Genomic DNA, 140,747 nt, shown 5'->3' with positions numbered 1-140,747 from the left:
AAATTATATACCATATAAAATACATAAGTATTTTAATTTCAAATTTGATTTGAAATTTTTTGATAAACATTGTAAACAATTTTTGATAACTTAATATTTAGATTTAAAACTTTGCATTGAATGTTTTTAAAATTAAAAATTACTTAAACTATTAAACATCCCATAAAAATTTTATTGTTATCATTGATTTAAAAATTTTGTTATAAAGAAATATAAACGATCAAAAATAATATGAGTATAAAATATTTTTTAACAGATGTCAATATTAAAAATGTACTAAATATCTATGTTAATATCATTTAAACTTAATGTTATAACATATAAAATAGAAAAAAAGTGTTTGTGTGGATAAATAAAATTTATTTAAATATTTGTACCAATTTAATTATATATGTAATAGTTACTAAATTAATTATTCAATATATATTTATTATTTCATAACGTGTAAAATATATATAATACTTAAAAATAATTTATATATAATATTTATTCCGCGCGGATCTTAACCTAGTTTATTATATTTGGCGTGAAAAAAAGAAAAAAAGACATGCGCAGCAATTCGTCTAGTGGATCAACTAGCGAAGTTGATTGAGAAAACAATAAGGCTTAGAATTTTATTTTCACGGTATCATGAGAAACTCATGCTAGTAGATTTTCTTCAGCGATGGTTTAGCGCTCACATTGAGTAATGATAGAATTTTGTTTTGCATTGACCAGTATATGTGTAAATAACCATTTTTTCCGGATGATAAATAATGTAACATTTCACGATTTTAAAAAGTTCTTGAATTAACATTGATTATTGATTTATGAAGCTACAAAATCTCATGTTCTATAAGAAAGAAGACGCAACAATCTGAACTCTTTATAAAATTGTAGACGTAGAGACAAAACAAAAACAAAAACAAAAAATAAACTGATGTCTCCGCGGAATACTTTTTCTTCACCCATCTTAGTACAACAACAAGCAAAGACAATAAATATAGCAAGAATCCAAATTCAAACTTGGTTAGTTTGTTGTACCTTGACAGCTTTAAACGCTGGATGAAGCAACCCAAGCTCGTCTTTCATCTCAAGTGGATTGCTAGTCTCGTTCCTCACTCTCTTGACTTTGCGACTAGCCAAAGATTTGTGGGTGAAACCATAGATTTGCAGAATCTGATTATCCCCAAAGTTAAAGGCTCTGTCCATTTGCTTAAGACACCGTTCCACCGGGTAATCCCCAAACTTCCCGCAGGGTTTGCAACCCACAAAGTGAGTCACCAATGGCCACCTGTGGTCACCTAGACCCGGGTGGTAGTTCTCTATCATTTCTTCGTATTTGTCCACAAGTATTCCCCAGTAGCCGTGAAGATAGTATCCATTTTCAAGGTATACCTATAACAACAATGCAGCAGCAGCAGCTCAAATGAGACTAGACCAACACCAGAACAAGATGCAGCTCACATTTTCTGATTTGCGAATACAAATCCAATCTTTGATGTAATCAAGAAACATTATAAAACTAGAAGATGCAACTCATAATGCGATTTATGAGCATAAAAACCAATATTAATTGTAATCAAGAGATGTGCTATATACCGACAAGATGCAACTCTCATTGCAATTTATGAGCAAAAAAAAAAAACGATTTTTATGTAATCAAGAGATGATGTAGAGTTATAACTAGTGGTATCTCAAGTTGCTCAAACTGAATGAGTTATATTACCTTATTTCCCCAAGTGGCACGCTGAGTAGCCAAGAGATAAACCATAGCAGACTGATCATCAGCTTCGAAAACAGGCCTACCCTTGAGCTCACGGGTCAAAACCTTACCCGCTTCCTCACGGATCTTCCCTTTGGGACCCATAGGAGCCCAAGTGTCAAGCAAATCAAGCGCCCACTGATTGTTCCTAAGCAAGAAACTCCCAGTGTTCAACCCAATCCAATTCTTCTCATCATAAACCATCTCATTCCATCCGTGCATCACCAGGTTGTAATCTTTGTACCTCTCCCACGGAAGCTCGAACGCCATGTCCGTAAACATAGCATCACTATCCATCCACCACAGAAACTCAATCTCAGGGTGAGACAGCAGAAGCTTCCTTATCAACGGCAGCTTCGCCCAAAAACCAGCCATCTCAGCATCGAGGAGGGCCATGTTGTAGAAGATCTCGATCCCGTGAAGCCTACAGTAATCGATCTTGTTCTTGATCGACTTCAACAGGTAATGGTCTCCGACGGGATTCTCACACGGTTTAGGCGCCGAACCAGTCACCAAGAGGACACGTGGCTTGTTGGGTCCGATGAAGTTGGGGAAGGTAGGGTTCTTAGCTAACCAGTCGGATCTCTGTTCATCCCAATCGGATATCTTGGGTCCGAGAGTGTAAGGCTTATTCGGGTCGGGTTTCTCTTCTTCTCCTTCGTCAACGAATATCTTGTTGATGTCAAACGTCTCGTAGTTATTGCTCCCTCCGCCGCCGCCGCCGGAGGAAGACGAATCGCCACCGGTCTGTATCTCTTCGAGTACACGGTGAGGCTCCGCCCGTTTACGCGATGTGTAGATATGCTGACGGATCTCGTCGAGATCTTGCTCCGGAGTTCCGAACTTGCCGGCGCCGATTGTGCCACGTAGGACGACTATGGTGAGAACGAGACACAGAACCGTTACCTTTAAGTGACGTAAAGCTCTCTGTATTCTCCGGCACCGGTTAGCTCCTAAACACCTCTCCATCATCGTCTCCTCCGGTCCAATCTTCTTACAGATTCTCTCTCTTTGATAACGATCTAATCGGTGGTCTGTTTATGAGAAGATCTGAGTTTCCATTAATGGAGATTCGAAAACTTGATATAAAAAGAATATTCAGACACGAAGTTACTATTACAACATTTGACATTACAGTTAAGGCTGTCTTATTTTCACTCGGTTTTGTCGGTGATGGTGGTGTGTTAGTAGTGTTGTTTACACGTGGCCGGATTTTAGGGTATGTGACTTGTGATCTATTGTCCTCACCGTTGATGCAGTATGGATCTACAGATCCAACATCGTTGAAAAGTCAGCTCAGTAATACTGTGGTTTTTATTTATATAAATAGAAAAAGGTTGAAAAGGAAAGGGAACATTAATAGGAAATGATTTTGAACTTGTTTGATACGGTTAATTACTAAGTAGAGGTTGGTAGGTTATCAAATACTCTGTGTTTCAAAAAAAAAAAAAGGTTATCAAATACTAACTTTTTGAAATAATTATGGTCCGATATGTGTGTAATTTTTTTAAAGAAAGTGACTGTTTCGATACATATTATACCATTAACTTACCTATTTTAAAAATAATTTGCCAAATTTTCTCTCCTTTAAGAAGAAAAATCTCAGTTATCAAATTCTAAATTCTCTTCTATTTATATACATAAATGAAAACGACAGAAGAAAACACGAGAAAGTTGGTATAAATAGCTATTTGAATATATTGTTACGAGTGTTCAAAAACAGAGAGTATATTGTTACGATTGTTTTTTTTGGCAATAAATATAAACGCATTTCACTATTTTGTTTTCAAATTAAGAACAAAAAAAATAGTTAAACCAAAAGAGATTTTGTTATTCAATCACTGATTTCAAATTAATTATTAATGTTTTATAATCTATCAAATTTTAAAATTTTAGGTTGATGTATTCTAAAATCTCTGCAGTAGACCTTAGATTTTGAATTCATTCATTTGTTCATGAGAATCCATAAGAGATGATTTAAAATCAATTTAAAATATACAGAATTTTCAAATCCTTGAAAGTTGAATAACACTAGATTTTAAAAGCTGGATTTATATCATTCATTGAATAACACTAGATTTTAAAATAGAATTTAGAATCATCATTTGAATTACAGTGGATTGTGTTTAGATTTAAACTCTATCAAAATACATAATTGAATAACACCACCTTATTTTATTTACAACAACAATATTTAATTATTAAAAATGCAAATAAAATTCTCACTTAGTCTCTTCTTCTTTTTTTTAGATGTATATGTTCATACATTTTCTCTACATAAATAAATAAAATAAAGTAAAATTTGTATAAATTTCCACTTCAGTTTATCAAACTGACTAACAAAGTACTAATATACTATATGTAAACTATTTCTCTGTGTTTTAATACCGAGCAAGATTTATAACCATTGCAAACAAAGTTTGTGAATTAATTTTTCTGAAATGGTGTACATTATTATGTATTTATGTTACAAAGTCACTATATCGAAGAAGAGCATGTGTTTAAAATTATATAATTTATGAATTGGTTTATAAGATTTTGAATGTAGACTTTTATATAACTATTTTGTAGGCATGGATATTTTACCGGATCCAAAAAACCAAACTAAAATAGATCTCGAAATATAGTTTTGGTTTGGGTATGGATCCAAGGAAAAGTGCATATTTGATTTTTTTTCTTCGACCCACGGTCTATGTTCGATTACGGAACCTACCCGATACTCGATCTAGTATCCAAAGTACATGAAATGTTTTGTGTTTGTATATTAGGCATATTTGGGTATTCCATATATGTTTTCAATATTTCGAATGTGTTTTTCGGTATTATGAATACTTTTCAAGTTTTGGATTCAGGTTTCCGATTATAGTTTCGAGTTTCTGGTAAAATTTCAAATTTTAAAAAGTATATTTTGGGTATTAGGTTCCTCAAGTAAGATTTATGGTAAACTTTTGGGGTTTTTTTTGGTATTTGCATATTTTTCAGGTATTTGTTAGTGTTTTCAGATATTTTTCGTGTTTTAGTATTTTTGAATATTCAGATACTTCGAATATTTTTGAGTCATAATATATCCATATTAATTTATACTCGTTACTTATCCAAAAACTATATTTTTTACAGGTATTTGAATTATGGATCTGGACCCACACTTTAAAATTTGATATGTATGTCACGTGGCGTTATCTTGAATTGTTAGAAAATATAAGGTAAGACCAATAATTAGCTAATGAATAGATGCAATAGCTTTGTTTTAGTATATTTTGGGATGATTCCTTTTTAATAATATTTATAATCATTTTTTGTATTCTTCTTTGAAATCGTATATATAATATATTCTTAACAAAAAATGTCAGAATATATATACATAGCATATTCACAATATATTCGTTTTGCTTTGACATTGTTTGTTACGATTTAAGCAATATAGTTAGTGAATTTAAAATGGGGAAATTACATGTTTACTATTTTCATAGTACCATTTTTCATTTTTACCACCACTGGAGACATTTTCAAAAATACATTATTCATTAAGTGGCAAAAGACTCTTATGTCCTTGTTATTTATATATATAATAAATCATTATTTAATATATAATAAATCATTATTTAAAATAAAATAAAAATAAAATAAAAAAAAAGTAAAATTTTTTTTATGTTTTCGAATTATAATTTTTCAAATTCAAACTTTTTTATAAATTTCTTTTTTCGAATTTTTTTTTAGAATTTTTTTTTCGATTTTTTTTTTTATTTTTTTTCTCAAATTTCTTTTTGAAAAACGAAAATTATGTTTGAAACTATTTTTTAAGTATTTATTTATATATTTATTAGAATCCTAAAATTTCACATTCCAAAAACCATACCCCACCTCTCAACTCTAAACTCTAAGTCTAGATTAATTAACTATAATTGTATTTTACCCTTCATTAAAAGTGAGGGTAAAAGTGGTTAGTATAAATATGAAAAGTTGTACTATGAATGTGCTATTTGTGGCAATTTCTCATTTAAAATTTAAAATTTTAAAACAACGTTTTCAACAATATATATATATGAACAATTTTTTTTTTAATTTAATTATTTGTTAATTAGCAACTAATCTTATCATTTTAACATTTAGGGAATCATTTTAATAAAATGTATATCAAAACATTTTAATAGTATTGAGGTGAGAGTATGATCGTAATATAGCTTATGTTATGAACATGTTATGATTGGGGTCAATTCTATGGGGGTCTAGCTATTTAACAATGTCATGGTTTTGATATGAATAAGTGTTTTGACATCTTGTATTTTTGTTTGAGGAAGAGAAGACATGTAATGGGAAAATATATTTTACATTCTCCATTATCAAAGATAAGCTATGAAAACTATAAAGTTAACATGAGACATCGAAGGAGATTTTTCTTTTTAACAGACAGAAGTTCGATCTTGTAAAGGATGGAATGTACCTTATAGTTCGGTCAGATTTTTATTATGATTTTAATGACAAAGGTATAGAGATTGGTCACGTTATTGACTAAGGTATTGTTAGGAAAATATAAGGTAAATATATATTTCCTAACGTGATTCGCTAGTCTAAAAATAAATAATGGGATTGACTAAACCATTTAATTTGATATATATGTCTGTTACTTTGTATCTAGGGAAATATTAGGTAGAGCCAAAAAAATAATTAGTTAATGGTCCAATAATTGTTTTAAGTAGATTTTGGAAATGATTTCTTTTTAATAGATTAGATACTAGATTTTGATCCGCACAACTGTACGGGTATATATTTTCATGTTTATATATAGATATTTGTTTTACACAATCAATATACATTTTTAATGTTACTCACATATTTAAATGTTTGTATAATTATTTCAAATACAATAATTTTATAGTTTTCATGCTGTAAATTTAAATCATCACTATATATGTTGCTTTTTATTATATATTTGTCATATTGAATTTGCATTTGATTATTAAACCAATTTTTATGCATGATAAAACATATTTGAAAATTATTTGTATATAATGTTTATGATCATAACCCGTAATTCAAATCGCTAGATTTTCTTTAGCAATTTTTTTTATGTTTATTCATTTTATATAATAAATTATTATATATAAAAAAGTTTAGATAAGTAACTTTTTATACATGTATTATATATTTTACTAATGGTAATCCGTTATGCCAACATATTTTATTTTTAGCATATATATATTATATATATTTTAAAACTTAAAATAGAAATAAATATTTATTTCTAACAAAATATTTTAAAATTATTAGTAGAGTGTATTTTGAAATTAATCAATTTCATTTTTATTATGATTGAATATAATTAAAAATATTTTAATTTTTAATTTTCGTTTATAAATCAAAACTAAATTCAAATTTAATTTCTAATTATATTTTATGATAATTTAAATTAAAACTAACTAATTTTGAAAGTAAATTTAAAAAGATTGTAAAATAATTTTTAAAAGATTTTGTTAGAACATTTTAAATATGTTTATTTGTATTTCAAATAAAAAGATAGGCCCCTAAAAATATAAAAATATTAAAAGATATAATAAAGAACTTATGTAAAATTTGATATTTTCTATGAATTGTCCAAACTAAAAAAAAATTACGCATGAAAGTTTTAATAGTACAGATAGATAGTTATATTGTTGTGATGTCTCTGCCTACCTATGACTGGAGTATGTTTTTTTGCATTTCTCACAGAATCTTGATATGATGTCCGTCTATGCCTCTGATTATTTCACACATAGTGTAACTCTGTGAAAACTATTTTTTTTTTTTTTTTTTTTACCTCTCTGTGAAAACTATACATTGTTCTTTAGACCAAAAAAAACTATACATAGTTCTAATGCTCCGATAACACAATAACAAGGCGTTAATCTATTGGTTTGCATTACTCATGTTAAAAAATCACCCAGCTTCCTGCATCTGTCAAGAAATTGAATGTCTGAATAATATGCAGGGGCGGTCCTGAAAGAAGTGGGGCTCTAAACAAATGAAAAAATGGGGGCCCTTCTAACATAACTGAAATTTTAAAATTCATGAGCAAGAATTTTTTTTTTAAAGCAAAACAGAAAACAAAAAACTAATTCTCAAACAAAAAGCTAAAAAAACTGTAAATGTGAGAAGAGAAAAGATTTATTTTATGTAAGTCCCACTAAATTCTGTTGCTCGATTTTATTATTTATACATATAAATATTTTTTTAATGTTTTAAAAAAAAACAAAATATTTTTTTAAAAATGGGGGCCTTTTAATAATGGGGGCCCCAGGCCCATGTTTCAAATGGCTCTCCTCAGGGACGCCCCTGATAATATGTATGACTGATTTACCTATTTTCCAAGTAAAGAACAGTAAGATATCTTGAGGAAGATAAGAAGCAAATAGTTAGGGTTGGTTAATTAGATTCTTCAATGCACCAACCTTCTGCAGCAACTTTTAAGCGAGAATAAAGATATTTTCAGTCACAAGTATTAAATTTTAGCAAAACAAAATACAGAACAATTTCTTGAACATCAAGAAAAAAGGTAAATCATCTCAACAGAAGAAGAAGATTACTTAACGCACAAGATTATCATATCTATATATAGTCTCTTAAAGGTCTTTCTCAGTTGTCTCCTGATCCAACAACCCTCTTGTAGATGGACATGGCAAGAGGAAGAATGGCCATGACCGCGATCTGCAACTGATCTGAGCTGCTGGTTCTGACTGTGAAACGTCCGGTCCTCTTGGTGTCAAGACTTGCAAAAGCTGCTACCTTCGTTTGTCTTCCTACAGAGACTTGAGACCGGAGATTCGCTGAGAGGGTTAGATCTTCTTCTTTAGACTTGGTTAGAGACAGCCCCAAAGAAGATTGGTTTTGTCCTATCGGAAAATCAGCTTCTCTTAGCCTCACCTCGACGTTTGCCTCATAAGCTGACTCTTCCCGCAACTGCACGGTCCCTGCGTTTCCAGCTAGGACGATCCTTTTCCCGAGCGTGATGTGGTCCTCGAGTTTGAGACCAATCGCAACATCCTCACCGAAGAATGTGACAGACCCTCCAAGAGTCGTCTTGTTCTTCCTAAAGTTATTGAATTTGGTTTCTCCTACGACCACGTACATAAGCTGATTACTTACACTCCGGACAGTGAGCCCTGCCATGGTGGAACCATTGTCCCCGTGCTTAGCACAAACAGAAGAGTCCAGATGGATATCGAACTCTTCCTTGTCCTTAGTCATTTGAACGGTGATTGCAAGAGGAAAACGTTTAGCTATGGCCAGAGTATGTTCTGCAATGACACAGTCATATCCACAATCATGGTCCCAGACTTGAGTATCCAACTCTGACCTCGTAACGAACTGTGAAGTGGATTCTAGAGAGCGGTAACGATAAGCTGAGTTATCACTGTCAAATGAAGGTGGCAATACCATATCTGGTAATGTAACTGGAGCCCGGTTGTTCTCTGGATCCACTTCTTCTCCATATACACTACTCTTCTTTCCATTTTTCTTCAAGCCTTCTCTCCATTGCTTCTTCAGCAGGAGCTTTACACGGTAATCATACTCCTCGAAATACGCCTTTCTCAGTTCCTTTGAGAGTTTTGTAAGCTGAGTTCTCCGGATAGGCGTAAACGGTGGAAGCTGGTCATACTCATCCTCATCATCATCCTCAGAGTCAGACACATCATCAACTTCACCACCTTGGTCTGAAGGATGTGAACGGGACGGCAACAGCCAAGACAACAAGCTAGGGAGAGACAGCTTGGGCCAAAGAGATCCAAAAACGTTGCGGTAGTTCAGTGGCGGTTCTTCTCGAGGCTTCATCAGATAAACTGCTTCGGACAAAACTTTGATAGAGTAACACAAAAGCATCAGCTCAGGCTTCCAAACTTGGCCGTTTGGGAGAACTTTTTCACCTGCTCGGTTCTTCCTGCACAAAAGATGATTCTCAACTAGATAAACTGGAGGCATGTAAACCAAACCAACGGCTTGTGAAATTGAACGCTGAACAATGTATGAGCGTGCCTATACAAACTCCTCATACTTCAAAGGAGTGCCGGATGGGTCATCAGGAGGAGCTGAAGCAGAATGAGTCAGTATCACTATGGCGTTCTCCCATATGGATGGACCAAGAGAATCAGTGATTGTTCTTAGCAAAGGAAGATTGTTCTGAGCATCATCAAGACGATCAACGTAAAGAACAACATCAGGTGGGAACTTCTTCATTACCTTCTTCACCGAGGACAACATCTTGGTATTACCAATTTGATCCATGGCAGAAGTTTTTAAGCCCGGGGTATCGATGATTGTGATCTTGACACCACCGTCCACTGTTCTAGAAACTTCTTTGACTGAGGTGGTGGAAGGTCCAAACGCATCAATGGATACAGTCTGATGGCCCAAGATGGAGTTTGTAGTGGCACTTTTTCCCACACCGGACTTTCCAAGGACCAGTATGTTTAGAGAGAAGTTTAATTCTCCAGACTGATCCATAGCCATCTTCTTTGCAGCGTCAAGACTGAATGAAGAATGACTATTAGCAAGAAGTGAAAGCTTGTAAAGAACCTGCTCTGCCATTGAATCTTTCACTGACTTCCCCAGCCTATGCACAAGGCGCAGATATTTCACACGCAAACTTTGCAGTTTTTCCAGCTTATGTTTCTCTTCCTCGCTCAGGTTACTCTCATTCTCTCCCCCCATTCCGACTTTTAGACTGGGGAACATGTTGGTGCGGTTTAGACGTGATCTCACCAATCTTAAAGATGAGCCCAAACCAGCTGGAGGTTCTGTTTCATCCTGAGATGTTATGGTTGTATGAAGATCATCTGAAGTTCCACCAGTGGCCGCCTTTAAAATTGCAGCTTTATCAAACCTTTCCTCCTCACCTTCAATATTGGTGTCTGCTTCCTCGTCAGAATCTGTGGAAATATGGCCATCAAACCTATATCCTTGATAGCTATGAATGTTTGTTACACTGGAATGTGCATCATCCAAGAGCTGTTCTCCAGACCTATCAACGCCCATGACACGTTCTCCTGAAGATCCTTGGGTGCCAAACTCACTTGCAGAAACAATATCCACAAGTGCCTCTGATGTTTCCTTACCTACCGACTCTAAATCTCTACCATATGCAGCAGTCAGATCATCATCATGTTCCTCACGCACATAATCTGTAGAAGTAATCTCCTCTTTTACAGTATGATCTTCTTCATCATGGACTTTACCACTAACCAAACTCATATCCTCAGATTCCAAAGACTCAGACAAGTTATCGAAAGCCTTAACACTAATCAAATTGCCACGCTCGTCACCACCGGCGACAAAGGAAGCCCATATTTTTCCTGTAAAAAGTTGAAAATCTCTTTGCTATCAAATATTCCATAAGCAAAGAACTAAAAGATAAAGAGAACCTAACTGCCTAGAAGTGTTAAACGAAGCTTGATCGCTGCTACTACACAAAACTTGAGGAGAACGTCTTTGTCTATGATTGGTTACCCTTAGATAACAATCCACACTCGAGAGTTTAATTAGGTTTGGAGTTTTACCCTTTCTCTATTTTGCCAAGGATTTTATGAAATAGACTAAACCGAATCCAAATATCCGAACTTAACCAGACCGATAAAATCAATCTGAACTGACACAAATGCTGAGCAGATTTTATTTTATGGTATTTCAGGTTATGGATTTTTTTTTTTTTTTGACAACATCAACTAAAAAACTAACTAGAAACTCCAACCGATCTAAAAATTCAGGTTACGGATTTATCCGAATCCAAATGAATATCCCAAAATCCTAAAAATTCAAAATTCTAAAAAGAACTTGTACCAAATTTGATATCAATCACTGATATGTAACCAAAATACACTAAGATATTACCGAGATTTAAAATAATTATCTATTACAAAATTAAGTTTAATATATATTTTTCGTATTTGGTCAGTATTAATGTTTTTATGTTTTAACAATTGCATTTGAAAGTTCAAATATGAATAAGTTTGATTCTCAAGTTTAAACAATGTTTTTTCTTAAACTTCAAATAGTGTTTCTTGAGTTTATAGAGTCGGTAATTGTTAATTTTAATTTTTTAATTTTTTGTTATGTATGATTCTCGTTCGTACAAAGCTTTGGTTTGTCATGATATATCTGATGTTATCACGTATAGTTCAAAGAAGAATCTTGTATAGTTGACAGACGAGTCGCCCAAAATTATTTTGAAGGAAAACAATATGGTTTGAAGAAGCCACGTACACAAATTATTGGAAATATATTGAGTTTAATCAAGTATAAATCAATATTTTTGAAACAGATAACCCGGTTAATATCTGCAACTGAAACTATTCAGGGTTCAACATGATCCTGGACATGTAACTAAACCCGAACTGAACCCAATTACACCTTAATTGAATTGACTAAACCTTAACTGAATCTGAACCGAAGTTTTATAATATTTGAATGGGACTGAAATTCATGAATCTGAAAACCGAAACTCGAATGAATCCGAACCGAAACCCAATTGGAACCCTAATTGCCTAGCCCTAATAGGTCTTTTTCATCCTCTCTCTTTTCTGAAATGTTTGTCTTACCCTCGGCGTTTGTTGGTGTAACGTTCATATCTCAGGGTAGTTTAGTCTTACATTTCTTGTTTTCTATAAGAGCAAACAAAACCTTAACTTTGGAAAATATTAATTTTTAACAAAAACTAATATATTTGCTATATGTTATATCTTATTTTGATAAATTTAGTAATGAATTGTGATATTTTTTTCTATTCTGATAAATTTAGTTATTAGTTGGAAATTTTTTCCCATAAGTATTTAGATATATATAAAAACAATGTTATGGCAGATGTGAGAAGAAACATAATAACAGATTGATAAAGTATAATGCAAGATATATAGATTTAACGTGATTCACCAAAAGTACTATTTCCTCGAGCAAAAAAAGTATTTTATTAGATAGATGTTGCTTTTTAAAGTACAATTTTGTGTTATAGAATAGAGTTTTAAACTCACATATATACAGAGATTTTTCTGTCTAATTATTTTTCTTTCCGGATTTTGGCAGAGATCGACTGATCCATGTCGAGTGGATCGGCCGATCCATGCCAGATGTTGGCAAGGATCAAATGATCCATCACTACCGGATCGAACATTCTCTGCCAAACTGCCTTAAAAAATATGCAAATAGTCACATGGTATCGACCGATCTTGACAACTGGATCGGCCATACATATTCAAGGTACATTATGAAAAATCTCCTCCTTGAAATGTACCATAATGCACTTCTTCTCGCCTAGAAATATATTTACCATACTCTCTTTTTTCCATAGATGTTTCGTTGAGCCAGACGCCAGACGCCAGACGCCATTTACCCTCATTTGGGTCAAATGCAATTTCGAGCCATATGCCCATCATATGTCCATATGATCCTAAAGGGATAAACTAACAGCTTGAGATGTTTAGAAAATCCAAACAACGCTTGAACTTGCTGCGAGGAGTTGGCATACTGCTACTACTTTATCATCAGCTGTACCAATCGAAGCATAAGCCAATTCCTCATTTTTAATATAATATAAATTAAATTGTAATATATATTAATAATATAGTTTTATTAAAAATAATGAATCTTATTTAATTATATAAATTAAATTAAAATTTAGATGTGAAATATTATTATTTTTAAAAATAAATTTAATATTTATTTTTAAAAAAATATTTTTGGATATAAAAAATAATTTTTGAAATTATAAAATAAAATAAAATAAACACCTTAAATACTCCATTACATACAAAGAAGAATATATTTCTTATGTTTTACTTTTAAATTTTAGATTTTATTTTGGATATACCCGAACCGATCCGATATAATCCGAATCCGAATGATATATGGTTACTTCGGACATATCCGAACCGATCAGAAACCGAAGTGTTATATCCGAATCTGATCCGTACTTGTAAATTTACTAGAATGAGACCTAGGAGGTATTACAAAATGGAACCGAAATCCAAAAAACCCGATCCGAACCCGAACGGGTACCCGAACGGGTACCCGAACGCCCATGCCTAATTATAACCCTCCGCGTGAGAAGACTTACAAAGAAGTCTTTTGACATATCCCCGCTTAAATTTTAGTAGAATTTAGGTTTTCCGCCTAAAGCAAAGTCTTACAGAAATCTTCTAGAATGTATTTGATTTTAGGGTCTAGAAGACTTCACAAGAAGTCTTCTCTTAGAAATTTTTTTAAGAAGTCTTGTGTATCGAAAATATTTAACTTAATTGGAATTTTTGTCTCCATATATAAAGAAAATTTACACAATCTCTTTCTTACTCTCAAATGGCTGCAAGAAAAATGTAATGTTTCTCACTCTAAACCTCTCCAACCTCTCTCTAATCTCTTTGAACATCAAAAAACCAAACTTTAAATCCATTTCTCATTTTTTTCTTATGTCTTCTCACTAATTTATCTTCTTTTTGCAGAATTTTCATTACATGTTTCTCATTTTTCACTCATTCAAAGGTATATCTATAAATTTTGGATATGTATTATTGTGTGTTTTATATATTAGATTCTAAAATTCTATAGATTCAACTTAATGTGACTGTTTCGTTTATTATTTAATCATAAAATTATATTTTTGAAGTTTTTCTTTGTTTTGAAGTCATTTGAATGTTTTTGAATTTGCAGGTTTTTCTGATGTGAGACAAACTTTGAAAGACTTTTCAGAAGACTCTCGGAAGACTTCACATAATACTTTAGGAAAGTCTTCTAATGCATTGTATGCTAGAAGAGTGCCCACGAAGTCTTTAGGAAGTCTTCTATTCAAAGTGGTACAAATTTTGGATATGTATTTTTTGTTTTTATATATTAGATTCTAAAAATTTATAGATTCAACCTAATTTGATTGTTTTGTTTATTATTTAAGCATAAAAAAAATATATTTTTGATGCTTTCTCTGTTTTGGAGCCATTTGAATGTTTTTGAATATAAAGATTTTTCAGATCTGAGTCAGACTTTGGAAAACTTCTCAGAAAACGCTTGGAAGACTCTCGGAAGACTTCTTGGGAAATCTTCTAATACATTTATGCAATAAGACTTCCCACGAAGTCTTCAGCAAGTCTTCTATTTATGTCATTTTTGCAATTGTAAATTTACGAAGGAAGATTTCTTAAGAAGTCTTCCCTACAGAAGATATTTTGAGAAGTTTTTCTTTGTAAATATTGGCTTAATCTTGAATTTGAAAAATTCTCGAAAAAGCCAGAGAAGACTTCTCGAGAAGACTTCTCGAGAAGTCCTCTCGGATAAACAGGTTAGTTTTGCAATTGACTGAAGTTTGTCAGAAACTTGACTTTTTATAGAAGACTTCTCGGGAAGTCTTCTCGGAGATAACTTCTGTTGAAGTCTTTTGAAAGTCTTCTCAATGTCGCAAGAAGTCTACCTGGAATACTTTTGCAATTGACTGTATTTGATTTTTCGAGAGAAGACTTCTAGAGAAGTCTTCCGTCAGAAGACTTTTATAAAAGTCTTCTCTCGTAACCAAAGGTTTGACCAAAACCCGGAATAAAATGTTTCACTATTATTTTTCAATTGAAAAAGTTACCCACACATACTTCTTGCGACAGTGAGAAGACTCCGGGAAAACTTTTAGAAGACTTCTATAGAAGTTTTTTCCGAGAAGACTTCCCGAGAAGTCTTCTATAAAAATTCAAATATTTGACAAACTTCCGCCAATTGCAAAACTAACATATTTATCTGAGAAGACTTCTCCAGAAGTCTTCTCTGTGATTTTTGGGTTTTTTTTCTTAATAAAGGAATGTTATAACACTTCTAGGGAAGTCTTCTTGATGGATAACACATTTAGCGAAGTCTTTTGAAAGTCATCCCGAAGTCTTCTGAAAGTCTTCTCGAACAGATCTGAGAAAAAAAATGATTTCATATCTTGAGCCTGTGAGATTACTTGTTTTGCTTCTTCAAGTACCCAGAACTTCACTATAAAAGCTACCAAGTCGTTAGTGACCACGAATCATGAGCTTCAATATCTCTATGAACCTTACGAAGCTTGGAATCAAAATCTTAGTTTTTTTTTGGATAAATTTGAAGAGAGAGAATGAAAGAGATGTGATTTGTGTGCACAAGTAATGAGATATGAAGAGTAAAAATCAAACTTTTGGTGCATTAAGAACTTCAAATTAGTTGTTCATGGTGGTTAGTGTATTGATGGCAATGACAATACTGTAAATACTTGGTGAAGATGAGGATGATAAGGTAAAAGAATCATTTGTAAAAAAAAAAATGTAATGGCATTTTCGTGAATAACTCAAACTTCTAGGGTGAGTAGGGAAAAAAGTTTCAAAAAAAGCATAGGTTACTTTTGTTTTTGATTTGAAATTTTAGGTCATATTTGGAAAACCCCAATTTATATATAAGTTATCATTATTTATTTATTGGTAGAGTAAAAAATGATTCATGTATAATAATATCATAAAAATTAATATATGATATATAATTTATTTTTTTCTTAATAATATAGATATGTTTATCTTATAATATAAAAATATATATTATGTTATGTTTTATTAATAAAAATAATGAATTATGTGTGTAATTATATAAATTATATTATATTTTAAATGTAAATATTTTTTTTAAACATAATATTTTATATTATTGAATAAAAATTAATTAATTATATATAATTTTTTTTTTATATATTTAACTGCAAAGAGCATTTGAAGAGCATTTGAAGAGCATTAGCATCTTGTAAATGCTTTTCTAAATGGTTTTTTAATAAATTTTGATTGAATAATAGCGCGCATAATACTTATGCTAATGCTCCGCCAATCAAACCTTTAATGAACATATATGCAGAATTATCAGCCATTACTATCTTCTTCACTTCAATCCTCGTCTTATCTCTCGAAAAATTGTTCACATCAATATAATTAGTATCTCATGATGAACATGATCTTCATTTATTTGGTGTGTTTCATATTTGTTTTACTTTATTTTTAACAAATTAAAAGTGAAATGGAGTTATACAGATTTTAACATATCTTGCATTGGTCAAAATTTGTTCTATCATTTTAAATATAAATGATTTAATGTGTTTTAAAAAAAATTCTTGTATTTCATTAATCTATTTCATGACTGATGAAATAATCCGTAAAATTTTATAATCGTAAAATATAAACCGTAAAATGTTCCATTATATTATCAATATTAAAAATAATAGAAATATTAGTTAACTTAATATTTTATCTAATAAATGTATATTTATCAAAATATTAATATATAAAATTATAAAAAATTATATTTTTTATCTAATGGGCCCCATGCGTGAGAGGCCCATTGGTTGTGGGCGGTTGGGGCGTTATAATTGGTATCAGAGCCAAACCTAGACGAGTGTGGAGTCCTAGGTGGGCTCACACTAACATGGGTAACATCACGGGGCGCAACGGGGACATTGCGTTCCTTGAGGGGATGAATCGTAACATTCCGGTTTGTGTTATATTTTAGAAGGCTTAAGATAATTGATTTGGTTACATATGTGTTATTAGGACGAAAGCAGTCCAATTTCACCCATTATTGGCAAAAAATTAAAATTATTTGAATTAGTTAATGTGCTATTTAATATGACAAAAAAAATTTGAAATATTTTAAATTGAATTGGTGATGTAAAGAAATTATAGAAAGAAGCTTCTTCTTTATACATACAATAGAAATTCTATAAATTAATATTCGATAAACTTATGAACACGATTAATTACTAAATTTTATCGGTATATAGGTGGACAAGTTCAAAATATAATATAAATCGACAAAATAATTTTTTCAGGAAATTCTGTATAAATATATGCTCTACTAAAATCATAAATTAATAAGTTATGTATGGAGTTTATATAAATACTAGTATTACCTCCCGTGCTTTGCACGAGTAAATTCCTATCTTCTAAATTATTTGAACATAAAATTATAATGAGTATTAAAATAAATTATTGTTTTAGTTACATATTTTCTAAATCTGGACAACATATAGATATAAAAATTTAGAAATACATGCAATTAGTTTTTGTGATTTTGTTTTGAAAAAGGAATACATCATACATGTTGGAAAGCTTGTTTTAATTAAAAGTTGGGGGAATACATGTTGAAAAAGGAATATGTCCTGTAAGTTATTTTCAGTATGTGCTCTGCTCTCCCAGACGTTGAATAGAGAGAGCAGTGGAAAGGCGTGAAATTGGGTATCACCCGAAGTGCAAAGATGTCAAGCTGTCTCACCTCAGTTTTGCAGACGATATTATGGTGTTTATGGATGAGTCTCCACAGTCTCTACGTGGTACACTAAGGGTGTTTGATGATTTCGCAAAGATGTCAGGGCTGAACATTAACATCGCAAAGTCTACCTTGCATGCAGGGGGAAGGGGAAATATATTATTGAGCAGGAGGCTGCTGCCATTGGACTCTCGGTATCTACGTTACCTGCAAAGTACCTTGGGCTGCCTCTTACTACAAAGACCATGATCCGACAGGATTATGAACCTTTGGTGGAGAAAATTAAACAGCGGTTCCAAAATTGGACGTGCAAGTCCCTGTCCTTTGCGGGTCGACTACAGCTTGTCCAGTCCGTCATTTATAGCACATCAAACTTTTGGAGCTCTGCTTTCTGTATCCCTAAAGGCTGTCTAGATTAGATTGAGAGTATGTGCTCTGCTTTTCTATGGAGTGGCTCCCCAAACTGTTATGGGAAGGCGAAAGTATCGTGGGAAGATGTGTGTATGCCGTGAGATGAAGGAGGGCTTGGTCTAAGACGTCTCGCAGATATTTCCAAGGTTTTTGCTTTGAAGCTCATTTGGAAGTTGTTTACTACATCAGGGTCTCTCTGGGTAGCTTGGGTGCGCCAAAACTTATGGAGTAATGGCTCATTTTGGGATATAAGTGAATCAACTAAGGGCTCGTGGGTGTGGAGGAAGCTCTTCAGGATGAGGCCTTTAGCTTCCCAATTCATCATAGTGCAAATTAGTAATGGGCGGAGTACCTTATTCTGGCTGGACCAGTGGCTTTCTCTTGGTCGATTGATCGACATGGTTGGAGATGCTGAGCCACATAGGTTAGGAGTCGGATGTTATGCAAAGGTTGCTGATGTCGCAAATGAGTCTGGATGGCAATTTAGAAGATGCCGAGACCCAAATCTACAGAAAATAATATTGAGTATTAGTGGTGTACAACCTCCTATTGATGGTAGTGCTGAGGATAAGGTTCTATGGCGATCGAGGACAGATCTCTATGACTGCAGGTTGTCAAAGGAAGAAGAAGGAGAGAGTGTGGATCCAACACTCTTAAAGAGTTTAGTTGGAAGTCTACGTCACCTAACTTACACAAGGCCTGACATCCTACACGCAGTTGGAGTTGTGAGTCGATACATGGAGCATCCAACAACAACTCACTACAAGGCAGCTAAGAGGATCCTATGCTATATCAAAGGTACAATCAACTTTGATTTGTACTACTCTATTTCTGACGATTACAAGCTTGTTGGATATAGCGATAGCGATTAGGGTGGAGACATAGATGACCAGAAAAGTACAAGTGGCTTTGTGTTTTTCATTAGAGAAACCACTTTCACATGGATGTCAAAGAAGCAACCGATTGTCACCCTTTCTACTTGTGAAGCGGAGTATGTGGCAGCTACTTCATGTGTTTGCGATGCTATTTGGTTACGAAACTTGCTAAATGAGTTGAACCTACCATAAGAGGAGCCAACGAAGATATTTGTGGATAACAAGTTGGCAATAGCATTGGTGAAGAATCCAGTCTTCCATGATCGGAGTAAGCACATCGATACTCGTTATCACTACATTAGAGAATGTGTTACAAAGATGGATGTGCAATTGGAGTTTGTGAAGACAAATGATTAAGTAGCTGATATCTTCACCAAGCCACTCAAACGAGAAAAAATTATCAAGAGGAGGAGCTTACTCTGAGTAACCAGATCAAGTTTAAGAAGTGGTGTTGAAAGTTAAACTTGATTTGGATCACATTATTGGGCTAACAATTCACAAATCATGTTTAGCCAAAACTTAGCCCAATATCTAGAATTATCCTCCACCTCCTTAAGATAAAGATCTAGATATTTTCATAGAACTATCTAGATAATTAGGATAACATTATCTAGATATTTAAGTAGAATTATCTAGATTTAGTATTATAATATTTGAAATATTTTGTACTTTAGAGACTATAAATACCTCCAATCCCCTTTCATTTTGTAATGATCCAAATTTGTAGGAAACTTTCAAGTAATAAGAAATTCTCTTCTAAGTTATTAAAAGCTTTTTTCTTAACAAAGTTTATCTCTCTTCAAATACTTAAACACTTCCTTCATTTTAACAAAGTTTGTCATTCCAACACTGTGACGAGTGGGGTTCTTGTCTGCTCTAGAGTTTCAAGAAACCCCCATAGGTTCTCTTTGGGGGGTGGGTGTTTCAAGTGGAGTGGTGGTGTGGTGGTGTCGTCTGGTCAACGACCCTTCCTCCTTTCTCGGCTGCGCGTGTGGTATCTAGTTCTTCCCAGCAACGGAGGATCTCCTTGGGTCTGCTTCGGTGGATCTAACTTTTTTCTATTTCAGATAACTCTCTCTCGGCGTTTTGAGAAGAGCCACTTTCAAGGTCCGCTTCTGCATTCGGTTCAAAATGGAACTCTCTCTCCTCTGGTGGAGGGGAACTATTCCGATGACGACCCAGCCCTCTGTCTTACGATGTGGCAGTCGGTGGCGGTGAGATTCTGCTTCGGCGATGTGGCTTCCCTCGGCAGTTCAATGTCGGTCTACAGTAGTCGGTTGAGTAGAACCTGTTTCCAGAAGTTAAGGATATGGTCTTGTACCGTTTTGAATTTCATTTAATTAGAAAAAAAAACTAATTTTTTGTATATATGCATATATAGGTATATATATTGACATCTTCTTTATATATAAAAAGCCCATTGTCAAAAAAAACTATATTTTTTAACATTATTAATTTATAGAGTTTTTTACTCCATATGATATGATTAATGTAATTACACGCTCTCATAGACTGATTCAAATGATGTACCGCGATTCACACTTCTGAATACTATGTTTTTAATAAAAATCTGTAGAAATTTTGCCAATTTGTAAATAAAGAAGCAGTTGATACGGTCTAGTTTAGGTTTGTGCTTGTGTTGTTTTAAAGAGATCAACATCTCCGGATACAAAAAGTCGTCTTATTTTCATCATGATACATGGTCTAACCTGTGACCAAAGAATGTAAGAAAATAATACATTTCTTACTATTTCTAGTTTCTTTTCCACCATTTATAAGGATTTGTTTTTCATTTTCATATTTTTTCATTTCTTTTATTCTACAAGAATATAGAAAAAAATTGTTCCTTGCTAAAATTGATAAGGAATAATCTTCATTTTCATTCCTATAATTTTATTTTTCTGATTTTTTTTCCTACTTATTTTTAATGTTTATATAATGGTCACCAGTTACAACCATAGCAAAATGCTTTGTCTCATGAATGTAATGATTTTAAAAAAATCATTTTTCAGATAATATTTGAAAAGTTATCACATAATTTAAAATAAAATTACAAAATATCATTATTAAAATATTTAAATAATAAATCTATGCATATAGCAGATATTCATTAGATATTTACAAAAAATCTTAATGCGAAAGAAAGATGAATTTAACTAAAAATATTTAAAAAATTCAGAGGACATCCTATGATTGGTGTACATATGTGTACGCCTAAAAGTTTAAAGTGACTTGACATTTAAAATAGGAAGGTATATTATGAATTTATGTGTGTGTATAGGGTGGACGTTCGGGTACCCGTTCGCGTTCAGCTCAGGTATTTTGGATTTTTGGGTATTTCAGTATAGAGGTTTAGAACCCGTTTAGGTATTTCTGTATTTTGGGTCAGATTCAGGTATTTTTAGTTTGGATTAGATTTTGAAAGAAAAAATTATAAATTAAAATTTTATTTTTCAAGTTTCTTGTATTTATAATATAACTTTCACTTAACTGGTTTTTTTTTAATAGATTGAATGATTAATAGATTTGGACATAACATTTTAAAACTAAAAATACACTAATTTGGTTATTGTTTTTAAATTTTGTATGTAACTTTTGTTAATTCTCGAAACAAAAAAAAACTTGAAATGCAATTTAAGTGAGTAGCAAATCATTTCCTCCGTAATTATATGTATATTATATAAACTTAAAGTATGTGTCGTAACAATATAAATATTTTAAATAAAATGAGAGATATAAACTAGAAATATAAGGTTAGTAATACATATGTTCATTTATCTTTGGATATCCATTCAGGTTTGGATATTACCCGTTAGGGTTCAGATATCCAATCTCTCCTAATTCAATATCCGTTCGGGTATTTTTCTACATCGATTCGGATTTTGGTTCGAATTTTTCGGATCGGGTTTGGATACGGGTTCGGTTATCGAGTAAATGCCTACCCCTACGTGTGTATATGCACACCTAAAGTTTGGAAGTCGTACCATATAGAGAAATATTGTATATAAAATTTTATGGGCTTTTTAAAATATGACCTAAAACTTCAAGTCAAACACAAAAATAACCCATGTTTTTCTTGAAACTTTCTTTTTTTCCCACCCTAGAAATTTGAGTTATTCACGAAAATTTCATTATATTTATTTATTTATTTTTTGAAAATGATTCTTTTAACTTATCATCCTCATCTTCACCAAGTATTTACAATATTACCATTGCCATCAATACACTAACCACCATGAACAACCAATTTGAAACTTTTAATGCACCAAAATTTTGTTTTTTACTCTTAATATCTCATTACTTATGCACACAAATCACATATCTTTCACCCTCTCTTCAAATTCATCCAAAAAAACCAAGATTTTGATTTCAAGTTTTGTAAGGTTCATAGAGACATTGAAGCTTTTGATTCATGATCATTAACGACTTGGTAGCTTTTGTAGTGAAGTTCTGAGTGCTTGGAGAAGTTAAGCAAGTAATCTCACAGGCTCAAGGTATGAAATCATTTTTTTCTCAGATATGTTCGCGAAGACTTTCAGAAGACTTTGATATATGTGTTCTCCATCAAGAAGACTTCCATAGAGAAGACTTCTCAAGAAGACTTCTCAAGAAGTCTTCTAACTTTCCATTATTAAGAAAAAAACAGAAATATCCTAGAGAAGAGTTCTCGAGAAGTTTTCTCGGATAAATATGTTAGTTTGGCAATTGACCAAAATTTGTCAGAAATTTGACTTTAAAAATTCTCAGGAAGTCTTCTCAGGAAAAAATTCTATAGAAGTCATCTAAAAGTTTCCCGAAGTCTTCTCACTGTCGCAAAAAGTTTGTGTGTGTTAATTTTGAAATTGAAAAATAATAGTGAAACATTTAATATTAATGAGAAGACTTCTTGAGAAGTGTTCTGGGAGAAGACTTCGTCAAAAATATTTATGTGTTTTGGTAAAACCTTTGGTTACGAGAGAAGACTTCTCTATATAGTTAATTGCAAAAGTATCTCAAGTAGACGACATTGATAAGAATTCTATAGAATTCTTCCCTCAGAAGACTTCCCGGGAAATCTTCTATAAAAAATCAAGTTTTTGACAAACTTCGGTCAATTGCAAAACTAACTTGTTTATCCAAGAAGTCTACTCTGGCATTTTCGAGAATTTTTCAATTTCAGAATTAAGCCAATATTTACAAAGAAAGACTTCTCAAGATGTCTTCTGCAGAGTAGACTTCTTAAGAAGTCTTCTTTCGTAAATTTTCAATTGCAAAAATGACATAAATAGAAGACTTCTTCAAAAGTCTTTTACGTCAATATTTAATAAATATTCATTTTCTCTACAATTAAAATGAATTTTTAGTATTTTCTTATAAATTAATGTGTATTAGTCAATATTGGGGCTCCTGGATGAAATTCATATCTTATTTGATGATAATTATGAGATTTCAAATATTTATGTTTACTAGTGTTTCTAGCTAATCCGAGAAGACTTCTTAAGAAGTAATTCTCTAGTAGACTTCTCTCTATGCTAGATTTTCAAGATTGTTAAGTAATCTCAAGGTATGTTATTATTTTAGAGGTTTTGGATTTAAGATTTAGAATTTAGGGTTTGGGTTTAGAGTTTAGGGTTTAGGGTTTAGATTTAAATTTTAGGGTTTAGATTTAAGTTTTAGGGTTTAGATTTTAGGATTTAGGGTTTAGTACGGTGTTAACATCGTTAAAATTAGCGTCATTATTGTTTTTCTATTATTTTAGATTTTTTTTTTAAATAATATTTTTATTACTTATCTAGGTGGCAATTTGATTGTGATAAAAGGTGTGGTGAATTTAAAGGTTCACCTTAGGGGGGTATAATTTTTAATTTATGAGATTTAAAATTTCAACTTTCACTTAAAATTCAAGTTTGATCTTTTGTGAATTTGACTAAGTTTTCTTGTGAAGTCTTCTCTCTTAATTTTAGTAAATTTGACTATTTTTGTGTTGTTCTGTTTTGTTCTGAGTGAGTGGAATAATTAAAACAATTTCTTGGTAGGTTGTATCAATTACTTCAATAATGTCAAGTACTTTTGGAAAAACATGAAAAAATATACCAAATTCTTTTGATTAATATATCTTCAAGTTTACAAAAAAAATCACAACTAAAATAGTTCACATACTTCGGAAGACTTAGTTTCACAACTAAAACATACCACTTTGGACATAAGACTTCGGAAGACTTCCCAGAGACTTTGTGGGAAGTTTTCTAGCATAAAATACATTAAAAAATCTTCCAAGAGTCTTCTGAGAATATTCCAAGAATCTTCTGCGAAGCCTGACACAAATATTAAAAAATCGGCATATTCAAAAGCATTCAAATGGCTTCAAAACAGAGAAAACTTCAAAATAAATTCTTTATGCTTAAGTGATAAACAAAATAAGCAAATTAGGTTGAATCTATAATTTTTCAGAAACTAATAGATAAAACATATAAAATACATATCCAAATTTGTACTACTTTGGGCAGAAGACTGCGGAAGACTTCCTGAAGACTTTGTGGGAAGTCTTCTAGCATAAAATGCATTAGAAGACTTGCCTAAAGTCTTCCAAGAGTCTTTTAAGAAGTTTTTCAAAGTTTGTCTCAGATCTGAAAACCCTGCAAATTCAAAAACATTCAAATGACTTTAAAACAGAAAAAAACTTCAAAAATATAATTTATGCTTAAATAATAAACAAAATAGTCACATTAGGCAAATCTATAGAATTTTAGAATCTAATATATAAAATACACAATAGTATATATCCAAAATTTATATATGTACCTTTGAATGAGTGAAAGATGAGAACCATGTAATAAAAAAACCTACAAAATAAAGATAAATTAGTGAGAAGACATAAGAAAAAAAATGAGAAATAGATATAAAATTTGGTGTTTTGATGTTCAAAGAGATTAGAGAGAGATTGGAGAGTTTTTGAGTGAGAAACATTACATTTTTGTTGCAGCCATTTGAGAAGAAGAAACAAAATGTGTAAATATTCTCTATATATGGAGACAAAAATTCCAATTAGTTTAAATATTTTCGATACAAAAAGTTTTTTGGGAAGTCTTCTACACCTTAAAATCAAATACATGAGAAAACTTCTCGAAGACTTCGCTTTAGGCAAAAAACCTAAATTTTACCAAAATTTAGGCGGTAATATGTCAGAAGTCTTATGAAAGTCTTCTTGGGAAGTTTTCTAGAAGTTTTCCAAACCATAGCTTAATCAAATAAGTAACTAAATAGCAAAAAAACAATTCATTAAACTTAAAATCAACTTATAAAGCATTTAATATACACAAAACTAAACACATTTAGGTCAATTTTTTTAAGTTAATTTTTTAAAATCTAACCCTAAATACAAATAATACTATAACATATGTTACTAAACCCTAAACCAAAGTGTTCTCAGCGCCTTTCAGACCCTATAATCAAATAACTAAGGACAAACACTTCCTTAAAATTAAAAGAAACTTAGAAAATGTTTAAATAAAGTAATTAAATAGTCACTAAACACATATATGTCAAACTAAAAAAAATAAGATTTCAAAATATAACCCTAAAAATACCAACAATACTATCACATATGTTACCAAACCTTAAACCAAAGGCTATCATGACTCAATCTACATTCACTCATCTATGTTAAACATAATTCAATTTTAGTAAAACTAAATTTCCATCATTTATAAATGTTTATTAATACATGATTTTGATTTTTTTTCTTTCAAAATATTTTTTTTATTAAATTCATTAATTACTTTTAAGATCTAATACATGAGAAGACTTCCCCTAGAAGACTTATGGAAGACTTCGATTTAGGCGTAAAACCTAAATTCTTTTAAACTTTATCGAGAAAACGATGCATGCCTAAATTAATGGGGTTAAAAGCCAATCTTCTAACACGGTTTCTCCATTGAAACACAAGCCCCAACCATACTTACCACTGATTCGTCAAAAGAAGGCAAGAAAGGACACAACTTCAGCACGAGCAGCCAACAAAGAGAAACGTTTGGCAATCCATTTCTCAATGACCGACCATGATTGATCATAAGCTCATCAATCCCTTTCCATGTAATCAGGAAATTTGTAGGTTGTAGACCAAGAGACGGCAGAACTTCTCAATACTGAAGCTACACCACTGAATCTTATATTAATCATAGAGGAAGAGCGACGAGAATATACCAGTGACGACACAAACATAGAAATCGCACGCCTTAAAAGAAATGCATAGTCAAAATCCACATCTAAAAGACCTTACCGAAGACATGAATCATGCTCTTTCAAACCATGTCGCAGGAACAAACCAACTCCATCAAGTCAAGGAAATAAAATTATCTATCTTCACTGGACCATGAAAAACAGAGATCTATAAAAATTGGTTGGTTTTGAGCTTTCATAGATGACTCAAAGAAACAACCAGACTGAAGGCCTTCACACAAATCTCAAAAAAAATTCGAACACCTTGAACTGAATGCGCCACCTCCCTCGAATTTCCTCCACAGTGAACATAACTACGGAAAATTGTGCCAGTAGTAACACACCTTGATGCAGAGCCAGGCTCATGTTGGGATGCTTTGGTCTTAGACCAAGATGAAGACAACCAAAAACAAAAGAAATGAGCACAAGCAGGAAGAGAAAAGGACACACAATTAGAGATAAAACATGAAGAAACAAGCTCGAGAGGCCACCATCGAATCGCCTAAACCCGCTTCATCAAATTTGATGAAAGAAGTAGCCAACCACACCAGACCGGCATAACCTGCACCGCGCACCAGAAAACAGATTTGAAACCAGTGAAGCATCTCAGGCTAAACATCAGAACCATATCTCTACAAACATACCTCCAAATGCATTGATCGCCTCTGTTCAGCACATTCGACCAAAGAATAGACAGTAAAGACCCTGTCACGACATCGACGAGGCTTAACGAATGCCAGAGAGGATAGACACAAGGATCTCTTTTTCTTTCCTTCGACAAGGGCGCTAGGGTTTTGCATAAAGGAAAAAGTTAAAGTTTCAGGGACAAAAGTAAATAGTTTATTCTTTATATATGATAATGACTTTATTAATGTAATTTCACGGTCTGAAAGACTAATTTAATCGTAGCCTAGTGATTAAAGTTTAAATGCTTCTACATCCAGGTACGGGGTTCGAATCATATGTTATGCAATTTCTTATAGATTGTATATTATAGGAGGTCCAAGTTTCAATTTCCAGAGAAAATGATTTATTAAAAAATTATGTAGATCTTTATAGGACAGGTCAGGTGCATGTGCAGTTAGGCGTATATCCTCATAAGACATGTAGTATTGTCAGTTGCCAAATCGTCTATATAATTTTTTTTATAATTGTAATATCATAATAAATCAACCTTAAAAAAAGAAAGACTAATTCAATCGATGTACCGTACACTTCTTAAGTATGTTTTTAATTGGTAATTCGTAGAAATTTTGGCAATTTGTACATAAATAAGCAGTTAATACGGTCTATTGTCAGTTTTGAATGGATCAATGTCTCCGGATCCAAAAAGTCTTCTTATTTTCAGCCTCTTATAAATATCATAAGATAATTTATCTCATGAGTGTAACAATTCCTTAGTTCGTTTGTTGAATTCTTCTTAAACTAAAAAAACAGTTTAGGTTAGTTACTTAGTTCTCAATATTCTTGCATGTATTGCTGTTGCACTCTTCATTCTGTTTCCTATACTGCTTTTGTTTTGTTTACTTTATTTCACCTGCTTCGATTAAATTTGATACTGATTGACCTGAAAGACTACGGAAAAGTGTATGTTTCCACCTATTTTTCCATTTTCAAACCAAAAATCTCTGCATTTGTAAATAGTAAATACTGACTAATAGTTATGCCTAAGCCAACAAAGAGTTCGTACAATGAATTTATAATATGTCGTTTGAAAACACATAAGTATACCTTTTTCTGCTGTAACTTTAATTTTTAGTAGCCTGAGGTCTATTCTCAAAAAGTGAAAATCAGATTAATTTACACAAAATGGTTTCTCCGTTTGTTTTTAATAAATTCCTGCAATAACTTTTTCAAAGAAAAATAAATGTTTGTAAAGATGATATATGTAATATGTAAATACCAAATATCTAATCTGTAGTACATTTCATTTTATTAGTTCTTCACCGTTTAATGCTAAATTAGTTTGATTACTAATTGGCGATGTTATAGGAAGAAGACAAAAAATGGGAGGAGGGGCGAGGGGGACCCCAGACAGCGAGATCTTCAGCATTTCTGGCCCCTCACATCTTACCTCTATTGATTGGTAACCTTTCAATTTTGATTCCGTACAGATCCTTTTTTTGTCAAATTCAGTACACATCCTTTTGTAATCCTTTATGCACTAAAGTCCAAATCGTATGGCGAAAAAAATACTGACATGTGATGAAAAATAATAAAAAAACAATAAGATTCTGACATCATATGTTTTACAATTTAAAGAAAAAACGAAAAATGCAGAAATAAAATTAACAGTATTAACTGGTTAATATCTATTTATTTTCTATGTAAAATACAAATCCTATTTTTTCTTAACTACACCCATGATCCACTATCTTTGAAACTGTTTATTATTTTTACTTGCAATCAGATAGTGTAAATTTTTAAATCTACTAAATCGAATTTAAATCTTCAAAAGCTCCGTCGTTTTCTTTAAATTTTCAAACTCTAACCAGATAAATTCATAATATACAAAAAAAACTAACCCACACCAAAATAGTTTCTGGCCAACGAGGGCACAACAATCATCTTTGAAAAAGATTTCTTTCAATGAAATAAGAAAAGGAAGAACACAAATATAATGATTGATAGGCGTACTGCAAAATTGGGAGATGAAAGTTAAAGCGAAGGTTAGTGAAACAAAAAATGTTTCATACTCTCCAAAATATGTCAATAATATTTTCAAAATGAACTAAATCAATTATCGATTTTCTGAAATATCTTTATTTGTTGTCATGGTGATGCTTCAGAGAAGGAGAGCAATAGAGTATCTCCTTAAACACACGTATAAAACCCCTAAGACACTTGAGAAGTATCCACTAGAAGAAAAAAAATTGTAGGGATGACTAGAAAACAACAAATGGGATTTACGAAATTCAGGTGGTAGAAAAAACAAAAAAATTCAAGTATGCTCTATAGATCAAAACCAAACGAAAAAATTCAGGCCTGCTTACAATCTTAAAGGAATGTGGTGATATTACTTTTGTTAACTTCTGGAACAATATTATATTTTATATTTTTAGATTTTGTTATAAACAAAAATGTCTAGCAATTATAGAAATGAAATAAAGAAATGTAAAAGAGTACAAAGAAAGAAAACAAAAAAAAAATACATAAGAGAAGAAGGAAACGATAAAAGATATTAACTTCAACTATCTACAAAATTAAGATTGGTATTTTAATTGTGATTTTATGCAGCCGGTATGTTTTCTCTCAATTTGATTTTTCAAATGTAATAATATTATTTGGGTTTAGAAAAGCAATTAACATATAACTATTGGAGATATAAACAACAAGCTTTTAATTTTCTTTTTAAATTTACCGATAAATACCCTTCAAAATAACATTTATTTTCTTGTAACTTTTATAACCTCAAAGTAATATTTATTTTCATCGAAGATCACAAAACAATGTCTGTGCTTAGAGCATCTCCAATGTAATACTCCATTTTTTCCTCCAAAATGGAGTAAAAGTGAAAATGGAGTAAAAATGCTCTAACCCTACTCCATTTTTCACTCCAAAATGGAGTGATGAACAAAAAAAAATAGATTACTCCATTTATGGAGTAAACTCTATTATGGAGTGAGATATGGAGTTGGGTTGGAGCAATCCTTACTTCATATTCACTTTTACTCCATTTTGGAGGAAAAAATGAAGTGAGGTTGGAGATGCCCTTAGCACGGGAAATAAGACTAGTAATTTATATAAAAAAAACACGCAGAAAGCAAAGGTTGAAGAACGTGCTTTAAGACTACTAGACCAAAGCCGTTCAAAAAAAAGGACTACTAGACCAACCTGAAAAACATGGTTTTAAACGTCGAAAAGTATTGTTTTGTGACTGTATATATCTAGGGTCAGCTTCTCACCTCGCTGCTAGCCGAATGTTTGAGATAGTTGGCCGACCAAAAAAAAGATTCTCATAGTTGAAGCCTGAAGAAGTGGAATCCAAACGAGTCTTTTTTTTTGTTAAAGGAATTTAAACGAGTTTGTGAATTGATGTAGATGTAGAAGACAAATTACACAGCACAAAGCGATATAAAGTTTTTTAGGATAGACCATGAAGTTTTTTTTTAAACGAGTTCCGTGCACGAGTTTCTTAATAAATGTTAAACTTTGGGAATCAATGTCGATACAGATTCTTTTTTTTTGGCATCACGATAACTCATTTAAAATTAGAAAAAAGATTTATCTCATCTCTGTTCGGATTCTAAATTTGTTTTTTTTTTAATATAAATAGGACTGACTCGTACCATCGAACTTCAGTGGCAGCAAGTTTGGTAAAAGGAGTTTACACATTGGAACGGGACAGGCAAGAGAAACTGATAGGTTCGAAATCAAGAGCCAAGCCTTGGTGGGACTTTTTCCACTTCACTTTACTCGAAATCTTAATCGACCAACAAGAGGACTGCATATACGGTGCAGTTTTCGAATACGCGCTATTCAATCTTTACCAAAATGCCCCTGGTGTGAAATTACCTCCGCGTTATGTGATTGCGTTCCGTGGTACGAACCTAGGAGCCGAAACCTTGGTGGGTGATGTGAAACTTGACCTCCGATGCGGCTTTAACACCCTCCATAGAGCCGCCAGGCTTGAGCACGCTATAGAAGCAATCAAAACTATGGTGGTCAAATACCGGGAACCAGCTATGTGGCTCGTTGGACACTCTTTGGGAGCCGGACTAGCCTTGGTGGCTGGAAAGTCCATGGTAAAAGATGGCACCCTCCTCGAGGCTCACATATTTAACCCGCCTATCTCGTCTATTCCTTTAGAGAAGCTACTTCGGAGCAAGAGGCTTAAAGGTATGTGTCGGATCGCCGGGAGTGTCGTCAAAGCCACCCTAGCCATGGTCTTGAAGGATCTTCAGGTAAATAAATAATCATTTCAAGAAATTGAAATGATTGCTCTATAATATCCAGTACTAGTTTAAATGCTAAGAAAATCAATAGGTCTTTTCTTGAATTTTTTTGTCTTTAATTATCACAACAGGTTCAAGAAGACGATCCAAAGATAGCATCGTGGATACCTTATTTATATGTGAACGCAGAAGATCCAATTTGTTCAGAATACATTGGTTACTTCAAACACAAAACCGTCATGTATATGATCGGTGCGAGCAAAATCGAGAGAATCGGTTCGAGAAGCTCACTTAGGAGGAGTCTATGGGTCGGAAAAAGAGGAACATCATCATCGTCGGATTTGTCAACTGAACCTATTCACCTTCTTCCATCAGCCAATATGACGGTAAACAGGAACAAACCGACTAAGTCTAAGTCAGCTCACGGGCTTCACCAATGGTGGGAGCAAGACTCGGCCCTGAGGGCAAATTGGGAAATCTGCTGCGTTAGGCCCTGCTCTGAAGAAAAATCGGTAAAACTGTTGAATTAGTCTCTGTATTGGGTTTTAAATGGCTCGACGACTAGTATATCTACCCCGAACTCAGAACCCTTTATCTATCTTTGTACATTTTGTCTTCTTCTTTTTTCCATTTCATATGTCTTTCTTTCTCATGTCTTGTTTTTAATGTGTTTGAATATTTGTCCATGTAATTGTTAATAATTGTTTTCTTGAATCTATACTTATGTCTACAGAACAAATTAAAGATAATATAATGCTACATTCGTATGATAAGTAATTAATCAAAACATACCATTTAGCCATCGCTGTCAAGGGTTGCCACCATCACAACAATGTATCCTATCCATTTTAAATTAAATGTAATGTGCAGCTCATTAGTTTGTTTTAGTGCCGTGTCATAATCGAGATCCAACCCCTTATAGTGCATGCATGTTGCTGACATTTCTTACTAGTATGTCTTAGTGCCTTGTGTTACAATCCAGATTCTACCGTTGTAATGCATCCACACTGGCATTAGATAAGAAACAACGAAATAGAGGATGTATATAGTTCACTTTTTATATATATTTTTGCAATGGGAAGAAAGCTCTTCTGAACATTATTCATCTTGCCGATTATATTTTATTTCTATTTGATTTACAGAAATAAAATCAAAACTAGACTTCATCCGTGCATGCAGGTGTTATTTTAATTTGATTTATATAACGTTTATAATTGTTTTCAGTTACACATTTCTATATGTTTGACCTTGTTCATAATGTATTGTTGTTAGATTTATAAATACTTGAGATATTATATAAGTTAATTATTATTCAATTGGATCAGTTATATTATTGTATTTGTTTATATTTTTTTTTAAAACCATATTATATTTTTATAAATCTAACAAATTAGTATATTTTAATAATTACTGTTATATATATTTTTTTTCCATATCCGAATTATTTTATGGCTTGAAATTTTCTATTTTCTTGCAAATTAGTATGTCTCACCATTTATTTTATATGCTAAATAAATGTCAACACTCATAGTTTTATTAATTTGATGCGAATTTTTTTAACTTTAATGAATTATTCTAAAACTTTAAATATATTTGTGTAATTAAATGTATATCATATTCATATGTGTTCGCTAAGAGTAGAGATTAATGAAATTGAGTTTCTTTCAAAAAATAAAAAGATTGAAATTGAAAGATTGACATCTCTTTCGTTTATGTCGTAGTCTTATAAAATAGCATCTATCAATAGCACCAATATCACTGATTTTGAAAAAAGGCAATCTGCAATTATTATTGAGAAGGAGAATATGGACGAGGTGAAAGCAAAGCTGGACAGTGTTCACAAGTTTCTCAGTAAGCAGGTTTGCTTAGTAGAAGATGCAGATGATGTAGATATAGAGGATAGAGTAGAGGAGGATGTGAAATTCATCAGTGGAACTAGATTTTAGAGGTCTGAAAACAAGGGTGGGAACTTCTATGACAATGGACAGAGGAGTAATTTCAACCATAGTTCGCAATACCAGAAACCCTACAACCAGAACTATAGCAGCAACAACAACATGAGTTATGGAAACTCATCTTACCAGAAGCCACCACCACAGACTCAGGAGAGCAAGATCAAAGCAATGTTTGATCGGGTGCTTGAAGTACAACAGAACCTGGCGGTGGACTTCAATGGAAAGATTAATTCTGTCTACAACAACCTGAACATAAAGTTTGAAACTTTGAGCACTCATTTGAAGAAGTTGGAGATGCAGGTTGTTCAGACAGGAGAAGCTGTTAAGAAGCAAGAAGCTTTAGAAAGGGGGATAAGAGATGATGCACCACGTGAATGCCATCATTGATGATGATTTCTATCAAGTGGTGAAGCATGAGAAGCTGCAAGACGGAGATTTCGAATTAGAAAGCTCGATGAGTTTCGGCGGATCACATTGGTGTCGACCGACGCCAGACTTAGGACATCGATCGACGGACTTCAACCAAAAACCGATCGACAAGCTTTCCAGAATATCAATCAACGACACATTTAGAGTCGGTTGCACTGTGCAATGCCGTGAGGATCATGACCCACGAGGAGTTCGCAGCAAGACACCTACATCCGCCCAGCCCTTTATGTATTAACATCGATCGACAAACTGAGACAGTCGTCGATCGAAAACCTCCAATACCCATCGATCGACGAGCACCTCTCACATTCCGAGTGCAGATGCCAAAGATTGACAGAGCACGAATCAATGCACTCAGATCACAATTGAAACCTTCAGCTAACCCACCAGAGACTACCAGTACACATTCAGAGGATGCACCAGAGCCTATGGAAGTTGATAAGGTTCCTATGGGGAGAACCTTGAGGAAGAGAAATTAAAAAGTTGCAAAGAATCTAAAGAGGTGAGCTAATGAGAAGGTGATGGAAAGTTTTCTTAAGAGAGTCCTTAGAATTCCACTGGAGAAACCATTCGAGGAGGCCTACTTTACCCACAAATTGTGGATGTTCTTCAAAGAGAACAAGGAGACTGAAGAGGACATTAGGAGAATGTTCCATCAGGTCAGAGAAAAGATGAAAAATAGGATCACACTGAAGAAGAAAAGTGATCCTAGGAAGTGTGCAATACCATATCTGGTTAAAGGTATTGAGTTCCCACATGCATTGTGTGACACATGGACATCAATCAACATCCTACCTAGAGTTATGATAGACCATCTAGGTCTAAAAGTGGAGCCTTCCAAGAAATCGTTCACTTTTGTGAATTGTTCTCAGAGGAACTCAAGAGGAATTGTCAGAGACCTTGAGGTGCAGAATGGTAATGCCCTCGTTCCAATTGATTTCCATGTCTTGAATATCAGGCTGAATTGGAACTCATCTTTATTGCTTGGAAGATCATTCTTGTCAACAATAGGAGCAGTATGCAACATGCAAACCAACTAGTTGTGCTAACACTCTTAGACCTGCACGCCTACTATGATCCAATCTCGGTTACAAAGCCACAGACGCCCTCCAGAAGAGTCGATGATTCAGGACTTATAGCAGCATGTCACTGTAGAGCTGAGTACGAGACAGAGTACTCCATGTTAATCGAAACTCACACCCCCACATCGATCGACAGTGCTAATCGTTCGATCAACAAACACATATAAGAATCGATCGACAGTAGTCTAGACGATGTGATAGATGATTTTCCAAGAGGTTATATTGAAGGTTGGGAGAATGACTACTACAATCCCACCTTTGTAGTAGCTACTACAGACAGAGATGATATGCCTACATAGGAGTATGATGAGAATTATGAGGAGGAACGAGCTACACAATATCGAGGTATTTGTGTTGAGGAAGATAGACTTCTCCAGCATTCCTATGGGATAAAGAATGCGACGTCGATCGACAGAAGAATCATAACATCGATCGACACTCATCATCACCAGACAAACCACAGACGAGCATCGACCGACATTGCCTACTACACATCGATCGACAGTGGAGTCGACCATACAAAAGAAGGAGACCATTCAATTGGCAGTTGGGCAGATGATCACTATCACGAGAGCTATGCAGTAGAAACTGAAACACATGAGCCAGGAGCAGACGAGTTACATGAAGGGTTCACCACTAAAGAACAGCTCAACCACCAGGAACACTCAGATATAAATTTATTCTTTGCGGAAGCTTGTGGAAGAGGCACTTGTTTCTCTCGCCCTTTCACCAGAGCTAAACGCCCATCGATCGACAACAAAGCTTAAACATCGATCGACAATCGTCCAAAGACAACATCCACTGTAAGTGAAAAACCTAAACAGAATAATAACCATCTAATATCGGATGAATTTGGTATTTTCATGGATTCAGAAGGCCATGCAAGAAAAATGGATAGACATGCACTGCAAGTATCCAAAGAGGACATTGCAGACATTCTTCAGATGGCTAATGTAGCAGAAAATATCTTCGTGCAACAATGCAACACTCCAGAGCACCAGAGGAGAGTTACAAATGAATCCTACAACAGAGCTTGTGGAGTAGATGATCGTTTCAAGTCAAAGTATTGACAGCATACTCGATCGTCGATCGACAGACGCCCAGAGTTTGGGAAAAGAGCCTATGATCGTGATGGAGTAAGGAGATTCCACTGGGAATAGAAAAATGAGTATGGAGTCTACATAGATGAGCATGGACATGCACGAGTTGTAGATGGACACATCATCCATGTGTCCAAGGATGATATTAGAAATCATATGGAAATAGCCTTAATGGATGAGCACATCTACATATGTCTTCCAGAACATGAAAGATCATTCACACAGACCAAGCTGGTATTAGAAATCTACACCAAAGATGAGATCAGTGAAATGCTTTGTGGAAACTGTGGAGCTCAGGAAAAGAATGAAGATGACTTTCAGATGAAGCTTGATGGTGTCTACTACTTATTGAATGACATCATTAGTTGGTTGACTGCATGATTGGAAGAGATGAGGTAAGACATAGCCAGAATGCAGACAGAGCATGCGGCTGAAGCAAATACACTACAGTCGATCGATATAAACTTCTCAACATCGATCGACGATAACCCATGACCATCAATCCCAACGAAGTCTATACAAGATTTTTACACAAGAGCAGAACTTGATCAGATAGTACAAGCGATCTATGGAACTCTGGGAGCATCAAAAGAAAGATTCGACATGAGATGTGATGACATATATTTCCCATGGAACAACACCATCAGTTCTTTGACTTCTCAGATAGAAGCAATGCATAGGGAGATAGCTAAGATTCAGAGATACATCGCGAGTCGTTCAGAGGCATCAACATCGATCAACAGATGGATCAACATATCGACCGACAGTCATAACGAAATGTCGATCGATGAAGCCACACCAACAGACCGAGGACAGCTAGTAACAAAGGTGACATCAGACATGTCAGATGTTAATAACCATGGAAAGGAGATCTCAGATGACACATACGCGTCACTTGTGAGACATCAGTTCGACCTTGAATGTCTTGGAGACATATTGCAGAAGATAGAGAATGCAACTGCAACAATGAATGACAAATGGCGCAGAGGAGACAAGGCAATGTGAGACTTCACTGGTACATGGTTCAACAAGAGCATAGAAGAGATTGAGATTTGCTTCCCAGCAAGTACCAGCTTTTCACATTACTAGCCAAATCACCTCCAAAGTCAAGCTAAATGACTATAACAGACCGTTGAGTGGGGTGCAATCCAATATTAGGTAATTTATAATTGGGTTTTATTTGTTTAGTACTTATGTTAGTTTTCAATTTTTGCAGGTCATAAAAAAAAAGATTCGAGTAGAAGATTGCCAAGAATATCGACCGACGAAACACTGCCGGCATCAATCGATAGAACATCACGTGTTGCAACCGATGACAACATCTTGACATTGATCGACATCTATTCCGGTCTGGTATATCGTTCTAATTTGTTACATTGAGTCCTTTTTATTTAGTTATCACCATAACTCCGACTGAATTTACACTGGGACAGTTAAGTTTAAGTCTGGGGAGAGGTTTACTGATATTAGTTTATTTCATGAACCTTATTTAAAATGTTTTCAAATAAGTTTTTATTGAGTCAAGAAGAGGACAATGAACTTATTGATTTTGCTTGTTATCTAACCACACAATTCTAGACTTACTAGTTGCAGATAGCACTAAGATACTAAAGTGGATCAACATGTCAAATATGTCACACTTGCTGAGAATGTTTGATGGAACCAAAGCTGATCTCCAGCCTAACTGAACTCAACTTTGCTTGTCTTGGGGCTTGGCATACATGAGATCAGATTCTTCAAACAAGTCTGAAAAGTAAAGCCTTGTGTAGATTTATCATCCTTTCTCTATTTTAAAATTTAGTATTAATATATACATATATATATATATATATATATATTTACAGATAATAATTTAGGAAAATAATCCGAACATGACTTAGTGGCTACAACCATTAAGGTTTGATTCATAAGAATTCTATAGGTAAAGGATTAGAACATGACTTGGTGGCTACAACCATTAAAAGATTGATTCGCAAATAAGCCTAGGATATATGTCAAAAAGAAGTGAAACATGATTTGGTGGCTAAAACCATTAAAGTTTGATTCATGGAAGCATGTCCAATATTGGTCAATGTTTTTGCAATAAAGCACATTTTGATTGAGAGAGAAATTAGTAGAGAGAGAGGAAAGAAACTCTTATTTACCTGCAGGTCCAAATACTTGTTTGAGCGTCCTTGCATCATGTGATCGATACTCCCAAGGTAAAGCCTACACTTTTATTTATGCAAGAAATGAGGTTGGTAGAGGGGATTGTCAGACAGGATTTGCTAACTTGTTGACTAGGTGAATTTGGTTGCTAGACTAGGATATGGTATATTATGCTTCTGAGACTAAGGTTTCCTAAGGTGATGATTATGAGTTTTAAATATGTGATTCCCTGCTGTTTTCAAACCTCTTTCAGAGAGACTACATGTATGTTTTGCTTGAGGACAAGCAAAATGGTAAGTCTGGAGGAGTTGATAGACCATGGATTTTACCCATTTTTACTCATGGTTTATAATGTTTTAATAACTAAGTACTATATTCTAGAGTCTATTTACTATATTTATAGGTTCAGGAGTGTGTTGGAAGAAAATGATGATTATGGAGAATTTTGGAGATAATTAGAGAAATCATCTGAGCTGACCGTCGAGCAAGACTAGAGGTCGACATTTAGAAGAAATAATCGATCGATGTTCACATCGTAACATCGATCAACACTGAAGCGCGTATAATCCCGTTTTGGTCCAAGCCGGCTTAGAACCCAAGACTTCACCAATTTACAAGATTATCCCTGACGAGTTTTAACCTAATATTTATAGCTTGCCAATATGTTAGAGGCAAAAATGTGCTTTCTTGTTTTCTTATTTTCACAGCAAAAGTTTTCTAGGATTTTAGTAGAGTTGGAGAGAAGATCTAAGGAGATTTGTGATTGGAACTCGATTATTATCTATCTATCTATCTATGCAGTTTTCTTACATTATCATTACTGCTATGAATTGCTTAGCTATGTTTAAGTAGTTCTATTGTTAGGTTTAGGGTTTAAATAGGTTATGAGGGATTAACCCCAACTATAGATTGCTAGTTGTGATATTCATCATTATGATTGTCATTAATGCATGTTTCTAGTTTAGCTAGCTAAAAATTGACCTAGGAGTTGTAGACTCAAGCCATCATTTGCATCTCACCTGAATCTGTCAATATTGAGTTAGGATGCTTTAGTAAGGCAAAAGCTGATCTAGGAAGTCCAGTGAGCATTATTCAACTCGTGCGTAAAGCTTGACTAACGCTCATCGATCGATATTCCCTATAGAATAATCGATCAACGGTGAGACAAGCGTATCGATCGATATTCCTCTAGAATCATCGATCGACACTTCATCTGGTCAATAGACAAACCTAGAAAGCGAACGCCGATCAGTTTGTTATTAAGAGTTTGAGCTCTATAATATCATGCATACAACTATTAAGCGTCTATAGAATTGTAATCCTGATTACCTCAATAGAAACTCTAAGTCTAGCTATTTCATGTAAGTACCAAAAATCCAATCAAATCAACCAAGCAACTATCTTGCTCACATCCTGCTTATTTACAGTAAACATAATCAACATAGCTTAATTACCCTTATTAGATTTATTAGGTTCTCTAGCTCCTTGTGGATTTGATCCCTAAGTACTACAGTAGAACCTCTTATTTGAGAGAGTAATTCACTGTTTAGGATAATTCGAGTGAGATCACCGAGAACTTTTCAGTTAACGGTTGAGTGGCCACGGGCCTGGTGAAAGTCGCAGAAGACATTCTCATCGTAATTTGGATTTTGGGTCCATGTGTTACCCGTCGTTCAGCCTTGCTCCGATCCGGAGTTGATGGCGTAGTTATGTGCTCCATGGGTCCCTTCTTCCCCGCAATGGACGTTTTTGTTGTTTCTAGGGTTTTTCATTTTCGACTTTTGATCCAACCCAAGATCCTTTGACGGCGTCTTGGTCTTCTTTTGCGACAAGACCTTCGTCTCCTCCTCGATGATTATGTAGTCTGTGGCTTTGTGGAGCGCATCCTGGATCGTATGCGGCTTCTCCAACGTTATCCACTTCCCGACCTTTGACTTTTACCAGAGCGTCTTTCGGAGCACGCCTATGGCCACTTTGTCGCTTATTCCGCTGACTCTAGCCATAACGGTCTTGAAACATTTTATGAAGTCGCAGAAAGACTCGTCCTCTCCCTGGGATAGGCTCCAGAGGTCGATGTCGGAGGTTTATCGATTTATGAACATATAATATTGCTTGATAAACTCCGAGGCGAGTTGGCGGAAACTTTTGATGGAATTTTGCCTAAGGCGGGAGAACCACTCGAGTGTTGCTCCTCGGAGGTTCTCGACGAAGAGGCGGCATTCGCCAGCATCTCTTTCGCTTTCTCTAAACTTGGCTCTCCCCATCTCGATTTGGAAAGCCTGCAAGTGTGCCATAGGATCGGTTGTACCGTCGTAAGGTGTCACTTTGACCTTTTCGGGATCTGAAACCCTAGTTTTGGTGATGTGAGTAGTGAATGGAGTTTTTCAAGCCTCCTCGAGCAGTAGATTGATTTCAGGTGCGGTGTTAGTAGCGTAATGGATCTGAGATTTCACCTCTCTAACTTCTGCTACCGTTTTCATGAGATGATCTCGGAGATCGCGAATCTCAGAGTTTTTGCTAGCAGATTTCTGACCTTGTCGGCGTTTGCCGCGAGTGTTTCGAGTTTGTTCCTCGGCCAGTTCTTTATGTTTGTCCTAGAAGACGGCTTCTTCTTCTTTGGTTATAAGGTTGTCGAACTGGGAATCGTTCTGAGCCGCACGAATCCTTGTGCAATGTGGATGCACGTCTGCGTCTTCATCCATAGGCTCGGACTGACTGCTAGAATCCACATCAACGCGTTTGATTTCTCTTTCTTCTTTATCTTTCTCGATAGGGGGAAGATCTCCCGGTTTTTTCGTGTTGGCACGGGAGTGATTTCGTTTTTGTCGAGACGGTGTTGGGGAATAATACTCAGGTACTGAATTCCTCGAGACCCTAGGCAGGACACCGGCCTCTGGGTCCCCGCTAGGAAGTACTCCGGGTCCGGTCCGAGGGACCACCCCCTTCCTCCGAGAAAAAGGAAAACTTCTGATAGAGTAAACCTTCCATATTTCTGAATATGGAAGAGTTTAACATACTCAAACCGACGAAGTCCGACCTCAAGACAACTATATAAGGAGGGTTTAAACCCTAAAGCAACACATCAACACTTCCATGCTTAGAGATTAGAGTTAGACGGCTATAACTAGGGTTTATACACCAATCATTGTAGTTCCGGCTTCTTTACTCAATAATACATCTATTCAAGTCTATTTCACTCAAATTCATACGAAATCAATACTAAATATCAGCCTTATCAATCGTTATGTAGTACTCACAAAGATCCTACACAAAAATCTCAAAATAGTTTGGCGCTAGAATGAGGGGAGTAACCTAAACTATGTGATAATGGCGGTGGATGAGCAGAACGAGCTACCTGAAGCTACTCCAAGAGAAGCAGAGCTCCAAAGGCAATTCGATGGTATACAAAGACAAGTAACCGAGCTAAACAGAGCTCGAATAGAAGTTGCAGAGAACCCCAAGCTCTCCTCAGAAGTCCAGAACTTGAAGGAGAAGCTCGATGAGCACTCCAAGCAATTGGAACAGAGCGCCGAGAAGCTCATCCAGCTTGAATCGGAGAATCTAACCCTCCAAGACGAGAACCAAGCCCTCAATACGGCAAGTAACAAAAAGCGTCGATTTCGGACTCAGATCTGACCCATGCCAACTCTGGAGACACCTAACTCCAGGACATTCACAACTCTCCCGCCTACGACATCGCAAGGAGATGCATCAACGCGTGAAAATACTAATGGTGCCCAGACCTACAACATAGAAGACAATGAATCTGAACTGGAACCTGACAAGGAAGCACTAGAGGGAGCGACAAAGACGAAATCTCCCATGGTTGCTTACCTGGAGCAGATGTTCTCCAAGAGGTTCGACGCCATGCAGTCCATGGTTGAAAGGCTCCCAGGGGTAGCTCCCCCCATCCGGAAGAGTAACCCTGATTCCTACGCTGATACTTCTTTCACGGATGAGATCACCCTGATCGAGATGCCCAGGAAGTTCTTCTTTCCCAACATAAAGGCGTATGACGGCACCAGCGATCCGGACGATCATGTCGTCCAATACAGACAAAGGATGCTCTCCGTAGCATTCTAAAAGGAATCGCGTGAAGTTACCATGTGCAAAGGATTCGGCTCAACTCTGACTGGACCCGCCTTGCAGTGGTACATCAACCTACCATCAAGGTCCATAGCCTCCTTCGCTATCCTCAGCGAAAAATTTCATGGAACAATTTCGCTAGCAGCAGAGACTTAGAGAAAACCTCTGATGGTCTATACGAAATCTTCCAGCATCGGACGGAACCCCTGCGAAGCTACATAGCCCATTTAAATCAAAAGAAGGTGGCCATTCCCGAATGCAGCATCCCCACTGCCATCTATGCCTTCAAGAGAGGCTTACTCCCTGACGGGAACCTCTATAAGGAGCTGACCAAGTACCAGTGCAAGACCATGGAAGACGTCATGTCCCGAGCCTGGGCTAAAGTAAGACCCCAAGGCGGTCAGACCGGAACGAACCGAGCAATACGAGAAACCCTCTCCATGACCAGCCAGGGATTCCGGGAACAAAAACCGGGCAGATATCAGAACCGGCCGATCGAGAAGGCAGAACGGATGGCAGTGTCCACGGGGTCAGACATCTCTCACCTCTACATCTAATGGCCGGAGCTGATCAACATTCTGAGGAAGATGTGACAACATGTTAAGTGGCCTCAGAAGATGAAAGCACCCAATTCTTTCTGGAACCCTGGTCTCTGGTGCAAATTCTACCGAGACCACGGTCACAAAACGGAGGACTGTGTCGTACTAAGGATCATGGTCAACGAATTGCTCAAGAAAGGGCACCTCAGGGAGTTCCTTTTCGAAAAGGCCAAGAGCCATCTTAGCAAGGAGACAATCGGAAATCTCATTGAAGTTGCTCTTGTCTCGCCACCTCGACAGGACCGAGTGATCCATGTCATATCAGGTAGTTCGAAGATCAGCAGTGTAAACCACGCAGCCGCGAAGAAAAGCACCTGGAACGCCAAGCATGGCCTAGAGGAAGCCAAGCCGAAACGCCCGCTCCTGGATACAGACGAGATAAGCTTCACGGCCAAGGAGCATGAAAGGGTTCTCACCCCACATCATGACGCCCTGGTCATATCGCTAATTGTAGCGAATTGCCTGGTAAAAAGGATACTGGTAGATAATGGAAGCTCCGGCAACATCATCTTCTAGGCCGCATACAAGGATCTAGGACTGGAGAAAAACGCTCTTACTCGGAGGATAACTCCACTCATAGGATTCATCGGGGAAGTCAAGCAGACTACCGGAGAGGTGACCCTCACGGTATACTCTAAAGGGATCAACATGTCAACCAAGGTTCTTGTCGTTGACTGCGATTCATCCTACAACATGATACTGGGACGGCTCTGGATTCACGACATGGAAGCTGTCCCTTGAACTCTTCACCAGATAGTGAAATTACCTACACCCTGGGACATAAGAGCAATCCGAGGGGATAAGGAGTATTCCCGCTCCTGCTACCAGACTACTTTGAAGGGAAAGACCAAAGTCTTATAGCAATTACAGAGCAAACCCTCTCCTCATCACACCGAGGAACCGGATGTCGAAGAAATGGACGACGTGCCATTGGTCGAAGGGGACCAAACCTGACATCTCAAGGTCGGCTCCAAGCTAACCGAAGGGATAAGGAAGAGGTTAATAGATTTCCTCAGATCTAGCTTCGACTGAGGACCAGGAGAAGACGTCCTTCATGACATCCAGAGGGATCTATTGCTTCAAAGTCATGCCCTTTGGTCTAAAGAATGCGGGATCGGCCTACCAATGGCTGGTGAACATGATGTTTGCGAACAAGATAGGGCGAACCATGGAGGCTACATCGATGACATGCTGGTCAAATCCCTCGAGGTTGAAGACCACATATCTCACCTGCAGCAAGCCTTCTCCACTCTCCGAAAGTACAACATGAAGCTAAGTGCTCATCCGGGGTCAGTTCCAGCAAGTTCCTCGGGTACATTGTAACCCACCGGGGCATTAAAGCCAACCCAGAGCAAATCAGGACCATTCATTTGATCCCTTCCCCGAAGAACGACAACGAGGTCCAAAAGCTAACGGGAAGGATGGCAGCCCTGAGCAGGTTCATCTCCAGGCTCTCCGAAAAATATTACGCCATCTTTTGGACCCTTAAAAACCCAAAGAATTTTCAATGTACGAATGATTGCGAGTCCGCTCTCCATGAACTAAATGCATATCTCACCACTCCTCCTCTCCTATCCAAGCCACAGCTCGGCGAGTTCCTGCTGCTATACCTAGCAGTTTCGGAGCACGCCGTAAGCGCCGTCCTAGTGCGCGAAGAAGAAAGCAAGCAACTACCAATCTACTACGTAAGTAAGGCTTTCCTAGATACTGAAACCCGCTACAGCCATCTAGAGAAGCTGACCTTAGCCCTGATAGTCACCGCCCGCAAGCTGCGGCCCTACTTTTAGACTCACCCAATCGTGGTCGTCACCTCCTTTTCCATAAAATTGGTCCTCCACAAGCTTGAAATCTCGGGATGCCTAGTGAAATGGGCTGTGGAACTAGAAGAATACTATGTAATTTTTCGACCAACCACAACTATAAAGTCACAGATCCTGGCAGAATTTGTGGTCGAATTCTCCCCTACTTTGCTCCTAGCTCTGGAGCAAGAAGTACGCCTCCAAAGCGAAAGAAAGGAAGAGGGAGAATGGATCATGCATGTCGACAGGAAAAACGGCCTCAAAGACTGTGAGGTGCAACTTCAGAGTAACCAACAACGAAAACGAGTATGAGGCCTTAATCGCAGGGCTAACACTCGCCCATCAAATGAAGACATAAAATATCCAAGTCTTCGGTGACTTCCAGCTGATAATCAACCAAACAAAATACAAATATAGTACTAACAAAAATTACATTTACTTCTAACCATATTTGTAAAGTTGAGGATAAGCCAGTTTTTTTTTTATAATTTTCTGATCAACTATCTTACGATAAATGAGTATGGATAGTACATAAAATTTATTCGTGTGTTACGATAGTCCGAGGCGTAGTGCGGGTTTTTAACTTGGATAAAAGTGGGTCAAGTTATTTTGTATAGTTGACCCGAAATGCAATTAAACGCACACAGTAAAGTTGCACTTGCAGGTTTGTTTATAAATTGGGATTAGGGAGTAATCATTTACATGAAAATCTTTCACTCGATTTCGCCTCTCTATCCTTGTCCAATCTCTCTGGGATCAAGGTTGAGAACAATCGTGAGATATGGTTGAGACGAGACGTAGCTCTTCCGCTCCCAAGCGTTTCTGCTCTTCTTCTTCACCCCCTGAACCGTCTTCTTCATCTCCACGCCCTTCCAAGCGATCTAAGGTCAAGATCGATGCGGCTCTGGAACCTGTACGTAGTTCTTGTCCGAATCAAGGACCGGTTTCGGATCCTGGAGAGCCGGAGCTTGGTTCCTCTGATCCGCATGCGGAGAAGACTGTTGCCACTGATGTGCGGGTGATGGAGAATTCTCCTGAAGTCTTGGCGACACCTACACTCGCAGGTTTCACGCCTTGTCTCTTTCTCTTTAAGAAAGACTTTCATTTCATTTCATTTCTAATGTGTTTGTGCATTTAGGTGAAGTGGTGGCTGAGGGTGAGAGGTCGAAGGCGGGGAAGAAGCGGGCTAACGCTCCATGGGCTAAGCTACTTTCTCAGTATCCTCAGGTGGGTCAAGTTGCATCGTTATCTGTTTGCATGTCCGGTTCTTTCTTTTTTATTATTCCGACAGTAGTATCTTGTTCTTGTTCTTAGCAACCAGGACTCTGTTTTTCTATAGTTTATTACATTTCACTTTATCTTTTAACTGTCCTGACTCCTGAAGTGTTTCTCTGCAATTTCAGAACCCTCACCGTATCATGAGGGGCCCTGTCTTCACTGTTGGACGCCTGGGTTGTAATTTATCTATCAAAGACCATTCCATGCCCAGCACCCTGTGTGAACTGAAGCAGGCTAAGGTAAAGGACATCATCTTCTTGGCATTTTTTTGGCTCAAAGGACAAAGGACGTTTGCTTACTACATTATTCTTGTGCAGCACGGAGCTCCATCCGTTGCCTCCCTAGAGATAACAGGGAATGGATTTCTCGTTCAGGTGAATGGCAAGTGTTACCAGAAAAGTTCTTGTGTTCATCTCCGTGGTGGTGACGAGGTGATCTTCAGCGTTTCTGGGAGACATGCTTACGTATCCTTTTTGGAAATTAATCGATCCCCTTATGTTATATATATTATAATGTTCTGGCCATTTGTTTTCAGTTGCTTTCTACGAACTTTCCTTAACTGTTGTGTAGATATTTCAACCTCTCAAAGATGAAAATCTAGCTGCTCCTGACAAAGCTTCTTCAGTGAATTTATGTGAAGCTCGAGGTGCCCCTCATCTTGAGACAAGAGCAGGAGACTCCTCAGCGGGTGATGGGGCCTCTATATTGGCATCTCTTTCAAAGTACCGTAACTTACGTCTTCTACCACCAATTGCTAAATCTGCCAAAAGGCAGCAAAATCCGGAGGTTCCTGTGATACCTTCCATCTGCAATGATTGCATTTCAGATACTGACATGAACGATGCTGATAGTGACAATGATGATGCTGCTATTGCTTCTGTGGAGAAAGCTGCTGCTTCAACCTCTGACACTGCCAGTGAGGATCTTAATGCCGATGGCAGTGGATTGGATCCTTTTCAAGAAGACGATGGTGGAAACACTCCTGCTTCTGGTTATGAAGTTAGATCGGTCTTGGATATAAGGGGCATCTCTAAGTTGCTGGATGAACGGAGGGAAGTGAGAGAATCCCTCAGAGACTCTGACCTCTCATCTACTATATCGACTAGACGCCAAGCGTTTAAGGATAGTCTGCGAGGAGGAGTACTCAAGGCTCAAGACATAGAGGTTTCTTTGGAGAAGTTCCCATATTTTCTGAGGTCTGGCTGCTATATATTATGTTAGATTTCTACCTTACATCTGGATTTGATGGTTTGATAATTAATTGCTAATCGAAATTTTGAATTCTCACAGTGCTACAACGAAGGATGTTTTGATAGCATCAATGTATGTCCATATGAAAGGTGGAAGCAAGTTCGCAAAGTATGCATAGACTTGCCTACAACGTGTCCCCGTATCTTGCTCTCTGGACCAGCAGGTAGGATGTTTCACTATAATTTTTCTGTGTCCATTTCTGTAGCCAAGTTTACCTTAGTATATATGAGGACTGATTATCCTACTTTCTAACCAAGTTTTACCATATGAAACATATTTAGGCTCTGATATATATCAGGAAATGTTGGCAAAGGCGCTTGCAAAAAATTTGGGGGCCAAAGTGATGATCGTTGACTCACTATTGTTACCTGGGGTGATCTTCTTTCCCCCCCCTTAATTTATCTTTTCTGCTAGCATTTCAATGTTGTTCTATTTATTAAAACAATTTATTTTTATCTCGAGCAAGTGGGTATTAAGCTTAATGCTATAGCTGTCAGTGTCCAAACTCTTTTATAATTAGTAGGTTTGGTCGGTTGATTTTTTACTGTTTCAATGGCTTCAGGGATCACCAGCCAGGGAAGCTGAATCTTCTAAAGAAAGTCCTAGGCGTGAGAGGCTTTCTACGCTTGCAAAACGAGCTGTTCAGGATGCACAAGCATTGCAGCATAAGAAATCAACTTCAAGTGTTGACGCTGATATAACAGGTGGATCAACATTAAGTTCTCAGGCTTTGCCAAAGCAAGAAGTGTCAACAGCAACTTCGAAAAGTTACACCTTTAAAGCAGGTATGATAGTTTCAGTGATTTGATTGTTCACTTTCTTTGCTGTACTGAACAAGTACTTTTTATCATTTTTAGGTGACAGAGTAAAGTTTCTAGGTCCGCCATCTTCTGCGGTTTCTTCTCTTCAAGGCTCACCACTTAGGTATTGCTATTCTTCAAGTTTTTACATCTGCTGTATTCAAAATTCAGCTCTAACACTTGTCCTACTATTTGCTTATAGGGGACCGACCATTGGTTTCCATGGAAAAGTAGTCCTTGCATTTGAAGACAACTGTTCATCAAAAATTGGGATTAGATTCGATAGACCTGTGCCAGATGGCAATGATCTTGGTGGCCTCTGCGAAGAAGACCACGGTTTCTTTTGTGCTGGTAATTGGCGGTTTTTTTCTTAACTTTGGCTCAGTTAAAATATACTCCATTATTTTACTAATATCGTTCTGTTTGTGCAGCTAGCTCACTTCGGTTAGATGGTTCTTCTGGTGATGATGCTGACAGACTTGCCGTTAATGAAATCTTTGAGGTACAATTTACTCTATTATAAGTAACGGGAGAGTACTATTTAATTAGTCCTTTTAGGTATATGATTGTTTACTCGTACCATAGGTCGCACTTAGTGAGGGTGAAGGAGGGTCACTAATATTGTTCCTGAAAGATATTGAGAAATCGCTGGTGGGAAATAGTGACGTATATGCAACCTTGAAGAGCAAGCTCGAGAATTTACCGGAAAATATTGTTGTCATGGCCTCACAAACCCAGTTGGACAGCCGAAAAGAGAAAGTAGGAAACGTGTTTAATCTTATCTGTTTCTCTTGTGGTTCCTATAGGCCATTTAAACTGCCTTTATTTGTATAGTTGATTGGAGTTTTGATGGTTCTTTTTCAGTCCCATCCTGGAGGTTTCTTGTTTACTAAGTTTGGCGGCAACCAGACGGCGTTACTAGATCTTGCATTTCCGGTATGATGACCTAACTTATCTTTGATTAATTTCCACTTTTGAAATTGCAGTTCATTTTTTTGAGATGTTGAAAGTGATTTTTTCGTATCATCTGCAGGATGTTGGTAAACTGCACGAAAAGAGCAAGGAAGCATCTAAACCAGTGAAACAAATAACTCGCCTGTTCCCTAACAAAGTCGCCATCCAGTTACCTCAGGTCGAGACCTTCATTCATTTCTTCTTGTATGGGTACATTTGTTATTTCTTAATTTCACTTTCTTATGCTCGTAAGACATAATAGGATGAAGCTTTGCTCTTGGACTGGAAGGAGAAACTGGACCGTGATACAGAGCTTTTGAAGGTTCAGGCTAATATAACCAGCATCCTTGGAGTGAGCATCTTATCAAGTCCTTGAGCTATCTAAAACGTTCCTGTTTTCTCTTTTATTTGGCTTATGTCTTTGTTAATATATATATGCCTACAGATCCTCACCAAAAACCGCCTGGACTGCCCTGACCTTGAAACCTTGTGCATCAAAGATCAAAGTCTTCTTCCTGAAAGTGGGCTTCTTTCACTTGTGTTATTTTATTGTGTTCTTTCTGCTTTGATGTGCCGTTTGGGTGAATAACCAATTATTGTATATTTTCTAGGTGCTGAGAAAGTGGTTGGCTGGGCTTTTAGCCACCATCTTATGAACTGTTCCGAACCTACAATCAAAGACAACAAGCTTGTTATCTCAGCAGAAAGGTAAGCTTTCTTATATATTCTAAAATATTGTAAGCTAAAAATACAGCGTAAATTTGAAAATAACACTTTGGCGTATGTTGTAGCATTACATATGGCCTGCAGATGTTACATGGGGTTCAGAACGAAAACGAGAGTCTAAAGAAATCCCTCAAGGTAAATATATTCTTAACTTTATATCTTTCTTTCTTAGTTATTTGGTAAGTTTCGGATCTTAGAGTTGCTTTGCTATGCTGTTTCAGGATGTTGTTACTGAGAACGAATTTGAGAAAAAACTCCTATCAGATGTGATTCCCCCCAGCGATATAGGTGTTTCGTTTGATGATATTGGGGCTCTAGAGAATGTGAAAGACACATTGAAAGAGTTGGTGATGCTTCCTCTTCAAAGACCCGAATTATTTGGCAAAGGCCAGCTAACGAAGGTACCTTCCTTCGCTCACATGTTTGTTTCTCTCTCTTTACTGGACATCAAATATGTAGATTGCGTTTTATTGCAGCCTACAAAAGGTATTCTGTTGTTTGGACCTCCTGGTACGGGGAAGACGATGCTGGCAAAGGCAGTAGCAACTGAAGCTGGCGCAAACTTCATCAATATCTCAATGTCCAGCATTACTTCAAAGGTTTTCTTCCCACAACGATCTGAATATTTGTCTATGTTTTCTTTTTAAAAGATTGTATTTTGACCATCTAATATGAATGATTTATTTGCAGTGGTTTGGTGAGGGAGAGAAGTATGTCAAAGCTGTATTCTCGTTAGCGAGCAAGATCGCGCCAAGTGTCATTTTTGTTGATGAGGTATGTATGTGAACTATGATGAGATTAGAAAGCGTTCTCTGTTTTTCCTCTCCTTTGAATCGAATCTTTTATGCACTTTCTCGATCTGATGATTGCTGAACAAAATATTATATAGGTTGACAGCATGTTGGGAAGACGTGAGAATCCAGGGGAACATGAAGCTATGCGTAAGATGAAGAACGAATTCATGGTAAACTGGGACGGTTTAAGAACAAAGGATAGAGAACGAGTTCTGGTTCTCGCTGCTACCAACAGACCATTTGACCTGGACGAAGCAGTTATCAGACGGCTTCCACGGAGGTAAACTAACCAACCAATAATCATTAATTAGTCTATACATTCTGTCTCTTAATGAACAATATTCCTCATGATGTAACTATTGCTGAGTCTCTTCTGTGCAGATTGATGGTTAATCTTCCAGACGCGACGAACAGATCAAAGATCTTGAGCATTATTCTATCTAAAGAAGAAATGGCACCACACGTTGATTTAGAAGCGATTGCAAATATGACAGATGGGTACTCAGGAAGTGACTTAAAGGTCTCCACTTTGTTCATCTCTCCTTGCTCGCTCTGTAAAACGCTTACTTACATTCTCTCATTTGGTTGCAGAACCTTTGTATAACTGCGGCACATCTTCCAATTCGAGAAATACTGGAGAAAGAAAAGAAGGTTTGGGTTTCCAACTTAGTGCATTTACTTACAGAACTCTCATCTTTGTCTTATATGCTGAGTGTTGTCTTGGTTGCAGGAAAAAACTGTAGCTGAGGCTGAAAACCGTCCAAAGCCTCCATTGTATAGCTGCACAGACATTCGTCCACTGACGATGAATGATTTCAAGGCTGCCCATGAACAGGTAGTTTGTTAAAAACCTCTTCTTTTTTATTTTGAGGTGTTTATATAAAATATAAAAAAAATGTGTCTAAATGATGTCAAATACATGTATATATAGGTATGTGCGAGTGTGTCTACTGACTCATCAAACATGAACGAGCTTCAGCAATGGAACGAGCTGTATGGAGAAGGAGGATCAAGGAAGAAGACTTCCTTGAGCTACTTCATGTAGTAGAAGAGATATTTGTTCGTTTTTTAAATCTCATTTTGGTTATTTAAGATTTGTGTGTACAGAGAGAGAGAGAGAAGAGTGTGTGCGTGTGTTGTTCGGTTTATTGTCTAATTCAGTTTCCTTGTGTAAGAATGGGCTGAGGCTGACAAATTAAACAAAATTTAAAACGCAAATCGCGTCTATGCCGCAAAAAATCCCAAACGCTAAGACACTTAGGGCCTGACTGGTTCAACCGCAGCAGTTGCGGCTGCGGGCGTTTGCGGATGCGGGTGGTTGCAGTTTCTAGCGGTTTTAAGAGATTTGTATGACTGGTTCTGCGGTTAGAAATTGGTGCGTTTGCGGGATACTTATGACTGGTTAACTACCAAATACAACAATGGTTAAATAATAAATTAACAATATTTACATTTTATATAATTATAAAAATATCAAAAATCATAATATTATAATAAATATGTAAATTATATTTTTAAAGTTATAGTTTTAAATTTTAAAAATTATAGAATATATTTTTATTTAAAATTTTTATAATATTAATTAAAATATAATAGATATATTTTAGTATTTTTATAATTCCATTTTAAAAAATTTATTAAATATTTTTATTTTTGTATTGATATGGTTTTTAAAAAAAAAGAAAAAAAATTATCCTCCCGCAACCGTCCGCAACCGCAAACGCTAGCTGGAACTAGCTTTTGATTTTAAGAGGTTCGGAGCGGTTTGAAGCGATTTATAGCGGTTTGTATGATTGTTTCGAAACGCTGTCAACCGCTACCAACCGCAAAAGCTGCGTTTGCGGGTGGTAGCGGAGAAACCAATCAAGCTCTTAATTTGCCAAACGCTTCGATTTTGGCGGCAAAATACAGACCTACGGCTTTCACTCTCTCTCTCTCTCAGCTTAGGGTGTGTTGGTTTTGAAGAGGGTTTAATCGATTGTAATTTAGGGTTTTGAAAATGCAAGGAGATTCGTCTCCGTTGATAAGACCCATCAACAGAGCCGTCGTTCACCGAATCTGCTCCGGGCAAGTCATCTTGGACCTCTCCTCCGCCATCAAGGAGCTTGTGGAGAACAGTCTCGACGCCGGAGCCACCAGCATAGAAATCAACCTCCGTGACTACGGCGAAGACTACTTCCAAGTCATCGACAACGGCTGCGGCATTTCCCCATCCAATTTCAAGGTTACAATCGAATTGCTGAAATTGAACTCTATGTATACTCAGTTTCCTGATTCTTCCTGCCTCAGGTTCTCGCGCTTAAGCACCACACTTCGAAGTTGGAGGATTTCACAGATCTTCAGAGTTTGACTACGTTTGGTTTCAGAGGAGAAGCTCTTAGCTCTCTATGTGCCTTGGGGAATCTCACGGTGGAGACGAGAACAAATAAGGAGCAAGTTGCTACGCTCTTGACCTTTGATCGTTCCGGTTTGTTGGTTGCTGAGAAGAAGACTGCACGCCAAATTGGTACCACTGTCACTGTGAGGAAGTTGTTCTCTAATTTACCTGTTCGAAGCAAAGAGTTTAAACGCAATATACGCAAAGAGTATGGGAAGCTTGTTTCTTTATTGAATGTGAGTTTCATTACTTTGATATATGAGTTAACCACTTGTTGTTTGGCTTATTAGACCTGTTATAGTTTCTGCCGCTTGATCTTCTCTCTTTAATGTGGATGATTACTCAATTTTAATTGCATGATTCTTTTAAGCTCACAAATTTTGAGGATGCTGTGAAGTAGATTTTACTATGTAGCCTTTTGAAGCTCAGTTTCTTATCCTAGATTCATCTTTTCTTTTGCTGATTATTAGTTAGTTAGTTTTAATGTTTTTGAACTCTCGTGCTTATTTTAAAACTAACTAATGCTGATTACACATTAGATTCAGCTTTTCTTTTGCTGATTATGTATTTACTTCTGCTCTTCAGCGATGACCATTGACTTCTTCAATAATTTTGCTTTGTGCAGGCATATGCACTTATTGGGAAAGGAGTGCGGTTTGTCTGCTCTAACACGACTGAGAAAACCCCAAAGTCTGTTGTTCTGAGCACACAAGGGAAGGGTTCACTTAAAGATAATATCATAACAGTATTTGGCATGAGCACCTTTACAAGTCTACAGCCTGTAAGTATATGTATATCAGATGACTGTAGAGTCGAAGGGTTTCTTTCCAAGCCTGGACAAGGTACTGGACGCAACTTGGCGGATCGACAGTATTTCTTTATAAATGGTCGACCTGTAGATATGCCGAAAGTCAGCAAGTTGGTGAATGAGCTTTACAAAGGTACAAGTTCTCGGAAATACCCAGTTGCCATTCTTGATTTTCTTTTACCTGGTGGGGCATGTGATTTGAATGTCACGCCCGATAAAAGAAAGGTCTTCTTTTCCGACGAGACTTCTGTTATGGCTTCTCTGAAGGAAGGTCTGAACGAGATATATTCCTCTAGTAATGCGTCTTATACAGTTAATAGGCTCGAGGATAATTCCGTGCGACCAGATAAGGCTGGAGTTTCATCTCTTCAGGAGAAATCAAATCTCCTTTCAAAAGGGATCGTGCTGGATGTCAGTTCTAAAACCAGAGATGGGAAAGCTATTGAAAAGGAAATATCTTCCTCGAGGGAGGCTGAGCTGGATAATAGTTCAACACTGAAGGTTTTCAAATTTGACATTAAGACACGTGGGACTAAGCAAGGGAAAGGTTCTTTATCAGTCCATGATGAGTCCCTATCTGTAACTCACCTTAACAAGGCAGATAGCAAAGGTTTGCCTGACGTCAATGTGATTGAGAAAGTTACGGATGGAAGTAAAGACTTAAACAATCGCGCTAGCTTTGCACAGTCAACTCTGAATACTTTTGTTACTGTGGGAAAAAGAAAGCATGAAAGCATAAGCACCCTCCTCTCTGAAACACCTGTCCTAAGAAACCCCCCTCCTGGTTGTCGTGTGGAGAAAGGCAAATTTGAAGTCCGTGCTTTGTCTGCAAGATGTACAATGGAAGGTGATCAAGTTGGTGGTATGGCCGTCTCGAAGCAAGATGTGACGCCAAATGAGGTGGACTCTGAAATAGCAAATTTGACATCTCCTACAACCCATACTGACAATGTAGAAAGACACAAAAGAGTAAGTACGCTTTTGTAGTAAAATATATGTCTTAGTATGTTGCTGATTATTTATGCTACTCTTACCATTATTTCATCAACAGGAGCACGAGAAACCATTATGTTTTGAAGAACCAACATCAGAAAACACACGCACCGAGGGAGATACGGAAAGGATTTTGGAGAACGATCCACATTGCAGTCAGTCACTGCGACCTGTTGCCACAGTGCTGGGCTCCTCAGCTCATTCAGCCGGTCCAAAAATGTTTTCAACATTAAAATTTAGTTTCCAAAACCTAAGGAAGAGGAGGTTAGAAAGGCTGTCAAGATTACAGTCCACAGGTTATGTATCTAAAAGTTTGAACACGCCACGGCCTAAAAAGTAAGATTTATTTGCTTCTTCTTTTGTTTGCCTGACTGCAGTCAGGGGACTATGATGGTTTTAAATGGTAAGTTACAGGTGCTTTGCCGCTGCAACATTAGAGTTATCTCAACCGGATGATGAGGAGCGAAAAGCAAGAGCTTTAGCTGCAGCTACTTCCGAGCTGGAAAGGCTTTTCCGAAAAGAAGATTTCAGAAAAATGCAGGTTTCTATCTTATTTGTTGGAAATAAATTATTAAATGGTTGATGAGCTTTCGCCTAGTCAATATTTCAAAACGATTCTGTGTTTTTAATTTATTTCGTTCTGCTCTATCCTAGCTTCTGTGGAGAAAGATTTATCTGTTTGCGCTGTGTGATAGGTACTCGGACAATTCAATCTTGGTTTTATCATTGCAAAATTGGATCGAGATCTGTTCATTGTGGATCAGGTGAGTCTTCTTATATTCATGCTTTCAGTCCCTTTTCCTCCTTCGGTTTGTTTGTTTTGTTTTTTGGTTGAGCTATGGAAAATGGAAGCTTTCGTTTCAGAATTTGGTCCTATGTGCCTGGATGGACAAACGACTATTTATTGTTTTTTTTTTCATGGGCAGCATGCTGCCGATGAGAAATTCAACTTCGAACACTTAGCAAGATCAACTGTCATGAACCAGCAACCCTTACTCCAGTGAGTTGCTTTGTGATCTCAGTTTAGATGATTGATTCCATTTCAGTGCTTTCACCTTCACATGTTGCTGAGAGATAGTTGAATCAGTTGCTGTATCTCTGCCCCTACTATTCTTATCACTCATATCTATTCACTTTTTTCTCCATAACCAGGCCTTTGACTTTGGAGCTCTCTGCAGAAGAAGAAGTTACAATATTAATGCACATGGATGTAATCAGGTGAAAGATCACAGCGTTATTTACCTTGCAAAATGTTCTTATTTTCAACATGGGTTTAGAGATTTAATAATTCTCCAACTACACTACTTTCTAGGGAGAACGGGTTTCTTCTTGATGAGAATCCGAGTGCTCCTCCAGGACGACACTTCAGACTGAGAGCGGTTCCTTATAGCAAGAAAATCACTTTCGGGGTCGAAGGTACCTTCTTTTTGTCTTACTTCTGTTGTTGCATCACATGTTCTTCTTGTTTACATATTATATTGCATTGGGCAGATCTTAAAGACCTAATATCAACTCTTGGAGATAACCACGGAGAATGTTCGGTTATAAGTAGTTACAGAACCAGCAAAACAGATTCGGTTTGTCCATCAAGAGTCCGTGCAATGCTAGCATCAAGAGCATGCAGATCGTCTGTGATGATCGGAGATCCACTCAGAAAAAACGAAATGCAGAAGGTAAACCAACCCCCCCCCCCCTTTCTTCTTTAATAGCCTGATGATTGAATCAGTCTCTACACAGAAGTGGACCTTCACCATTCTTCTACATATGTTAGATGTCTCAAACTCATAGTTTTCAGAAACTGATTTTACTTTCCGGACATCTTATAAGAAATCTAATGCTGACCAAAAAAAAAAGAAATCCAATGCTTTTTTGGTCTTTTGTGCAGATAGTAGAACACTTGGCAGATCTGGAATCTCCTTGGAACTGTCCGCACGGACGACCAACGATGCGTCATCTTGTCGATTTGACAAGTTTGCTCACATTACCTGACGACGACAATGATGATGATGGTGCAGCCATTTCATTGTCATGAGTCTTGGCCAGTCATAACAAGTCAATTATTAACTATAGTTGGTCAATGTAAAATGTTATTGTAGTATATTAATTTCTTGGTCGGGGGTCAGAAGAGGTCAATTTACTTTCTACAGTTAGCTAGCTACGTATGACTTTGTAATTTTCAAAATCAAGTTATACAATACCATAAACTCCTCCATTCACTCATAAAAAAAAAGAAAGATGCTTCTGCAAATCAAATCAATTCAAATAAATTTGAATAATATTCGGTTTGATTTGAAGATAACCGGAAATTTTGATAAAGTAGGTCAGTGTGCTTCAGAATTTAGTCTGCTTAAACCCTAAATTGAAACCGTTCATCTTAACCGTTAAAACATTTGAAAAGCCTTAGCTTTTTAATATCTAACCGTTGATTCGTCGGGACGCACGTAATGTTATGTAGACTAGGTCGTACAGGATAATAACTTCCAGCACTATAACACAATCTAGGTGGGGCAACTAAAGAGAGAGTCCTCCTCTGCCGATCAAAAATCTAATCTTTGCGTCACCGTCTCAGTTCTTCTCTCGTTCTCTAGGGTTCTTCTTCTTCTTATTCTACAAGCTTCATCCACTAAACATGAGGTAAATAGCAATCCTTTTCAATGATTATTATCATCTCTTGGATCTCTGCCTCACTCTTCTATCTGATGAATCCTCTGCTGTTCTTTTTTTTTCCTCAAGTTTACATTTTTCTTCATAGGTTTGTCTTGTTTCTCTATAACATCGGTGGATTTAAAAGCTACGCTTTCATTGGGTTCCTGAGAAATAGAGAATAAAATTAGGGTTTTTTTTTAAATTAGGGTTTAGGGTTTATTGTGTTGGGTCCGGAAGCTCTCTTTTACATTAATTGTATATGAATATTTTTGGCTTCAGTTTCTTCTTGCTTAAGCCTGAATCTTAGATCTGTTGAATTTAGGGTTTAATGAAGTTTCAGTTTAGGGTATAGAATCAAATAACAGTCACTTACCTGTGTTGGTGTCTTTGATGTGTATATATGTTTGGTTGATTGGTTTTTCTAATGTATTATTACAGTCGTCATCCCGAAGTGAAGTGGGCAGAGACCACTGACAAGATTTTCCTCACCGTAGTGTTAGCTGATTCCAAGGAGACTAAAGTTAATCTCCTCCCAGAAGGAGTCTTTGACTTCTCTGCAAAAGCTGGTCCTGAAAACCACGCTTATGAGCTTAAACTCGAGCTTCACGATAAAGTCAACGTGGATGTGAGATTCGTACACTAACCTGATTTGTATAGTTTCGTTTGTTGCATGTAAGGCTCTAAAACCTTTTCTTCTTGTTTCAGGAAAGCAAAATCAACATTGGAGTGAGAAGCATATTCTGCATAATAGAGAAGGCAGAGCCGGAAAGGTGGAACAAGCTAATCCGTGGAGGGAAGGCGCCACACTATGTCAAGATTGATTGGGACAAGTGGGTAGATGAGGACGATGAAGGCAGTGCTGGTTAGCATTCTTCTTAATGATTCCATGTGTACGCTCTTTGCACTTTATGTAAACATCTGGAGGTGTTTTGGTTTAGGTGCTGGAGATATGGATATGGGAGGAATGGGTGGAATGGATTTCTCGGTTTGTCTCTAGCTTTTGATGTTCTTTTATCTTTATATATATATATAGCTTTGAGAAGTGACTTCATGGTTGATTCTTGCTTCTTGCAGAGCTTGGCTGGAATGGGCGGTATGCCCGGTATGGGCGGTATGCCCGGTATGGGTGGAATGGGCGGTATGCCCGGTATGGGTGGAATGGGTGGAATGCCCGGACTTGAAGGACTTGGTGGCATGGGTGGACTTGGTGGCATGGGTGGACTTGGCGGCATGGGAGGTATGGGAGGAATGGAAGAGTTTGAAGACAGTGATGATGAAGGTAAGGGTTTCCAAAGATCTTATTAGTTTATGTTTGGTAACATCTTCTTAATGAACTGAGGGTGAATGACTGTTATTCAAGTACCCTGTATAGCATTTGAGATGTGATATTAAATAGTCTTTCAAAACATTTTGTCAGAGTTTTATGCTTCTTTGTTGTGTCATTAATTGTAATGAAATGTGTTGTTGCAGAAGAAACCGCAAAACCAGGAGACAAGAAAGATGAAGCCGTTAAGGAGGAAGCGAAACCAGTAGATGTTAAGTGAAGAGAACACTGTTTCTTCCAGAGATGATTGCTTTCAAGTTTTTTAGCTAAAGGTTTACTATTAGCTTCTTAAGTTTATGATCAAACCCTCTGATTTACTTCCTCCTTTTAAAATGTTGTTACTCTTGTTTTGCTTTTATGGATTTGGTTACAGTTTTTAAGTATCTCTTCATTTTTGGCATTGCCAAATCCTCTGACATTGAGTTTACTATGAAGCTTTTTTCTATGTCACTTGCGGAGACCATCAAAACATAAGCGGACATATACAAAACATCCCGAAATATTCATCAGTTAGATCCGCAGCACGTTAAATATGGCCTACCATAAGTTATTCCGGCGAACAAGGAACAACTGCTTGTTCGTTTGCATTTAACTCTACAATAATTGCAAGTCTGAGACTCTCATTTTGCTTTTTGTGTCTATTGTCGTGCGATTGATTGGTTGTAAAATCGTTAAGTCGCAATTTAGGCAGTTTAAAATGTCCACGACTGGTAATTTTACAATGTATCAACCAATATTTAATTGCATGTTGCACATATATGGTTGCGGTCAATATATATTTTAGACTAGATGTTTAATACGCAACGCAATATATGGTGATTACAATGGCTTATTGATTATTGACTCTGGCCCTCTTAGCTATCTGATCAACACAGTGAACTTGATCTCTAGAGATGTGATTGAATGTAAAATCATTTTTCCAAGCTAGATACAAAATGTCATGAATAACCAGATATTTTCACACATTGGTAGATACAAAATGTCATCAAAATATTTTAGACGATATAGATGCTTCTAGACAAGAATCTTGGAACACATATTGTTGCAATGTATATATTAATAAAATATTAAAACAAAAGTTAAAATCTCGAGAGTACCCATGAAGTAGAACTTGTTTTCGTACTTGAGTTATAACCAAACGAAACAACATAGCATAGATATGATCCTTCGGAGAATCTTCCTACAAAACCAAGCTTCTTTTACCTGATTATGAGATAACTTTTCTCTTTTTGTTTACCTGTAATTAGTAGGTGAAAGATTCAGACAAGGAAACAGAGTGTGTTCCAAATAAGTTAAAAGAGAGAGTGTAGTGTACAGCATTACCCAGATGGACTCCTGCTTCTGCTCTTGCTCTTGCTCCTGCTACGCATAGGGCTCTTGGCTGGACTCAGCTTGCTAGGGCTCTTACTTGCTTCCTTCTGAACCTGCTCCACGCAAAAACGATGATGAAGACGAGTGCAATTAGCGATATATCATAATAGTCTATTAGTAGTATGGCTTGTTGTTATTATATTATAATACAGAGCTGAGTAGGGGGTGTATCTAAGATTAAATATCACTTACAGAAGGCAGAGGAGATCTTGACCTTGAACGAGATCTGCAAAATTCCGAGAAACAAAATCCAGTTTTAAAATCCTAAATATGTTTTCCGTGTATAAGCATCTGTTTCATCAATAGCCTTGATACCTCATTCCATGTCAGAGATGTAAAATGATAACACAAGAAAGCAAAAAGAAAACAAAATTTAGACGATTTCTAGGCACACAAGCTTTTTTAGTTAAAACCGAGGGCAGGGATGAAAGTCTAGTTCTATCAAACCATGTGTCCTGTGCACAGTATCAGTTCCATGAGAATCCAGAACGCTTGACGAATTTGCAGGTAATGAACACTAACAATACGATCCAATGACTCTCCACTGTCACCCATCTAGCAGCAACGGATACAATCAGAAAACAAGGAGACAGGAAGTTTCATTTCCAAAACTGTTCATCTTAGAAAGAGCATATACCTCAGAGAGACAGAAACAGTTGTGTACAACCAACCAAGAAATCCATGATCCAGATATTATTTCCAAATTTCAAGTTGATCGTATCTAGCAAACAAAATCATTCTCAGCAATTAAGAAGAAAATAACTAATACCCTTAACTAGAAGCAATCATCATCCCCAATGACTAATGACTGCTTTTAATGAGATATCAACAAACAAACACCAAAGGAACGAAACGTACCCTCGCGGAGGTGGTGACCTTGACTTTGAGCGGGAACGAGGGGATCTTGACGTAGATTTTGCAGGCGATCTACGCGAAGATTTAGCCTTTGGGCTCCTGCTCCTGCTCCTGCTTCTGCTGCGGCTACGACTGTGGCTCCGCCCACGGCTGCGGCTCTTAGAATAAGATCTTCCACGGCTGGGGCTTCTCGAATCCCTCCTTGAATCATATTCTCGAACCTACAATGATATGAGGAAATGTTAAGTGCGACAAAAAAGAAAAAGAAGAAGAAGAATGCTGTTAGCATAGTTGGCATTAGTATGTATACCCGGACATATCCACGAGAAAACGCATTCCTAAACTCAGTGTCATCGAGCTTTTTAATCTGTAGACAATGAAGAATATACTCATGAGCAGTCAAGGAAGAATATTAAAGAATAGGAACAAGAAGAACATCTCACCGCATACTTCATGTCCTCGTAGCTGGTGTAATCTACAATTCCAGTTGTACCTATTTATAACCAGTCCAAGATATATATATATATATATATTTTTAAATCAGGCTACAAGCTACTTAACAGCTAAAACAGCTTTAGACACATATACATATATATTCTCGGGTAAGAAATGAGGACTAACAACCTCTACCATCACGATAGACTTGAGAGAAACAGACTTCTCCTCCTTTACGCATGTGATCCTACACAACAACAAGAAAAGTGAGAATGCAAACGAACGACATTTTAAGGAATTTGTTGTCCACACTGAAGCTGGTGTTAAAATGTTTAACCTTGAGGTCTTGCCAGGAAGCAGATGAAGGCAAACCTGACACAAGAACTGTACAGTGGATGGAAACTACCAAATTAGAGATTTCTCCAAAAAAATTTTAGCACAGTAAGTAAACAATGCTAAACATATCATATGTACCACGGAACTCAGATCTCCTAGATGGTCCACGCCCACGGTCTCCACCATCACGACTGGCACCACCGTAACTACTACGAGCATCATTAGATGAACGCCTCCCACCATGTGCTAGCTCCACCTGGCAACATGCATCAAATAACAACACTTCAAGAAATCAAACTTTTTAGAGTTAAAAAAGTAGAAGAACAAACCCGTAAAGAATGGCCGTCAAAGTCATATCCATCACGGCCATGAATAGCATCATCAGCATCCCGAGGATCCTCAAACTAGAAATGAATCATTTTACCTGTCAAAGAGAAGCCTATCTCTAAAAAATCAACAAGGAGAGGGAAGCTGACCTCGACGAAGGCATAGCCAGGAGGCCTTGGCGGGATCTTCAGATCGATTTGAACAACAGGCCCATACTAAGGATGAACAATTCTTATCAGATGTCAACAATTCAAGAAAAACGATTGAGTTGAGGAAGTGAAGTGGGTTTTACCTTACTGAACAAATCTTCAACCTCTCTCTCGCGTATATCGCCCGGAAGGTTCCCCACGTATATACTTCTACTCGAACGGCTGCTCATCTTATAATTGAAACGAAGAAGCGTTCTCAAGACAGGAAAAAGAGCCTAGAGAGCGAACGAGATTTGATTAATCGTAGAATTTAGAAAAAAAGCGGTAATGATTCCGTTAACGTAAAAGACAATTCTGATGGAAGAAGAAGAGAGGCGTAAAGTTATCACCTGAGATGTGATGAGTTTGGGGCGAAAATGCTGCGGTGGAAAGTAGAGAACTTGGCTTAGTTTAGGGCTTTCGAATTGGCGAGCCCGCCCGATGTTAGTAAATAGGGCAGTGAACATCACGTGGTGCACGTGACCTTTTTTAATCGTTTACCATAGTTTGCACGGGAAAAGTGCCAATTTCGACCCAAACTATTTCAGTCGTGCCAAATACGACCCGAACAATTGATCAGTGCCAAATACGATCTTAACTCAATTATAATTCAAAAAAACTACCCGAACTTCTTAAAACGTGCCTAAATCTACATTGACTCTAACAGAAGTTAGTCAACCGTTAACAAGATAAAACGACGTCGTTTGATATACGAGGAAAAGTGTCAATTTCGACTCCAATACTCTCAATCGTGCCAAATAAGACCCGAACAAATGGTCAGTGCCAAAAACGACCTCAACTCAATTATAATTTAAAAAAAATTTATCCAATTTTTTTCTAAAACGTGTCTAAATCTACATTAACTCTAACAGAAGTTAATCAACTTTTAACAAAGATAAGACGATGTTGTTTTGATATATGTATTTTTTAAAAAAATATGTTCATTTCGGGATTCAAATCCGTGCTGGGATATCTTTTTAAAGGGGCACACTAACAACTAGACTAAAATCGTTACTGTATTTATATAAATCAGAAAAAATTGTCACCAAAATTTTAAATTGGATAAGATGAAGAATAATAATAGTTTATATAATTTCAAATTTGTAATAATATTTCAAAAAATTATTTTAGTTTAGTTGTTAGTGTGCCCATTTAAAAGGATATCTCAACACGGATTTGAATCCCGAAATGAACATATTTTCTAAAAAAATACATATATCAAAACAACATCGTCTTATCTTTGTTAAAAGTTGATTAACTTCTGTTAGAGTTAATGTAGATTTAGACACGTTTTAGAAAAAATTGGATAATTTTTTTTTAAATTATAATTGAGTTGAGGTCGTTTTTGGCACTGACCATTTGTTCGGGTCTTATTTGGCACGATTGAGAGTATTGGAGTCGAAATTGGCACTTTTCCTCGTATATCAAACGACGTCGTTTTATCTTGTTAACGGTTGACTAACTTCTGTTAGAGTCAATGTAGATTTAGGCACGTTTTAAGAAGTTCGGGTAGTTTTTTTGAATTATAATTGAGTTAAGGTCGTATTTGGCACTGATCAATTGTTCGGGTCGTATTTGGCACGACTGAAATAGTTTGGGTCGAAATTGGCACTTTTCCCTAGTTTTCACCGGTGGTAATTGGGTAAAGTAATTACATTTCAGGTGAAATGTAAACGGTCCTAGTAAATACTACATCTTTACCCGTTTGGTAAATACCTGAGTCGAAAGAAGACAAACTATTGTTAAGACATTTTCTTATTTTTAATTTTTTTCTCCTACTCCGATTTTACATCTTCCTCATAAATATTTTGAACTTCATAATTTTAAAATTACAAAAAAGGAATTAAATTTTGTTGACCAAACAAACTGCTTTATTTTTTTATTTTAGTTTTCAGTTCTCTTTAAGAAATACACTAATATGTGTTGTTGACAAACAAAAATAAAATAAAAATACACTAATACATGTACTAAATAATATCGTGGACAAAAGAACGTATACTATAGATTATCAACAACGGAAAGCACCGTACATTATCATTGCTAAATAGTACAAAATCCGGTTTATGGATAAATACATGTGATCATAGAGCTTTTTTGGGAAATAAATAAAAAACAGGAAGAGAAAAAAAAAAAGTTTCTGTCCAGTTACTTAAGGTGGGATGTGTATGGCTTCTCTTAAAACCCAAAAAGATTCTCTCCAACAAACAGCCTGTAAATAAAAAAGAAAAGCAGAGATCCACTCCCAAAGATCGGATCTTTCTGAAGGTTCTTGTTTCACTCATCTGGAAAGTAAGAAGAAATGTCACAGAAACATATTATTGAATCATCACGAAACTCGATCGAATCTTGCACCTTACAGCTCCTCTCATGGCGGCCATTTCACCGCTCCAAAACCCTAGACCCATCTGAACAGCCCCCGTCACATGGCGGCTCCATCTCCACCAAACGCCCTTGCTTCTCCGATCGCTCCACCACTTCTTTCTCCATCGAAGCTATGAGCCGTCTCTCTCTCGCCGACGAAGACAAGCTCTCAGCTTCCAACTGCAACACTAAGGGGAGTCTCCGCTTAGTAGCGAGGAAGCGGCGGCGGCGCAATTCTAGATCGGTGTCTGGTCGGAGTAGCGATCGGAGCGGGACTCTGAGATGCTGCTCCATCGGAGCTCACGGGACTTGCTCTGATTTTCCGTTCGCCGTCGGGACGGATTCGAGCGGGGAGCTGTTCAGCGAAGCGAATTGGGCTTCCGATGTGAGCGAGGCGCGGAGATCGCGGCAAGAGCGGCGAGATTCCGGCGGAGAGAAGGAAGCTTCCGGGTTTGGGTTCCCCGTTGGTGTCGACCCGATGGGGAACGAATCTGGGTACGGGAGTGAGCCTGGGTACAGAGGAGATGTTGAGTTTGGTTATGGTGATGAGTGCGATGATGAAGAAGAAGACGTGAAGCCATTGTTTTGGGCAGGTAAAAGCTCCAAACTTTACACATTTGTGTTCCATCTTGAGAATTATGGTTTCTATAAGTATGAAGATTGAGAATTGATGCTTATTGGTTAGATCATGTTATACAGATTGAAAATTTAGATTGTATTGTCCAATGGTGCGTTGACTGATTCGCAGACGGGTTCTTCTATAGATATGATACATTGTGGAGTTTGATTGTCATGTTAGTTAGTTCTTTTGTATGTATTTGTATCTTATTTATTAGTGTGTTTTGCTTGGTGATTATTGGTGTTTTGTTTTGGATTGGATCTGGAGCAGATTCAACTGTGGAGATGTCTGGTGATGCGAAATTCTCAGATAGTAAACCTCAGTTCAGGTGCCGCAGGAGAAGACAACATGACTACAAAACTGTTGATTCCATGAGATAACACACATTAGCTTTTCTATCCAGTCGAAGACAAGTTGGACTTCCGTTTCATAGCAAAGCTTTTTTGGTCCAAATTTTTAAATGCGATCCGCCCTGAGGATGGTTCGCGGACATTCTTTTCAAGACAAGCGAATCTTGTTGGAGGAACTTTCAATGTATTTTACTTTTAAATTTTAACTAATTTAAGAGCTTCCTCTCGAGCAATTTTTTCGATGTGTATAATGGATCTGTATTTGTTTGAGTATTTGTACTCCCTATACACAACTTTCCCCATATTTGCACTACATACCCTATTTCCCTTCAATTTTTTTCCTTTCAACACTACCATTTTCCCCCAATTCAATGGTATCCCACTCTTTTCAGTATATTGAGCTAATTTGCTCTTTGTTTTAGGTAGCTTCATAAAAAAGCTTCGCGTTTAATATCTTAGAATGATCTAGTCACCAAAATATATCGTTGGTTTCATCTTCTCAAAACCGGATCTAATATTTTATAGCTATAAAATATTTCATAAGAATTTTTATAAAATAATTTTGCATAATTTAGAAACCAATGTTTTATGGAGCAGTACTCACTACTCAGATCAAGCAGTCCTGAAAATTTTCATACTATTGTTAAGAATCTATCTATACTGTTAAAAGATATTTAGGATGTTACTAAGGTTGAATTTGTTTTCTTTGGTTTGGATCATAACTATTGGGACCTACTCAAATAACCAAAACAATATATGATTATAGTTTTATGATTTTGATCCAAGTCGATTTTTTAATATTAATTAGGTTAAGATCCGCACCTTGCGCGGGATAAACATTATATATATAAATTATTTTATATATAATATGTTTATAACATATTATGAAATAATAAATATATATTGAATAATTAAAAAGTCATTATCTATTATTTATATAATTAAATTGGTGGGAACATATAAATAAACTTTATAAATCGAAAAAATATTTTTTCTACTTGATACGATATATAATTAAATTTAAATGATAGTAACATATATATGGTATATTTTAATATTAATATTTATTAGATGATGTTTTTTGCTCATATTGTTTTTTATCATCTGTATTTGTTATAGCAAAAAGTCTAAATTATTGATAACAAAATTTTCACTGTGGGATTAATGGTTTAAGTAATTTATAATATTTTAAAATTTTAAGTTGTCAATAATTTTTCAAATTTTTTGTCAAAAAAATGTTCAAAATAAACTTCAAAATTAAGATATTTATGTATTTTTATATGGCATATAGTTTAATTTAAAATGATACATATATTTATATATCTTTTATTTTTGATACTTATTAAATGAGACTTTCAACTTATATTATTTTTTTAATTATTTGTATCATGTCTTAACAAAAGTTTTAAATCATAGATCACAAAATTTGAATGTAAAACTTTTAACAGTTTTAGTAATTTATACTCGTTTTTAAAAATTCAAAATATAATATATAAATAATTTTTTAATTTTTATTATATGGTTACTATGATTGTTTAATTTATTTTAATAGCTTAAAATTAGACAAATATAATTATAATACACACTTGTTTTTATCAATTTTTTATTATTCAAAATCATTAATTGTCATATATACTTTAGCCACATTAGGCAATTCTGTAATCTTATTTAAAGAAATAATGAAGCACATTAATAATGTATTTATTGTGGTTTAATAAAAAACTTATTATATATTTAGATGGCCTTATCTATTTCTCTAAGGATTCTAAGAATCATTCTAGTGATGACACGTGACTACAAAAAAATGTTGTAATGCTTCTCAAATAATATATAGGGGATACCATACTTATCAACCTATATTTTTACATTTTATTCTCAAAACAAGAAATGTTTTTTCAACCACCAAATAGTTTTGATCCAACTCGATTTTTATATTAATTCCATAATTATGAAGATGGAAAGATCGGGTGGACATTCTAATTCAGACGTAAGTGCAATAACGAGTGTAGCAGAATCTGCGACGGCAAGTATGCATGCGGTTCAAGTCAAAGTTAATATGAAAACTTCTTGAAGATCTTGCGATGGGAAATTCATAAAGATTTGGAAGAAATTTTAGGGAACTTACCATAAATGAGGATTTGGTAAATATTGGGCAGATGACTAGGTTAGCCGATTTGACTATATGTTTATATGGTATATATAGTCACACACGATCTATGTATTAGGATTGTCACCGAAATTGTATTTTTAGCATAATAGTAGGTTTCATAAACTTATAAGCAAGTGAAAATACCAAAGGCTAAGGGGAGAGGTTCTAAGGTATTGTATTCGATTTTAGGATATGTGAGGTTAGGGCAACAAGCCAAGAGGATGAGGATCTTGTCCAAGTTTTGTTTAAATAGATACTTGTAAGGTCGCTTTAAAATAATACCAGTAAATACACATATTTTTGTAGAGATATTCTCTGGTGTATTATATGCTTTAGTTTGTGTGATAGTTCTTTCATTTATAATTGGTATAGAGAAAGCACCCGTTTGATTACATAACAGGTGAGACCATGCAGAATAAATAGAAAATTATCATGAATTGGTTTCCAGTGCAAGGGTGATTTTGGATGCGTCCAACTTGGACTGTGGAAGTCAAAGATGAGATCAATCATTCGAGGAATCGATGCCATGGCTTGGAAGTCAGTCAAGACTGGGTGGGCTGTGAAAGTCAAAGATGAGATCAATCATTCGAGGAATCGATGCCATGGGCCATGGCTTGGAAGTCAATCATGACTGGGTGGACTGAGCCAAAGGTCAAAGACGAATATGGCATTGAGCCCGAAAAACCGGAAGAAGACTAGACTGAAACAGAACTGAATCTGACGGTTTAACTCAAAACCACTGCATGCGATACATGCGAGTGTTACCAAGAAGAAATTCAAACTGATTCAAGGATGTGAGACAGCTAAAGAGGTATGGAAGATTCTTCAAACTAATTTTGAAGGAACCTCGAAGGTGAAAAGCTCATAGATGGATTACTATGCTTCAAAGTTGAAAATCTTAAAGTAGAGGAACATGAGTCGATTGAAGAATTCAGCTCTCAGCTCAGCAGAATAGCTTAAGAATCCTTAACTCTTGGAAAAAGATTCAAGGACAAGAAGTTGCTGAAAAAATATTCTTGAGGTGTCTTCTTGCCAAATACACTGCCTACAAAGTTGCTATGTCAATCTCACTCAACACTGATGAGATCGGATTTGATGAAGTGGTTGGAATGCTCAAAGCTCATGATATGGAACTGGATGGAGGCAAGAAAAGAAAGGGAGTTGCTCTTGCGTCACAAGAATCTGTAAAGGATGAAGAAGAGGACAATGGCCATATTATTTTTTTGTAATCTCTAATTTTAATAGACTACAAAAATTCCATTATACCCAAAAGTGAAGTAGACTTGATAACCAAAAAGTCTTTTAAATTGGGGAAGACTTGATACCCTACAATTTTAAAATGAAGTAGACTTGTTACCCTACAGTTTGAAGTTACGTTAAACCCCAAACCCTAAATGTCTATTTGATAACTAAAATGTCATAATTATCATTGTATCTGATATAAAAATATGTAAAATATAAACTACTCAAAATTGATATGTGAATTCAAGTCAATAAAACGAAAAAAAAAAATCTGTATCTAAAATCTAACTTTAAAAATATGACCTTAATACTATTTACGTCTTTGAACTGTGTGTTGTCAACCATAAGCATTGTCTAACATATAGTTGTCATATCAATAATATATTCTTTTAAATTTTTCAATTGTTTTAAATTTTAATTAAAATTATACATTTTTAAGTAAAATTATTATATCAACTTAAGATTTAGACTTCTTCCGATTAAAAGTGTAGACTTCTTCCGATTAAAAGTGTAGACTTCGAAAGGATATAATCATAAAATAACGTTTTGATTTTTTTTGGTCGTTTATTTTTATTATTCGTTTAAGTTAGTTTTACATTTGATTGAATATGTTGTTTATTTTTAAATTTCAAATTAGTTTTTAGGATATATTTGGCAAATTTCCCATTTTAGGTCCGTTTACATTTTCAAACAATTATCAGCAAAACAAGCGATCTTGCTGGAGGAACTTTCTAGGTCTGTGTATTTTTATAACATCTGAAAATTAAGAGCTTCTTCGCTAGCAACTTTTCAATAGCTTTGTACCCTTTTTTAACTCAGACTAGAGATTTTACCGCGCTATGCGCGGTTTATATATTTATATTTAATCTTTTTTATTTTATTCTTTTATTTGGTCTTATTTTAATTGAACTTTTAACTCTGAGTAGTCTTTTTATACCAATTTAATATAATTTATTTGTCTTGTTTATTTGTTATTAAATGAAATGTTATTTTTATCATTGTAACACAGATCTTTGTAATTATGTATTAAATTTACATCTAATAAGAACCAAAAAGTACCATGATTAACACAATAAATATGATGAACATAGTTTGGGATTTTTTTCCTTCGTTCTTGTCTTTCAACTTGTCTATCTCTTATTTTTATGATGTAATCTTTTTTTTTAACTTTATTTTTTTATAGTTTTATTTTCAAAATTTTAATAATTTAGATGGAGCTGAAGTAAAATCATATTGATGATGTTCATGTAGGTATTAATTTTCCTTCGTGTTGTTGTCAATTATTTTTAATATATACAGTTCATAACAAATTAATTTTGATTGTCTTTACCTTCATATATTTTTGGGTTGATACTTGTGATGGATTTGATATTGTTTTCCCATATAATGCTTAAAATGGTTGAAATTAGTTGTTTATTTATTCCATATAGATAGCCACACAAAAGCGTAGGTACACGTATCAAAAACTGAAGGATCGATTCATACTAAATCAGAAATAAAAACAAACAAAATTTATATTTATAAATCAAATTACCAAAATTTTGAACCGCATATATTTTTTTTTTTAAAATATTAAAAAAAATATTCAATATTTTTTATTAAACAACCCGAGTTATTTTTTATTAAACAACCCGATAATTAAACTGAAAAATTAAAATCATCTGATGTTTTTATCCATACTGTCAGAAAATACACAAAAAGTGAAACCAAATTTGATCCAATTTTTGGATATTATTGGTTCCGACCTTTGCTATCTAAATCAAATTGAAAACAAAAATAACCGAAACTCAAATGATGTCTAAATTTCTAAAACTAAAACCAAAATAGTCAAACCAAAATCGAAGCAAAAAAAAAACACTTAACGCTGCACAAATGTGGACATGCAATAGTTTTTTTTATATGCTTAATTTTAGCTCTTGCACAATTATATAATTATACTAAATGAAATTTACTTCTACATATATTACACTTTCTATTTTCTTTTACTGATCCAGATTACTGTTTTTACCAATTTTTAGATGGTTTTACTGTTTTTTCAGAGTTTTAAACCAAACTGGACTTGGCTTCTTCAGCAAGTCACGGTCGGATCGGTTCGACCGCTCGGACCGGTTTTCAAAAGACTGAGCAAAACCTACAATCAAATCATAATCAAACCAAAAACTAAAAAATGCAATCTTGAGGTGGACTGAAATTTATAAAATATCATCATATCATAAAATTTTAACTTAAACACACAAATTATAAATATTAATATAAATAATCTAGCGCAACCGCGGGTCACAATCTAGTTTCCATTATTTTGGTAATCTAAATGATATATATGCTGTGTTATCTTTAAATTCCGGTTATTTAGATGCACCACTACTTTTGGAAATTTATATTTCTCTTTTCTTTACATCATTCTTGTGTTAATCTGCAATTGAGTTTTGTATTTTGCTCTCTTTTATTTGGCCATTTTAGTTTATATATATTGTTAATAAAGTAGGAGCATACAAAACTAAACTGAATTCATACCTTATTGTCAAAAATGAGTATGACCATCCCGAGTTTAGCATAACTTTTCCTTTGCAAAACACTATGATATTGTTATGGCCATGCAATTACCTTTTTTAGAATGAATGGTCATGCATATAAATGTTGCTTTTGTTCCGTTTCTTTTTTAGTTTTCAGTTGTTGTCAATGTTTTAAATGTAGATTTTATCTTTTGTGTAGACTAACAGAGTTGTGCCGCATCCAAACACCCACGAGTAATCGTTGATAGAGGACCAATGATCATTAGGAATGGTCTAACAATGATTATTTTTCTGTCTCAGACAGGTTCACGAATTGTTGGCTTTTTTTTCCTTGAAAATGTTTCTCATTTTGTGGCAACTGCAAGCAAATCAACCAGTGATGAAAGCTTAAAAGTTGTGAAATAATAAAAACTCGTGGAGATGAGAATGATTTTCAAGAATTATTTGTCAAACGTTAAGTTGTGAAAGAGTACAATTCATATAACTTGCTATCAATGAAAGAAAATTTCAGTAGAAAAGAGAGATGACAATACAAAACCCAAGAGACTACACTTAATTTTTTTTTTCAGAGACTCCATCTTCTTAGGAACCGAGATCAGGAAAAGTGTTCTACATGTTGTACGGCATCAAAACTGTTTGAAACCATCAGAAGCAGTTGAGATTATCATCCCTGGAATCTGGTTGTGCCTATGAAGTTCCTTCAAGTCTTTGTCCCTGATTTTCTTTGAAAAAATAATGCAAGGTTTTCAGACAAACAAACATGAATGAAATATAACTGTGCTGAAGAGATAAAACTAAGATGTTACCTGGTGAAAGAAAAGTCTTAAGGTGTTTTAACCTGTTCAGTTGTTCCTTGGTATATGCGTTGAACTCTGCTTCATCCTTCTCTAAGGATAAATCCCATATCCTGCATATACACGATAGATAAGGCGAAAACCATTAGACAGTAGTGTTTCCGGATGAGCTGTGTTTTCTGCATAAGATTCGTGGCTTACGGGAGCTGAGCGCCTTACTCAATCGACGTGGTAGGATGCTTATGCTTCTAAAAATGTGATACCCGAGCATTCCATCCTAGCAAATGATATCATATCAGAATCATATTAAGATACTGATTCGGGATTATAAAGCCTACAGTCTTCAACGTACCTGGCAAAAGAACCAGTTTCATGAGATGACTTTCTCATCTTTTTGTTCCTTGAAAGCTAATGCGTGCGAGTTCTCAACTCGGACATCCCAAACTGCAACAGTCGCATCCACAAAAGACGATGCAAACACGTTGGCTTCAGCTGGACTCCATTGGAAATAGAGTAAATAATATTTAGTTGAAAATAGACATTAACAGTAGACACACAATTTAGCTGTAAAAGCGCCAGTTCTACTTGTAATTCTTATACATTTGCACTCGTGCAGTCACTGAGTATTATCCCTCAGCCAATAAGAAAACTAAGATGATTCACGAAAGACTCAAATAACTCACCAAAAAGTTCAACTCCTTTAACCTTGGTGATACAGTTGAACTTTTATTTTTTTTGGGTAAAAGAAACAGTTGAACTTGTTGCAGACAACCTGTACAATAGTAACCTATTAAGGATAAAACGCAAGTATGTAATCCATTGAAAAGTGTGGTGACGCGTTAAACCTTGCAGGAAACGGAGGAGACGAAATTACTTACTTCTTTCTTAATTTTCCCCACAAATGCGTTTTCACTTCTTCCTTCTTGGATGTCCCTCCTAATGATTAGAATTTCAGATAAAAGATTTCCGAGGAAAATTAAAAACACTACAGATGCAAAGTCTTGATTTTTCTTCCAATGGACTCAACGGCTCGCTTCCGTCTCATATCTGCCACAATCAAATCAAATCCGGTTCGTAAAGCTCGCGGTGAACTGCGTACGGCTCGATACCCTAGTGTAATTTGTTTCTCGTCATGTAAATCGAAAATGTTGATATCCTAGTGGATTTGTTTCATCTGAAAAGTATGATTCTCTTAGAGATTCAAGAGAATTACCTCACTGGACAGTGGAGTCATGAAATTTTCCAACTTCTTTCAGGGATGAACAATACCTGCGGAGAAATGATTTTCAAAGTCGGTTCGAGAAGGAGTTTTCACGAAATATATACTCCTACTTTGCTGAGATCTATTAAAGCCAGCCTTTGTGGTGCGCATTCATTGGATCTTAATTATCGGTGGAGCTTGTAAGAGGGGGGGAGGGGGGGGGTTTCATCGCTTGCATCTGGATTATATAGAAAGAGCAGATAAACAGGAGTTGAAGAGGATTCATAATCTATCAATAACAGGCGAAGTTAATGGGAGAAGAAGATAGAATAGAAACTGCTATGAATGAGAAACTGGAAAGGTCATCAAACGAAGGAACAATATCGCCGGTTGGCTAGACTGAAGAAGGCTGACATGGCATAATATAGTATTGTGATTGGTCTGAATTTTCTTGTCCACGTAGACACTCTAAAAATTCTAGCTCACCAACTTTTAGTATAATATATATATATATATATATATATATATATATATATCCCCTATATATTAAAAGAGAAGTCATTTTAGTGATTTCCGCTGACATGGCATTAATATAAAGCTTCTCAGAAAAATTGTTATAATTCTATTGGTCGATTTTTTTGAATTTTATTTTTTATTTATTTTAATCAATCGCTTATGTAGACAAGTCCAAAACTATTGTCGATTTCGTTAAGCCCATATATAGCTAGGGGATAATAATTATCGATTTAGTTTAGCCTTGCGTACCCGTTCGGGTTCGGATCGGGTATTTCGGATTTTTCGGATATTTCGGTATAGAGGTGTAGAACCCGTTCGGGTATTTCTGTACTTCGGGTCGGGTTCGGGTATTTTTAGTTCGGATTTGGTTATTTTGGATCGGGTTCGGATATTTAGATTTTGAAAAAAAAAATTAAAATTTTCATTTTTCAAGTTTCTTATATTTAAGAATATAACTTTCAGTTAACTAATTTTTTTTTTAATAGATTGAATGGTTAATAGATTTGGACATAACATTTTAAAACTAAAAAGGCATTAATTTAGTTATTTTTTAAAAAAATTTCGGATGTAACTTTTTGTTAATTTTTGAAATAAAAAACTTGACATGCATTTTAAGTGAGTAGCAAATCATTTTTTTCGTAATTGTATGTATATCATATGAACTTAAAGTATGTGTAGTATCAATATAAATATTTTATATAAAATGAGAGATGTAAACTAGAAATATAAGGTTAATTATACATATGTTCGGTTATCTTCGGATATCCATTCGAGTTCGGGTATTATCCGTTCGGATTCGGGTATCCAATATCTCCTTATTTAATACCCATTCGGTTATTTTGTTACTTCAGTTCGGATTTCAGTTCGGGTTTTTCGGATCGGGTTCGGGTGCCACTTCGGATATCGGGTAAAGTGCCCACCCCTACTAATTAGGTTGTTTGTTTTTAATAACTTACCTTTCTAATATGGATTACTTGCGCAAGTTGAAATCATTAAATATGCAAATAACTTATTGACAAAATTTGTTTTTAATAACTTACCTTTCTAATATGGATTACTTGCGCAAGTTGAAATCATTAAATATGCAAATCACTTATTCACAATATGGATTACTTGCGCAAGTTGAAATCATTAAATTTTATCGATTTAGTTTACCCTTGGACAAGATTTAGAATTAAGACAAATATTAAAAACTTTCCTTATTATTCAAACGGTAAACTTGCGCATGTTGATATCATATTTATTACATTGCTTACAAAATATTTTAATGTTTTTAATTAGGTTGTTTGTTTTTAATAACTTACCTTTTTAATATGGATTACTCGCGTAAATTAAAATCATATCATATGCAAATCATTTTTTGACAATACACATTTAATATCTTTCTTTAAACGATTTTATTATTAATTGTGCAAAATATTATGCATCATTAATATGAGAAATAAATCGACTGTATATATATAGGAGACACCCAAGGTCTTAAAATACAAACATTCTCCTTTCATTCTTTAAAGTATTATTCACAAATCTCTCCTCTCATACTATTAAGGTATTACGATGATGCTGCTTGTGTGCTAAGAAAAATGTGTTTAGACGCAAAGGTTCCTCATCTTTAGAACTCTGAACTCAACTCTTTGTGTCTTGTCTCCAAAAAACATGTCTGGTATATCTTTTCCATGTGTTGAATACTGGTAATGACAATATGGTTCCTCATCTTTAGAACTCTGAACTCAACTCTTTGTGTCTTGTCTCCAAAAAGCATGTCTGGTCTATCTTTTCCATGTGTTGGATACTGGTAATGAAAATATGGTCTTCCTTTTTTTATATGTAGACCAGGTCGTGAGAGTGATAGTGATCCAGAAAACCTTGATTGAACATGCTGAGAAGCTTCGCCAAGTTAAAGCAGTTCTTGAAAAGGTTCTTTAGTACTTTTTTGTTGTTGAATATAGTCCGGGGAAAGTATTACATAGTATCATTTAGTAATACTATCTTATATCATTTTTTTTTGTTGAATATACTATCTTATAAGTAAGCTAGCATTATGCATTTTTATTTAATTCATGAGGTCATTTTCTCACAGCAGAGAACCTTTTGGAATGGCGCAGGGAAGAAATTTCTCAGGGATATACAGGAAGGTTCAACTGAAGCCGCTGAAGTGGGATGGTGAAGGCGAAGAAGAAAGACCTGTAGAGGCCCTTATGATTTTTAAATACGGCGGTGTTCTAACTCACGCTGGTAGAAAACAGGTGTTTACATACTCTACCATTTAATTTGTCATTGTTATATATATATATATATATATGTTTTCCAAATATGGAAGAATTGTTTAACTTATTGATGTTTGCTTCATCTGCATGCAGGCAGAAGAGCTTGGTAAATTCTTCCGATACAATATGTATCCAGGTAAGGCCCCCTGATCTGTTACTTTTATTTTGGAGTATTTCACCGATGAAATGGCCTTAAATTACATGTTTTTTTTCAGGTGAAGGGACTGGTTTGCTTCGTCTCCATAGTACATACCGTCATGACCTTAAAATTTACAGCTCTGACGAGGGACGTGTTCAGGTACGTACACTTTTTACATTGATACTACTGAAGATAATTAAGCATATGTGTTAGAAAAAAAATGTTTGAACTGGTTTGCATATGTTGACCAGATGTCTGCAGCTGCATTTACTAAAGGCCTGCTTGACCTAGAAGGACAGCTGACGCCAATCATGATTTTTCCTTCTTAATACTATATTGCTGGTGCTTAATTTGCAATGTCATCATGTGTTTACTAATAATGTTTTTTTTTTATTTTTCTTGCTTCTCAAGGTTTTTTTGGTTAGCAAGGACTCTTCTATGTTGGATGGTCTTGATACTGCCAGCATTGAAATGGAAGCTGGCAAGGTTTGTCCCATGACTTGAGTCATTTTTTGAAGTGTGTGTATCAGTTAATCAACAAGATTGATTTCATTATAATTGGACTATATATGCAGGCTAGATTGAATGAGATTGTAACGTCTGGCAAAAAAATGATCAATGAATTACTACTATTTATTATTATCAAATCCTATTAGTAATTACCAAATTAAATAAGGCAAAACAAAAAAAGAGAGGCATAACATAAAATAAGTTAGCATATTAAATTGCAAATAAGCCAAAATATTTCAAAGCAGTCAAATAATCTAGAAAATTAATAATCAAACCTAGAAAATTAATAATTGGTATCGAAAAATGTACTTCATAATTTATATTATTTATGGATAATACTTTGATTTTTTTATATTTTCTTTTAATATAAATGTTTGTTTATTATTTATGGAAAAATAATAATATGCATCTAAAATATAGAATTACGACACATATACAATACAATTTTAATTAATGATAATATAAAATCTGGTACTTCTAAAAATATTCACTATTTATTCTTTTTTTTTTAATGAAAGTATCTTCTTAAACACACAAAATATTTTGTGACGTTGCAATTATACATACACACAATATCTGCTTCTTCATACTGACGTTACTGTGTTCCCTCTCGTCCATCTCAAATATTGACTACCAGCTTTTTTCCATGACTGATGAATTCCCCCAAAGACGGTGGTATTATGTTGTAAAATCTGTTACTTCTAAAAACTATATAATATTTATTTCATATTTTAAATTTTTTTATGTCCGGTGCGGACCGGTCACCTAGTAGATTTCTAAAACATAAATTACACTTAAATATTTTAAACTAGCTTAATCACGAAGATATATCCATGATTTTATCTCTTGTTACAATCATCCTTGATAACGAAACATGAAGGTCAAGCACCAAAGTCTTCTACCAATTTTCCACCACGGATTTTTGATCGAGTTAAACTTGTGGTGACGACTCTTCCCGTGTAGAAAAAAGAAGACCGACTTTTCTACACTCTCCACACTATAAATTAACTTAGTTTCTCATAAGCTCAAATATCTAAATTAGAGCCAACTTCTATTTCAAAAAAATTATATAGCCATGTTCGTGAAGCTCTTCACCATTGTCTTCTTCAGCCTACTCTCTCAATTTCCAAAATCATATTCCCAAATTATTGACTTCACTTACAATGGTTTCCGTCCACCACTGTCTGACATATCCCTCCAAGGGATCACCACCGTCACCCCCAAGGGTCTCTTGATGCTAACGAACTACACCGTGCAGAAAACGGGACACGCCTTCTATACCAAACCAATCCGGTTCAAAGATTTTCCGAACGGCACCGTTTCTTCCTTCTCCACAACATTCGTCTTCGCTATTCATTCTGAAATCCCGATACTTAGTGGCCACGGCATGGCTTTCGTTGTTGCTCCGTACGAAAGTCTCCCTTACGGAACAGCAAGTCAGTACATGGGTATCTTCAACATCACAAACAACGGTAATGACACAAATCATGTCTTTGCAGTCGAACTGGATACCATCCGGAATAGCGAGTTTAATGATGCGGACGATAACCACGCCGGAATCGATATCAATGGCTTGATATCAGTGAAAAGTTCGCGGGCTGGGTACTGGGACGAGACAGGTCAGTTTAAGAATCTGAGCTTGATAAGTCGTAAGCCAATGCAGGTTTGGGTCGATTACGATGATCTTACACATCAGATCGATGTAACCATGGCCCCTTTCAAACATGATAAACCTAAAAAACCACTTGTTTCTACTGTAAGGGATCTATCTTCCGTTCTTTTGCAAGATATGTTTGTTGGTTTTTCGTCCGCGACAGGTTCCGTTCTTTCAGAACATTATGTTCTTGGCTGGAGTTTCCAAGTTAAAGGGAAAGCTCCGCCGTTGGCCTTATCGAGACTTCCCAAACTTCCAAAATTTCCGAGGGTGGGGCCCACGAAAATCCACAGCTTCTATGAGAACGGGATGCCGTTAATTTCACTTTTGTTAATACCTCTTTTGATTATTTCCATGCTCATCTTACTCGTACGCTTCATCATAAGGAGGAGGAGAAAGTTCGAGGAGGAACTCGAAGATTGGGAAACAAGGTTTGGGAAGCATCGATTGAAGTACAAGGACTTGTACCATGCCACCAAAGGGTTCAAGGAGAAGGACCTTCTCGGATCAGGTGGGTTTGGAAGCGTGTATAGAGGTGTCATGCCTAAGACAAATAAAGAGATTGCTGTGAAAAGAGTCTCCAACAAATCCCGACAAGGGTTGAAAGAGTTTGTGTCTGAGGTCGTGAGTATCGGTCGGATGAGCCATCGAAACTTAGTCCCTCTCATGGGTTATTGCCGCAGGAGGGACGAGCTTCTTCTGGTGTACGATTACATGCCCAATGGAAGCTTAGACAAGTATTTGTACAATAATCCGGAGGTTACCCTCGACTGGAGACAGAGGATTAAAGTCATTAACGGCGTGGCCTCCGCCTTATTCTACCTTCACGAGGAATGGGAACAAGTGGTGATTCACCGCGATGTCAAAGCAAGCAACGTCTTGTTAGACGCGAACCACAACGCGAGACTCGGGGATTTTGGTTTAGCTCGATTGTGCAGTCATGGTTCGGACCCTCAAACCACCCGAGTCGCTGGAACATGGGGATACCTATCCCCCGATCACGTCAGGACAGGAAGGGCCACTACTGCTACCGATATTTTTGCCTTTGGGGTGCTACTACTAGAAGTAGCTTGCGGTAGACGTCCTATCCAGATTCAGAACGAGGGTGGTGAGAGGGGCTTGCTCTTGGATTGGGTTTTTGAGTTTTGGAGTGATGGAAACATTTTGGATGCTAAGGATCCGAATCTAGGGACGGAATGTGATCAAAGAGAAGTCGAAATGATTTTGAAACTAGGTTTGTTGTGCTCTCACTACAACCCACAAGCTCGACCAAGTATGAGACAAGTGTTAAATTATCTAAGTGGAGATGACGTGCTACCAGATTTGTCACCATTGGAATTTCGTGGACTGGGAATCCACCATGGAATTGGTGAGCTAGACATGTTTACATGTGGATCTTCGATGGTTGATTCTATAGTCTCTGGTGGGAGGTGATTTTGAATATCAGAATTAATGCTTATGTACATGTCTTACATTACAGACCGTAGAAAAGTACTATCCGCATGAAATATGGACCATGGTGTACCTTTACGTGAAATAAATGAAACTTTATGAACGTAGGCCATTTTACACTTGCATTCATTGTAGAGGTGGTTGATAGCTGGTTGAATGGACGCTTGTATTGAAAAGAGAATTTGCGTTTCCACGTCTCTTGAACAGCATGCACCAGAAATTATGTTTATGTTGTATGAGTGTCAAATGGGATATCTATGTTCAAAGGGACATATCCAAATAAGAGTTTACTTATGTAACACTTGTCCTTAAGATCTTCATTTAATCTTTAAAAGATTTCTTTCCAATTTAACACTTCTTTTGTTATAACCACCTAATATTATCCCCTATATATTAAATAGAAAACAGTTAAAAAGTTGTAATTTTAAATTTGTATTAATTAAAAAATATATTGCATAGGTATCATGTCAATTTGGCTTACGTGACACCATAAGAATCAATTGAAAAATTATTAAGTTCAAAATTCAATTGTTAGGAAAAGTTATATTATTCCAAACATAAATATATATGATATGATAAACTTAATACTCGGCGATCTCATTAAATTAATATTCGGCGATCTTATTAAATGAGATTTTCTTTAAATGGCTCAAGATTGATTGATATTGTGATCCAACATAATAACTTTTTTTTTAAGTGTAAAATATACTCTTAGTTCGTATTACTTGCACAACAATTTAAATCAAAATTTGTTATATATTAAGGCCTAAGTATTGCATGCTTTTGCTATAAATCAGAAAGTAATGATTTTTTTAAGTGTTGGTTTATTTTATTAATAGCAAAGAGACACTTTGTTAAAAAAAATAGCAAAGAGACAAAGTGATTCAAAATTGTTCTGTTAATAAAAGAAAAAAAAATAAGAAGAATATTGTTCGGTTTTCAGGCCTTCCTCGCCTACATAAATTTATAGAAAGATTAATACAGAAATTAAGTTGTTTTGATATTACCAAACAAATTTATATATCAAATATTTTTCGTTGCAACACAATTATTTAGAACTTAAATTATGAAATTTATATTGAAGATTAAGAAAAAACTTTGGCAACTGCCTAATTATTTTTCGTAGTCTAGGAAAACATTAATAATGATCTTTTGTAGTAGTTAATGATATATATCATGTTAACCTAACTTTCATCATATACAAAATATTGGTTACAAATAAATAATACTATCATCTTTCTATATTTGGGCCTTAAGTATATAATAGTCGGACTGCAAAATTTTATGTTGTCTTAATGTGGTCCATAACCAAACTATATTTCAAATTATAAGTTTAATCCAATTTGTAATTATCTTTTTAATATTTTAATTTTCCATCTTATGTTGTCAAAAATAAAGTAAAATTCTGATATTCTTAAAATTTGTATAACTTCAAAATTGAAAATATATAAATTTTATTTACTGATAAGTTAGTCAAGAAATTATCCAAATGTATCGGTCCAACATATAGATGATTATATAAACAATAAAAAATTATATACATATAAAACCAATTCGATCATATAAGAATCTTAAATTTGCCAATACAATATGTTTAATTAGAAAACAAGTACTTATTTTAGATTATCTATAATTGAGTTCGCTTAAATGTTTTTTCTTTTAATTTTATTTGAGCCGAAGGAGGATCAATCGTAAACTGCCGGTATTATTCTCGTTAGAAGACAATAAAAATCCTAAAATTTGAACCAATTTTTTGTGATACAAAATTTTAGAATCAAGCTATTTTGATAAGTTTAAATCAATTGTTTTTATACCAGGCTGTTTAAATAAATAAGAAAAAATTTCACCAAGTTAATGCTTCCACCGAATTTTTAAGCTTGGTACAAAATTTTGAAGAAGTTCTATATGGCAAGTTTAATTTAATATAATAATATACTTTGTCACCAAGTCTATAACTTCGATCATTGAAAACAACTTTCCAAATATGTTTGTGGTAGTTATTGAAATTTTACATAAATATTGTGTCAATTTATCACGCTAAAATACGGTTTCTATATAACTAATGCTAATTATTTTAACTTTCCAAACAAACCGAAAACCTACCTATGCCTACTATATATATACGGTTGAAGTTTCCCTTAGAAATACCATCAAAGTTTTTCACAACTCTTAATTATAGGAGTATCAATGATATCACATTTTCATTGTTTGATTTGGGCTTCTATACTTTTTCTATGTGTATCAAATATATGTATAGTTAGTTAATTATTCTTTATTGAGAGAAATATAAATACCAAATATATTTTGACCAGAAGAATACATGTATTCAAAAATCATCGGATTTTACAATATGAAAACATAATTTTATAATAAATATTTCAACATGCGCAAGGCGCAGGTCTTGTCCTAGTATGAATATTATACCTCGACGCTACAAATTCAAATAGAATAAATACAAATTGAGGAAATTCCCAAAAAAATATTTTAATATCCAAAAAACCATAATGAACTATACTATTATTAAATTGTTTTGAAAAATATTTTCATTAAATAATTATTATTACTACAATTTATTTGCAAATACGTAAAATTTGAAGTTTTTAAAGTCATATTTTTGATGTTCTTATGTTTTTTACTATCCAGTTTAAAAAAATTGCAATAAGGAAGTATTTTTTTTTTTTGCAAATGTTCTCAAACTCCTATATCCTTATTTGACCCTCAAAGAAAGTTGTGTAGGCACTTGACAATATCCTTTAGAATAAAGTTATGATAAACCCATAAAGCATACATAATATCTTTTCTTAATGCCTCTAGAGATGAGGCCGCAATACAAAGTTTTGAAGAGGCTCAATACTTCTAACACCAAGGTGGTCCTTCGCAACCAGAGATAGAGAGTCTTCTTTCATACATCTTATTATTGTCTTTGTAACATTTTGGGTTGTGGTAAATAGTAATGCATGTCGAAAGATTTAGAAGAATTGATTTGGCTACGTAATGTCACCAAAACGCACTTATCTTTTCGGTCACACATCCAGAAATAACTCTAGAATTAAGTGTGTTTTGATCTAAAATAGTGGAAAGATAGATGATTTATCAGAAATTGATTCGCCATATCGTACGAATAAGGTAAAAACATTGTGAAAAGTCTTGTGTTAATGGCATGATTAGTAAACAAATCTTTGTGTCTGAAAATTAATGTACCAGTCGCTGCACCAGATGGACCCGCAGACCGAATAAGCGAACCTGGAAAATCAATTAGTCGTGGGCGGTCTGGTCCCCTTAAGCCAAAGTATCTGCCTGCAATGGTGATGATCATATTTGCCATGATGAAAACTTCTACATCTACAATCTCTGCTGATTTCTCTGTGTGACCACTTGCACATTTCCTCAGAAGACCCCTGAGACAAGCTCAACTATCAGCATCCGAAGGAGTCTCTAACGATGCACAAGACGCTATTACCCATATTCTGTAAACCTTTTTTCAGCTTTGATACCCGAGTTCAAAGCCATTCCATCAATTAATAGCTCAGCGATTCCATCCATTAGCAGCTTAGCCATGAATGAAAGCTATCTCATTGAAGAATCGCGTACAAATATCACATTCTAGATCACTATGATCTCTTACTCATCTTTGGTCACCGCACACAGCTCACGTTTTCAGATGATCAGGTAATGAATGTCGTCTCTCAGTTAAGTTACAACTCAATATTTTCTGCAATTAACTAAAATCTTACAGATGGAGAAATGGAGACAACAGTTTAAGAGTGTGGAAGAAGATGGAGATGAACAAGAGTTTTGAAGAGCTCTGAAATAAACAACAGTGTCTATATTTTATAAATAAAACAAGTCACAAAGGTAAAATCGTTAACCATGAGATCAAAATCTTGTAGCTTTCGTCGTTTACTTGGACTTGACTTTGCCCTGGCGTCTACTAGTCTTCTTTTTGGGTCTTTGTTTCTGATGGTTTCGAGGGTGTTCATCATCTACTTCATCGTTTGGATTCACTTCCTCGAACTTGACCGGCTTTATTATGACCCCAGTCTTCTTCACAACCTACACACACACAAACGGTTAAATCGCCACAAGTACACAACAATTTGCAACATGGGTGTTAATGAAAGTATGACAAAGTATCAAGACTAACCTCTGGTCGGTTTAGTTCCCCAACAATGGTAGATGGATTAAACTCGGGACCTATAGGCATACGCATACTATGTTCGAAAACTTCCTTTGATGTAAAAGGGAATGGTAGAGTCGTTGTATGAAGTTTCTCAGCCTGTCAAAAAATAGAGGATGACATGAGCATTAGAGATTGAATGCTTTATCAAGAAATTAAAGCTAGAGTGAGGGACACTAATGACCTTTTTATCGACTTTCTCTGATATGATAACATGTTTAAGACGAGCGTCCTTCCTTGTTTTGAGACCTTGCTCCCACTCTTTCTTTTCAGCGTCGTGTTTTTGAACCATTTGTTTAGATATACCTCTCTTTTTTTGGATATTCGTCCAATCTCCCCAACCAGGAACTAGAACCGGTTTTTCGGGTTTAGGAACTTCCTGATTTAGAACCTCTTCCTTATCCTTCTCAAATTCGTCCAACACATCATCACCAGCAAAAGCACGGTTTATAAGCTCTGCTTGAGAAGGAACCTCAAAGGTTTCCTTTGAGGTAGATGTCAAAACTCCGTCCACCATTTGCTCTGCTTCACTCTCTGAATCCCCACTTTCTTCATCTCTCGGTCCCTTTTTGAAGATTTTATACAGAAGTACACAAAGGTAAGGAACTAAAACAGCCAAAAGCTACTACTGGTTGGAAAGAGACGATGATAAAAAACAGTATAGTTCAACTGAGACTTGCAGAAAGAAAAACCTTTTTATCTTGAGCCTGTGGGATGGGTGCACGCGTCTTCTTTGATGCCTTTTTGGATTCTGTGTTTTTGGAGCCTGTCATCTGCATAACATACCCCAAAAGGAGTTGAACAAAAGAATAACACAAAAAGTGACTCAAGTCTGATGTAAGAAAAAAAGTCAAAGCAAACCTTCTTCCAGGAGCCTGATGCAAACATGGCAACATCGAATGTTGTCTTTGATGCTGGATTTCCAGCAACATCATCATCAAACTTCTGTAGACAAATCACAATAAAAGAATAAATTGTTGTAACAAAGATTTCAAAGGAAGAGAAGAAAGAACCATTATGAAAAAATAAGATACCTCAGTTTCTGTAATGGTGTTTCTAGCAGGTGAGGCATTATCTCTTACAGGCTCTATGTTATTATCTTCTATGCGAGCCATATCATTGTCACTATCACTGTCGTCATAAAAGTTATCTGAATCCTTTCTAGACTCTTTTGGAGCTTCCACTTTAGCGGTTGCACCAAACACTCTTCTACCACTAACAGTAACTGATTTTTTAGAGTTTTCTCCACCAGAATTCTCCCACTCTTCATACTCCTCCAGTGCACGTTTAGCTTCTTCATTAGCTTCCTCGTTTTTCTTTTTCATAGCACGGGCCTAACCCAAACCAAAAAAAAAGGAAAAGAGTAAGACAAAAAGAAACATAAAATGAAGAAAAAACAAAATCGTTATGAGAAAGCAAAAAGCAAATATTACCATGAAAGGCAATGACATAAGACCAGCATTGGGCACTTCATCATCTTCCAAAGCTTTCAACGTCTTCTCCTTCGCTTTTGCTATCAATCTAGAAGGAGTGTCCTCATCTGAACCATCGTTAAACTCTTCCTCATCGTCGCTCTCATCACTGCTACTTCCATCTCTCATGGAGTTCATCTTTCTGGACAAATTAGCATTCATTTGAAGTTGTTCGGCTATAGCTGCCTTAGGTCCATCGTATTTCACATTCAGTCCACGGCTTATCATGCGCTTCGCCCACTTTCCTGTGTTTCTGTGCTTTAACGTCATGCGTTCCTGAAAAAAGCACATAATTTAACGCAAATAAGATATATTTTTTACTTCTTGCATGTGCAGTGAAGAGGAAGTTTCAGACTCACCTCTACTCGTTTAGCCTCTTGTCTCATAGCCTCTTCTTTAGCCATTTCTGGGTCCATTAATGCTCCCAGTGACGAGTTCTTCAGGTCTTTGTTTTTGAGGCGATGGTAAGTCTTTGACTTAATCTTCTTGATTCGTTTGCTTTTGAACTCATGACGGAAGAGCAGGCTCCGCATCTTGGCAATGTGGTTATGGTCCTTTATGTGGTCTTCCATAGAGACCTGCACTACAACCAAACAGTTTCATAATAAGTTCACCATAAACCATGTTCAATCTCAGATCATGTTATACGATGTCAAACTTGCCTCGTTCAATTCAAGAAGACGAGCGCCATCGTCTCTGTGAGCCTCAGAAACCTCACTATCATTGAGAACAGAAGCCATCTTCTTCTCAAACTCAGTCCTGGGTTGAAACTCTGATGCTATTGCGCCAACCGTAGAGTAACCAAGATCGACATCTTGGTTAAAGTAAACAGTTGGTGCCTCCCTATTCTTCTTGACGAGATGCACCCACTTGCTAAACTCCTCATCGACTAGTCCTATCACAGCTTTACGCTCCAGCCTTTCTCGTTGGGGCTTTGGAAGAGGAGCATGAACAACATGCTTAGTATCTTTCCGCATACGGGCAATCTGCTTGCTTGTTTTTTGATATCCAGGTGTTCCTTCAAGAGGGGCCAGAAAGTCTTCCTCAGTGAGGACGTTCTTACCCTCAAGAACATCGCGGGTGGGATTGAATTCACCCTCTGGGTATGCTTCAGTAAAGAGCACAGGCTTGCTCTTACTCTCACCTGAAAAATAAAGAGCAGAGCTGGATTACACACAAAGCTTACAAAAGCAATAAAGCAGAAGATATAACCAAAACCTTTACTATCAAAATACCTTCAAAGGCTGCACTTGGCATTCCAGTGAGAGACTGCAACATTCGTGTGTGTCTATCATCATCATCATCGTCATCGCCTTCTGCTTCATCATTGTCGGTGTTTCCACCATCGTCATCATCTTCTGACTCCACGTTTTCATCCTTCAGTGATGATAAAAGACAATAAACCAGTCAGGCAACAATAGCCAAAACTAGATCTAAAGTAGTAATCTCAATCTCGAATACAAAAAAAAAAAAAAAACCTAAACCTAAAATCAAATTTCTAGACCAAACACGTCTCTTCTACTGTAATAAAAAAAATGCAATTCATACAGTGACAGGCGACAAGAAACACAATCCATAGCTGAATAAGACCAAAGACATATTCTCTATTGTAATAAATTGAAGTAAAACCAAATATTTCAATTCACAAGAAGAAAACGAACCTCGAAATCCTCGGGAAGCTCGTAGTCGTAGTTTTCATGGCGGTCGTAACGGTTGTTCTTCCTGGATTCCTCTTCAGGGACACCTTCTTCGTACTCGTACAAATCGCCGCCGTGTTCATCATCGGAACCGATCACATCGTCGTCGTCTTCTTCGTCAGAGTTCAAAGGACGCTTCTGGTTAGCAATGACCTTGAGTATTGAGTTGGGCAAGTGAGGACCTTTCTTCTTCTTTGACTTAGCTAGGGCTTTGGCACTCGACGATGATTTCCTCTTCAAGCCTCCCATGGCTGTTTTAGTCGACGACTCGAGTGAGAGGCAGATTCGTAGGGTTTCTCCCTCTTTATATTACTCAATCAAATAGACGGTCCGATTTGATCTATTAGACTGTCTGATTGGTTTAGTCGTAATCAAATTGACGGTCTGATTGGTTATTGACGGTCTGATTGGTTTATGAAAATGAGGTTTTTCGGTTTTTCCAGATAATTATAATTTGTCATATAACTTGGGAGTACTACATACTATTTATAAAAATGCTAAGTTAACCAAGAAGAAAGATGAGTACAATTTGAAGGAAATAATTAATTTAAACGAATTTTATTTCTAAAAAGATAAACCGGTTTACTAGATCTTATTTATGGTACAGATGAACTTATTCTTTGAGCTTTGGTATCCATATTCTAATGTTCTTGGAGAGTTTATGAATGAATGCTCTTGCATTTTATTTTTTGAATAGTCATTAGTTCATTACATTTGGTAATTGGTATGTTTTATCAATTCAGTCTCTAGAGCCTAGAGGTGATGCAGCGAAACCCAATCTAGTGGCTCCCCAAAGCTCATAAACGACATGTTGGCCTCGTAAGATCCAACCAGATGGTAATTAGCCACTTTATAGGGAAATATCTGTCTAGTCCGACTTTTTTAAAAATGGTTTAGAAAAATTGTTTCATTTTAGGACTTATTTTCGTCTAATCTAACACTTAGATGCCACCTAAACTGATTTTAGAACATTGGCTAAGAGTTATAAGCTTCGTCATTATACTGGTTGAAGTAACCAATTAATGGATGGGTTTATAAAGTTTTAATTCTAAATTTACAAAAAGATTAAAATAAAATGTATTGAAAATATAGAAAATATATCTTCTGAAATATTTTTTTTTAAAAGATAAATCATTTCAAAACTGAGGTAATAATTTTATCGTAAAGTAGAATATATTATTACATAATTTAATGGGCAATTGTCAATAATAGCACCTTTTGAAGTTTATGTCACAAAAATAGCACTAGAAGGAGAAAATCACAAAAATGACATTCATTAAAGGGTAAAATATCTCTAATATCCTTGGTTTAAAATTAAATAAACAAACAAAAATAAATAAAAATACATAAAATAAAAATAAAAAAATGAAAAAAAAGAAATTTTTTTTATAGTTTCAGATTAAATTTTTCAGATTCGAAATTTTTATAATTTTTTTTTGAATTTTTTTTTTCGAAATTTTTTTTTTATTTTTTTTTCAAATTTTCTTTTTCTAATTTAAAAATACTTTTTGAAACTGTTTTTAAAATTTTTTATTTTTATTTTAGTATTTATTTTTTATAAAATTTTAAACCCTAATTCCAAAACCTCACCCCCTTAACTCTAAACCCTAAGGTTTAGATTAATTAACCCAAGGGGTATAAGTAGGGGTGTCAAAATGGGTCAAATGAGTCAACCCAACCCATAACCCAAATGGGTTTACTGTTAATGGGTCATGGGTCAACCCAACCCATTAAATTAAATAGGTTAGATGGGTTAATGGTTGACCCATCAACCCAACATCTTTATAATGAATTATTTTTAAGTTAAGACCAAGTTGATCGAAATAAAAAAACGTTTTTTGTGGTTTTGGCGGGAAAAAAATATTTTTGCGGAAAAATAAATTTTTGCAGGTTCGGTGAGAAAACACGTTTTGTGGTTTTTGTGGAAAACAAGTTTTTGCGGAAAAATGCGTTTTTGTGAAAAATTGCATTTTTGCGGAAAATTGCGTTTTTGCGGTTTTGGCGGAAAAATGTGGTTTTGGCGGGAAAACACGTTTTTGGGTTTAGGCGGGAAAACGGGTTTTTGCGGAAAATGCGTTTTTGCGGAAAAACGCGTTTTTGCGGAAAAACGCGTTTTTGCGGAAAAATGCGTTTTTGCGGAAAATTGCGTTTTTGCGGAAAAATGCGTTTTTGCGGAAAATTGCATTTTTGCGGAAAAACGCTTTTTTACGATTTTGGCGGAAAAATGCGGTTTTGGCGGGAAAACACATTTTTTGTGATTTTGGTGGGAAAAATCGTTTTTGCGGGAAAATTGATTTTTACAGTTTTGGCGGAAAATTGCGTTTTTACGATTTTGGCGGAAAATGCGTTTTTGCGGTTTTGGCGGAAAAACGCATTTTTGCGGGAAATTGCATTTTTTGTGGTTTTGGCGGAAAAGCGCGGTTTTGCGGTTTTGGCGGGAAAACGCGTTTTTGTGGTTTTGGTGGGAAAACGCATTTTTGGGGTTTTGGCGGGAAAACACGTTTTTGTGGTTTTGGTGGGAAAACGCGTTTTTGTGGTTTTGGCGGGAAAACGCGTTTTTGCGGTTTTGGCGGAAAAACTTTTTTTCGCGATTTTAGCGGAAAAAACTTATTTTTGCGGTTTTAGTGGAAAACGCATTTTACCACCGAATAAATGATTAAACTTTTGAAAAACTCATGATTTTCCAATTCTATCAAACCTTAGAATTGAGTGGTTTACTCATGGTTTGTTAATTGAAAACAAAATGGGTCAGAGTTGACCCAACCCAATAAACCCATTAACTTGCTAACCCATTAACTTGTTAACCCATTAACCTATTAACCCATTAACCTATTAACTCATTAATCCATTGGATCAAAAATAAACAGTTCATTTGGGTTAATGAGTCAACTTGGGTTGGGTCAACCCGTGGGTCATGACCCATTTTGACACCCCTAGGTATAAGTGTATATTTACCTCTTTAATGAAACCTATTTTTGTGACTTTGAGTCTTGAGTGCTACTTTGGGAACAAAAACTTGGTTTGGTGCTATCCTAATCTTTTTCTCTAATTTAATTAGGTAATAATAGTAAATTGTGTTTAATTTTTAAAATTTTATTAGTTAAAATTTGCGGAAAATAGTTAATCATAAAAAATAATATACTTATAATAAAATTTAATATATATTTTTAATATATGTGAAAACTAAAAATAATCATTATTTTGAAACGAATGAAGTAAAATCCGAATTCAGGCGGGATAAAAGCGCACAATACAAAAACAAGTCGATTAAAAATGAAGTGGTTGGTTCTTGATCATTACTTGTAGTTGAATTTGACTTGGATCACATAACGCATCTTGATTTGTTCCGTGTTGTAGACAATATATTCGTTGTACAATAACATCCCCTGCAAAAAAAAAAAAACAATTTATAAATTTGACTTTTTTGTGGACACTGGTTTTGTGAAATGTGCTAAAATAAAATAAAACCATGGTGCTTGAATGATCCTCTGGTTTGCCAAGTGGGACAACAACACCCTCTTCTAGTGTCTTAGCCTCTGAACCGTTTGGTGCTGTTTTCCCCACACCTTTTGTGCTGCAACCATCACTTACAAGTTAGGAATCAAGGTTCACATAATAGAAAACCCATTATTCGTAAAGAACTATTGTGGAATATGAATGAGATTATCTATGTACCTTAGCTTCCCCGGGGGCAAATTATCCGCCTCATAATCCGGATATATAAGCTCATTCACGTCTCCCAAAGCAACCTAAGAGTAGTAACATTAAGAAAACACAAAAAGGCAGCTTATGTTCAATGCTAAAGAAAAAGAGAATATTACCTCGCAGAGGAGCAGAACGCCATCATTGGAACCACTGTTAGCATAGCAGTAGTTCGCACTCTTGGAGAACATATCGGCAAAGTAAACCCCTTTTCCGAACCTGTAACCAGTTACAGGCGCTTCACGAGGAGCTATCCGAAGACCTGTTTGGTTGTCTCATAGTACTTCTCTTCACTATGCAAAGAGACCAAAAAATAATGATAATAACAGAGAAATCTGTTACCTTGAGATAAAATACCAACCCAGTTAGTAAGACGTGATCCATGCCACAGTAGCATCCTGTTCTTCGAACTTGAAAACTACCAAAGAAAATTTAAAAGTTTCATAGAGCCAAAATGAGCAATCAGAATAATTGAGAATGGTAAGTAGTGTTAAGGACAAGCTTGAAACACAATAACATACTTGTTGGAATCTATCAGCTTCAACAGCTCTCGAAGCTCTAAACAGTTGAATAATTTCAACGGTGTATCCGGAATCCGCTTTCGCATGAGTGTTCTCCATGTATTTGGCAACCTAGTTTAATTAGGGATAAGGAGAAGACAGCAAAAGATATAAACGATACAGACATGTTTGAGAAACTCTAGTTAGCAAAACCAAAAATATACCATAGAAAACTCTTCTGAATCAGCTCCTACTGGTGTCAATTCACAGTTAAGTTGCTGGTAGTGATAATATAAAGGATCATCCTACAGCCATTGCCAAAAAAATAATGCCATAACATTATAGAACTATATAAAAAAGTTAGTTGATGCCTTAAACCCACACAGACACAACACTGACTTCACTTACTTGCAATCCCTGATCGATGGACAACAGCTTTGTCGCGAATTCGATTTCACCTAATGCTTCAACCTTACATTATATATTGATGTGTTAAAACTTACACATAACATGTAGCACCATACTATGAATTTTTTTAAGGCCAAAACTACTCAAGTAGTAAACAGTAGAAAGAAATTACCATTTCTATTTTCTGTTTCAACTTTTGGGGAGTGTCTATAACAAACTGACCTGTTACAACTCGCAATTCGGAATTTTTAGTGAATGTTTATTCAATTTTTAGCACAGATGTAAAAGGCATATGAACTTACACATTTTCTTGAAACCAAAATCATGGGGTATCACAGTATAGAACTCTCTGCACCAATAATACTACAAAGTTAGACTAAACGAGACACTTGGTCTAGCAATTAACGAGAAACATACCCACTCAGTTCCTCAAGCCTTGCTCTATCATACCGCTCAATCATCTCCGATATTCTCTGCAACACTTCATAACCCTAACGAGATCCAAGAGGAGTTACTATCAGATATCACAACAAAATATAATGAGACCAAACAGACCATTTAATATATTTTTTACCTTTGATATTGGACTTGCTTAGCTTCCCAAGTGGTAATTCTTTAGCGTTGTATCCTTCAAAGTTCAAATATCGAGAAAATATATGAGAAGCACTACGACAATCTGCCTATGGATGCCCTCACTTAATGAACTAAGAAAGAGACCAACCTAGTTCCATCATTTGCTGTGCCATCATGCTTACACTGCATATAAGAGACATGAACTTGGAAACCTGGGGATCTAGTTTTGATTCATCACGTGTAACTTTAGAAGATGATTTGGGAATATCATTTACCTGAGAAGAAAAAAAAACATTGCAAACTTAGAGAAAGTGTATTCAACAATGAGAAATCTTGCTAAAAGAAATGATCTTTAAAGTTTTTCTTTTGGTAAAAATGTTAAGAATGATCTTTAAAGTTGCGATAAATAAAAAAAAGTTTTCTAAAATATAGAGGCATCAGTCAGGATTCCAAAAAAAAAAAAACTCACAACTGAATCATTTTCTTCTTTGCCATAGTCCACTTCAAGCCATGCATAGGACTTGGGGTGAAGGACAAACTCCTTTCTGTCAGACCAATGATTCCTTGTCTTGTCATAGAACTTGTTGCTGAATATTTCCATTGCAGGATCACATGAGTCATAAGGTCCATCTAGTTTACTCTGTCCTTTCACACCAACTCTTCCCCATCTGAAGTGGACCATATATGTTTTCCTGTTATCAGACTCTGCCCACAGAAAGATTCATGATATAGAAAGAGATAACAGGCGTCATCTTACTAATCATAATCTGGCCAAGAGGAACCGACCTAGCACTTGTAGGACAAAGAATTTGTTACTATTATCCCTGACATTTGTCTGGTTCAACATGGCATCATAAACATCATCACCCTACAACATTCAACAAAAGAAAAACTCAAGTCAAATGGGCACATTCTTGAACACAATAAGATGAAAGAAACAAAGAACTTGCCCTTTGTAGGACATGGTACTCGCTCTTTACGTGATCAGGAATCCATTGATCCAATACCGCTGCTCCCTTCTTTGTTGATTTCTCTTCTTCGAGACCATTCTTGTCATCTTGAGCTTCATCATTGCAGAGCCTCTCGAGAAGTTCCTTCTTGGTACCCGTTGTAGCTAAGCCTCTCTTGCTAGCTTCCTTCCGCAACTCCTTCACATTCATCGCACGAAACTCGCCGATTGCAATCAACTTGTTCGAGTCATGAGTACTATCCGAAGAGTCTCTGTCTCTTTTCCTCCTGCTCTTCGATTTTACCGTCTTTGCGTCTTGTGCGATAGCCTCTTCAAGCCTCTCCACCAGAACGGGTTTGAGTCCGGTGGTAACAAGTCCACGCTCGGCGAGCTTTGCACGGAGTTCGTTGACTTTGAGCTTCTTTGCCATTTTACCTCCTTTCGTCTTCTTCGTGGCCGGAGAGGGTATTATTAGAAAAGGTTGTTTTTTTTATGGTTGACTTGAGAATAGAGTTCGCGCGAGCATTTTTGAAAGTCTTCTCCTGCATCACTGTCTTCCTTTTATAAATTCAAAATTAATTTAGAAAATGATGATTTTTTAGTGGATATTTCCCAAGTAACTCTTTTTTTTTTTGAAAGATTTACGTTCTAGGACACTTTTCCTATTTTTATTTACACTCTAAGATACTTTGTTATACAGAGGTACTTTCCTTACCAACTAGTGTTACTCCTTAACTAACTCCTTCCTTTCTCGTTAGTTTCCAAAAACAAGTTACCTTCCTATTTTGTTATTAGTTGCAATTTGAGCGGGCTTTTTGTCCTAGCCATTGATCCCATTATAATACTAACGGTTGAGATTTCGTTTTCCAGATCTGGATAAGACATGTACTATCATTTAACCACAACCATCCAATTAAACTCCCATCCTACGGCCCAGATCAATTATAGTGAAAATCTTTTTTTATCCCCACATGTTTTTGAGTTTTGTTCTTCCTTGTTCTATGTTCATTAGGTTAGGATAATATTTGCTAATTATCCATCGAAAGCCAGAGGACCCGAGACTCAACCCTCATTATTGGTATCTAAACCGAGGTTTGCTAACTAATCTATGTTTAACGACTTGTTTACTGATACTATCTGAAACTCGCTTTGATTAACATCTCTGTTTCGCTTTCTAGGTTTATCCATGGCGGACCAGTGTATGGTTATCGCCGGCGACTGGAAGACATCTGATGACAGCAGCTGGACATTCACTATCGACAAACACCACATGTCCAGGATCGTCCCCCTTTCTCCCACGATGACCTTGCTTGAACTGCAAAGCAATGTGCTGAAGGAGTTTTATCCCAACACCGAACTGCCCCCATCCGCTCACTGATCTATTGACTGCCTAACACTAAGGAACTTGCCACCAGAATCTCAACACCACCTGTCATGCTCACCCACGACAGGTCTGTCTTGTATTTCTATCGTCATTTTGAAGCACACATGGAAATGAATCTGTTTGATTATCGTGTACATTTAGGGTTATGTACATGTGGATATATAATTTTTGTGTACATGTGGATACAAAATTCTGGTGCACATTATATATTGTAGTTTTTTGTTTTTTTTCTTTATGTGTTATGAGATGAATTGCTTCATAGATTTCAAGGTTTTTTAACTTATTGTTGCACACAACACATATATATGTAGATGAGACTGAGAAAGATTTTGCTCTGCTCACTTGCTTGTTTAGACATGGTTGGCACTCATCTACCATGTCGCTTACCAACTGTCCGAATGCAACTCGTACACATGTACATTCATTTACCCATCTCTATATGTACAACCCCAATTTCCTCCTCCCAAATCGAATATGCTCATAAATCATGTCATCACAACATCAAATTAAATCGAATATGCTCATAAATTATGTCATACATATTCGTTCTCCCGTCCACAAATTGTGTCATGACTATTTCAAATTAAGTCAAATTTGTATACATAGTATGTACCAGACTGTCTCTTGTCCATGCATACAACTGCACTTTATTGACACGCAACAGAAGCACTTGCATCAAGTTTCACATTACAGAAGCCGCATAAATTCAAAACCTCAACTTAAAAAATACACACATGTCGCTTACTTGCTTGTTTAGACAGTGTTGGCACTCATATACCATGTTGCTTACAAACTGTTTGAATGCAACTCGTTCACATGTACATTCATTTACCCATTTCTATATGTACAACCTTAACTCTCCCCCCCTAAATCGAATATGCTCATAAATTATGTCATCACAACTTCAAATTTTACAGCTTTAGCGATTTGTTCTCCCGTTCATAAATTATATCATGACTATTTCAAATTAAGTCAAATTTGTGTACATAATATATACCAAACTATCTCTTGTCCATGCGTACAACTACACTTTACTATACGCATGTACACGCCATCGATGCACCCTTCCATCAAGTTTCACATTACAAAAGCCGCATAAATTCAAAACCCCAATTTAAAAAAATACACACATACGTACACTGATTTCAATTCCCACAATCAGCGGCCCCTACTTGTATACGATTTTTCTTTAATGTCCATGAGTACATCTACTCCTCTTTGTATACATGTACACATTAACCGCTCAAAGATAGGACACAAAATGAGCCCATAAGCTTTTCCCTCTTTGTACACATGTACGCAACTACCCCTCTTGTTTTTAGCCTAAACAGGTTGTCAAAGCATGAGCCCAGAAGCTTTTCCATCTCTTATGTCCCTTCAAGCACATCCTTTACCAGAAGAAGATACTCCAATGATGAATTACAGTTGTGCCTTTTGCTTGGGTATCAGTCAGTCGCAAACAACCGGGACGGTAGCCTCTCATCCACTGTTCCTTCCTCTGGTTCTGCTACCTCTGTAAGACAAGAGAATCTTAGAAATCTCAACAATCTAAACTAGAAAACAGAGAACCCAAAATAACTTCCCCTACACAGAAACCCTAGATCAGAACCCTAAACCAAAATACGAAATCCAACACGAGTTAGCCCCCAAAACACAATAACGAACTTAGATTATGCGGAAATTGCAGCCCCATCATGAATACATCCACAAATCCACCCAGAAAAAAAAACCCAACGAGTTGGGGAGCACGGTGAGAACTAACCTTTTCCTTTCCCTTTCGAAGCTCGCTTCTTTCGCACCGACATCAACTCTCCCGTCTCTTTCTAGCGTCTCAACGTTCTCCGGCGGTAAGATCGATCGTCGCCTTCTCCGTCGGTAAGTCTGTTCGTCGCCTCTCGATGAAAAAGAAGAAAACGCATTAAGTTTCAGTTTTACACGTTCCCAAGGTAAAAAAAAAAAACAAAATCAACTTAATTTTGAATCCACCAATCACAACCCGTTTTTTTGAATTTAAAATTCACTAACCAGCCCAACTAAAAATAAATCGACTAATTACTCAAATGCCCATCCTTGGTTTGCCTTTTAAGAGGCTAAATAGGTCTTCAACCATAGAAAACTACCTCATAGCATATTGTGTCTTATGGTGTAATAAAAACACACAAAGTGACCTTTTATGTTAATAACTCTTTTTTTCTTTCTTGTAACTTGATTGCCCAAGTAACTTTACAAGCTCGAAATGACCCCCCCAAACTTTAGGTTAGATTCCTGAATCAACCCCTGACTTTCTTAAATGAATTCAGTATATCCAGTATTTATTTCCTAATTTCCTAAAATCATGAAAAACATTTTGTGAAAAGAGTTAATTTTTTGTAGATATATTTTATTTTTTTTAGACAAATTAAGTTGAAATGAAATCTATGATGACACGTGAAATTACTAGTCAAAAACAAAGACGGAAAATACATCTCTTTTTTTAATATCTAAAATTTTGCTGGATTTAAAATGAAAATAAATTGATACAAATAGTATTTTCGTGCTTAAGGTTCGCCACTACTCACTTACTTTCCACGGACGTGCCTACAAATTGCCATCAACGGATAAAAGACTACCGAGTAGCTAACCATTTGATCACAATTCATTTTTCATTAACACAGATTAATCATCTTGAAAAAAACTTGACTTTTTTATGAAATAGTTCAAAGCTGTTGTGTTTTTTATAATTTAGTTTTAGAATTGTGTATAAACGAATTTTGTATAAACCTGACTTTAGCTTCTTCTTTTTAACAGTCTACCCAACCACGATTGAACAAGCTTTAGCTGTACATCGAAGACGGAGACATCGAACCACGATTTTACAACAGGATCAAAGATGAGCTTGATCTTGTACGTCAAGACTATAATGAGAATGAAGAAGACGTGGTCTTATTTTTTATTTTATTTTTTTTGTAACTGAGGCTTTTTTATATTAAAATGCAAAAGGAAATAAAAGTTTACAAGCACAATGCTTAAGTTCAGGGCGTAGCCCAATACTAGAGAAACACATAGTTATAAGAACTCAATTCTGAAGTCCAAGTAGTCATAGCCCAAGGTAGTTTAACAATGGCGGAATAGGTGAAGAGTCGTGGGAGAGAGAAGCATGAGGGAGGGAGTTGTCGATGATAGAGAAGTGGTCTGCATGTTAGATCCATCCTTGCAGCATCGCAGACGATAGGGCAGGGTTTGATTCTCTGAAGCTCTGGACTCTGTTTCTGATTTGGCGATCAATAACAGAGAAGATCACATCAATGGTTTTGAAAGAATTAGTGTGAAGCATGGTGTTTCTCTCGCTCCAAGTCCAGTAGATCACTGACTGACAGACTAGAAGGGTGAGGAGTCTTCGCGGTCGTTGGGCCTTCTGACGAGGAAGAGAGCGCATCTGGTCTTGAATCCCAGGTTCTGAGCGGAGTGATACACAGCTTTCCCGCCGCCAATGACCACAAATCAAAGCTATAATTGCAGACATGGAAGAGATGGTCTCGTGATTCTGGTGCGGAGTTGCAGAGAAGGCAAAGAGGAGGGACAGTCAATCCCCAAGAGATGAGTCTATCCCAAGTTGGACATCGATCCAGCACTACAAGCCATAGAAGGAAGTTATGTCGAGGGATACCGTATTGTGACCAAACGGTTGTAGACCAGTTGACCTTACTCCTCTCAAGTAAGAATAAACTTCTCCTGTCTTGAATGTTGTTGAGACCCGTCCATTTATCTCCCATTCATAGCAATCTTCATTTTCAGTGAAAGAGATAGTGGTGAGGTACATGAGTAGTTGGAGCTGAGTGCCGGACCTGGGAGCAGGGATTCGCCATCCTCCATTCCTATAGAGAGACGAGAGTGTAGCCTTCAGGAGGATGCGCAATAAGGGGGATTGTAGAAATATGTCATCTTATCTTCTAAGTCTCTTAGCCAAGGAGAAGGTTTCAAGCTAATGTTGGTCTTATGAAAGGCACATGAGTTGGGCATGCTTTGGCTAAGTTCAAGTGGGGTTAAGAGAGTCATTAACCACTTAAGCTGAAGATATTTTCTGAGCTGGATCAAGTCATCGTCATCTTCACGAGACGGAGATACGGTTACGACGTCGAGGTCTGTAACAGAACGGTGAGCAGAGAAAGAGCTCGTGCTCGGGAGAGAGAGAGCTTGAGACAGAGAGAGAGAGATCGTGAGTGAGAGAGAGCTAGTGAGAGAAGGAGTTTCTCTGTGTATCTAGCTAAGCTCATCTTCTTGTTTCTTCTTCCTAGATCATACTCTTATCTCTTGGTGATTGTAACAGAGATAGAGAGGAAGAAGATCTCCTGTGATTGTACTCTTCTCAGTTGATCTATTGGAAAGGTTGAGAGACCTAATTCTCTCTCCGGTGAGTATAGCGGCTTCTCCACATCGGAGAAGTGCGGTGAACACCGGGTTACCAAAAACTCTTGTGTCGTTTACTTTCTCGCTTGATTCGATTCCACACTGCGATTGATTGTTTCCGCTAGATTTGCGATTTGAGATACATTGAAGCTTGCAGGAAACCGATAGAATCCTCTACAAGTGGTATCAGAGCGCTGGTTATGGCGATTCAAGGATTCATCGGTAACGAATCTTGATCGATTCTGAAGAAGAAGAATCAGAGTTTCTGTAGTCTCGAGATCGCATCGCTCTCATATCAAGTGTGACGAATCAGAGCTGATGTCGTTCATTATGCAGTGTCAGCATCAAAGGAAGAAGAAAGTGATGTTCGCTTGTGGTAGACGAAGACGACGTCGGAAGCGGAGGAAAGAACGTTCACGGAGGAAGATCCAGTCGGATCTATTGGTTTCTGGTTTGTAAAACCATGTGCAGAAGCAAGGTGATCTATCTTGAGGCTAGAGTCATAGTCTGGTGTGAGATTATGATGAAGAGACTTACTAGCTATGCTGTGTTATTCACAAGAAAGGAAAGATCCGTAGAGGCTGAAGCAAGAATGAGTTACAGAAGGGAGAGATAGAGTATTCAGAGGAAGGAGAAAGCAAGTACAAGATAGAGAGATCAAGTAAAAGATCATAGCTCTTGAGTCACCATTGCTTTCCCCTGTTCCAGCTGCGTGTCTTCGTTGTTATCGGAGGAATTGAAGGCTGAGTGTTCGTCGTCTTCTTCGTAGCTGCTGATATACTCCTCTCCGGTAATATCTCATGTTGGAGATTATTCAGGTTAAGTCAAGCCGGACTTAAGGAGCTTGAATCAAATCAAGTTCAGCAGATTTCAGGCTCAAATCTTGAAGATAAGGTGGTCTTGTTTCAATACAGTCACAAAGGTAGTTTGTGATGGATGGTTAATCATTTTCTGCAAAGGTTAAAGGGGAACTAAAGCTTGCTGGATCACAAAGGATGTGTGTTATCTTTGCAAAGGGTGATCAAGACTCTGGTCTGGTGTCAGATTGTGTATTGGTCAGCTCGTTTGTGGAAGAAATATGCAGTGTTGTTTCAGAAGATGGAAAGAATAGCAGTTGGTGGCACTTATGAATCTCAGGTATGAGGGACGCCTTGGAAGTTGATGTTGGTATGTGTTTCAATGGCTATTTGGATATTGATTAAAGGTTCCAGGATCCAAGTGAAAGGAAGTTGCAGAGAAGCATGATAGTGAGGTTTAATCAGATATGAAACAAGACAGGTTCAGTAATTTAAGGCTTCAAGGTTGGTTCAGTTTTCAGAGGTTTTGAGTTGCTGGTCTGCAGGTTCAGTCTCAGGGGTATAGGATCAGATTCTTGTGGATGTTGGGGAGCTCAGGTAGCAATGATCAGGGGTTATAAAAAGATCATAATAGAGCTTGTAGCAACAAGGCTGGATTTCTACTAAAATGAATCAAGGCTGTTACATTTGTGGCTACTCTTCAGTGGCAGTAATGTGATGAATAGAAGTGGTTCTGCGTGGGTTCAGTCTCAGGAGTGAAGTCAGTCTCATTGGAGGAATGAGATGAGAAGCTTCTAGTTGCTAGAAGAAAGCAAGAAGAGTCATCAAGTTAGTGATGCAGAAACAGGTTGTGTCTCCAGGAAAAAGCAGCTTGAACTAAGCTTTGTTGAGATGTTGTGAGTAACAAGGGCAAGCTCGGTGAAGAGGTCTTGTTGTCTTACTCAAAGGTGTCTCTGCAGAAGACTAGAAGGGATGAGCTCTGAAGCAAGGCTGATTGAATATCAGTGATAAAGAAACTAGAAAAGAAGCAAGTTTCTGGTTTGTGTTCCAGAGGAAAAGAAAGCAAAGAGTTTATTTTGCTGGTTATATTTCTTATTGGACAGGAGTGTTACAAGTTAAAGTCTGCGGGAATGTCTCAGGTTATGGTAGCTCACGTTTTTCAAAAACTCAAGTCCGAGACAGGTTAAAGTTTCAGAGACAAGAAGGTGGAGCACGTGAGACAAGAGCAGAGCGCATGAGTTAGAAAGGATGCAAATGGTCGAAGTACATTCAGTTTGGTGGTACATCATTGCTTTAAAGAAGCAATGACTCTTGGTGGTTTCTCAGGTATAAGTGACTGAGATTAAATGGCTGCAAACAGAAGATATTTGTCATAAGTTCTGACATGTATGTTGAAGCAAGAAGCCATGTATTCAGTCAAATACACACAGCAGTTTAATGAATCAAGAAGAAAAGTGCAGAAAGGTTTTAAGACTGAGAAGTGAAGATAAGTGTGAAGAGAAATTAAGTGAGGTCTGAGGGGTTACTGTTTTCAGGTGGAGTCTTGCCTCTACAAGTGTTGTAGTGCACATCTTCAGATGTTTTTTGGCTTCAGGTGGAGTAGTGCTACTGGTTCAGGCGAATTTCTCAAGTCTTCTCAGCAGCTTATGGCTTCAAGTGGAGCAGTGTTGTTGGTTTAGAAGTTCTGCTAATAAGCTTACAACAGGTTATGGGATTCATGCTGGTTTTGTGTGGTATCAAGGAGGAGAAGAGAGCCAAGCAGAGTATGTACAAGGGAATGTGAAGTGCAGTGACATCAAGGCAGGATCAGAGAGAAACACAGTTTCTAAGTGGAGCTATTTTCAGCAAGAATCTTGTATCATCGAAGTTTTGGGCAGAGTACACAAGAGGTTTATGTTGGCTTTGCTGGAGAGTAAATCAAAGGTGCTTTTGATCTCTGGTATAAGGTGAAGATTGATGAAGTATCAGTCTGATTTTTTGCATAAATCAGAATGTGAGCAAGCTCTGAAATTACTGGAAGTCAAGGTTGCTGAAATATAGAAAGTTGCAGGTTTTGTGAATGCCTGAGATGAAGTATCACAGAAGTGATCTTGGTATTTTTTCCTCTAACGAGAATTCTGAGACTAGTGCTTGCTGAAGTTTCTCAAAGTAAATCATTTCAAGAAGCATTTGCAACTGGTTCGCAGTTCTAGAGAAGGCTGAAGAAGAAATATGTTATGAACTGGTTTCTGAGACAACAACTTGAGAAGTTATAAGTTGTCTGGTTGCATCAAAGAAAGTTGAAATCTTCTCAGTAAAGAACACTTGTGAGATTGAACAAGTGTGGAGCCTAAGTGTGAAGAACACTAGAGGAAGAGTTAGTGAGCCAAGAAGAGTCTTTGGTTCAGCTGTGAGAAGATTTACGATGCAAGTACCAAAACTTTTGGTGGAGTTTACACACTGTTGAGTGTGTTGCAGGTCTGGTGCAGCAGGAGAAATCACATCATGAGCACGAAATTGATGTGAAAGAAGCTGTAAAAGAAAGTATCTCTTGAATATCTCAGGATCTTATGATGAGAGATATGGTTAAAGGGTACAAGGAGTGTTTCTGAGCTGCTGGTACTGTCTTGTTTACTCAAGGAATTGGAAAGGGAACTAGGGTCGAAAGTACTCACAGCAAGGTGGAGCTTTGAGGCGTGATCTGTTGGAGTTTCAACAGCGGTTCAAGTTCAGGTTTCAAGGTTGAGTTGGCTAGACAGAAGGCTGGTTGAATCAGGGAGGAAACAAGTATGTTTCTGGTTTCTGCAAGAGATTTTCAGTAGTATTTTTTGATTCGGATCTCAAGTACTTGAGGTGAATCAAATGGGTCTACAGAAGAATCAGGTTGCAGGGTCACAATGGTTTGTTTGGACAGAGATTGAGCAGAGATCTTGTATCGAAAGTCTTCTTAACCGGGTTGTGTTAAGCGGCGTGTTCTGTTGGCGACAGCAGCGGTGCAGAGTGGTGTTCAAGTCAGTCTGTTCATTCAGATGGTTGTAAGGGAAATCTCAGGTTAAAGAGTGGGTCTTTACAGGCTGTTGAGGTTGGTTTCAAGGTTTTGAGTCATGGAGCTTCTGGTTTGAGGCATAAGTGGTTCAGGTTCTGAAATAGTTTCAAGCTAGCATCGGCATATCAGTTTTGGCAGAAGGTTGACGACAAGTGCAGTAACAGGTCAAGCATCAAGTAAGCTGAAGCTTATGGATTGTGTTGAGTTACTGATGGGTGGTCGTCTCAAGTTTCTGGTTTTATAGAAACTGCCAAAAGAGGATTAATGAAGAAGTTGAGCTTAACACAAAGCTGTGTTAAAGCGGTTTAACAACTTAAGAAGACAGTGCTCAGGAATGAAAAAAGTGATTAACATCACAGCCATGGCTTGTGAGTTTCATGTCTGGTTCATTGATGGTGATTGATTGTATGAAGACAAGCTATTGAGGTGGAGCTTCGGTTAAGAGGTTGAAAGGAGCAGTGGCAAAGAAGTCTTCAGGTTGTATCAAGATGGATACAGGTTGAGATGCTTGAAGGAAACTAATTTCAGGAAGTATTGAAGCTGAGAAGATGCAAGAATCTGCAGGGAGTTGCAGATGAGCAAGTTTGCTCAAGTACATGAGGAGAAAGCTCAAGGGAAGGTAGAGACATGAAGAAGATCGATGACAAGGTGGAGATTGTAGAAATATGTCATCTTATCTTCTAAGTCTCTTAGCCAAGGAGAAGGTTTCAAGCTAATGTTGGTCTTATGAAAGGCACATGAGTTGGGCATGCTTTGGCTAAGTTCAAGTGGGGTTAAGAGAGTCATTAACCACTTAAGCTGAAGATATTTTCTGAGCTGGATCAAGTCATCGTCATCTTCACGAGACGGAGATACGGTTACGACGTCGAGGTCTGTAACAGAACGGTGAGCAGAGAAAGAGCTCGTGCTCGGGAGAGAGAGAGCTTGAGACAGAGAGAGAGAGATCGTGAGTGAGAGAGAGCTAGTGAGAGAAGGAGTTTCTCTGTGTATCTAGCTAAGCTCATCTTCTTGTTTCTTCTTCCTAGATCATACTCTTATCTCTTGGTGATTGTAACAGAGATAGAGAGGAAGAAGATCTCCTGTGATTGTACTCTTCTCAGTTGATCTATTGGAAAGGTTGAGAGACCTAATTCTCTCTCCGGTGAGTATAGCGGCTTCTCCACATCGGAGAAGTGCGGTGAACACCGGGTTACCAAAAACTCTTGTGTCGTTTACTTTCTCGCTTGATTCGATTCCACACTGCGATTGATTGTTTCCGCTAGATTTGCGATTTGAGATACATTGAAGCTTGCAGGAAACCGATAGAATCCTCTACAGGGATGCGCAATAAGACGTGGTCTTATTGCGCATGAAGCAAGAGGTTGATAAGCCAAAATTTGTTACCAAACATACTTGGGAACAGATAAGATCGATTATCAAGCCTAAAGTGTCTTGAGCGAAGGGTATATGGTTCAGTCGTGACACTCCAAAGTTCGCGTTCAACGCATGGATGACAGTTCTCGACAGACTCAAATGTATAAATATATTTATTTTCATTTTTATTTCTGAACAAAAAGGTATTTCTTTAATACTATTGAAATGGTATTGTTTTTTTACACAAGTTTAATTATTTTCAAACTGTTATGCAAGAACATATATTTTCATAGACATTGTGAATATTAAAAATTACCTTAGCACAAATAAGATATCAAATAAAATCCAAAGGGTATCATTTATTCGGTAATTCAAAACATAGAATCTAGACAACTAATAGATAATGATTTCAATTATTGTTGCGATTTCAATTATAAACTAGGTGGTTGCTCGCGAATTCGTGGGAAAAAAAGTTATAAAATTTAATTTAATATAAGTTTTATGTTTTTGGCATGCTATAATATATATTTTCAAAATTAAATATGAATCATTTGGTAGATATTTTTTAAATAAACAAATTTTCTATTTTTATTTATTTTGATTATTTGATTACTTTTTAAAAGTATAAGTATGATATTTTGTAATATTTAATTGGATTTTCTTATCAACAATTATATGTAGCCGATTAAGATTTTTGTCCATTAAAAATTAAATCCTCATTTTAAACATTCCGTCCATAACACACACACATATATATATATATATATATATATATATATATATATAGTTTAATAGGTTTGTAGATCAAATTTTTCGTATAAATGGTTTTATATTAAAATCCAAAAAAAATGAATTCATGTGACGAATAAATCCACGATTACAACTAAAGTATAAACACACAAAAATTATTAAGAAGGAAAATACTATATATATGTATGGGACCTTGTGGTCAAGTGATAAAGAAAAGGATTTTGAACACCAACATGTTTCAGGTTCGAGCCATCTATTGCGTTAAAATAAGTCACATTACTCCTAGACATCCACATGGATATGAGCCATTGGTTTCGATCTATTTGAATACCAGGATTAAGAATCAATCCATATGCTGCATCTTTCCAGTCTCGACCCTTCCATATGCTCTAAATTTTGAATGTTCAATAAACATAAAATATTCGAACGCTTTTTTTAAATCAGATGTTTCAAATTAAAATTTTACTATTGAATGTGTTTGACAACAAATTTGTCATAAAATTAAAGATATATTTTTATTCATAATATTTTTTGGTTATTTGGCAACTGATGTAAGTTGGTTTGTGGCTCTTTGCCATTGATTCTGATTTTATAACATCTTTATATTTGTTTTTGTAACGTAAACTGATATAAAAAGTTCCAGTTATGTAAATTTTAATGTATTTGTTTGCAATAATCTAGTCATTTCTTTTAAAAAGATTTAAATTTCTATAATCAGAAAATATTCAGATATATTAAACTTTTTTACTTTTTGTTTGAAATGATATATTTTGGCTCTAAGTTTTGAATGTTAAAAAATGTAAAAAATTTGAACGCTCTTTTTAAATCAGATATTTCAAGTTAAACTTTTATTATTGAATGTATTTGACAACAAATCTGTCATAAATTTAAACATATATTTATATTTATAATATTGTTTTGATTGTTTGACAACTGATGTAAATTGGTTTTAATTATTTTCCTTTTAAATAAAACTAGAATGATCTTTTTATTTTTGAGATTTTTGGAAAAAGTTTTTGAAAATGATGAATTTGTGAAAAATAATATTTTGTGATTAATCCTTTTTATAACATATTTATAACTTATTATAAAGTAATTTATACGTTTATAAAATAACTTAGAAAACTTTTACAAATTTTAAATCTTATAAATAATATCACAGAAAATTAATATATCCGTATTTTTTTCTTGTAAATGTAAATGACATTTCAGTAGAATAGCTATAGTTGAAAGGCAAATCTCATAAAATGATTTTTTTTTCAGTTTTTATCAGAAATATTGCAATCAAAAAGAAAACTCAACAAAAAAATATATTTATTAATCAGTAAAACAATAAATTATCCTACATCTTAAACTCCAAACTCTGATCTGTTTGTGTCTTAGCATACAAAACTTTTACAAATTTATACGTTTATAAAATAAATTACAAAACTTTTACAAATTTTAAGTCTTATAAATAATATCACAGAAAATTAATATAGCCGTATTTTTTTCTTGTAAATGTAAATGACATTTCAGTAGAATAGCTATAGTTGAAAGGCAAATCTCATAAAATGATTTTTTTTCTGTTTTTGTCAGAAATATTGCAATAAAAAAGAAAACTCTACAAAAAATATATTTATTAATCAGTAAAACACTAAATTATCCTACATCTTAAACTCCAAACTCTGATCTGTTTGTGTCTTAGCATACAATATAGATATATAGGTTTCCCGATGTCTTACCGAGATTACTACCCACTAAAACTAAACCCTAAATCCAAATGTATAAATATTTTTTCATTTTTTTCTAAACAACAAGGTATTTCTTTAATATTATTGAAATGTTATTGTTTTATTACATAAGTTTAACTATTTTCTTTCTTTTTCCCAAATAAGTTTAATTATTTTCTAAGTGTTATGCAAGAACATATATTTTCATAGACAGTGTGAATAATAAAAATTATCATAGCACAAAGAAGATATCAAATAAAATCCAAAGGGTATTAGTCAATAATTCAAAACATAGAATCTAGACAACTGATACATAATGATGTCAATTATTATTACAATTTCAATTATAAATATCAACAAATACCTTTTTGACTAAAGGGACTGCAAACACTTTTAACAGCAAGAATGAATGTATCAGCAAAAAAAGAAAACAGCAAGAATGGATGTTTTTTAATATCAAACCAATATGATAATTAGATTACATTTACCTATCATATCGGGATACGTATATAGAAATACATATCTCGAAAATGCCAACATAAAGTTATACGGAAAACAAGATGCCAAAACCAGACAACGACCAAGGAAATTACGAAACAAGATGGTTGTATATGAAGCTGGGGGCGATACTACGAAGCAGATAAACATTTCACGATGCAAGTGGTCGTCACCAGAACCAATAACGAGGAACATCACCGCCCTCAAAATAGAGATATTTTGTAAATATCGTAATAGTATTGTGTTATTCTGTACTCTATCTTTTACAAGTAGAAACTTCCACCGATGGCATCTTGACACATGTCTACTTACCAACTAGGTCAATCATTTAGATTCCGTGTTATAGTTTTTAATTATTTTCTAGAAGATTTTCTTTTATTATTAGAAAATATAATTGGATTATATTCGTAATATATTTATGATAGTAATAAATCTGAACTTTTTTTTTTCCTAAAAGGTAAACATAATTTTCTATCTGTTTTTTGATTACATGTTTTACCAGTTAAACAATTTGTCAGTAAGACTATTTTTCAATGTAAAATTACTGTTTTATTTTCGAATTTATAGCTTTGGTTAAATTGGACAAACTGTGGAAATTTTAAACTAAATCTCATGAAATCCCAACCAATAGTTAAACACTATTTTAATTACTATATATCACACGTTTAAAAACTAATTAAAGATGTTTATTATGCTTTTTTTTGTCAAACCTCAAAATGCTAATTATGACTTAATAAACCAAAAAAAAAGCAAAAGCTAATAATGGGTCAACGGCCATAATTGACGTAGTCGTTTTTGGAGAGTGAATGACAATTTCGAAGTTACTTCTCTCCTCTCTCACCCTTCGTCCTTCCTTCTATATAAACCTTCCTCTCCTCGTCCTCTTTTCTCATCTCCTCAAGCCATTTCAAAATCAAATCTAGTTTGAGAGAGATAACACAAACGAAACCAAGCTTCTTCCATCTCGTTGCCGCAGATCAAACTTTCCTATTCCTCGGATAAACCTCTCCTTCTGCGGCGGCGAAACAGAGGAACAAACCTCACAAACCAACAAAAAAGTTTCAACCTTTATCTTGTCTGTTATATCTCTCTCTCTCTCTTCCAAGAATGGCTCGTTCTCTCTCTAACGTTAAGTTCGTATCTGCTTTCGTCTCTCAAGAACTCTCAAATGCAATCTTCCGGTAAGTTCGCCTCTGTTTTTCTCTGTTTGTGCTCTGTTTCTCTTTTACAATTTGTTTTCTAAACTGTGTCGTTTTGTAATTCTTGTTTAACAGACGTGGTTATGCGGCTACGGCTGCGCAGTCTAGCAGTGGAAAAGGTAGAGCCGTTGTTTCGGCGGTGATGAAAAAGGGAGTGGAAGAATCGAACAAGAAGATTTCTTGGATTCCTGATCCCAAAACCGGTTATTACAGACCGGAAACCGGTTCCAACGAGATTGACCCAGCGGAGCTACGAGCAGCTCTCTTAAACAAAAAACAGTGATTGATTAATTTTAGAAGATGTCTTTTTGATTAATTATTTGATGTTTATTTTAATGTTTTGAGGGGATATTAGAGGAAGAGGGTAAGCTCTGATGCGGTGAGCCCTATTTTCATCTGCTACGTGCGATTCTGTAATAAATGTATAGAGAAGCCTTTTGGTTTCTCTATGTTGGTAACATATGGATCGTTGGATGTATGATGTATCCAATATAGTTTTCTAAAAATCATCTATTTTATCATCAATTTTGCAACTCTTTAATCTAACTTAACATAAAAATGCATCACTTCTTTCTAAAGAAAGAAGAATTATAATGTAAGCCCAAAAAAAAGAATTATAATGTAAGCAAAACATAAAAAATATCAATAACTGAATTCACTAGTTGGGTGATATGGCAACAAAGAACTTAATCTCGACTCTCGAGCTTGGATGGTGCAAAGATATGTATGGCATCAACACTATTACTGTAAATTGTAGTGCAACAAATAACTTGATCTCGAGCTTGGATGGTGCAAGGATATGTTTGGCATCAACACTTTATTACTGTAAATTGTAGTAGACTCGATTATTACATGTGTGTATTTCCAACTTATCTGAACCACGTGAGAGATTAACATATATAAATCATGGGTGAATTTGTGAAATGACCAAGTTTGAAAAAAAAAAATTAAGTACAGAAAATACTGATTTTTTGACATAATGTATTATTTAACAATTGTGCTTCATTTTCACCGGTTTTACCTTTGATTCGTACAAGTTACCGGTGACTTAAAGACGTAGAAATGACGTTGACAAAATCCAAGTGTGGCCAATAACTAATGCAAACTGTCACCAACAAAAGGAAGATAATACAGCCACATCACATACATAATAACGACAAACATTTCATTAGTTCTACTTCATATCACCAAAATGATATAGAATATTAATTATACATCAACCCTTAAATCTAGATTACTAAAACTTATCTCAATCTGAAACTAATCTCTAAACATTAAACCTTAAACCCTAATCACTAAATCCTAAATTCAAATATAAACCATAAACTTAAATATAAACCTAAATCTAACTCCAACTTTTAGATATTAAACCCTAAATGGATCACTAAACCCAAACTCAAATGTAAACTATATTATATATTTATAATTTTAAAATGAAATTAAAATCTGAAAAATATATATAACATTTTGTGATATTAAGCTATACTATATAAAGATGGAAAATATCATATTAAACTCTAAACCCAACCCCTAATTACTAAACTCTAAACCCTAACCACTAAATCCTAAACCCAAATCCTAAAACCTAGCCACTAAATCCTAAACCCAAACTTTAAACCCAACCCCTAATATTTTCAAGTACTATACATACATAGTATGAACATTGTGTAAAATAGTATACAAATGTTTATTCTATTTATATTAGTTGAGCATCATATGTAAAATAGTAAGAGAAGAAATAAAAGTACTTGTTGATGAAAAAGACGTTCTTGAACTAGACATGACCCTAACATTGTCAAACATTTGAATGAAACTAATTTTATATTACGAGCAATCATAGAAAAGGGCATAGAAGAGAAATATCAAATTTGAAGACATGACATATAAACTCTAAACTCTAAACTCTAGTTTGAGAAGAAAATTACTAAATCCTAAATCCTAATTACTAAACTCTAAACCCAAATATAAACCCTAAACTCTAAACTATACTCACCTACTTAAATACTAAAACCCTAGACAAACCCCTAGTTACTAAATCTAAACCCAAATAACTAAAGTATAAACCCAAACAAAATCTATATAGGCCATGTTCTTTTCAGTGACGCTGCGATCACTTCCGACGATCAAAAATCAGTCATCGAATTAGGCAAGAACAAAAGTGCGGTAATAATCAAGTGACGCTGCGATCAACTTTTACAAGGATTTCCGGTGGCTATTCTAACGCTGTGTAAAGTAGCGTCACCTAAAAGGGTGAAGCGACTGCGTCTGGGCGTCAAAAGTACCGCTGCCGGTGGTAGTCTCCACATACTTGGGAAAGAAGTTAGTTATATTTTTGATCGCAAGTCGCTGACGCAGCGTCTCTGAAAAGAACAGGGCCATAATATGTTGTCAATTTTCTCAATGTACACGACATAGTATGGAACCTCTATAAATAGTATAGAAGTAGTACTGGTCCACTCCATTTACATTTTCCAAATGGCCAAAGTTTGAGAATGAAATTACTAACCCGTAAACACTAATCAACTCAAATATAAACCCAAAACCCTAAACTATAAACCCAAATCTCAAAATCTAATGCAAACCTCAACTTCACCACCATTCCTCTAAATAATTGAATTTTGGTTTTTAAACCAGAATTGGTAATAAAGAATATTCCAAATAATCAAATTTGTTCAACATTAAAAAAATAAATTTCATATTACAATCAATCACACAAAATGACAGTAAAAATAACTATCGAATTTGAAAACATGGCATGTTATTACATTTTAAGGAATATTATAGCATTTCGCCTCAGATAGTATGGTATCTTTACACAAATAGCTACCCTAAAGAATATATACTATACTATTCATTTCATCGAATATAGTATAGACAGAGACTTCATCTTCTTCAATTCTTCTTTCTTAGACATGCTGATACACATTCATTTGGCTCACTCTCATTATTCTTTACCACCATATAGAGATCGTCTCCATCTCCTCTCTTTTTTCTGACACAACGACACTTTACAGATCCACCGTCGTTATTCTTCACCAGTGGATATCTATCATAGATCTAACTCTGATGCGATAATCTCAATCTCATTTGCAAGATTTTAAAACGAAAACAATATGAAAACAAAAGCATGATTGTGAGAATCAGTGAGTTAAGAGAAGGAGAAAAAAAATGAAAGAGTTGGTGTGAGTTCTCACCGTCTACGCCTTCATCGTTGTCTCTTTTTTACCATAATTGATTGTTCTTCTCGTGAAAAGAAATCAATTCAAGAAAAAATCTGGGAAGAAGTATTTCACCTTCTGTAAAGTTTCCAAAATAAAGCACATGTGAGAGAATGTGTAATTTTCAAGGGTCACATGTTACTTTTGAGTATTATTATTATTATTAGCTTTTCTTTATTTTTTTCTTGCAAGTTTCAACCGATTGTATGTGAAGGCAATATGATAATATTATGTATAAGAGGCAGAGTGTATAGGTGATGTAGGATTTTTGGTTAGCCATTGAATTATAATTTGTTTGATGGTTATACAGCCCAATTTCCTATAAATCATTGGGGTAATAATATCTATATATATAAAGAAATGTTCGCCTCTCTCCCGTGAAACCACGTCATCGAATCGTGCGTTCTGGGAGTGACATGTGTCCCATTTTATATTTAGGGCCAAAATAAATGAATGCAGTTAAGGGTAATTGAACCCAACACCTCTAGCACTGGTAATTTCTCTTATAACCACTAGGCTAAAGTCACTTTTTATAAATATGTGGCCGCGAAAATACTTATTATTGTGTCAGCTGAAAGCCCATGCTTCTTCTGCTTGTGGCCAGGGCCGACACTGAACTGACGTCAAGATGAAGATCGTGAAGTTAAAGACTTTGCTCCAAACAGTTTTGCAATGTTTTCAACCTTTATAACTTGATGCATATAATATATATCAAAATACATTTGTTGTACACGCTTTTATTAGTTTTTCTTTTAAAAGAAGGTATTTACAGTTATAAATGTTTTGTGCCAGTGAAGTAATGGTTGAAAAATCTCTATACATATGTCATTTTAAAATAACACACAACTTCTATATATAGTCAATACATATGTGCATGTTATATTCTAGACTAAATATTTTCTCTTTTATGTATTATACAAAATAATATATATTTAAAATCCATACACAAAAACATAAAAGTTGTTATAGGCCTCTTTCTGACACATGCACACTCCGCTATGAATAAGAATTAAAAAAAATAGTATTTTCATCAAACTTTATCACAAATCCACATTTGTACATCTATAATTATGAGTTGGACAATTAGTTAATTTGATACAATACCAAAGCAAGAATAATCGAAAAACAACTATACCACCGCATACTAATAAGTAAGACATAACAGATAACCAAATTCTTGAATCTTAAAACAAATTTCAACTCGAGCATTTAGTGAATATCAAACTAACTAATATCCCGCCCGTAGGGCGGGCCGACCCTAGTAAGCAAATATAAGTAAACTCAATCAGTAACAATCCAATAATGAATAATTGAGTACATTTGTAACATCACGGTTTGTGGTATATGGAAAGACTTAAAAGAATTGATTTGACTATTTATGTCACTAAAGTGCACTTATCTTTTTTGTCACTCATCCGTTCAGAATTTCAGGGTTAAACATACTTTAACTGGAATAGTGGAGGGATGTGTGACCTATCGGAAAGTGATTCTCAATATCGTGCGAGTGAGGCTAAAGCACGAGAAAATTGCATGTGGTGTTTGCAGAGTCAGTAAATAAGATTTTTGAGCCTTGGAAAATTATTGCACTGTCCGTCGGACGGGATAGGGTCCATGGACCAAGTGAGTGGACGTGGATGGCTCATTAGCCGTGGACAGGTATGACGTTACAAGTGGTATCATAAGTAATTATAATTCTGAATGCATTTTTTTAGATATTTTTTTAAAAAAGTTGGTAAAAATTTCTTTGTCCAATGGCATAAAACATTGAGTAATTTAGTTATCTTATCTTAAAATTAATTATAAAGTTTAATAATAAATACTTGAATAATATTTTTGATAAATATAAAAAATCTTGTTGCTAACTACTATTTTGTTTACTAGTTTAATTATTTTCTCTATTATAATATGTATGTATTATTTTTTTTAAGCAACCATAAATGCTCGCACGGTTCTAACAAAGAGGTAACCGGAGGCGGTATCTCCAACGACGGTAATGAGAACAACTGTCTACCGGAGAGAGAGAAGTGGAATAAAAACCATTATCCTTTTATAACTCTATTTGACAAAACCAATTTAGACTCTTTCTCCTTGTTGCAACTCTATTTTTCAATTATGTCTTCTCATCCTCTTCAGAGATCTCTAATGGTTACCTCTATGAGACCTGTCCTGTCGTCTTTTGAAGAGTCAACTATGCTCAAAGGCTCGAGACTTGAGAACGACTTATTGGTAGAGGCAACTTGGTACATGGAATCTATCAGCATAGAATCTTCACTTGACTATAAAAAAGTTGAGTCACCTCTTTTGTTGCATGTTCTTTTATTCTTTCGAGTTGTTTGCTAATCCGCATCAAATCATTTTATTTTAATATAGTCATAATTTCATACGACTGCATGATTTGGATGTTTAAAAATTATTATAGTTCAGCAAAAGTGTACGATCATATAGTAATACTAAAGGTTGATATGCCTAACAAGTAACAATTGTTCAGCAAAATTATTTTAGCTGGTCAAGAGTTATGTGCCTAACATTTTCTGAAACTTTTCTTTTTGGTCGACTACAAACTCGCACACATTCTCAGATTTTAACTCTGTTATGATTCAGCAGTAACTTAAGTACAAACCAAACCAGTAGGCTGTAACATATAAGACCACCCGCATCGGGGGTTTATGAGGGAGTCATGGGCTCGGTATCATAGGGCTTTTCGATTAAAAAAAATAAATAAATGGGTTTCAACCCGTGAACCGGGTCTTCCAAGTGAGCCCGTATGATACGGGGTCATGCCACGCGGCGCAGAGGGAGTGGCTACGCGATCTCGCGTGTTGAGTGAGAAAAAAAGGGTATCGCGTGAAAGATCCCATTTTCTCTTCTCTCTTCGAAATCTAGGGTTTCTCTGTCTCTGAGGCGATTTCGTGTCGGAGTCCAGAGCCGGAGCTTTTCTCGATCAATTCGTCGTCGGAGTCACTCGTAAACGCTCTCAGGTGAGTCTCAATCACTCCGGGACGAGATAGCTTCGATTTGATCTCGAGAGGTTTCTAGGTTAAGGATGTCGATTTGGGGGTTTCATCTTAGGGTTGTAAATCGAGAAGGGGGTTTCGATTTCTTGGTTAAAATCGACATACGGTTTCCTTTTAGGGTTCGTTTATCGTGGATTTCATTTCGATTTGAGGGTTTCGTGTAAGGGTTTGAAATCTAAAAGGGGGTTTTAATTTCTTCGTTTAAATCAACATACAGATTTCTTTTATAGTTCGTTCATCGTGGATTTGAATTGGATTTGGGGGTTTTTAGTTAGTCTTTCAAATTTTTTTTTTTTGTTTCTCGGTTGCTTCTGTTCTAATTATTTGTTTTCCTGATACAGATGGATCCCGAAGCAGAGATAAGAGACACAAAGAGAAGAAAGGAGCACATCGATATGCTTTCAATCGTGTGTGATTCAGAACACGGCATTCCGACGAGGTGTCCCTGCGGTGGGAGTATAATTCACGAGGTTCGTGGGAAGGAGGAATACGACACTCTCCCCGGCAAGCGTTTCTTCACCTGCATAAACTACGAGGTATAAAACGGGTTCTTGTCTTTTAAATTATGTCTTCTGTTTTTGTCTGTTAATTAACAATCTGATATGGTTTATGTGTTGTTACCAAGGCTGATGGTTTTCATTATCGTCAGCCTTGGGTCATTGGTGTGCAGGAGCATATCGAACGGCTCACAAGTCGTGTGGAGGAGGTGGAGGCGGTGATCAAGTGGCTGCCGGAAGTGAATAATAAGATTAAGAGTCTGGAGGTAATCTGACTTCCCACTTATGAATTTTGTTTTGTAATTTTTTTCTTATCTTTTATACAGTGACTAACACCATCTCATTGTCATTTCCTTGAACAGGCAGAGGTAAAAGCCCTCACTGTGGAGGTTGATAGGCTCACTGGGAAGGTTTATAACCTGACCGTGCAAGTGGATCACTTGGAGAAATGCTGCTTCGACTGAAAACACAAAGGTAACCACACTATCCCTAGAGTTGTTGCCTAATAATGAATTTGAACTTGAACTAGAGTAGGTTAGAGTAGTAGTAGAATTTAAACTTGAACTGAACCAGAACTGAAGTAGTTGTGTAGTTAAGTAGTTAAGTTAAGTGTAATCAATTTTTGAATGGTCTGTGTGAACTTGTATTTAAACTTCAACTGAACCAGAACTAAATTTAAACTTGAAATAATTAATTTGAAAACCTGATTTGATGTTTATTGAATGGTCTGTGTGAAGTAGTTGTGTAGTTAAGTTAAGTGTCATCAATTTTTAGTGGTTAGAAGGTGTTTACTTCCTTGTACTTGCAAACCCAAAAGTAGTTTAAAAACCTAGCTAATCGACATCTTAAAACATAAACGAAAACTTAAAAACTTCAATACTCAACCAAAATGGATCCTTTTCCCCTAAACTCTCCCGGCTTTGTTAACCTGCTTACTTCCCAGACCCCTCAGCCAATAGAAATAGGATCTTCTGAGAATGATGTCATGAAGGTGGCTCATGACATCTTCTTTAATGACTACAAATCCAAGTTCATTCTTGAACATTGTTGGAGGTAGCTTCGGTTTGATCAAAAATGGAGATCACACAGTCTGACATCAAATGGTGCAAAGGAGAAAAGGAAGGAAACTGCGGATGAGGTGGGTCGCGAGGAAGATGTTAGACCTCCCGGAGTCAAGGCTAGCAAAGCAGCAAAACGCAAGAAGCATGGCAATGAAGCAGCGTTTGATCAGATCGAAACCATTCTAGCAGCCAAGAATATTTTATCCAAACAGAAAATACTTGATAGGTTGCTAGGCAAAAACGCTGATACACTTACAGATCAAGAGCTTGCTCTAAAAAACAAACTCATATCTGAATTGCTTTAAGTTGGTGAGTGGTTATTTTTTTTGAAATTTATAGTAGGTTGCAAGGAAATGCAGTGTATGATGTTTGTGTTTTAATCTTTTCCTTGATGTATATTGATATTGTAACTGTTGTGCTTTGTAGGTCACGGGTTCAAGGAGGAGGATGCGTGGATGGTTGCAGGTCTCTGTTTCTTTATGTATCAAATCAAGTCACGGGTGGTAATGTAGTAGTAGGTGGTTGTAGTGGTAGGGTATGTAAGATGGAATCACGGGAGAGTGTAGTTTTTTTCAACTTTCTACACTCGTTTTATGTATCAAATCATGGGCATGTCCCAAGGCTTTACTTTTGTACTCACGGGTGTATGTACCCACATGCTACTTGCTTCAATGTTTTTCTATATAAATGACTATGTGTTTCATTCATGCATTTTATCAAAACTATCTTACCATCAAACTATCAAACAAGAATCACCAATCAACACAAGGAATCAACTCTACTACTACTCAACCCCACGGATCATCTCTACCATTCAACAAAGGTAAGTTGAAAACCAAAAATTCTTAGTAAAGTTATAACCCAAAAAACTAAGGTTAAAACCCAAAATAAAATTGAAGAGATTCAAGAGAAATATATTGATTTATATTTTAATGATAATATTTACTAAGTTTAAGACCAAAATAATAAAAAAAAAAAACTAAGGTTAAAACCCAAAATAAAATTGAAGAGATTCAAGAGAAATATATTGATTTATATTTTAATGATAATATTTACTAAGTTTAAGACCAAAATAATAAAAAAAAAAACTAAGGTTAAAACCCAAAATAAAATTGAAGAGATTCAAGAGAAATATATTGATTTATATTTTAATGATAATATTTACTAAGTTTAAGACCAAAATAATAAAAAAAAAACTAAGGTTAAAACCCAAAATAAAATTGAAGAGAAATAGAGAAATATATTGATTTATAATTTTAATGAAAAACTTTACTAAGGTGAAAACCAAAATAATATTAAACAAATAATTAAGGTTAAAACCCAAAATAAAAGTTTAATAAAAAATTCGTCCATATTGCCTTTTGTAGGAAAAATATTACAATAAATATCATCAACAATGTCTTCCTCATCAAGTGATGAAGCGGATGAAGTTTTTGATGAATTGGTCGATGAAGTAGTTGATAATTTCATCGATACAATAATTGATGGTCAAACCAACAAACCAAAGAGGCGAGCTTATATTGAAAGAGATCGAGAACTAGGACACATTCGACTATGCAACGACTATTTCAGTAATAATCCAACGTACACAGAAGATATGTTTAGGCGGCGGTTTCGAATGAACAAGCCATTGTTCCTTCGCATTGTCGACCGTCTAAGTACTGAAGTTCCGTACTTTCAGCAAAGAAGAGATGCTACCGGAAGGAACGGGCTATCTCCACTTCAAAAGTGTACGGCAGCGATACGTATGCTCGCATATGGTCAGTCAGGAGATACGTATGACGAATATCTCCGGATGGCTGACAGTACATCACGTTTATGTTTGGCAAAATTCACTGATGCAATAATACAATTGTTTGGGGATGAGTATCTACGAACACCTACAGCCGAGGATCTTCAGCGATTACTCGATATTGGAGAGGTACGGGGATTTCCGGGGATGATAGGCTCCATCGACTGTATGCACTGGGAGTGGGAAAACTGCCCAACAGCTTGGAAAGGTCAGTTCACACGTGGTTCGGGAAAGCCGACAATTGTCTTAGAAGCCGTGGCATCACAAGATCTTTGGATTTGGCACGCTTTTTTCGGCTTACCAGGTACCCTAAACGATATCAATGTTCTTGATCGGTCTCCAGTTTTTGATGACATCTTACATGGTCGAGCCCCTAAAGTGAAGTTCAAGGTCAACAACCACACTTATCGTATGGCGTACTACCTTACCGACGGCATTTATCCTCCATGGGCAACATTTATCCAATCCATCCCACTTCCTCAAGGTCGTAAAGCACAGAAATTTGCAGAAATGCAAGAATCCGCCAGAAAAGATGTCGAACGGGCTTTTGGAGTATTGCAATCGAGGTTTGCAATTGTTAGGAACCCAGCTCTACAATGGGACAAGGAAAGGATAGGAAAAGTAATGATAGCTTGTGTCATATTGCACAATATGATAGTAGAGGATGAACGACACGGATACGCTCCAATTGATACATCTGAGTTTGAGACAGGACAGTCTAGCAGAAGTTCGGAGGCGAGAAGCAGGGATAGTGTTAATGTCACCCCTGATATGTTAGCCATGCGGAGAGAAGTTCGAGATGGCGACAAGCATCATCGTTTGAAAGCTGATTTAGTGGAAAATATTTGGCAAATGTTTGGTGATGAAGATGAATAAATAAGTTATGTATGTTAGAAAAATTTCTCATTTATGTAATGTATTTTTAATGTAATGAATAAAATGTTTTCATAATTTTAATAATATGTTTTAATATTTTATTCATCTTTTCTGAATATTTTAATTTTTTTTTTTAAAAATTAATATTATTATTTTATTCTTATGAACTCCTTCTTCGGGTTCACTAATGCAGAAAACAGCATATCCGAGTTCATAACTGTACATGGGCCCACGAAAAAATAATAAAAAATGTTGGTGAACCCCAAAGAGGGGTTCACCAATGCTCATGCTCTAAGCCCCTGTCTAAATCTCCCCGGTTTCGGGAAGAAAGGACCCTTTCAACATATTCCCTACTATTAGACTATTCGGTAATACAACTAACTCGGTGGTAATGATGTATTTAACTCATTGATCGTCAACATAAGGGTGCGATGTAGTAAAGAAACCAACGCAAGTCTCTGAAGAACCACGTCGTGATTCATTCCCAACCAGTTATCTACCAAAAAGCATCTTCACTAACTATCTGAAATATGTACAAGCAAACTATCTTTCCACTATAGATCGATTCAAACAATCACACTAACTTGATGGATTCTTAATTTTTAATAATCTAAAAACTGCATATCAGTTGTAACTCTCTGCTCATTAAAGCCAAACCACCAAAGAATACAAACAAAAGGAACACAGAAACAAAGGAGCATATATATAAGTTTTGATTCCTCGACCAATGGCAATAAGAGATATACATTCAGAAACTATGATCTTATTGGACAAGAGAGTGAAACATATATATAAAGACACGATCTTTTCAAAAGGGCACTCATCAAAAGTACCTTTCAAGAAGAAGAAACAGAAGGTAAACTTGTGTCATACGTCTCCGTCTTCAGTTCCTTGCACTCGAAGCCACAGCCACACTGAGGCGACGCCAAGAACTCATTGATCCCGAAATTCGCCGACGTAATCCCAACGGAAAACTCCATCTCGTCTCCGTTCCTGATGACCTCGACGATGTTGAGCCACAAGAACAGAACTTTCACCTTGATACCAGTCAGCTTCGTGAGCTTGTTCTCGGAGATGTAACCGCTGATCGTCGATTTGTAGTTCAGCTGGTAAGAACCCACGAGCGAGAAGCTGCACGAGTCTTTGAAATACGCGTGGAATTTGCCTGTCGATGTGTCTAAATCATAAGCGACGACTCCTTTTGGAAGGATTCCGACAGGGAAGTTGTAGCTCTGGAGGAGAGAATACGCCGTCGTCGGCGAATCTGCTTCAGCGGCGAGTGGAGAAGGTAGATGGTAGAGGAAGAGACAAGCAGCGACGAGAATCGGGAGACGAGACATTTTTTATTTGATTTCTCCGCCTTTCGATTTCGTTTTGCCGTCGGAGAGCTTTTTTGTATCGGTCGTTGAAAGAAAGGATACGATCGCGTGTCTGAGAAGACAACTGGACACGTGAGTAACAAACAACAGGCTGTTCGGGTTTAATGATGAGTCTAATTATTTTGGAAAGGTTTATCTACTGGATTAAGTTTAAATCTTTTGCAATAATATGTTTGTTAGTAACAAAAGACCAAAGAATTTTGCACACGATTAATCAACAAAAAATTTTATGTATAAATTACCTTACAAATTACCAGTTTTCTCTTTTTTTCTTTTCTTTTATATGTATTGTCTGTGGCCAAAATTTTTTTTTGTACCTTTCTGATTGAGAGCATGACCATGTTCATGATGTGTGGTTCCTCCTTTCTACAATAATGACTACAATAATGACATGTTGAAGAATGTGTATACCTTTTAAGGAAGTGGTTAGTTGTTTGAATCTCTTGCTTGTTAACTAATGAGACATGTCGGTTCTCTGATCATTTCAACTATCGACATATTTTTATTGAAAACTGATTAAAAATATACTCAAACGAACTAATGTTCCAGTAATGGAATGATACAAATCTTGGGGTGAAAACAGTTTTGCGTTTATTTGCCTTTAACTCAGAGACCAACGAATCACCAACAATGAAGTAGTATTAAGCAAATCATATAATTAACAAACAAATACGGTAAAAGACAAAACAAAGGAGAGAAACAATCATATCTTACGCATCGTGTGTGTTTGGTTTGTGCTCAAATCATCATCATCATCAGCTCACATCCTTCAATCTCTTTATTAACGTGTCTAACGATTTGTTCTTTGGGTTTTGCCTCGACCCTCTTGTTCCAAACGTCCCGAAGATACTATCTGATGGATCTCTGAGTTTCTCAGACACTGCCGCAACTTTCCTGTAATCCAAAGCGTTGTAGCTCCTTTCTCTGATCACAGGGTTCACAAAATTCTCAGGGTGACTACTCAGAAGCAAGTTTATCAACTGTCTTATCTCGACAAAAGCTGTTTTCATCTCTTTCGCTTCTTTGTCCGTGAGCAAGGGCTTTAGTTGTTCTGTAAAAGATTCCAACAACTGAATATCCACATCAACTCCTTTGATTGCAGCCATGCTCAGTCTTTTCACTACATCCCCACATAACGTTCCGACGATTCTCTCAGAGATGTGAGCAAGGACATCGCGCAAAACCCTTTTCAGGACTTTAGCAGGTAATATCTGTTGCGCGGTGGAGACCAAAGTCTCTAAGTAGATTATTAGTTCGTTCATGTACTCGTTCCCGCCTTGTGGAACATCGTCGCTTGTCCAGTTCACATTCTCGATCAATGTCATGAACCCGTCTATCTTATTCTTAAGCAACCCCGAGAGAGTATCTTCCGCAGCGTTTTGGGACTTGGTTAGTGGGAAATGTCTCCTACCTCTCTCCGCCATTCTCAACGGGACTCCTGAGAGCTGTGCAGCGTGACGGAAGAAGAAATCACAAGCACGCTCAAACACAGACATGTTTGCTGCGACCTGCATCGCCTGAGAAACTCCATGAACCGATGTGTTAATCAGCTTCAACAGAGCCTCGTCGAGAACTTCCCCTAGAAGCCTATCCAGATACTTCTTAACAACATCATAGAAATCAAGCTGACCTCCATGAGACATGAAACTAACCGAATCCTCGATAAAAGACCGCACGATCCTGCAACAATCCGGCACTGTGGTCGAAAACGGAGCAATGTAAGGGAACGCCGGCGCAATATCCGATGTCTGCAACTGGAAAGAGAGCACATTCATGGAATACTCATACTCTTTCTTCATCAGCATCTGCTCAAACTTATCTGCAGCCAAGGCTTCTATCATCTGTTTACGACAATCAGACAACAACAGCTCGTGATACTTGTCCCTATGCTTGCTCAACACTTCGAGAAGGGCGTCAACAGTGTATCCATACCTACGTAGACTCACCCCTAACAAGCTCACGTAATCCTTAATCAACAAGAGATGATTAGCCGTCTGCATCCTAGAGAACTGATCCTCCAACACAGCACACATGTTACCAACAGCAAGATCCCACAGAAACTCAACTTCCTGCCTCGAAATCAACCCTCCTCCGGTCCTCAAAACCCTATCTTCGACAATGAAAAACCCAGCAATCTGCGCGAAAAACGTCTGATGAGACTCGAGAAAGGGAGTCATGGAAGAGACCTGAGAGTCAGACTTAAGCTGAAGCTCCCTGTTATCAAAGTAGTAACGCTTGAACCTATCTTCAAGCGAGAGCGTCTGATGAATGTGGTAAGCTCTATAGAGCGGAGTCAAATCAAAGGCATCACTGCCTTCAAGGTCAGACTCATACTCATCATCGTCTTCCTCTTCCTTTAGCGCGTAGACGCAGTCGCGGAGACTGAGTCTGCTCTGCTCCTCTGCTTCCTTCTGCTTCATCCTAAGCTCCTCCTCTCGCTGCCGAGCAGCAGAAGCTTCACCGATCGCTAACTGACCAAGATTCCGGCTCACGACACGAATCTCCACCAGCCAATCACCTAACTCCTTGCTCACCTTCCTCTCGACATAGCCTCGAATCTGAGGGATCCTCTTCTCCAGCATCCGCTTCAAAGTCGACGACTGCGTCTTCTCCAAGAAGTCGCTCTCAATCGAGTCCACGCACTTCAAGGCCAGGTAGAAACTCCCGCTCTGGAGATGGTGATTAGCGCGAGAGACGAGCTCCATCACACGAACGCAGTGCGTCACGGCTCTAATCGCCAGATCGACGTTCCTGGACACGGTCTGCGCCTCGACGAGCGAATCGAGAGACGAGAGGAGCGGGGCGGCGATGGATTGGAGCTTGGAATTGGAATCGGAGAGAGAGGATTTGAGAGAGTCGACATCTGAGAGAAGAGACTTGAGATCGTCAACGGCGTGGATGAAGTCTTGGTAGTGAGCTTTGCAGACTTCTTCGATCTCTGATTCTTTGGATCGAGCGAACAACTTGAGATGGTGGAGGAGAGTCTCTGGCTTCCCCGTCCCGAACGTTTTCCGCACAAACGGTCCTAAATCCTCGCCGTTACAGATCGCCGAGGATATCAGGAGTTCGTCCAGCTTCTCACCCGAGTCCGCTCCGGCGGTTGTGGGACCCGGTTTGCGCCGTGGTTTAGGTGAATGCATTATTGCGTGCGTACAGCGAAGGAGGAGGAGGAGTTTTGGATTTGGACAACGAATTGATTTGGTGTGTGCAATGTGGTTTGACTAAAATGGCTTCGCTCTAGAAGCGGCGCGACTCATGAACACGAGGGTTGTTTCGTCTTTTCAATCTCGGAGTGGTTTCTCTGACTTTCGGCTGAATATTTGTCTAAGAGTTTTACGCGTCTTTTATGTGCGTGATATCACGCGGTCAAGATTGTAAACTATGTCATTAATAAATAAAGACTAATTTACCAAACAATAAAAACAAAAATTCTATAGGATAAAACTAAAATTTTTTTTGTCACAAATGTAAACTTTGAAAATAAAAATGACCAAAAATAAACTTAAATGTTTTATCAAAAGAATTAAATATAAATTTATACTTCTAATGTTAATTAATCTGGACATTAGGGTTTAGAGTTGGGAAAACGATCTATTTCCCCCTCATAACTATCATATAGCACCATATCTCCACCCAAATATGATCTAGTGCTATATATCCCTGAAATTAAAGTTACAAACGTATTTCTCCTTGAATTGAAAATTGTAAACTTATTTATCTCTGAATAAATGGTTCTAAATTTAATTGCACATAAACCATGATTTTAGTTGGTTGATTGTTAACCAAATCATTTTTAACCAGTTAAACCAATATAAAATCAAATTTTAAATAAACCCCTACCCGTAAATAATCCAACCTAGTTTCTTTCTTCTTCTTCACCCGACTCGTTTTTTATCTTCTTCTTTCTTCTTCTTCATCGAATTACCAAGAGCAATAAAAGACAGTCAAATATATCAAACGTATCTATGTCAAAGTCAGTATCGATTGCTGAATCCCGTAATCACTCTGTGATTGTGCTTAATAATTCATGTAACTCTCTGTATAAAAAATATATATATATATATATATATATATATATATATATATATATCAAAGTCAAAGTTTCAACTACTTTCTCTTCTCCATTGATCTCAATCCTCCAATCCACAATCAGATTGAAACTTTTGGTCACTCTTTTCTTTTTTTCTTGAAATAATCTGAGGAAATGGGCGGAAAAGGTATCGACTTTGCCGGAGTCTGAGATCGATGTAACAAATAAAGCTCACGAATTTTAGATTTTATATGTTGAAATCTGAACATTTTTTACGGTTACTTCTAGTTGCTGATTGACAAATTCATCAGGTTGATGAAGAAGACGAATTAGAAAAGAAACAAATAATGTGAGTCGAGTGAAGAATAATAAGAAAGAAACCGGGTCTGAGTGGGTCGGGTTTTTATTTTAAATTTAATTTTGTTTTGTTTAGCTGGTTAAAAATGATTTGGTTAACAATAAACCAACTAAAATCAAAATTTATGTGCAATTAAATTTTAGAACCATTGATTTAGGGATAAATAAGTTTACATTTTTCAATTCAAGGAGAAATAGGTTTATAATTTTAAATTCGGGGAAATCTAGCACTAGGTGATAGTTCGGTGGAGATATGGTGCTATATGATAGTTATGAGGGGGAAATATATCGTTTTTCCTTTAGAGTTAAAGAATGAGTTTAGAATTGAAGAGTAGGGTTTAGGGTTTAAGGTTTAGGATTTAGGGTTTAGGGTTTATAACTTAGGGTTTATGGTTTAGAGTTGAGGAGTGGGATTTCGGGGATAGGACGTCAAATTTAAAAAAATAAAATAAATTTTAAAATTTTAAAATAAAAAATGTTATTTTGGTCATTTTAGTTTTTGAAATCTATTTTTGTGACAAAATGTTAAAAAAGACTATTTGAAAAAATTGCCAAAAAAATGAAGATAAATTAACATACACTAAAGCTTGACATTTACCTAATTTTCACTAGTCAAACAATATCGAAGATAAATTGTCTGTCACGTGTTGATTAAGTAAGGTTTTTATTATATTATGTGGTAATTAAACTGTATTACGTGGTAATTGAATGAGAAAAATAAATCATGTATGTCAAACGATTTCTTTCTTGTGTAATTCATTAGTTAGATTTTCTCTTTAATTTTTTTCTTCAAATTTTTCGACAAAAAAACACTAACACCGAGAAAACAAAAGAAGGCAAAATTGAACTGAGAAAAAAAGAGAATGTCTTCGATAAACTAAACATTCTCGTTTTTCTTTGCCAATTCTTACCTACTACGGTTTAATTATTACATAATACAATAAAAACTTTACTTAATCAACACGTGACAAACAATTTATTATCGGTATTATTTGACTAGTGGAAATTAGGTAAATCTATTTTATTAAATTTAAGTACTAAATAAAACTAACATTATTTTCAACAGATTTATTATATCTTTTCTTTTCTTATTTTCACTCAATTTAACTACTTTATTAATTGTATTTTTTGAAATAATTTGACAGCATGTCTTATAGAAATATAAAACATAACTTCCAGTGTTTTATTATATATTTTACATTCTTTTTTATACTTTTTAACTACTTCATTAATTATATTGTCATAGTAATTCGACAACGTTTATTTTACGTGGTAACCATAATAATTCCATATGTTTGAATGAATTTTCTCCATCTGCGACAAGAATTCAAACCAGTTAACAAAAAAACTTTTTATTTCTTAACATAATCAGTTATATATGGATATCAGGTATACGGTTGGGTATGGATTGGTTCTTTCGGATATCGAGTTTTTTTTTTGGGTTTTGAAATTATGCTTTGTGCAGGTATTATAAATTTTCGGGTGGGATTTGAATATGATCTTTCCAGATTCGGGTGGGTTCGGTTTTTATGTGTAGGAACAAAACAATGAACAAAAAATTATATATTTTAAAATATCATTAAATAATTTATAAAAAATTAACAACAAATATCCACATGGATGCGCATGTCAAGCTTTAATGTATGTTAAAACCATATTTCGAAAGTTCATGTATTGAATTTAAATTTTGTATTAGTTGATATATGTTTTTGCACAGGTGAAGTGTTTATGTATTGATCCGAACCAGTGGTCCTTGTTGATGTATGAATTAGCCGATTTTCTGTTATTGGTTAACAACAACTTAATGTTTGACTAACGAAAATTAGGTCAATGTATGATAAAACTAAAATTTAAAAATTCAAGTATGAAAATTAAATTTTGTATTAGTTAATGTATATTTTTGCAGAGGCAACATGTTTATATACTGATCGAGAGCATTGACCTTTGTTTATGTAGGAATTTATCGATTTCCCGTAGAACGTCATATAGACTAATATCTTGTGTTAAAAAAATGACTTGTACCTATATTCTAGATAAATATTATTACTGTAGGTCGAGTGTGTGTATTTAATATTTTATATATCCAACTCGAAAAACAGAAACATCATAGCAAGTGAGATCATTAAAATATTATATATATATATATATATATATATATATATATATATCCATATTATGGTCGATTGAATTTTCAAATTTAATCTAATAAGTCGAGACTCAGAGTATATGACAGTTAAAAAGATGATTCATAATACTTTATAAGCATATTTGTTTTTCTATAATATGAATTTAATTCTGGGATAAAAGGTATAACTTTTACCATTTGTTTTCTTCGTTATTCATCAATAATGGAAAAACGTTTTTAAGTTACAAAAAAAATAATGGAAAAACTTTAACAGAGACGCAGGAAAAGGAGAATAAAAACATGAATCCAAAGTTTTATTTTTGTTTGCTCTTTATAGACATCGTGTTTTGTTTTTGGAGGGTCATAGTGCATGTGAACTCATTACAGGAGCGCACATGGCAAGTGCGACATTCCCATCCTCCTCGTTACTATTCAGCGCTACTCTTCGTATTTTTTTCTATCATCCCTTGGATTAATATTGAAATAACCATGCCTTACACAGAGCCGGTAAAAGAACAAAGCTTTTCTGGAACTATAAGCCGACGAGATAAAACAACGCTCCTCGGTGCCAAGAGTAAAACAATAGCAAAGAACATAACTTATGCTAAAACAAGGAAGGAATAGATCACTAAAGGAGAAGAGAGCACCACCTTGCACTCAAGGACGGGCATACCTAACGAGAACACATCCACAAATAACACCAGAGGAGAAGATCATCGAGGTAGACTGGACACACATGAGCATCATCAACGCATAAACAGATTCGAGAAAGGTTAGAATTCTTAACCGTCGCTGTACACACCTTTCAATCCCAACTAAGATTTGCCATTGGACTTTGATTGTGCTCTCCACGCGCCTCATACGCCCAACACCCTACGGCGAAGCCTATAAAAGCTTCCCGAACACGTCTTATTCATACAGCCGGTAGCTGGATAAAAACACCACTACAAATCCAGGACAATCACGAACAAATCGGAGGCAAACGACCAACAATGGAGCATTGTCTTCTAAAAACATCTATCTCTCTCAAATTCTCTTCAAAACTAAAATAGAGCTCGTAAAAGGCTCTGACCCTCAAAGATCAACAACCACAAGAGTTGACTTCAAAGAACAGAGGCAGCACACCAAGCCCAACCTCTCCAAGCAGTCTAAAACCAACCAAGTTTCATAAACAGAACAAACGAAAAATTGGGATTCCAAACCCTAAGTCTAAAAGCCGACCCCCAACCTAACCTCCATAACTCCTATCGTCTTGCTGCTTCACCAGAGAGGAAGAACGAGGCCCAAAATAAAGATCTACTTGACCAGATCTGAGCGACACAGTCGTCTTCCATCACCAAGGTCTCGAGCATATCGACGAAAGAAAGAGGAGATGGCAGGAGGCAGAAAGAAACAGAGACGAACGGAGCCGAAGCAGGCGCACGCGCCGGAACAGATCTAGGGCGTCAGTGTCTTCAAGAGTCGCCTTCTTTTGGATTTAAAACTCTCTCGACAGATCTAGGGCATCATGCGCTACTCTTCGTACTTAGGGGTGTCAAAATGTATCGTTCATGAGCTACCTCAACCCAGTTCGTTTTTTCATGAACTTGTTTACTATATTTTAGGTTCATTTAATAAATGAATTTAATGACCGAACTTAAATTAGATCACAAATTATATGGGCGATCTATAATGAACATAAACTGGCTTATGAGCTTGTTCATTTTTATACTTACAATTATATATATATATATATATTTGGATAACTTCTAATTTCTTATGTAAACAAAAAGATCATTTTTATATTTATTATATTTATCTTCTAAAACTAAAATGTAAAACCAAATCTTCTTAATTATTAATTTTAATATTAATCATATTTTCTATCTCAAATTATTTATTTATATTATACTTTAAGTATGTATAAATGCTTTATTTTACTTTTATGATTTGAACAAATGAAGACTTTGAAGATGTTATCTCAAAACTTTCAAGAGGAATAGGGATTTTGGATAATTGATTTAGCATTAATTTAATTTATTTTAGGTGTTGGTTTCATTTAGTATTTCATATTAAGTGTTTTAGATTTTTTAATGTTTAATTTCGAATAATAATATAAAGTTATATTAATATTTTTATAATTATTATTTTTATAGTAAATACAAATTATCTCATTTAACTCATGATCTACATGATATGAGTTTGAGTTTACATATTGAAGTTCATATAATAAATGAGTTGAGTTGAGCTAGCTCATGAAAAATCCGAGCTTGCTATGAGCTAAGCTGAGCTGAGTTGAGCGAGCTAGCTCATTTTGACACTCCTATTCGTACCTATATATAGCTTATTATACATTTACATATATATATTTGATAATCCGCGCGCATGCCCGAAGTGAGTTTTTATACTAATGTTTATTTATTAAATGGTTTTAACATTTTACAAAGCTGCAATCTTTATCGATTGTAAAATGACGAATACAAATGTTGGTCTTTTAAATGTATTATATTTGTTAAAAAGTTAACGTATCACAGCTCATTTTAATTATTTTTAAGACTTCATATGCACAAAAGAAAATTAAATTTTACGGCTGACACAAATCACCAAAACCAGATAGGCAAACATCGATTGTAAAATGACGAAAGTGGATTAGATTTCTTGCTCTCGATTTGTTTGCTATTCACCCTCCATAAGTGATTTCATTTTCTACATCTATAAAATTGTGCTTTCGTTCGCGTTTCTGTTTCACTAATATGATTTTTGTTTTCTTTTTTTATTTAAATTTTCTGTGAATTATATAAGTGTCTATTTAAAAAGATGGACATCTGTACAAAAATTAGTTTCACTCCACATACATATCTAAGAATAAAAAATTTGAAAAAAATCACCAGCAAACTCTATTCACAGCTTAATATTCAAATCTAATATATCAAACTGTTATAAAATATAAGTTTAAACCCGAAATATAAATGTATGTCTAGTATATATTCACCAGTTTGGTTTAAAAATCATCTAATTCTAAAAGAAAAAATAAATTATTATTTTATTAACCTACACTTTTGAGGTTTAGTTACTTAAAAGTATGCCGATAAACAATATATATAATACTTTACCATTCTAGCATATGTATCAACTAAGAACTGTTTAATTTATTAAATGATAAACCAATTTTTTTTATAATAAATAGTTCAAATCTCTTATTTTTACAATTATAATAGCTAGACATGGTATTATGGAGAAAACAAATATTAGAAGAATGATCAAATCATTCTTCGAACAAATTTAAAAAGAAGTGATTGGGATATTGTCATGATTTTTTTTTTTTTTACAACAAAAGGCTAAGAAACTAAGAGGATCCCTGATCCGAGAGCCACCTCGGGGGGACTGAATCAACATAAACCTTAGCAGATGGCGAAGTCCTAGCACCTCGTGCTAACTTATCCGCCAGAGTATTTTGTGCCCTTGGAATATGTTGGATCGAGAAGTTGAGGAAGAAATCCTTACATCGCAGAAACTCCTCCATATGTGTAGTGAACGCCGGCCATTCTATTGGTGTAGACACCATCTTCACCAATTGAGAGCAGTCAGTTGCAAACACCACCTCTGTAACTTGTAGGGTCTTCATGCACTCCATCGCCCATATCAAAGCTTCACATTCAGCATGTAAAGGTGATAGACTCCTGCGAATAGACATTGCACCCATCATAATATCAGTGGATTCATTTTTCCTATAAACCCACCCTTGTCCCGTGTAAAGTTCATTTTCCTTCCATGCTCCATCAATATAACACCTGTCAATGTTAAGTGGCAAAGCTTTTCCAATAATATCTAGAGTTCCACGCTTTTTGTTCGCATCTTTCTGAGCTTCAGCCCACAGAACACCTTCTATCTCCGAAGTCCTAAGAATGTCAAGAGGAGTTCTTGTCTGATTCTTGAAAACTTTAGCATTTCGGTTCTTCCATATATACCATAGTATCCACGAAAAATAACTCAAATCCGGTTCCTTGGATAACCGCCAGAAGAGATAGTCCATATTTGTAAAAAGAGATTGAGTGGGAAAAACCCCCAGACATGAAGGAATATTAGATAAAGCCCAAGTTTGTAATGCCAATGGCCACTCAAACAACACATGATTAATGGATTCTTCCTCATTCCCACAGACTTGACACTGAGTATCACATCTTATCCCTCGGTAACGAAGATTCTTGGTTACCGGTAAACTACCCGATAATACTTGCCAAACAAAATGTCTCAGTTTTGGTGAGCATTGAAGCTTCCAAGAGTGAGCCAAAAGTGATTGAGTATTTGGTCCCAGAAAACTATCCTGAACTCCACTATCTGGATATAATGTTTCCGTTCGATATCCTGATTTAACCGTATAGCTACCATGGTCTGAAAAATGCCAACCATATGAATCTGGATTTGGATTACGGCTAATGGCTATACCCCGTATTATATCTACATCATCCTGATGTATATAAGCTTTAAGTAAATTCAGATTCCAAGAAAGATCTTCTTGATTAATCAAGTCTTCCACTTTAAGTAATGGATTCAAATATTGATTCGAAATTTTTTGTTTTGCTGACCTCGGGCGAGGAGCAGAGATCCAAGGATCATTCCAGACTGAAATGCTTGAACCAGTTCCCACTCTTTTGATTAGCCCTTTATTAACCAGAGATCTAGCTGATGTAATACTTCTCCACCCGTAGGATGGAGAATATGATCTGATTGGATCCAAAGGATCAGATTTCCTATAGTATCTTCCTTTAAAAACTCTTGCGAAAAGAGAATTAGGCTTGTCTATTAACCTCCATAATTGTTTCGCTAATAACACCGTATTAAAATCTTGAATATCTCGGAAACCAATACCTCCCTCCTCTTTATCTTTGCCCATTTTATCCCATGAAAACCAATGCATACCTTTCGTATTGCCACTACCACTCCACCAAAAATGAGAGACTGTACTAGTAAGTTTTTTCGTGACCGTTTTTGGTAACCGAAAGCATGACATAACATGAGTTGGCATAGGTGATGCCACTGCTTTAATAAAAACTTCCTTTCATCCTTTCGTAATAAATCTTATTGTCCAATTATTAACTTTATTATTTACCCTTTCATTAAGAAAACCAAAAATCTGTGTTTTAGATCCCCCAAGACTCTCCGGTATACCCAAATATGTTCCCATCCCACCAATTGTAGTAATACCCAAAATCTGCTGTACCTCTAATCGGTTTGCATCCGGAACCTTATGGCCAAACTGCAAAGACGATTTTTGAAAATTAATCTGTTGCCCCGACGCTCTTTCATAATCTTTCAAGATCTGTAGAATAGTTTCACACTCTTGCCTATTGGCCTTGCAGAAAAAAAAAATATCATCCGCAAATAATAAATGTGAAATCGCTGGGCTACCACGAGCAATTTTTAACCCAGTTAGTAACTTTTCCTCCTCTTTTCTTCTTATATTTGCTATCAGTGCCTCAGTACACAAAATAAACAAGTAAGGTGATAACGGATCACCCTGACGAAGACTTCGGTTTGGTACTATGTGTCCTTTTGGTTGACCATTAATCAGAACCTTATATTGGACAGATGTTATACAAGACATTATCCGAGATACCCACCTTTGTGCAAATCCCAGCTTTAGCAGCATTGCCTCAATAAATGGCCATTCAACTCTATCATACGCCTTGCTCATATCTGTTTTTATAGCCAAAAGTTTCTCCTTACATGAATTGTTCGTTCTTAAACCATGAAACATCTCTTGCGCGATCAAAATATTGTCTGAAATTAATCTACCAGAGACAAAAGCTGACTGTGTTTCTGAGACTAATCGAGGCAATATTCTTTTCAAACGCTGACAAATCACCTTCGAAATAATCTTATATCCCACATTACACAGACTAATAGGCCGCAATTTCGTCATCCTGCTTGGGCGCACCGTCTTTGGAATGAGGCAAATATTGGTCATATTTATCCTCCCATCCAAATATCCAGTCCTAAAAAACTCATTAACCATACATGTGATATCTGATTTAATAATCGACCAAGACTGTTGGAAAAATAAAGCTGTCATTCCATCCGGTCCTGGAGCCTTTTCTGGATGCATCATAAATAAAGCCAATCGCACTTCTTCCTCTGACGCCCAAGAGGTTAAAGATCTATTATGATCCTCCGTGATCAGTGAAGGTATCTCTTTTAAAAATTCCTCATAACCCGAAGGTGATGACGTCGCAAACAAATCATTAAAATAATCTATTGCCACTCCTTCTACTTCAGATTCCGAAGTAACCCAATTACCATCACTATTATGCAAGCCCACTATCTTATTTTGTTTTCTTCTCTGTTTAGTCAAAGCGTGATAAAATTTTGTATTCTGATCACCTTTTGCGTGCCAAGTCGTTCTACATTTTTGTTCCCAATATAATTCTTCATCCCTATATGCTTCTTGCAATTTCCTGGATACATCAAGCACTTCCTCATATGTTTTAGTATTATCACACTGAACTTCCTCCAAAGCCTTCTGAAGAGAGGAAATCTTATCTTTTCCATATGGGAGATTATTTTTCCTCCAAACTGAAATTTCATGTCTGCAGTTACTAATTTTGTCCACAGTACCCGGATTCTGTCCTGGTCTTTCAGAAGACCAACCTTTCGAAATGGAGTCCATAAGGCCATCCAAACCAATCCATCTTTTGTCGAACCTAAACTGCTGTCTTGTCCTTACAAGTTTTTCATCTAGACTCGTCACTATAGGCCTATGATCCGAACCTACCATTCTCAAATACTCCACAAAGGAGGTCGGGAATAAATTGTGCCATTCTACATTCCCTAGAGCCCGATCAAGTCGACACCGTACCGTTTGTTTGTTTCTCTTCCCGCTCCAAGACATAGTATTTCCCAAGGACGGGAATTCCAAAAGACCACAATTATCAATCATATTATTAAAATCTACAAAGGTGGACGCATGTCTTAGCGCTCCCCCCTCCTTCTCATGATTACCTGTTATTTCATTTAGGTCCCCAATAATAAACCACGGCTCCAATCTATTTATCCCAATCCGAGTGAGACGTTTCCATACTTGGTCCCGACGATCCTGAACAGGATCACCATATACAAAGGAAATAAAAATAGTTTTTCCTTTATAACTTGTTTCAACATCTATAATTCTATTACTTGAATAGATAATAGTAACCGGTAAATCATGGTCATAATAAAGAGCCAAACCACCACTCCTTCCAATTGGATTCACTCACTACAAGAAAACAAAGAGATTCTGATGGCCAAAATCGTCGGAAGTTCGTCGGAAAAGGCCTATTCCGACGCATTTCTGACGAAGGCGTTCGTCGGTATCATTTCGTCGGAAAAAAAGAATTCGTCGGAATTTCGTCAGAATTTCCGACGACTTTCTGACGAATACCGAGAAATAACATTCTGACGAACTTCCGACAATATTCCGATGCGGACACACGAGACTAGAGTTCATCGGAAAAACTATATACCGACGGAGACGGATCCTCCGAAGATTCCGACGAACTAAGTTCTCGGTAAATACCGACGGAGTCTGATTCGTCGGTAAATACCGACGGAATATGACTCGTCGGTAAATACCGACGGATTACGATTCGTCGGTAAATTCCGACGACTCACCATTCGTCGGTATGTTCCGACGAATCATAGTCCGTCGGTATTTACCGACGAGTCATACTCCGTCGGTATTTACCGAGAACTTAAGTTCGTCGGAAAATGTCAATTTTAATAATACGAATTAATTTTGCATTTTTATATATATTTTTTTATATGAAAAATTAATTAATAAATAAATAAAATCTGAAATTTAAAACTAATAATATTATAGAATTTAAATTCATACAAACCGAAATAGAAAAAAAACATTCAGAAAATTTAAAATTCATGCAAAACGAAAGAAAAAAACATTCAGACAGTTTTAAAAAGCTGAAAAAAACTAAGAACTCGAAGACATCAAACGATCTAGCTTCTGCATTATCTCGGCGTTGAACTTCTTCTGGGATGCCAGCTCAGCAAGGATAGTGGCATTCTCCGAACGGATAGTGGCATTCTCCGAAAGGATAGTGGTGTTCTGCTCCTCCAATGCCCCAATCCGTTCATCTTTGTCATGTAGCTCCTCGAGAATCATGGGATCGGCATACGGAGCTTGCGAAGAAGACGCCGGATACGAAGAAGCACGGCGGGCCAACCCAACTAAACGGCCTCCTTTCCTTTTAGGAACCGCCTACAAAAATATTTAAAGTTAGTAAATATAGACAAATTAGTAATCGACATTATAAAAAAATATATTAATAAAAAAAATTACCTTTTCAACCATCTCATTTATTTGCAATAGGGACAAGTTGGTTGAAGCTCCCGTAGAATCGCCGTCATCAGAGAGAGGCTGAGATTGAGTTGCTATTTCAGCTTCCACCAAATCAACGACACCTTTGATCACGGGATCCTGAATTTGACCTGTCTTCTTGTTAGTGTGAGCCACCTTAATGAGTTGGAGACGATCAACGGGATTACCGTCATTTTCTTCGATCTAAAAAACCGCCATTATTAGCCAAGGAATATATAAAATATTTATTTAAAAAATATAAAGATAAATAATTAAAAAAAACTTACAAGTTCATCTTCCTTAGTAGACATAGAGCAAGCGCCGAGGTTGTGCACATACATACCTTTCCCGCCACGATCGCTCTTCCGGTTCTTGGAGTTCCTAGAAGACGTCTCTGCAGTTTCTTCCTTCTCCCAATGAGCTATCAACTGCTCCCACACCGTCCCGTTGATGAACCGTGGCCTCTTGTTCTTCTGCCAAACTGTCTTCCACGCGTTTATCTGCTTCGTATAAGAGTCCATGGCTTTTTCGTTGAATTTCTTACGGACTGTTTCCGTGAGATCGGAGTGCCAGTTGAACTCTTGCTACAAAACAAACATAATTTAATAAGTAAATATATTTTAAAAAATGTAAATACTTTAAAAAAATGAAGAGTTTACCGCAAACTGACGAAACCACAACTCTCGTTCTTCGAAAGGAATCACACTCCACTTTGAATATCCAAAACGAAGCATGGAGTACATCATCTGGTTGATGCTCCTGCTAATGCCATTTTTCGACTTGGTGAACCTTTAAAAAAAATACAAGTTAGTTAACAAGTTAATTAATGGAAAAAAACATAATACTACAAATTAAAAAAAATACTAACCAAGTGCTATGTCCTCGTCGTGGGTTGGGATGGAGAACCGGGAGATGCTCTCGACCTGGTTGTTGAACCAATAGATCAACTGGCATGACCCCCGGATCCTGTTGAGCAGCAGCGGGAGGGGCAGCGGGAGCTGGAGCGGGAATATATGCGGGAACCGAGTTTTGTTCGTGAGACGATCCCGATGCACGGGAACTGCTCACCGAACTACGTCGAAGACGGGCTGCGGGGCGGGGTACATCCTCGGACCTAAAAAAAAATTAATTTATCAAAAATCTTTTCAAACCATTTCTATTTTTAATGTTTTCATTTATATATTTACAAAAGGTTTTATAAACGTTTAAAAAAAACAACTAAATTTTTTATTATACATGATTTATATATATATTGTATACAAAATTATAAATTTTTATAATTACAGAAAAATGTTGTTAAATATTTTTAATTAATTATAAATTTTTATAATTACAGCAAATCCGTTATCTCTAAGTTGTTGAAGCTCATCTTCTGTTGCATGCCTGTGAGTCATACGCAACTCCGCCATATATACACTATATACAAAAATATTATCAATATGAAATAAATTTATTGAATATTAATCTAACAATGTAAATGAAAAAATATTTTTACCTCTCATATTGTAGAACATCTTCACAGTTGGTGAGCAAATATGTTTGCAAATGAGCGTGCTCAGTGTCCGTAAGTCTGCGCTTCGTGAATTTTCCGCTAAGTCGTCCTATTTCCTTGAACATGCTTGGGACAGTAACATGATATGTTGCTCTCTCCCCTCTGTCATCATGCCGAGCAGGTCTTCGGTGTTTTGTATGCACTTCTGGTGGAAAATAATTTTCAGCAAAGATTGCAGTTTCTTCATTGATCACCTGTGCCACTATAGATCCTTCCACCCTGCTTTGATTTTTGACCATCTTCTTCAGATGATGCATATAACGCTCAAAAATATACATCCATCTGTACTGCACAGGACCACCAAGTTCCAATTCTCTTGCGAGATGAATAGCAAGATGTTCCATTACATCAAAGAATGATGGAGGAAATATCTTCTCAAGGTTGCACATGCTGACTGGTGCGTTTGTCTTCAAATTATTAATACCCTCTTCAGTCACTACTCTGCTGCATAAGTCGCGGAAGAAAACACTTATCCCTGCAATTGCTTCATGAACATTACGTGGCAATAATGCTGAAAAAGCAAACGGGAGGAGGCGCTGCATAATTACATGACAATCATGACTCTTCAAGCCACTAAACTTTCCTTCGCTTCTATCAACGCAGTTCCCCAAATTTGATGCATATCCGTCAGGAAATTTCACTTTATCTGTAATCCAATCAAAGAACTCTTCTTTTCTAGCACCATCCAGCCGATAAATGGGAAAAGGGGCCGTACCGTTCTCATCAACGTGAAGTTCAGAACGATCACAGATATCGACTAAATCCAACCTTGACTTCAAATTATCCTTCGTTTTACCTTGGATGTTAAGGACTGTGTTCATCAGATTGTCGAAGAAGTTCTTCTCAATATGCATGACATCTAAATTATGCCGCAATAGATGAGTCTTCCAATATGGCAGATCCCAGAAAATACTCTTTTTGTGCCAGTTATGTAGCTCTCCAACCGCACTGACTCGAATGTTTTCATGTCCACCTACATCTGGCGTCCTTTCTGCATCAAAATCCCTAAACTGCTTCAACAAATTTTCCCCACTAACTTCCTCAGGTGGACCATCAAACACCTGCTTGTTCTTCGTAAACGAAGTCTTACTCCTGCGGTATGGATGATCAGGTGGAAGAAATCGTCTGTGACAGTCAAACCAACACGTTTTCCTTCCGTTCTTTAGTTGGAAAGCATCGGTGTCATCTTGACAATATGGACATGATAGCCTCCCATGTGTTGTCCATCCAGATAACATACCATATGCTGGAAAGTCACTTATTGTCCACATAAGTACTGCCCGCATCTGAAAGTTTTCTTTGCACGAAACATCGTATGTCTCAAAACCATGCGCCCATAGTTGTTGCAACTCATATATCAGTGGTTGAAGAAACACATCTAGTGATCTTTTAGGATGATCTGGACCGGGGACGAGAATTGAGAGAAACAAAAACTCTCGTCGCATGCACAAGCTCGGCGGTAAGTTGTACGGGGTCACGATAACTGGCCATAGAGAATACTGTCTTCCATGCTTTCCAAACGGGCTGAAACCATCAGTAGATAATCCAAGATAAACATTTCTTCTCTCTTCCGCAAATTCTGGATATGTTGACTGGAAATGTTTCCAAGCCTTCGCATCTGAAGGATGTCTAATCTCACCATTTGTGGAATGCTCTGCATGCCATCTCATTGCTTTTGCTGTGCGCTCACACTGATACAACCTCTTCAATCTTTCCGTCAAAGGCAAATACCACATTCTTTTGAACGGGATCGGAACTCTTCCCCTCGTCTCCTGATAACGAGGTTTCCCACAAAATTTGCATACATTTCGTGTCTCATCCGCTCTCCAGTAGATCATGCAGTTGTCAATACATACATCTATCACTTCGTACGGTAGTTGAAGACCGGCTACAAGTTTCTGAACCTCGTAGTATGAACCCGGTGCAAGGTTATCCTCAGGTAGAATACCTTTGACAAAATCAGTAATCGCATCCATGCATTCTTCAGCCAAATTATAGTCTGTCTTAATACCCATTAATCTAGTTGCAGATGATAAGACTGAATGACCATCTCTACAATTTTGATACAAAGGTTGTTTTCCTGCATCTAACATATCAAAAAATCTCCTAGATTCGGGATTTGGTTCTTCCCCTCTATAATGATCATGTACCATCTGCTCAGTACCTACACCATAATCTATATCCGTTCTAGGTTCTTCTAACCTAATATCAGGCTGAAGTTCACTAACAGGCTGAGGTTCGCTAGTACTACCATATTCATAACCAGTTTCCCCATGAAGGTACCAAACTTTATAATTACGTGAAAACCCTTTCATATACAAATGAGTCCAAACATCAAATTCTTTTATAACCTTATTATTATTGCAAGTAGAGCAGGGACATCTTAACATACCACTTTTTGCATCCGGTTGCTGTTGAACAAGCCTCATGAATTCTCCAATTCCTTGAACGTATTCTTCCGTAAGCAAATTAGTGTTGGGATCCAAATGAGGTTTATCCATCCACGAACGATAATAAGCTCCTGAAGACATGATTTTCACGGAATTGTTATGACTAAAGAGAAAGAAGAGAGAATGAGGTGTGAATGAGATGAATGAGGAGGGGTTGCATTTATAGGAAATTGCTTACGGATATCCGACGACTTTCCGACGGAATACCGACAGATATTAAGCATTCCGTCGGAATTCCGTCAGTATTTTCCAATCTCGAACGGCTATAAAACGGTCATATTTATTTGTCGGCAACGGTCACTTGGTTCGTCGGAAATTCGTCGGAAAATACCGACGGAATACCGACGACCGTAACGGTTATATCTTTTCATCGGCATATCGTCGGAAATTTGACGGAATATTCCGACGACTTTTCGACGACTACAACGGTTATATTGTTTATCGGAATATCGTCGAAAAGTCGTCGGAATATTCCGACGACCCATGTTTTCTCGGAAATTCGTCGGAATTAGCCGACGGAATTCCGACGACTTCAGATTTTTTGTTTTCGTCGGAAATCGGTCAGAATTCCGTCCAAAGTGTCCGACGGCTGTGTCGTCCGTCGGAATCTCCGTCGGAATTCGGCGTGTTTTCTTGTAGTGACTGTATGTAAATATTTATAACCAAAATGAAATTGAAAATTCTGTACAAAATTAAACTGTTGTTTTGTTTCCTACAAGAAAAGAAACGCGGGTTTATATTTGTACCATATCTTTCTCAGATAACTAATCGTATATTTACTCCCCATTCTTCTACAATTCCAACTCAATATCTTCATAATCACTATCCTTATATTATTTTAAAAATAAAAATAAATCACTATCCAATAAAAGTAACCTTGGGAATAAAAACCGTTTCAGGACCCCTCCAAACAGAGTCAATCAATCCAATAATCCATTTCCACATTCTTATTACTCTACTGTTATGATTAAAATCTGAATCTCTCCGTACGATGAGAATCCCTTTGCATCTACCGTAATATAAAAGTCAAAAATAACTCGGTAATACTGTCTCCTTATCTGACCCATTGTATCAAACCATATCCTTAACCTATGATACCAACTTAGACGTGAAAAACCATTAATTCCTCATAATCAAATAACGAACACACACCAGCTACCGTCTTTAAAATATCCTTATAATCAAAGTACTCAAAATCCTGAGAAATTTCTCTTTGTATAACCATCTTAACATCCGCAGGCTTTACTGGAGGAAAACCCCATCCAATAGAGTAAACATTTCCATTCCTGACTTCCCAAAAACCAAAAGTAGCGACCATGGATCTCGTCTTATCTTCCTGACCTCTTATAAATACATTTCCTAACAAAATCCCTCTCCGACTCTCACGAAATGTGAAAAATTCCCTACCAGCAGTATTCTAGTCCATAGTCACACAACTCTCATATAAAGAGCGATGTTGATCAGTCCACATACCAAGACACCACACTCCAGTAACATGCTCAAAAAAATCAAGCCCCTGCCAAGTTAAAAAGTACCTCAGCGTTACACATACCAAACGACAAGCCAATGTACCTGTTCCAAACACAATAACATTACTAATCATAAATCTACAACGCAAACCATTACACTCCCCACACTGTCCTATATAATCTTGTAAAATTTGTATCTCCTCAATATCTTCCAT

At 36.0% G+C, this 140,747-nt stretch overlaps 17 protein-coding genes, 3 long non-coding RNA genes and 1 pseudogene across 30 annotated transcripts; 11 read left to right on the top strand and 10 right to left on the bottom strand.

Moving 5' to 3' along the window:
* Positions 1-843: 843 nt before the first annotated feature.
* Positions 844-3,023, bottom strand: LOC106401213 (xyloglucan 6-xylosyltransferase 2). Its single transcript, XM_013841684.3, has 2 exons — positions 1,709-3,023; positions 844-1,377 (listed from the first exon to the last, which is right to left on the bottom strand). The coding sequence occupies exons 1-2, from the start codon at positions 2,714-2,716 to the stop codon at positions 1,000-1,002; spliced, it is 1,386 nt and encodes a 461-aa protein (XP_013697138.1). The 5' UTR covers positions 2,717-3,023; the 3' UTR covers positions 844-999.
* Positions 3,024-8,310: 5,287 nt separating this feature from the next.
* Positions 8,311-14,593, bottom strand: LOC125586428 (translocase of chloroplast 159, chloroplastic-like). The gene has a single exon (XM_048756541.1). It carries the CDS (start codon positions 10,964-10,966, stop codon positions 9,752-9,754), a length of 1,215 nt encoding a protein of 404 aa, XP_048612498.1. The 5' UTR covers positions 10,967-14,593; the 3' UTR covers positions 8,311-9,751.
* LOC106398477 (translocase of chloroplast 159, chloroplastic-like) lies at positions 8,354-9,697 on the bottom strand. The gene has a single exon (XM_013839025.3). It carries the CDS (start codon positions 9,695-9,697, stop codon positions 8,354-8,356), a length of 1,344 nt encoding a protein of 447 aa, XP_013694479.2.
* An 11,770-nt stretch (positions 14,594-26,363) lies between the features above and the next one.
* LOC106413296 (GDSL esterase/lipase At4g10955) lies at positions 26,364-32,658 on the top strand. The gene is made up of 3 exons (XM_048756536.1): positions 26,364-28,564; positions 30,755-31,382; positions 31,505-32,658. The coding sequence occupies exons 1-3, from the start codon at positions 28,485-28,487 to the stop codon at positions 31,901-31,903; spliced, it is 1,107 nt and encodes a 368-aa protein (XP_048612493.1). The 5' UTR covers positions 26,364-28,484; the 3' UTR covers positions 31,904-32,658.
* A 10,132-nt stretch (positions 32,659-42,790) lies between these two features.
* Positions 42,791-43,513, top strand: LOC106413285. The gene is made up of 2 exons (XM_013854087.2): positions 42,791-43,237; positions 43,289-43,513. The coding sequence occupies exons 1-2, from the start codon at positions 42,791-42,793 to the stop codon at positions 43,511-43,513; spliced, it is 672 nt and encodes a 223-aa protein (XP_013709541.2).
* A 1,738-nt stretch (positions 43,514-45,251) lies between these two features.
* Positions 45,252-51,592, top strand: LOC106378329 (annotated as a pseudogene).
* A 671-nt stretch (positions 51,593-52,263) lies between these two features.
* LOC125586411 (DNA mismatch repair protein PMS1-like) lies at positions 52,264-57,824 on the top strand. Its single transcript, XM_048756518.1, has 12 exons — positions 52,264-52,598; positions 52,664-52,987; positions 53,377-54,528; positions 54,611-54,888; positions 54,967-55,093; positions 55,248-55,316; positions 55,479-55,552; positions 55,705-55,770; positions 55,865-55,968; positions 56,044-56,225; positions 56,438-57,186; positions 57,637-57,824. Exons 1-11 carry the CDS (start codon positions 52,374-52,376, stop codon positions 56,582-56,584), a joined length of 2,748 nt encoding a protein of 915 aa, XP_048612475.1. The 5' UTR covers positions 52,264-52,373; the 3' UTR covers positions 56,585-57,186; positions 57,637-57,824.
* On the top strand, positions 57,049-58,972 carry LOC125586419 (co-chaperone protein p23-1-like). Its single transcript, XM_048756527.1, has 6 exons — positions 57,049-57,186; positions 57,637-57,823; positions 57,904-58,060; positions 58,137-58,183; positions 58,273-58,477; positions 58,669-58,972. The coding sequence occupies exons 1-6, from the start codon at positions 57,182-57,184 to the stop codon at positions 58,740-58,742; spliced, it is 675 nt and encodes a 224-aa protein (XP_048612484.1). The 5' UTR covers positions 57,049-57,181; the 3' UTR covers positions 58,743-58,972.
* LOC125586423 lies at positions 57,280-57,709 on the bottom strand. The gene is made up of 2 exons (XR_007322954.1): positions 57,572-57,709; positions 57,280-57,362 (listed from the first exon to the last, which is right to left on the bottom strand). It is a non-coding gene; the product is annotated as an uncharacterized LOC125586423 (long non-coding RNA).
* A 589-nt stretch (positions 58,973-59,561) lies between the features above and the next one.
* On the bottom strand, positions 59,562-62,466 carry LOC106399770 (serine/arginine-rich-splicing factor SR34). Of its 4 annotated transcripts, XR_002654470.2 has the most exons (14): positions 62,385-62,466; positions 62,139-62,270; positions 61,996-62,061; positions 61,849-61,923; positions 61,658-61,775; positions 61,521-61,567; positions 61,373-61,430; positions 61,192-61,241; positions 61,059-61,115; positions 60,752-60,969; positions 60,531-60,614; positions 60,086-60,448; positions 59,846-59,946; positions 59,562-59,759 (listed from the first exon to the last, which is right to left on the bottom strand). XR_002654470.2 is itself a non-coding variant. In XM_013840227.3 (13 exons), exons 2-13 carry the CDS (start codon positions 62,223-62,225, stop codon positions 59,756-59,758), a joined length of 915 nt encoding a protein of 304 aa, XP_013695681.2. In that variant the 5' UTR covers positions 62,226-62,270; positions 62,385-62,466; the 3' UTR covers positions 59,562-59,755. The 4 variants fall into 4 exon arrangements, 3 of the variants coding, with proteins under 3 accessions (XP_013695681.2, XP_022548455.2, XP_022548454.2); XM_013840227.3 differs by lacking the exon at positions 60,531-60,614 and having other exon boundaries at positions 60,086-60,119; XM_022692734.2 differs by lacking the exon at positions 60,531-60,614 and having other exon boundaries at positions 60,086-60,119; positions 61,192-61,223.
* A 1,705-nt stretch (positions 62,467-64,171) lies between these two features.
* On the top strand, positions 64,172-65,668 carry LOC125586410. Its single transcript, XM_048756512.1, has 2 exons — positions 64,172-64,988; positions 65,285-65,668. The coding sequence occupies exons 1-2, from the start codon at positions 64,334-64,336 to the stop codon at positions 65,392-65,394; spliced, it is 765 nt and encodes a 254-aa protein (XP_048612469.1). The 5' UTR covers positions 64,172-64,333; the 3' UTR covers positions 65,395-65,668.
* Positions 65,669-71,695: 6,027 nt separating this feature from the next.
* LOC106351930 lies at positions 71,696-73,443 on the bottom strand. Of its 7 annotated transcripts, none has more exons than XR_007322928.1 (7): positions 73,276-73,443; positions 72,941-73,109; positions 72,746-72,834; positions 72,415-72,554; positions 72,282-72,339; positions 72,075-72,175; positions 71,696-71,990 (listed from the first exon to the last, which is right to left on the bottom strand). It is a non-coding gene; the product is annotated as an uncharacterized LOC106351930 (long non-coding RNA). The 7 variants fall into 7 exon arrangements; XR_007322933.1 differs by having other exon boundaries at positions 72,415-72,506; positions 72,620-73,172; positions 73,276-73,331; positions 73,395-73,443; XR_007322931.1 differs by having other exon boundaries at positions 72,415-72,506; positions 72,620-73,109; positions 73,276-73,331; positions 73,395-73,443.
* Positions 73,444-77,109: 3,666 nt separating this feature from the next.
* LOC125586402 (L-type lectin-domain containing receptor kinase IV.4-like) lies at positions 77,110-80,148 on the top strand. Its single transcript, XM_048756492.1, has one exon. It carries the CDS (start codon positions 77,771-77,773, stop codon positions 79,781-79,783), a length of 2,013 nt encoding a protein of 670 aa, XP_048612449.1. The 5' UTR covers positions 77,110-77,770; the 3' UTR covers positions 79,784-80,148.
* Positions 80,149-83,491: 3,343 nt separating this feature from the next.
* LOC125586400 (U3 small nucleolar RNA-associated protein 14-like) lies at positions 83,492-87,442 on the bottom strand. 2 transcript variants are annotated; one of them, XM_048756488.1, is made up of 11 exons: positions 87,112-87,442; positions 86,686-86,827; positions 86,113-86,594; positions 85,810-86,028; positions 85,412-85,726; positions 85,013-85,312; positions 84,840-84,920; positions 84,671-84,751; positions 84,163-84,543; positions 83,946-84,077; positions 83,492-83,854 (listed from the first exon to the last, which is right to left on the bottom strand). In XM_048756488.1, exons 1-11 carry the CDS (start codon positions 87,394-87,396, stop codon positions 83,702-83,704), a joined length of 2,571 nt encoding a protein of 856 aa, XP_048612445.1. In that variant the 5' UTR covers positions 87,397-87,442; the 3' UTR covers positions 83,492-83,701. The 2 variants fall into 2 exon arrangements, with proteins under 2 accessions (XP_048612445.1, XP_048612442.1); XM_048756485.1 differs by having other exon boundaries at positions 84,840-84,923; positions 87,112-87,441.
* Positions 87,443-90,286: 2,844 nt separating this feature from the next.
* Positions 90,287-94,285, bottom strand: LOC125586397 (poly [ADP-ribose] polymerase 2-like). Its single transcript, XM_048756480.1, has 16 exons — positions 93,281-94,285; positions 93,117-93,198; positions 92,800-93,035; positions 92,479-92,605; positions 92,309-92,385; positions 92,175-92,248; positions 92,060-92,106; positions 91,930-91,979; positions 91,758-91,820; positions 91,574-91,654; positions 91,371-91,481; positions 91,192-91,267; positions 90,969-91,111; positions 90,823-90,896; positions 90,616-90,721; positions 90,287-90,533 (listed from the first exon to the last, which is right to left on the bottom strand). Exons 1-16 carry the CDS (start codon positions 93,707-93,709, stop codon positions 90,444-90,446), a joined length of 1,866 nt encoding a protein of 621 aa, XP_048612437.1. The 5' UTR covers positions 93,710-94,285; the 3' UTR covers positions 90,287-90,443.
* Positions 94,286-94,399: 114 nt separating this feature from the next.
* On the top strand, positions 94,400-104,470 carry LOC125586398. The gene is made up of 2 exons (XR_007322916.1): positions 94,400-98,357; positions 98,438-104,470. It is a non-coding gene; the product is annotated as an uncharacterized LOC125586398 (long non-coding RNA).
* Positions 104,471-108,066: 3,596 nt separating this feature from the next.
* Positions 108,067-108,908, top strand: LOC125586396 (protein SENESCENCE-ASSOCIATED GENE 21, mitochondrial-like). Its single transcript, XM_048756478.1, has 2 exons — positions 108,067-108,365; positions 108,459-108,908. Exons 1-2 carry the CDS (start codon positions 108,292-108,294, stop codon positions 108,664-108,666), a joined length of 282 nt encoding a protein of 93 aa, XP_048612435.1. The 5' UTR covers positions 108,067-108,291; the 3' UTR covers positions 108,667-108,908.
* Positions 108,909-113,221: 4,313 nt separating this feature from the next.
* Positions 113,222-117,065, top strand: LOC125586395. The gene is made up of 5 exons (XM_048756476.1): positions 113,222-114,579; positions 114,957-115,151; positions 115,241-115,378; positions 115,475-115,586; positions 116,600-117,065. Exons 2-4 carry the CDS (start codon positions 114,957-114,959, stop codon positions 115,574-115,576), a joined length of 435 nt encoding a protein of 144 aa, XP_048612433.1. The 5' UTR covers positions 113,222-114,579; the 3' UTR covers positions 115,577-115,586; positions 116,600-117,065.
* A 504-nt stretch (positions 117,066-117,569) lies between these two features.
* On the top strand, positions 117,570-118,837 carry LOC125584305. Its single transcript, XM_048752618.1, has 3 exons — positions 117,570-118,173; positions 118,270-118,738; positions 118,834-118,837. Exons 1-3 carry the CDS (start codon positions 117,570-117,572, stop codon positions 118,835-118,837), a joined length of 1,077 nt encoding a protein of 358 aa, XP_048608575.1.
* A 683-nt stretch (positions 118,838-119,520) lies between these two features.
* LOC106423272 lies at positions 119,521-120,403 on the bottom strand. The gene has a single exon (XM_013864060.3). The coding sequence runs from the start codon at positions 120,179-120,181 to the stop codon at positions 119,678-119,680; it is 504 nt and encodes a 167-aa protein (XP_013719514.2). The 5' UTR covers positions 120,182-120,403; the 3' UTR covers positions 119,521-119,677.
* Positions 120,404-120,788: 385 nt separating this feature from the next.
* Positions 120,789-123,455, bottom strand: LOC106399050 (exocyst complex component SEC15B-like). Its single transcript, XM_013839529.3, has one exon. The coding sequence runs from the start codon at positions 123,358-123,360 to the stop codon at positions 120,976-120,978; it is 2,385 nt and encodes a 794-aa protein (XP_013694983.2). The 5' UTR covers positions 123,361-123,455; the 3' UTR covers positions 120,789-120,975.
* Positions 123,456-140,747: the final 17,292 nt, after the last annotated feature.

The sequence above is a fragment of the Brassica napus genome, chromosome A2 (genome assembly GCF_020379485.1).
Source record: "Brassica napus cultivar Da-Ae chromosome A2, Da-Ae, whole genome shotgun sequence".
Lineage (NCBI taxonomy): Eukaryota > Viridiplantae > Streptophyta > Magnoliopsida > Brassicales > Brassicaceae > Brassica > Brassica napus.
This window is presented reverse-complemented; position numbering and strand designations above follow the sequence as displayed.

What these genes read in the sequence shown, in the direction of transcription:
- LOC106401213 (XM_013841684.3), bottom strand. Translation starts at nt 2,716, where the DNA reads ATGATGGAGAGGTGTTTAGGAGCTAACCGGTGCCGGAGAATACAGAGA. An exon ending in GTGCCACTTGGGGAAATAAG is followed by an intron (nt 1,378 to 1,708) that starts GTAATATAACTC and finishes TTGTTGTTATAG; the next exon opens with GTATACCTTGAAAATGGATA.
- LOC106398477 (XM_013839025.3), bottom strand. Translation starts at nt 9,697, where the DNA reads ATGCCTCCAGTTTATCTAGTTGAGAATCATCTTTTGTGCAGGAAGAAC.
- LOC125586428 (XM_048756541.1), bottom strand. Translation starts at nt 10,966, where the DNA reads ATGAGTTTGGTTAGTGGTAAAGTCCATGATGAAGAAGATCATACTGTA.
- LOC106413296 (XM_048756536.1), top strand. Translation starts at nt 28,485, where the DNA reads ATGGGAGGAGGGGCGAGGGGGACCCCAGACAGCGAGATCTTCAGCATT. An exon ending in CATCTTACCTCTATTGATTG is followed by an intron (nt 28,565 to 30,754) that starts GTAACCTTTCAA and finishes TAATATAAATAG; the next exon opens with GACTGACTCGTACCATCGAA. An exon ending in TGGTCTTGAAGGATCTTCAG is followed by an intron (nt 31,383 to 31,504) that starts GTAAATAAATAA and finishes TTATCACAACAG; the next exon opens with GTTCAAGAAGACGATCCAAA.
- LOC106413285 (XM_013854087.2), top strand. Translation starts at nt 42,791, where the DNA reads ATGAAAGCACCCAATTCTTTCTGGAACCCTGGTCTCTGGTGCAAATTC. An exon ending in TAATTGTAGCGAATTGCCTG is followed by an intron (nt 43,238 to 43,288) that starts GTAAAAAGGATA and finishes ATCATCTTCTAG; the next exon opens with GCCGCATACAAGGATCTAGG.
- LOC125586411 (XM_048756518.1), top strand. Translation starts at nt 52,374, where the DNA reads ATGCAAGGAGATTCGTCTCCGTTGATAAGACCCATCAACAGAGCCGTC. An exon ending in ATGCACATGGATGTAATCAG is followed by an intron (nt 55,771 to 55,864) that starts GTGAAAGATCAC and finishes ACTACTTTCTAG; the next exon opens with GGAGAACGGGTTTCTTCTTG. An exon ending in AATCACTTTCGGGGTCGAAG is followed by an intron (nt 55,969 to 56,043) that starts GTACCTTCTTTT and finishes TGCATTGGGCAG; the next exon opens with ATCTTAAAGACCTAATATCA.
- LOC125586419 (XM_048756527.1), top strand. An exon ending in ACGATAAAGTCAACGTGGAT is followed by an intron (nt 57,824 to 57,903) that starts GTGAGATTCGTA and finishes TTCTTGTTTCAG; the next exon opens with GAAAGCAAAATCAACATTGG. An exon ending in TGAAGACAGTGATGATGAAG is followed by an intron (nt 58,478 to 58,668) that starts GTAAGGGTTTCC and finishes GTGTTGTTGCAG; the next exon opens with AAGAAACCGCAAAACCAGGA.
- LOC106399770 (XM_013840227.3), bottom strand. Translation starts at nt 62,225, where the DNA reads ATGAGCAGCCGTTCGAGTAGAAGTATATACGTGGGGAACCTTCCGGGC. An exon ending in TTTCTCGTGGATATGTCCGG is followed by an intron (nt 60,970 to 61,058) that starts GTATACATACTA and finishes ATATCATTGTAG; the next exon opens with GTTCGAGAATATGATTCAAG. An exon ending in CAAGATCTCCTCTGCCTTCT is followed by an intron (nt 59,947 to 60,085) that starts GTAAGTGATATT and finishes TGCGTGGAGCAG; the next exon opens with GTTCAGAAGGAAGCAAGTAA.
- LOC125586410 (XM_048756512.1), top strand. Translation starts at nt 64,334, where the DNA reads ATGTCACAGAAACATATTATTGAATCATCACGAAACTCGATCGAATCT. An exon ending in GAAGCCATTGTTTTGGGCAG is followed by an intron (nt 64,989 to 65,284) that starts GTAAAAGCTCCA and finishes GATCTGGAGCAG; the next exon opens with ATTCAACTGTGGAGATGTCT.
- LOC125586402 (XM_048756492.1), top strand. Translation starts at nt 77,771, where the DNA reads ATGTTCGTGAAGCTCTTCACCATTGTCTTCTTCAGCCTACTCTCTCAA.
- LOC125586400 (XM_048756485.1), bottom strand. Translation starts at nt 87,396, where the DNA reads ATGGGAGGCTTGAAGAGGAAATCATCGTCGAGTGCCAAAGCCCTAGCT. An exon ending in ACACCATTACAGAAACTGAG is followed by an intron (nt 84,924 to 85,012) that starts GTATCTTATTTT and finishes ATTTGTCTACAG; the next exon opens with AAGTTTGATGATGATGTTGC. An exon ending in GGGAACTAAACCGACCAGAG is followed by an intron (nt 83,855 to 83,945) that starts GTTAGTCTTGAT and finishes GTGTGTGTGTAG; the next exon opens with GTTGTGAAGAAGACTGGGGT.
- LOC125586397 (XM_048756480.1), bottom strand. Translation starts at nt 93,709, where the DNA reads ATGGCAAAGAAGCTCAAAGTCAACGAACTCCGTGCAAAGCTCGCCGAG. An exon ending in AGTACCATGTCCTACAAAGG is followed by an intron (nt 93,199 to 93,280) that starts GCAAGTTCTTTG and finishes TGAATGTTGTAG; the next exon opens with GGTGATGATGTTTATGATGC. An exon ending in AGGATCATTCAAGCACCATG is followed by an intron (nt 90,534 to 90,615) that starts GTTTTATTTTAT and finishes TTTTTTTTGCAG; the next exon opens with GGGATGTTATTGTACAACGA.
- LOC125586396 (XM_048756478.1), top strand. Translation starts at nt 108,292, where the DNA reads ATGGCTCGTTCTCTCTCTAACGTTAAGTTCGTATCTGCTTTCGTCTCT. An exon ending in CTCTCAAATGCAATCTTCCG is followed by an intron (nt 108,366 to 108,458) that starts GTAAGTTCGCCT and finishes CTTGTTTAACAG; the next exon opens with ACGTGGTTATGCGGCTACGG.
- LOC125586395 (XM_048756476.1), top strand. Translation starts at nt 114,957, where the DNA reads ATGGATCCCGAAGCAGAGATAAGAGACACAAAGAGAAGAAAGGAGCAC. An exon ending in TCACCTGCATAAACTACGAG is followed by an intron (nt 115,152 to 115,240) that starts GTATAAAACGGG and finishes GTTGTTACCAAG; the next exon opens with GCTGATGGTTTTCATTATCG. An exon ending in ATAAGATTAAGAGTCTGGAG is followed by an intron (nt 115,379 to 115,474) that starts GTAATCTGACTT and finishes TTCCTTGAACAG; the next exon opens with GCAGAGGTAAAAGCCCTCAC.
- LOC125584305 (XM_048752618.1), top strand. Translation starts at nt 117,570, where the DNA reads ATGTCTTCCTCATCAAGTGATGAAGCGGATGAAGTTTTTGATGAATTG. An exon ending in CTGCCCAACAGCTTGGAAAG is followed by an intron (nt 118,174 to 118,269) that starts GTCAGTTCACAC and finishes TCGGCTTACCAG; the next exon opens with GTACCCTAAACGATATCAAT.
- LOC106423272 (XM_013864060.3), bottom strand. Translation starts at nt 120,181, where the DNA reads ATGTCTCGTCTCCCGATTCTCGTCGCTGCTTGTCTCTTCCTCTACCAT.
- LOC106399050 (XM_013839529.3), bottom strand. Translation starts at nt 123,360, where the DNA reads ATGCATTCACCTAAACCACGGCGCAAACCGGGTCCCACAACCGCCGGA.